Raw genomic sequence first — 138,547 nt, 5'->3', positions numbered from 1 at the left:
TTTGAAAAAAAGAGAATCCAATATATCCGTCTTATCTCTCAACCCGGCATCCTTCCCGTCGACGAGTGACACCCCCAAAAGGCAGCTTGTGGATGGGAGTTGTCTTCTCCTCTATTACTTTTTTTGTTTTGTTTCGACACTACGCACCTTTCCGAGGAGAATCGGGATCACTCTCTTTCTTCCCTTTTTCCGGACCAAGCGGGATCCTGCCTGTCGCTTTCTCGAAAGGGATGTATATGCAAAAGTTTCCCCAGCACCTGTGGGTAGGGGGAAAAAAAGAAAGAGAGAGAGAGAGAGAGAGAGAGAGAGAGAGAGAAATCATTGACCTGGCCCTTCGTTTATTTTTTTTCTATGCCTGATTTCACTCTCCTTCTCTTGACAGCGTAACGCTAGAGACTTGGTCTGTCGGTCCATCTACGAAGGACCGGAAGAGTTGAAACTGACCCAAGCTGGGATGCAGAGTGAAGAAAGACTCCCTCTCCAAAAGAAAGAAAGAGGGATTTGAAACCCACCTTTGGCACTTTTTCGGACAATATCTGATGCCTCCTTTCCCTGTCTCCCTGCTTTGCGTTCTTGTTGGAGGTTTTCTGAGACGGCACGGGACTTCTTGGCTTCCTTTTGATATCCCCTTTCCTAGAATGCTTTTGTGGGCTCGACTCAAATGATGCAATCTTTGGGTTGTTTTTTGGGGGGGAGGGGCCAGAAAGGTGGGAGGGCAAAGGATCGAAATGGATGGATTTGTACTGCTGCAATTTACGGTTTGTGCAATGTTGGGGCCGAAGTTGTGGGAAATGGGGAACGAGGCTGGCCTTCGGGGAAAGTGGGGGGCATTTAAAGCTCAGCAGTGAGATTGGGTTTTGTGGCTGGTAGCACTTCTTTATTGGCGGGTTTGCCACCATGCTGTGTTTCAACAGCATGCCTTTGGCTACCTTGCAGGAAGGGAGAAGTGAATTGCACTTCAGGACTTGGGATGTGTCTGGTCCCTTAGTTCTTCTCAAAGCTCCCTTCTACCACACTTTTAATCCCTGTTTGTATGAGGAGTTGAGGGATATCTGCCTAGCTTTCCTCATGAAGGTGTCGTCTCCGATTGGGATGAGGAAGGAGGTTGGAAATGGTCCCAACAGTAGTTGGACCCATCTGCTTCCCTTCCACTTTCCAAATGAACTATGCATGCCATAGTAGACCAGCTATGTAATGATGAGAGAAGTGATGAGGATGTTGGATTTGTGGATTGCACATGGGGTTTTTTTTGTTTGTAGAAAATGCACTTTGAAGAAGAAGAGGGGAATGAGGGGTGGTGGGATAGAAGAAAGTTGTCTCCAAATGAGTTTTTGTTTTTAATGTGTGTTAAGATAGAAGTCGGCGACCGGGATGGGACAGTTTCGAGGCTATCATAGAAATAGGATGGTGTTGAGAGATGTGTGGAAATCTTCCCAGGCCAGAGTTTGGTTCGGATCTGGGGGAGATGCCTCCTTACGTAATTCCCCTTTCCCTTCTGACTCTCCTCCTCCCGCTGCCCTCCACCCCCCACCCCCCTCGCAAGCCCCGGATAAGCCATTCTGGACTGGTTCAAGTGCCTACAATTTAATGCTCTGGTCCTTCTCGCAGGCTGCGTTCGGAGGGGCGAACACCAAAGCTTTACCAATGCCACGGATTGGGTCTCCCGCCACCCCGGAGGTTGGGGCTTCTAAGGTCCAAAGTCCAGTCACAACAAATTTGGATTCACTTTCCTCTCCATTTGTGGCTGGGCTTGATCTTCTGGATGTTTCTTCCACCTTGGTGCCAATCCATCCGAATCCTCGCTAAGATCACTGTCACCCAAAATGGATTACTTGTCTGCCCATAAAACAGTTGGAGATGAAGGAGTGGCAGAATGTTGCCCAGATCTCAGGAAGTGAGGGAAGGGATTCAGTGTTTCTCCCTCAAGAGAGAGCTGTTATGGTTGAATCAAGGCCATAGTTGCATGAAGGTTTTTATCGGCCATCTGTAAACCAGATCTGCATCAAGACGTTCCCTTCCTCACAGGGATGTCTTGTAGTTTTGTAAGTGGAACTGTAGCATCTTTGTCAACTTCTTGCCTCCTTCAAGCAATTCCCAGGATCCTTTGGCAGGACGTAGAAGCTACAAAATGCTGTCCAAGTGGTTAAAAAGACAACCATGAAACAGTCAAGAGAGCTTCTTCTCTGAAGTCAATCATGAAATGGTCAGAAGAACTTGACGAGTGAGTAAAAGAAGTCAAGACTACCAAGATCCTGAAAATCTCCAACTTGGAGAACCCATTCTGGACATTTTTAGGACAGAAGAGTGAGTTAGTAGTGGTCTTATGGGATGCTGGCCTTTGTAGCATCACCCAACTGCTGAGTCTCCAGAAAGCAAATCTTCTCTGTCGATGCCAAGTCCTCAGGTGGTGAATTGGACCGCTTGGGACTCGAAATTCCAGAACCTTCTCTCAGGTGGAACCACCTCCTCTATTTGTTCTAGAACCTTCCGCCTTCAGCCCAACCTGTGGAGAAGCCCATCCTCCACCGCCTCATCCTTCTCAAACTTCGGGACGCTGCCCCGTATCTACAGCCTGGAAAATTGCTCCGGGGCTTGCGTTTGCATATGCAAAACACCCTCTCTGTTCCTCCCGCTCCCTTACGCCAAGGCTAAGAGGGGAGAAATTTCTTTTTTTAATAGAAAAAAATAGACTTTTGCTAGACAACCCAAGCCCCTGCCTCAGATTTGGCATCATTTGGGGTAAAGGGGGGGAAATGGTTTCCAGCGGTACTTGTTTACACCTTAGCACCTTGACGGTGAGAAACGTCGATGCCGGGTTCAACCAGTCGTGGGTGGGAAAGGGGCAGGAGAGAGAACATATATATATATATATATATATATATATATATATATATATATATATACACACACATATATATGTATATATAGATACATATTTCCAATGTGGACTCTTCCCTTCCTCACGAAAAGGTGGGGCCCTTTTCGTGAGAAAAATGTGACCCCGAATTTCTATATAGAGCAATTTCTTTTTGTAATAAAAAATCTGTAATCGATGGTGAGGAAGTGGTTGACGGAGCAAAACGGAAGCCCCATCCAGACGAAAAAAAAAAGAAAAACGCAAAAGATTTCCCCCTTTACAAACTCTCGAATGCATGGTGCTTTGAAACAGGAACTCATGTGACCGAGCTCAACCAATCAGCTGGCTGAGAATGTGCATGGCAAATCAACATTTAAGCGCTCTCCTCCCCGTTCCCTCCCTTCTTTCTTCCTTTGAGGAACAAAGAGAAAAAAATAAGAAACCCAGCCCCACCCAACTTTTGACTTTTTTTTTCTAATTTGCACGAGAAAAGATATTTGGGGTGGGGTGGGGGAATAATGTTTTATACCACATAATGTGCCTTGCCTTCTATGAAAATACGTATTAACTCTAATGACATCACTGCACAGGTGTTGCTGCATGATATTATTCTTATTATTCTTATTATTTGATGCGTGTATGGGGAGGGGGAAAAGCGGGAGAGGAAAGGAAACATGGGGGAGGCACGGGGTGGGAGCGTATTGCCATTTTTTAAAAAAGAAGAATAAAATATAATCAGCATTATGGATGGTTGCATGGGAGGGAATGGGGCAGGTTGCAATGCGGGGACGGACGCGGGGAGGGGGTTTATTATCGGTTTTAATTGCAAAATCATAAGGATCTAAAGTAAGGAATGGGAGGGGGGCTTTGATAGAGATGGGGAAAAAAGGCTTCAATGGTTTGGCGTGTTCCGCAAATTGTTCTCCTCCGTCTTTGATCCGATTTGCATCTTTGGGCTTTTCCCGCACAAAATTCGGTTGTTTTCGCACCTGCGCAGATTGGGCATGGGATGCCCCAATGGCATGTTTTAAATACAGGAAATTTATTCCCCAGCATAGAAAATAATTTTTCTACATGGAAATATTGTTCCGCTTTCTGTGCAGAATGGACCGTTGTGTGAATTTTCCGCACAAAGAGCCCCAAATTGCGAAAATTCGCATCCGTTCAGGAGTCATTTTTAAAAATTCCCAAATATTTTTGAATATTTTCAATTTTTCCATCCCTATCAATCACCAAAATTAAACTCCCCAAGGTTTCTTTCAGGGAAAAGATTAAACGCCACTTGATTACGGGAGAAATATTCGCCAAGGAATCATTGAAAGGACTGAAATATCAATTTCTACCCATTTTGATTTTTAGGAAAATGATGATTTTGGAATCTCCCAAAGTCTGTAAACTCGCAGTTCCTTTACCAGTCGATATCATTATGAAATAATATTAAAGAGGAGAATAATTGGGCGCACACCCGAAACGGAAGTGAAAGCCAGTAACGAAATACACGAAATACCAAAAATATAACTGAAGCTGTGCCTAATGAATTTTTTCTGCCGTGTTTTGCGTTTCCCTTTTCCGTCGTCGGCATGTTCCACCTTCGCCGTGTTTTCCTTCCCATGTCGCCATTCGCATTACGAATTTTTTTTTTTGTATAAATAATAGATATAACAGAAAACTTGTAATTTCTGGCTCCCAAAAAAGTCAGACTTGAGGAAATTTGGATCCCACTTTAAAAAAACTTTGGAACATATTAGAAAAACATTTTTCAATTCAGTGTTCCTGGTTGCTTGTTTTCTCGTTCATCCATCTCTCATAGTGAATCATAGTGAGTTGTATATACATGGACACAGATTACTATGCTAAGCATTGGTCGGTGAAGCTCAATTGTACTCATATGTATGTATATCCAGCGTGTTTTGAATATTGGATTGGAGTCTAAGAAACCCGAGTTCGAATTCCCTAGGCTCGGCTATGCAAATCCATTGGGCAGGCCACACTCTCTCATCCTCAGAGGAAGGCAATTCAAATCCCCTTCTGAGTCATTCAGAAAATCCAAGTTGACCTGAAAAGACATAATAATAATAAATGGCAGGGAAACCCAATGTTTTAGAATAAGACTATGGAAGACCTGGGTCTGAATCCCCTTTTGCTCAACTATGGACCTTGGGCAAGTCACATTCTCTCAACCTTTGACACTGACATTTCCAATGGAAAGAGGAGAGTAGAGTTGATGTTAATCTTAGAGTGCCCTTGTGTCCCTCCACACTACAGAAATGTAATACTAGGATTCCATGGACTCTAGGGACTTGTAGTTTGGGGAGGCACTAGGACTGTAAATACACTACAAATCCCAGGATTCTTTGGGACGTCGCCGTTTCGGTTAAAGTGGAATCATTTCACTACCATTGAAAGATATAAAAGGGCCCCGTATCTTGTTTCCAACAATCATGATAGGGGTTCCAATAGGAGAGCAAAGAAAGGATGGGTTTCGATGGACTGCAAAACCCATCCCAGCTGATCCAAGTGTGAGGGAATGCTAGGAGATCTAGTCCATTGGCAACCCTATTCTCCCACTAACATCATTGGATATGGTTTGTTAACCATCGGGGATCATGTTTGCCTTTTTCTGACATCATTTTCCATTTTATCGTTCAATGGAGAAGCATGTTGCGAAGAATAGATAGAGGTGAGAAATTAGAAACCGACATTGCTTTTGACAACTTACATTGGACAGCATTGCTTCGCGTTCCTTCGCAAACCCGCCTCTCCTTTTTTCATTTTCCGCCTCCTCTTCCATGTTGCGCACAGATTCCCCCCAATGCGCTTTGGTCATTTATATTTTTACTGGTATTTTTTTTTAATAACCATAGTTGTTTATTCTCTGTCTCGCCACTTTGCTTACTACGCTCCGTTTTAGCACAAGACACACATTGCGGCACCAAGGAACGGCAAGCCGGTTTATACTTTAGGGGGAAAGGCAACGGAAGGTGTCCACACTATGAGCTTAAACTGGTTTCGACCCGCATTATATATTATACTTTATTTATATTCTGCTCTATCTCCCTGAGGGGACTCAGAGCGGATTACGGAATACATATAGCAAACATTCAACGCTGTAATACAATTAACAGCAAAGACAGACAATACATAGATGCAAGGCTTCCTTCTTTTTCATCTCTGGCATCTGGAGGCTTTGCTCGACTCAGCCATGGGGAGGTGCTGTTGTTCTATTTTTCCATGCCAAGGAGCCTGTTGTCCATAGGCACCTTCCTGATAGAATTGCCGGCATGTTCTTCAGGGACGCCTGGTACCTATTTATCTACTCACATTGCTGTTTTCAAACTGCTAGGTAAACAGAAGCTAGGACCGATGGCAGGAGCTCACCCCGACCCATGGCTTGAACTGTCAACCTTCCGGTCAACAAGATTTTCTGTATCTGGCGGTTTAACCCATTGTTCTAACTGCGGCCCTCTCTCTTTCTCAAAATGTAGTTCCGCAGACCAAGAACTTTGGTTCAAAATCCCCAGGTACACAAACAATGCGTGCATCTATGCTGTCGAATTCATTTTAACAGCTGCTGGGATTTGTAGTTTTACAGAGCTCTTTCTTGGCCAAACTACAACTCCCAGGATTCCACCGTAGTATCAAAACTACATTAATTCTACAGGATTAATGGGATCAGTGTTTTCCTCAAAAATCAACTCTAAATGCAACCCAAAAAAAATGGGTTTGTTTAGATGAAATCAAACACACAAAAGAGCTTGTTTTCCGATGCAATTTATGAATCCAGTCTCTTTATCATGACTCCCTATTACAACCAGGCAACTGGTACATTTCCCGTAAGCCTAAACGTTATAACCATCTTGCTTTTCCTTGGTTGCCAACGCAATATTTTGACCTCTTCGCCTTTGTACGCATCCTGTTCGCTGCCGCGCCGACCTTTTGATGTACCGATTTCCAGGTTTTTTTTCTTGTTAATTTTCTTTTTTTTCCCCTATGCAAAAGTACATTACAATAAATAAATAAAAAAAAAACCTAAAAGGACAATTTTAAAAAAATTAAAAAATAAGAAAAAAATAATAAGAAAAGTGGAAAAAATGAGAAAAAATGTATTAAAAAAATTAAATAAGCTATGCTTTCAACTGTCGTGCAGCCTCTTTGTTTTCATTCCAACCAGGAGAAAGAATCCATCCAGACGTGAGTCCCAAAAAAGGAGGGTTGAATCTTTCGTTTAGCCATGACTGTCAAAATAAGTCCGCTCAAAAGGGTTGGTTCTTATCCATGCTTTTGCATTTTCATGGCGGTGTTTCAGAGCAGAAGAGACATCCCAACCATATGGGACACCACATAGAGCATGGTTCTATTATTATTATTATTATTACTGTGTTGTCAAAGGCTTTCAAAGCTGGAATCATTGGGTTGCTGTGAGTTTTTCGAACTGTATGACCAATGTGTTCCAGCAGCATTTTCTCCTGATATTTCACCTGCATCTGAGGGTATCAAGTTTGCTCATTGGCAGCCACAGATGTGCGTGAAATGTCATGAGAGAATGCTATGGATACTTGACCATACAGGCTGGAAAAGTCACAGCAACGCCTTATCGTTATTATTATTTATTAATTTGCCAAAAGCGATCTGGATTCTCCCAGAAAAAAGCAAAAAGAGCTTTTGAAACATAACCCTAAATCCATTATGGAATATACATATATATCTTTATTGGGCTAAAACAGCCGTTTTCGCCTTCCGCACAGTAAGCCAAATCAACTTTGTCCCACAGCGCCACCTGTCAGTCAAACCTAGGAAAGCTCAAAGATCAAATCTTTTTTGCTTAATGCAGAGTGGCTCAATGAAGCTTCGGGTGCCATCTTTGTTCCTGTCCAAGAGGCTTCTTCCCTTCCTCCTTATATAAGACAAATATGGATCCCGCCATCTTTGTTTTGGGCAGCAAGGAAAAAATGGAACAAACTGAGTCTCCATCTTTGTTATTGGCAGAAGAATATTTGGCCAATTTTCCTAGTGGCCAAAAGTACATCGCAAGAGCAGCCATATTTTATTCTGCCACAGTATGTCTGTTAGGCTTGTTTGATCCAAAAAAAAAAAAAAGGTTCAAAACTTGTTTCAGATGTAGCTGGTGGTTCGATTCTAAAGTCAATTCCAATTTTCACAGAAAAAAAAGTTCAAAACTTTATGAAACTTCTGAATCCTTTCGTTAATGGTTTGAAAGTGTTATTTCCTGTTTCATTGGGTGTAAAACAACTACTTTGAAAGTAGTTGTTTTACTCCAGGAGCGGTGGAAAGCAAATGGGAGGAAATTCACCCTTCTCTGGTTTAAAACTGACTTCTCTGGCTTGAGCCGGAAGCGGGAAAAGCAAACGGGAGGAAATCCACCATTCTCCGGTTTAAAACTGGCTTCTCTGGCTTGAACCAGAAGTGGGAAAAGCAAACGGGAGGAAATTCACCCTTCTCTGGTTTAAAACTGGCTTCTCTGGCTTGAGCCAGAAGCGGGAAAAGCAAACGGGAGGAAATTCAACCTTCTCCGGTTTAAAACTGGCTTCTCTGGCTTGAGCCAGAATCGGGAAAAGCAAACGGGAGGAAATTCACCATTCTCCGGTTTAAAACTGGCTTCTCTGGCTTGAGCCAGAATCGGGAAAAGCAAACGGGAGGAAATTCACCCTTCTCTGGTTTAAAACTGGCTTCTCTGGCTTAAACCAGAAGCGGGAAAAGTAAACGGGAGGAAATCCACCATTCTCTGGTTTAAAACTGGCTTCTCAGAAGTGGAGGAAAAGCTGAATCATTTCCAACTCACCTCCTGAGTCGGAAAAAAATGGCAAGACTAGCTTCGGAAGGGCAAGGGGACTTCTAGTTTCCTTAAATAAGTTCAAAATCGCTTCAAAAATGTAATTTTTCCGACTTTATTCCGAATAACAAAGATTCCGACTGGATGTCACCATGCCTAATGTCTATATATATAACATTAAATTAAATGTGATGTCCAACTTAGTGGCTTCTTAAAGAGGATTGTTTTTTAGTTTCTTATTGTTTCGAATAATAATAACAATAATAATGATGTTGAACACACCCCAAGGAACACCCCAAGGTGTTCACCAAGGACTCCTATATTTCTTCCCTTCTTCCCTTCTGTCTCCTTCATCCTCTCCTCTGAAGGCCTTTGATAGGGAATTTATACCGCAATATATTGAGAAGGAATGGCCTGGGGAGCATTATGCCAACCAGAATTAATAACCCAAGTTCCAGCTTAAATACTCACCAGTGAAGCCAAAGCATAGGACACAGGATTGGTCCAGAGTGGAGAGTGCAGAGCCGCCCCCATGGGAGGGCACAGCCTGGAGATAACACCTCATCTGGTTTTATATTAAACAGGCAGGGTTTTAGAAGACAACAAAAGAAGTAGGGTTGTGGTGAGTTTTTCGGGCAGTATGGCCATGTTCCAGTAGCATTCTCTCCTGAGGTTTGGCCTGCATCTGTGGCAAACATCTTTAGAAGTTCTGTTGGCAGTGAAGCAAATGGAGTGTATATATATCTGTGGAATAATGTCCAGGGTGGGGGAAAGAACCCTCGTCTGTTGCAATGAGCAAGCTGGAATAGCACTGAGTAGCCATGAAGCTGCAAAGCCAATCAAAGAGGGTCTGCATAGAGATGGTGAAGCATGTAGGTTTGATTTTAAACTCAATTTGATTCTGGTGGTTCAATTATAAAGTCAATTCCGGTTTTCACAGGAAAAAAATGTTCAAAACTTTTCAAAACTTCTGAGACTTCATTGGGTGGTCTTTAATTTGAAAGTAGTTGTTTTACTCCAAAAGCCGGGGGGGGGGGGGGGGAGCAAAGGGAGGAAATACATCCACTGTGTTTTAAAATGCTTCCCATGTTCAAGACAGAAGAGAGGGGAGAGGAGAGGAGAGGGAGGAAATTCATCCACTCTGTTTTAAAACGCTTCCCAGGCTCAAGACAGAAGCAAGGGGAGAGGAGAGGGAGGAACTTCATCCACTCTGGTTTAAAACGTTTCCCAGGCTCGAGAGAGAAGCAAGGGGAGAGGAGAGGGAGGAACTTCATCCACTCCGGTTTAAAACATTTCCCAGGCTCGAGAGAGAAGCGAGGGGAGAGGAGAGGGAGGAACTTCATCCACTCTGGTTTAAAACGCTTCCCAGGCTCGAGAGAAAAGCGAGGGGAGAGGAGAGAGAGGAACTTCATCCATTGTGGTTTAAAACGGCTTCCCAGGCTTGAGCCGAAGTCAGGGACCAGAAGCGGGGGAATGCTGAATCATTTCCGACTCACTTACTGCTTCATAACAGAAATGGCGGAAAAAGCTTCGGAAGGGCAAAGGGACTTCCGGTTTCCTTAAAAACTTTGAAATCACTTCAAAAAGCAAATCTTTCCAAATTTATTCCAAATTATGAATATTCCGACCAAACCTAACCATGTCTAGTATATACGAGGGGCTGCTGATAAGTCTTTGGCTTTATCCAGAAAGAAATGAGATAGGAAGATGAAACTTTATATTTATTCCACATACTCTCCACTGATATTAACACACTTCTCACATTGATATTCCAAGTTCTGTAAGCCTTGCAAAAAGAAGGATTTCAGTTGTGCCTCAAACCAGTCATCTGTAGCAGCCATGGCATCAGAAATGGTGTGAAATTTGGTACCCTTGAGGGGTTTCTTCAGGTTTGGAAACAGATTATAGTCAGAGGGAGCTAGCTCCAGTGAATAAGGTGGGTGATCAACCAGCTGGAAGCCGAGCTCCACCAGTTTTGACATGGTTGCTTGTGCAGTGTGAGCAGAGGCGTTGTCTTACAGGAACAAGATTCCTTTGGGCAGCTTGCTGAGCCTTTTGGCCTTCAGAACTGCCTTCAATTGGTCCAAAAGTTCAGTGTAATACCTTGCATTGATGGTGGAACCATTTTGAAGGTTGTCCACTAGCAGCACGTCCTCCTTTATCCCAGAACACAGACGCCATCGCCTTTGTGGCCGATTTTTGCACCCTGAACTTCTTTGGACGAGGAGAACCACTGTGCCTCTGCTCTTTTGACTGCTCCTTGGTTTCAGGGTCATACAAATAAATCCAGGTCTCATCCATAGTGGCCAGTCGATCCAGGAAGTTCTTATCAGTCCCAAAACGCTGACAAATGGACCCAGAAGTTTTCACCCGCATGCTTTTCTGATCTGTTGTCAAACATTTGGAGACCCACATTGCAGAGAGTGTAGTGAATTTTACCTAGTAGGCCAGAAAGGAAGCCTGGATAACAGTATGACAAGCTTCCATTTTGGGAGTGTAAGCCAAGGAAGCAGCCTTCTTGAGTGAGGATAGCTAGAAGATGGGAGGAGTTTGAGGTCTCCTGGGATTGGCTAGAGCAAGTGGGAGGAGCCAGGTCTTAGGAGGGAAAAGATTTCAGCTTCTGTGGGAGTTGAGAACTGGGAGCTGGTGGGTGAAGAAGTGATTTTGAAACTAGATTTTCAGGGAGAGAGTGTCTGTGAGACGGGCTGATTAACTGACAGGAGAAAAGTCAGACGGCAGCACAAGGGATTAGCTCTCTAGACTGAGTTAGTTAGCAAGAAGAACTCTGGGAAGAGTTAGCTGATAACTCAGGGACTAACTAGGATAGGTTAGTCAGAAACTCCTTACTATTTCTCCGAAGTAGAGTGAGGGATTTTTGTTCATAGTAGCTAGATCTGTTTGATTAGCTCTGACTGTAACTAAGTGATGAAACGTATTCTAGCAACTTTTGTAGAATAAGCCGTGGAACTTTTGTTCTGGAAAAGATTGTTAAGGAAGTGGTCTGCAAACACTTAGAAACAAATGTGGTCATTTGTAATAGTCAACATGGATTGATCAAAAACAAGTCATGCCAGACTAATCTGATCTCTTTTTTCGATAGAGTTACAACTGGGTAGATGCGGGGAATGCCGTGGATGTAGCGTACCTGGATTTCAGTAAGGCCTTTGACAAGGTCCCCCATGACCTTCTGGCAAGGAAACTAGTCCAATGTGGGCTAGGCAAAACTATGGTTAGGTGGATCTGAAATTGGTTAAATGGATGAACCCAGAGGGTGATTCTCCTCAATGCTTCCTCTTCATCCTGGAAAGAAGTGACAAGTGGAGTGCCACAAGCAGGGTTCCGTCCTGGGCCCGGTCCTGTTCAACATCTTTATTAATGACTTAGATGAAGGGCTAGAAGGCAGGATCATCAAGTTTGCAGACGACACCAAATTGGGAGGGAGAGCCAAGACTCCAGAGGACAGGATCAGGATTCAAAACAATCTTGACAGATTAGAGAGATGGGCCAAAACTAACAAAATGAAGTTCAACAGGGACAAATGCAAGATACTCCACTTTGGCAAGAAAAACAAAATGCAAAGATACAAAATGGGGGACAATGCCTGGCTCGAGAGCAGTACGTGTGAAAAAGATCTTGGAGTCCTCGTGGACAACAAGTTAAACATGAGCCAACAATGTGATGTGGCGGCAAAAAAAGCCAATGAGATTTTGGCCTGCATAAATAGGAGCATAGTGTCTAGATCTAGGGAAGTAATGCTACCCCTCTATTCCACTTTGGTTAGACCACACCTGGAATATTGTGTCCAATTCTGGGCATCACAATTGAAGAGAGATATTGACAAGCTGGAATGTGTCCTGAGGAGGGCTACTAAAATGATTAAGGGTCTGGAGAACAAGCCCTATGAGGAGCGGCTTAAGGAGCTGGGCATGTTTAGCCTGAAGAAGAGAAGGCTGAGAGGAGATATGATAGCCATGTATAAATATGTGAGAGGAAGCCACAGGGAGAAGGGAGCAAGCTTGTTTTCTGCTTACCTAGAGACTAGGACGCGGAACAATGGTTTCAAACTACAAGAGAGGAGGTTCCATCTGAACACAAGGAAGAGAGCCATTCAGCAGTGGAACTCTCTGCCCCGGAGTGTGGTGGAGGCTCTTTCTTTGGAAGCTTTTAAACAGAGGCTGGATGGCCATCTGTCAGGGGTGATTTAAATGCAATATTCCTGCTTCTTGGCAGGGGTTGGACTGGATGGCCCATGAGGTCTCTTCCAACTCTTTGATTCTATGATTCTATGATTCTATGTAAAATATGAAGGGCATTGATCCCCCAATCTCTGTGACATATCCCCATGAATATCTTTCGTGGGCTTTCCTTGCAGAAACAACAATTTTATCATTCTCACTTGCTGTGAATATCACCATTTTGTTTTCCCTCGTGCCTAGATCACTGTTGCCATAAGCTACAAACACAAAATTTTGAAAACATATATTAGACACATAAGGCTTTCATGTGATGTAACATTCATTACCATAGAAACAAAACAAGAACACAAAGCCAAGGACTTTATCAGCACCCCCTCGGATGTCTGTGGAATACTGTCCAGGGTGGGAGAAAGAACCCTTGCCTGTTTGAAGCGAGTGTGAATGTTGCTATTAGCAAGCTTGAATAGCAATGAATAGCCATAAAGTTTGCAAAGTCAATCTGCTTCAAGAAGTCGGACGTGAGTCAATAATAATAATAATAATAATACATTGTATATATTACTAATCTCCTAGGCACATAATTGTTTAAGACTAATAATAAAACTACATTATATTTATTACCCATCTCTTCTTACAGATTGAAGCTGGGCACATCATTGTTAAAATAATAATAATAATAATAATAATAATAATAATGGGTCGTGTCAGGAGCGACTTAAGACACTCCAAATCAATTCTGGTGTGAGAAAATTGGCCATCTGCAAGGACGTTGCCCAGGGGACGCCCGGATGTTTAGATGTTTTACCATCCTCGTGGGGGGCTTCTCTCATGTCTCTGCATGGGGAGCTGGAGCTGACAGAGGGAGCTCATCCACGCTCTCCCCGGATTCGAACCTCCAACCTGTCGGTCTTCAGTCCTGCCGGCACAAGGGTTTAACCCACTGCGCCACCGGGGGCTCCTAATAATAATAATAATAATAATAATAATAATAATAATAAGTATTTGTTATTTGTCTTTCCTAATGGCTTGACAGGAACCCCTGGTGGCGCAGTGGGTTAAACCGCTGAGCTGTTGAGCTTGTTGACCAAAAGGTTGCAGGTCTGAATCCAGGGAGCGGTGTGAGCTTCCGCTGTTAGCCCCAGCTTCTAACAACCTAGCAGTTCAAAAACTTGCAAATATGAGTAGATCAATAGGTAACGCTCTGGCGGGAAGGTAACAGTGCTCTATGCAGTCATGCCGGCCACATGACCTTGGAGGTGTCTATGGACAACGCCAGCTCTTCAGCTTAGAAATGGAGATGAGCACCACACCCCAGAGTTGGACACAACTAGACTTAATGTCAGGGGAAAACATTTACCTTTACCTAATGGCTTGACATTGCAATTTGCCCGCTGGCCACTAGAGACCAATGTTTGACTCCCTCCTAATAAAATAGTAAAATAATATATATAATAATAAAATAATAAATAATTAAAATAATAATGTATAATATTATAATATATATCTGCATCAAAGACATGACAGCTACCACAGAACATCTGCTCTATGAACTATGCCGAGACAAGAAATGTTGTTATGAACTGGAAAAGAATATCCCATTTCTGACACCAATTTGTCATGAATGACTTTTCAATAACTTCAAAGCATATGTTCTTTTTATTGCAATTTCCAGTGTGAGAGGGTATATCAGATTACAGAACTTTTACACAAAGAATGACATTAGACATACAGACATACAGATTCTATGCAACTACATTGGATTTACAATTACGTAGCTAACAAACAAACAAAGGAGAATTACATTTTCACTTAGCATTCACACCACATGTACACACATTCATCCTCAGGCATTCAAATATTACTATATCCTTTTCTCCGTCCTTGTAGAAGTACCTGTTAGGCCAGACTCTGCTTTCCTGCAGCCTGTCAACGTACAGTTCCAAAACTTCCATAACGCCATAACTTCAAAATGTCAAAATGCCAAGATTTCTTTCCCTAAGAACAATGCCAAGGATCGGATCTCTGTTTTCCATACAGCAGAACCTGACTCCCTGCACAAAATCCAAGACTCCAAAACGCACTTCTTCCTCTTCCCTTGAGAAGGAAGCCCCAAAGTGTACAGAATCATGCTTTGCCATAGCATATCTGCCACATCATTGCTATCATACTTCATCTTGTTGATGGGAAGCTTCCCACCCGAGTGGAAATCATCTATCGGACAGATGGCAAGCTGTTTAACCTCAGCAGACTGAAAGCCAAAACTAAGGTTACAACAACATCTGTTATAGAACTCCAGTATGCTGATGACAATGTCGTCTGTGCGCATTCAGAAGAAGATCTACAAGCCACTCTAAATACCTTCACAGAAGCATATGAGCAGCTCGGCCTGTCACTGAACATCAAGAAAACCAAAGTGCTGTTCCAGCAGACACCAGGCAATCCCTCTCCAATGCCAGAGATACAGCTTAATGGTGTAACATTAGAAAATGTTGACCATTTCCACTCCCTTGGCAGCCACCTCTCCACCAAAGTCAACATCGATACCGAAATACAACACTGCCTGAGCTCTGTGAGTGCAGCATTTTTCCGAATGAAGCAAAGAGTGTTTGAGGACTGGGACATCCGTAGGGATACCAAGGTGCTTTTTTATAAAGCTATTGTCCTCCCAACCCTGCTATACGCCTGTGAGACGTGGACTGTCTACAGACGTCACATGCAACTCCTGGAATGATTCCATCAGCGCTGCCTCCAGAAAATCCTGCAAATCCTTTGGGAAGACAGGCGGACAGACGTCAGCGTGCCGGAAGAAGCAAAGACCACCAGCATTGAAGCGATGGTCCTCCGCCATCAACTCCGCTGGACCAACCACGTTGTCTGGATGCCCGACCACGTCTCCCAAAGCTGTTGCTCTACTCCGAACTCAAGAACGGAAAACGGAATGTTGATGGACAGGAAAAGAGATTTAAAGATGAGCTCAAAGCCAACCTTAAAAACTCTGGCATAGACACTGAGAACTGGGAAGCCCTGGCCCTTGAGCGCTCCAGCTGGAGGTCAGCTGTGACCAGCAGTGCTGCAGAATTTGAAGAGGCACGAATGGAGGGTGAAAGAGAAAAACGTGCCAAGAGGAAGGCGCGTCAAGTCAACCCGAACCGAGACCGCCTTCCACCTGGAAACCAATGCCCTCACTGTAGGAGAAGAATATCAAGAATAGGGCTCCACAGCCACCTACAAACCCACCCCCAGGACACCGAACTTGGAGGAAACATCATACCAGTCTCTCGGGATATCAGCTCCTGCTTCTACTCCCCCTTTCAATATTCTTTCTCTGTCCTGCTGTCTTTCTTACACAGAGAGAACCTGATTTTTCTATACATTTCAGTGCTGGTAAAGTACATACAATATATGCATAAATAAATATTTATTTTTCCAATATCTCCCCATCAATAACACAGTTAAGAGCAATTAAATTACATCATAAATACATATAAAGCATAAAAGCAAAACAAACCATATAAGTCTATAAAACCAATGTTCAATTCATCTCACATGACAGAGGGTGCCTCCAGGCAAGAGAGACTAAGCTACCTCTATGCAGATGCCCTCACTGATTGACTTTGCAGCTTCATGGCTACTCAATGCTATTCAAGTTTGCTCATTGCAACATTCACACTCAGCTTTCGATACCATTGACCATGGTGTCCTTCTGGGAAGATTCGCTGCGGTGGGACTCGGGGGCATGGTTTTCCTGTGACTCCGGTACTTCCTGGAGGGTCGTTCCCAGTTGGTGAAGCTGGGGGACTCCTGCTCAGATCCCTGGCCATTGACCTGTGGGGTCCCGCAAGGCTCTATTTTGTCTCCCATGCTATTTAACATCTACATGAAACCCCTGGGAGATGTCATCCAGAGTTTTGGAGTACGGTGCCACCTCTATGCAGATGACACCCAACTCCACTACTCTTTTCCACCAGATTCCAAGGAAGCCCCTCGAATACTGGGCCAGTGCCTGGCCACTGTGACAATCTGGATGAGTACGAACAAGCTGAGGATCAATCCTGACAAGACAGAGGTCCTCCAGGTCAGTCGCTCGTCTGATCGGAGTATTGGGTGGCAACCTGTGCTGGACAGGGTTGTACTCCCCCTGAAGTCACAGGTCCGCAGCTTGGGGGTCCTCCTGGACTCAGTGCTGACTCCTTTGAGCAATTAAAACTTGTGCGCCAACTGCAACCATACCTCGTGAAGTCTGACTTGACCACAGTGGTCCACACCTCTGGACTGGATTACTGCAATGCACTCTACGTGGGGCTGCCCTTGAAGACGGTCTGGAAACTACAACTTGTCCAACGTTCGGCAGCCAGATTAATAACTGGGGCTAGTTATAGGGAGCGGTTGACCCCCATGTTTAAGGAGCTCCACTGCCTGCCATTTATTTCAATTCAAGGTGCAGGTTATCACCTACAAAGCTCTAAACGGTTTGGGACCCGCCTACCTCCATGACCGTATCTCTCTCCATGAACCAACCCGGGCCCTTCGATCTTTGGGGAAGGCCCTCCTTTCCCCCCCAGCGAATCTCACAAACTCGTCTTGTGGGCACAAGGGAGAGAGCCTTCTCCTCTGTGGCTCCCCAACTCTGGAATTCATTACCTGGAGAGATCAGGAAAGCCCCTTCACTAGAAACATTTAAAAAGAACCTTAAAACCTGGCTCTTCCGCTGCGCCTTTGGCGAGTAGGTGCACAACATGATACTACTGCTCCCCTCAACGCTTGTGTCACTGGAGTACATGCCCCCCAAATGGGAAGTTTAGTTTCACAACCCTGTGTGTCTTTATGAGCTCCCTCCAAATAACTTGCTCCTATTTTTATCTCATTAGAGTTTTTAAACATTTTCTCCTGCACATGTGGCCCACCCACTGTTACTGTGATTGTGTTTATTGTAATGCTATTTTGTTATTGTATTCATATGTTTTTGTGTAATTTTGATGGTGTTGTTTGTTGTTTAGGTTTTGGTTTTATTTTGCTGTAATATGTTGTCCGGGCTTGGCCCCATGTAAGCCACTCCAAGTCCCCTTTGGGGAGATGGTGGCGGGGTATAAATAAAGTTTATTATTATTTTCCCAACAGACATGGGTTCTTTATCCACTCTGGACATCATTCCACAGGGATATATACACTCCACTTGCTTCACTGCCAAAAAAAAACCTTCTGAAGATGCTTGCCACAGATGCAGGTGAAACATCAGGAGAGAATGCAGCTTGAATATGGCCATACAGCCCAATCAGAGAGAAAAGGCAACAGGGCGAATCGGAGATCCTTGGCAGCAGGAAAGGTAACTTTACCTGTTTGCAGGTAACTCAATTCCCTTTGCAGGGAGATCTGTTTCTCATTTCCCAGATGCTCTTTCTTTCCAACGCTTCGATGTACTTTCGGTCCTTTCTTCCCAAAAGCATTTCCAGAGTTTACACATTGGCTTCTAGGAAACCGTAAGTGGAATATTTGTTCATGAGTTCTAAAAGGGAAAATAGCATTGTTGATTTTGAAGGGTTGAAAGCATTGATATACCTGACAATGTCCGAAATGCCAGCACTGACTCTCTATTTGTTTATTGCAGAAAGCCAGAAATGAAGAGCCTGAAGGCCCGCTTCAAAAAGTCGGACGTGAGTCAATAATAATAATAATAATAATAATAATAATAATAATATTGTATATATTACTCATCTCCTGGGCACATAATTGTTAAAGACTAATAATATTTATAGTATTTATTACCCATCTCTCTTACAGAATTGAAGCTGGGCACATCATTGTTAAAATAATAATAATAATAATAATAATAATAATATGTATTTGTTATTTGTCTCTCCTAATGGCTTGACAGGAGCCCTGGTGGCACAGTGGGTTAAACCGCTGAGCTATTGAGCTTGTTGACCGAAAGGTCGCAGGTTCGAATCCAGGGAGCAGTGTGAGCTTCTGCTGTTAGCCCCAGTTTTTGACAACCTAGCAGTTTGAAAACATGCAAATGTGAGTAGATCAATAGGTACCGCTCTGGTGGGAAGGTAACAGCACTCCATGCAGTCATGCCAGGCCCATGACCTTGGAGGTGTCTATGGACAACGCCAGCTCTTCGGCTCAGAAATGGAGATGAGCACCACACCCCAGAGTCGGACATGACTGGACTTAATGTCAGGGGAAAACATTTACCTTTACCTAATGGCTTGACATTGCAATTTCCCCGCTGGCCTCTAGAGGCCAATGTTTGACTCCCTCCTAATAAAATAGTAATATAATATATATAATTAAAAATAATAAAATAATAAAAAATAATATATAATAAATGAATAATAAAATAATAATGCATAATATTATAATAGATAAAATAATAAAAATAACAAAATAATAAAACAATAATATGTAATAATAAGCACCGGGATTGTGGCGCAGCTGGCTGAGTGTCAGCTGCATTAAGATCACTCTGACCCAAAGGTCATGAGTTCGAAGCCAGCCCGGGTTGGAGTGGGTTTCCAGCCAATTGTGTAGCCCGTTGTCGACCTTTGCAACCCGACAGTTGCATCTGTCAAGTAGGAAAATAAGGTACTACCTTAAAGTGTGGGGAGGCTAAATTAACTAATTTATGAGGCCATAAAGACTTCAGTAAAAGCATGTGGGGAATGCGGAAGTACTTCATCAGTGTTGCAGATGGACGATGAAAGTGACAGCTCCCCGGGTGGCCAGAAAAAAGTTAAATAGCCTCTGTCTGTCTGTATATGTTGTATGTCAAAATTGGCATTGAATGTTTGCCATATATGTGTACACTGTAATCCGCCCTGAGTCCCCTGCGGGGTGAGAAGGGTGGAATATAAAAGCTGTAAATAATAATAAATATATACGAAAATAATAACATAATAATAAAATATTAATAATACAATAATAATAGAAACACTATGCCCCAAGTAGCAACAGTAAGAACTGACCATGGAACGACAGACTGGTTCACGATTGGGAAAGGAGTACGGCAGGGTTTCATCCTCTCACCCAACCTATTCAACTTGTATGCAGAACACATCAAGCGATGTGTGGTGCTTGACGTATGCAAGGCTGGGGAGAAAATTGCTGGAAGAAACATTAACAACCTCAGATATGCAGATGATACCACTTTGACGGCCGAAAGCGAGGAGGAGCTGAGGAGCCTTCTAATCAAGGTGAAAGAAGAAAGTGCAAAAGCTGGGTGGCAGCTAAACATAAAAAAACCAAGATTATGGCAACAAGAATGATTGACAACTGGGAAATAGAGTGGGGAAACGTGGAGGCTGTGACAGACTTTGTATTTCTAGGTGCAAAGATTACTGCAGACGCAGACGGCAACCAGGAAATCAGAAGACGCTTACTTCTTGGGAGGAGAACAATGTCTAATCTTGATAAAATGGTGAAGAGTAGAGACATCACACTGACAACGAAGAGCCGCGTAGTAAAAGCAATGGTATTCCCCGTAGTCACCTACGGATGTGAGAGCTGGACCTTAGGGAAGGCTGAGCGAAGGAAGATCGATGCTTTTGAGCTGTGGTGCTGGAGGAAAGTTCTGAGAGTGCCTTGGACTGCGAGAAGATCCAACCAGTCCATTCTTCAGGAAATAAAGCCCGACTGCTCATTGGAGGGAAGGATAGGAGAGGCCAAGATGAAGTACTTTGGCCACATGATGAGAAGACGGGAAAGCTCAGAGAAGACAATGATGCTGGGGGAAATGGAAGGAAAAAGGAAGAGGGGCCGACCAAGGGCAAGATGGAAGGATGGCATCCTTGAAGTGACTGGCTTGACTCTGAAGGAGCTGGGGGTGGTGACAGCTGACAGGGAGCTCTGGCATGGGCTGGTCCATGAAGTCACGAAGAGTCGGAAACGACTGAACGAATGAACAACAGCAATTGTTATTGCTTTGTTTTTAATTGTATTCTGCCTTGGGCTTGGGCCCCATGTAAGCCGCCTTGAGTCTCTTCAGGGAGATGGAGGTGGGGTAGAAAAACAAAGTTCTTCTTCTTGTTGTTGTCACTTAGATGACTCATTTTGAATGAGTCTAGCCCCCATGGCACTGGAGTCAATTTAACTTATACAGAAAGTATTGTTTTTCCGTGGAGGAAATAAAAGTTCAGTTGCAGGGAATAAGAAAGAGGAAATAGCTGTTTTGGAGAGACGGCGGCATGGTTTCCTGTGACTGTGAACTACATGCCAAATGATAAATGTCACCCATTATCCAAGCAGCGATACAAAGGACAGTTGGTCCTCAGGGCTCCAGTAGTCCTTGGTATCGCCTGAACTTATGGCGGTAGCTGATTAAGTCTAGTTTCATGGAAATGAAGCCCAGCAAAACTTTGTCACGTCTCCCCTGGGCAAGGAATGTAGGCGGAAGTCATCACACAGCTGAGCCGGCAGCTTCTCCAATAATTTCATTAGGAGATATAAAAGTATAGACAAGATTAAACATATAAATATGAGGAACCATGGATACGGGGCACACAAACTGGAGGCCCCATCTCTGCATGTTGGGGGTGGGGGGGTCCACATACAGACTGGTATACGCGAGGCTTTTGAGAGGCTTCAATCTCCCCCAGGTTTCTTGTGGGGAAGAAAAATATAAGAGGAGGAGGGAATTGAAGTAAGAAAAGAATAAAAATGTATTGTCAAAGGCTTTCATGGTCGGAATCACTGGGTTGTTGTAGGTTTTTTCGGGCTATATGGCCATGTTCCAAAGGCATTTTCTCCTGACGTTTCGCCTGCATCTATGGCAAGCATCCTCAGAGGTAGTGAGGTCTGTTGGAACTAGGAAAATGGGTTTATATATCTGTGGAATGACCAGGGTGGGACAAAGGACTCTTGTCTGTTGGAGCTAGGTGTGAATGTTTCAACTGACCACCTTGATTAGCATATAATAGCCTGACCATTACACTACACAGAGAAGCCATTAAAATACACAAGCATGTGGACAATTTCAACAGAAAGGAGGAAACAATGAAAATGAACAAAATCTGGCTACCAGTATTAAAAAACACAACAACAGAGTGGAAACAAACAAGAACATCTAATCACCTCTCAAAAAAGTTTACTCCAGGCACAGTCAGGCCATTATATGCTAATCAAGGTGGTCAGTTGAAACATTCACACCTAGCTCCAGCAGACAAGAGTCCTTTGTCCCACCCTGGTCATTCCACAGATATATAAACCCTTTTTCCTAGTTCCAACAGACCTCACTACCTCTGAGGATGCTTGCCATAGATGCAGGCCAAGATGAAGTCCTTTGGCCACATCATGAGAAGAAAGGAAAGCTTAGAGAAGACAATGATGCTGGGGAAAATGGAAGGAAAAAGGAAGAGGGGCCGACCAAGGGCAAGATGGATGGATGGCATCCTTGAAGTGACTGGATTGACCTTGAAGGAGCTGGGGGGGGGGGGGTGACAGCCGACAGGGAGCTCTGGCGTGGGCTGGTCCATGAGGTCACAAAGAGTAAGAAACGACTGAACGAATGAACAACATCCCCCACTTGCATGGAAGCCATCAGCCACTAGAGGCCACTGCCTGACTCCATCCTAATGAAATAAATACATAATAATGACATAATACTAAAATAACAAAATAATAATTAAATAAAAAATATTATGATATTAAAATAAAAATAAAATAAAATAATAATATATAATATTACTATAATATATAATAAAATAATATTATAATAATAATTATGAAGTAATGAAATATAATAAAATAATAACATAATAACAACATAATAATAAAATATTAAAAATACAATAATCTATATAAATAAAAATGTAATGTTTGTTTGTGGTATTAACAGAACTCAGAAACCACTGGTCGAATTGACACCAAATTTGGACACAATACACATAACAGTCCAACGAGTGTCCGTCACCCATAAACACACACACACACAAAACCCCAGCAGAACAGACTTAAAAATCCAAAAATACACCATATATACATACACACATACACTCATATACATATGCACATGCACACATTCATACACGCATGCGTATATATGTATATGCACAAACACACACAAATACACACATACACACACAAACATATATACATATACACATGCACACACATATACATATCCACACACATACATATATACACACAAATATGCATATAGACAAGCACACACATACACACAATATGCATGTACACATATAAATACACAAATATACACACACATATATATACACACACATATACACCCGTATATATATGTATATGTATATAAGCAAACACACATATATACACAAATATATACACACATATACACAATATGCATATACACATATAAACACACAAATACACAAATATATACACACACACACACATACACACACACACACATATATACGCACACATATATACACCCCAGGGGCGGCTCAACGCATTACGCAAAGTAAGCATTTGCAGTATAGTTGATTTTGCCCAGGGGCATTCTTGAGGCACTCTTGGGGGAAAATAGACCTTGACATATGCGAGTTGTAGTTACTGGGATGTATAGTTCACCTACAATCAAAGAGCATTCTGAACTCCACCAATGATGGAATTGAACCAAATATGGCACACAGAACTCCCACGACGAACAGAAAATATTTATCTGTGATTGGTTGGGGGGGGGGGGCAAATACTGTTTGCTTATTGTTGAAAATTACCTAGGGCCGCCTCTGATACACCCCTATATATATGTGTATATGTATATAAGCAAACACACATATATACACAAATATATACGCACATATACACAATATGCATATACACATATAAACACACAAATACACAAATACACACACATACACACATATATATATATGCAAACACACACATACACAAAACACATATACACAGACTGAGCCACAGCAACGCATGGCAAGGGACGGCTAGTAATCTATATCATAAAATCATAGAACAATAGAATCAAAGAGTTGGAAGAGACCTCATGGGCCATCCAGTCCAACCCCCCGCCAAGAAGCAGGAATATTGCATTCAAATCACCCCTGACAGATGGCCATCCAGCCTCTGTTTAAAAGCTTCCAAAGAAGGAGCCTCCACCACACTCCGGGGCAGAGAGTTCCACTGCTGAACGGCTCTCACAGGAAGTTCTTCCTCATGTTCAGATGGAATCTCCTCTCTTGTAGTTTGAAGCCATTGTTCCGCGTCCTAGTCTCCAAGGAAGCAGAAAACAAGCTTGCTCCCTCCTCCCTGTGGCTTCCTCTCACATATTTATACATGGCTATCATGTCTCCTCTCAGCCTTCTCTTCTTCAGGCTAAACATGCTCAGCTCCTTAAGCCGTTCCTCATAGGGCTTGTTCTCCAGACCCTTGATCATTTTAGTCGCCCTCCTCTGGACACTTTCCAGCTTGTCAATATCTCTCTTGAATTGTGGTGCCCAGAATTGGACACAATATTCCAGGTGTGGTCTAACCAAAGCGGAATAGAGGGGTAGCATTACTTCCTTAGATCTAGACACTAGGCTCCTATTTGTATAGATAAAAATGTAATGTTTGTGGGATGAACATAACACAAAAACCGCTGGACAAATTAACACCATATTTGGACACAAGACACGTATCAAGCCAACAAGTGACCATCACTCAGAAAAACACTGAAAAACACTGAAGAAGGGACTTAAAAAGCAAAAAAAGCAAAAAATGCATGTGCAAAACTACATATATATATATACGCAAACACACATATACACATGCAACGCGTGGCAGGGGGATGGCTAATACAATAATAATAGTAATGCTACGCCCCACTAGAGGCCACTGCCTGAGTCCATCCTTTTCCCTTCCTGAGCTTCTTCTTTGCCATTGCAATTCCATCATTGGCCACTAGAGGCCACTGCCTATTTTATTTATCGTGTCATCAGCAACCATACCATTGTATTACATTTCTAACAGAACAAAACAAACACAAATTTTGCAAATTTGGTAGTTGTTTAAATGTCCTTTGAAGAGTATCTGGCCACTTGGAGTGCCTCTGGTGTTGCTGCAAGAAGGTCCTCCATTGTGCATGTGGCAGGGCTCAGGTTGCATTGCAGCAGGTGGTCAGTGGTTTGCTCTTCTCCACACTCGCATGTCGTGGATTCCACTTTGTAGCCCCATTTCTTAAGGTTGGCTCTGCATCTCGTGGTGCCAAAGCGCAGTCTGTTCAGCGCCTTCTAAGTCGCCCAGTCTTCTTTGTTCCCAGGGGGGAGTCTCTCATCTGGTATCACCCACGGATTGAGGTGCTGGATTTAAGCCTGCCACTTTTGGACTCTCGCTTACTGAGGTGTTCCAGTGAGTGTCTCTGTAGATCTAAGAAAATTATTTCTTGATTTAAGTCGTTGACGTGCTGGCTGATACCCAAACAAGGGATAAGCTGGAGATGTCTCTGCCTTGGTCCTTTCACTATTGGCTGCTACTTCCCAGCGGATGTCAGGTGGTGCAATACCGGCTAAGCAGTGTAATTTCTCCAGTGTTGTAGGGCGCAGACACCCTGTGATAATGCGGCATGTATCATTAAGAGCCACATCTACTGTTTTAGTGTGGTGAGATGTGTTCCACACTGGGCATGCATACTCAGCAGCAGAGTAGCATAGCGCAAGGGCAGATGTCTTCACTGTGTCTGGTTGTGATCCCCAGGTTGTGCCAGTCAGCTTTTGTATGATGTTGTTTCTAGCGCCCACTTTTTGCTTGATGTTCAGGTAGTGCTTCTTGTAGGTCAGAGCACGGTCCAAAGTGACTCCCAGGTATTTGGGTGTGCTGCAATGCTCCAGTGGGATTCCTTCCCAGGTGATCCTCAGAGCTCAGGATGCTTGTCTGTTCTTAAGGTGAAAGGCGCATGTCTGTGTTTTAGATGGGTTAGGGATCAGCTGGTTTTCCCTGTAGTAGGCAGTAAGGGCACCTAGAGCTTCGGAGAGCTTCTGTTCAACCATCTCAAAGCTCCCTGCTTTGGGGGACATGAGAGAAGCCTCCTCGCAGGATTGCAAGACATCCGGGCATCCCCTGGGCAACGTCTTCGTAGATGGCTGATTCTCTTGCCTCAGAAGCAACCAGAAGCAAGGTTCTTGTGGGGTTTTTCGGGCTATAGAGCCATGTTCTAGAGGCATTTCTCCTGACGTTTCGCCTGCATCTATGGCAAGCATCCTCAGAGGTAGTGAGGTCTGTTGGAATTAGGACAATGGGTTTATATATCTGTGGAATGGCTGGGGAGGGGCAAAGAGCTCTTCTCTGCTGGAGCTAGGTGTGAATGTTTCAACTGACCACCTTCATTAGCATTTGAAGGCCTGGCTGAGCCTGGGAAAATCTTTTGTTGAGAGTTGTTAAGATGTGCCTGGTTGTTTCCTCTCTATTGTTTTGCTGTTGTAATTTTAGAGTTTTTTAATACTGGTAGCCAGATTTTGTTCATTTTCATGGTTTTTTCCTTTCTGTTGAAATTGTCCACATGCTTGTGGATTTCAATGGCTTCTCTGTGTAGTCAGACATGGTGGTTGTTGGTGTGGTCCAGCATTTCTGTGTTCTCAAATAATATGCTGTGTCCAGAAGCGACTTGCAGCATGCAGGCCACTGCCTGAGTCCATCCTTTTCCCTTCCTGAGCTTCTTCTTTGCCAATGCAATTCCCCCATTGGCCACTAGAGGCCACTGCCTGAGTCCGTCCTTTTCCCTTCCTGAGCTTCTTCTTTGCCAATGCAATTCCCCCATTGGCCACTAGAGGCCACTGCCTGAGTCCATCCTTTTCCCTTCCTGAGCTTCTTCTTTGCCAATGCAATTCCCTCATTGGCCACTAGAGGCCACTGCCTGAGTCCATCCTTTTCCCTTCCTGAGCTTCTTCTTTGCCAATGCAATTCCGCCATTGGCCACTAGAGGCCACTGCCTGACTCCAGCCTTTTCCCTTCCTGAGCTTCTCCTTTGCCATTGCAATTCCGCCATTGGCCACTAGAGGCCACTGCCTGACTCCAGCCTTTTCCCTTCCTGAGCTTCTCCTTTGCCATTGCAATTCCGCCATCGGCCACTAGCGGCCACTACCTGACACTATATTTTTCCCTTCCCGAGCTTCTTTTTTGCCATTGCAACTCTCCACTGTTGGACTCCCTCCTTTTCCCTTTCTGATCTTCTTAATCTTCGCCCTTGCAACTCCCCCATCGGCCACTAGAGGCCACTGTTTGGCTCCATCCTTTCCCCTTTCTGATCTTCGCTGGACCACTTTCTTCCCAGCATCTGAGCCGAGAGCATCCTTCATCTTTGCCTTCTCCATTCTCCCCTGTTTCGCTCCTTTGCATTCGGATGGATGGCGACCCGCTACTTCCTCGGGGGCACCATGAAGCAGATCTGCTTTTGTGCCGCTTCCTCCTTTGCGGTAGGTGAGACCACTCCTCCTTATTTCATTTATTTCTCCTCCGATGGCTTCCTTTTCCTCCGCTCCACCATAATCTCCATCCAGCTTTGTTTCTCGCAGGCTCCTTTGCACTCTGTGCATGCTCAGAGGTCAAGCAGGCGGCTTCCACCTTTGCTGCATTGTATTCTATCGTTCTTTCCTTCACATTTGTACGTCAGTGATAATTATGTTATTTTTATTATTATACTATATCATAATATTATATATATATTATAATATATTATAATATATATTATATTAATATCATTCTATATATTACTTTACTATTATATTTTTATTAGATATTATATCATTATCATTATACACTATTAGTTTATTATATATTATTATATTATATTTATTATTTTATTTTTATTATACTATATACTTATTATTATATACTATTTTATTAGTATATTATATATTACTATATAATGTGTATTATATGTTACATTATATGTATGCTTGTATTATTTTTATTTTGTATATAGTTATTATTATATATGATTGTTTTATTATATTATCTATTATTGTATTATATTTATTATTATATATTATATTATCATTATATATTACTGCTCTATTAGTAGTATTTGTTATTTTAATATTTTATTAGTATATTATGTATTAATAAGGGTACATTACATTGTTTTGGAGCATTGTTGCTGCTCGGAGTCTCTTTCAGGACAGAAAAGCAAGGCCTGGGTTAATATTGCAAAAATAATAGCTAATAATAATAGCTAATATAATATAATATTGCAAAAATAATAGCTAATAATAATAAAATGATAATATATAATAAAACATTAAAATATTATAATAATAAAATAATATAGATAATAATATAAAATATAAAATAATAAAATAATAAATATAATATAATATATAACAATATATAGTAATATATTACAATAATAATAATATATAATAAAATAATATTAAAATATTAAATAATAATAATAATAATAATAAATGCAACAACAACAACAACAATAATAAATACAATCTTAATGCTATGGCCCATTTACATGGAAGCCATTGCAATTGTCACATTGTCTTCCCACTAAGGAGATTTTAAGGACACTCCGGAGGCCAACATGTCAGCAATTCTCAATTAAAAACGCTGATGAGCATTGGAAGCTGACTGTCAACAGAGCAAGGGCCTCTTTTCTATCAAACCAAAGGAGGAAAAGCCGAGGTCTTTAAGCAGTGGCTGGGTGTTCATCTGTCAGGAGTGCTTGGATGGTGTTTTCTTCCATTGGGTTAGACGGGGTCCCCTTCTGATGTTTGAAATGCTATGATTCTCTTAAATGAATATTAGCCAAGCTAGTGGAATGGATTGATGACCCGCTCATTAATTGAGGTTGGACTGGATGACCATTGGGGGTCTCTTCCAATGTTTCACCTTTGTTTTATGCTGCCGAGAAAGACAAAGATTGAGGCCCTTCGGATTAAACACCACCACCAAAGCCAGGTGACGTCCAGGGAATATTAATACAAAGTCAGAAAGGGATTATCTTTAAGCCGAGGGAAGGAGCAGAGGAGGAATATAGAGGGCATCATACCATTTGGAGCTATTCTTCGCAGATTAAGAATTGGGTCCAGCTCTTAAATATAAAGGAATGGATGGCTCCTATGGTGATGGGGAGAGGAACCCACTCCAGATTTTTCATTTAGACTTTGAAGGACCTCTCCAAGCCGCTGAATCTCATTCCTGGTCCTTTTCCCCATCTAGGCGACCTCCTTGAAAGCGCTTTTTTCAGTGCCTTGGAGAACTTCCCTTGATGTTCTCTCTTGGTTCAGTGCTTTGGAGACCTTCTTGAAAGACTTGTTCAACATATTGGCACTCTCTCTTGGTTTAGCATCTTGGAGAACTTCCTTGGTTCAGTGCCTTGGAGATCTTGTTGAAAGCACTACCTTGGTTGAATGTCTTTAGATCCCCTTGAAACTTTCTCTCTTGGTTGAATGTCTTAGAGATCTTCCTTGAAGTTCTCTCTTAGTTCAGTGCCTTGGATACCTTCTTGAAATACTTCTTTCAACACCTTGAAGATCTCCCTTAAAGCTCTCTTTTTGTGATCTTCCTTGATGTTCCCTCTTGGTTTGGCCTTGGAGACCTTCTTGTCTAAACACTTTGGAAATCTTCCTTGAAGCTCTCTCTTGGTTTAGCATCTTGGAGAACTTCTCCTGATGTTCTCTCTTGGTTCAGTGACTTGGAGACCTCCTTTAAGTTCTGTCTTGGTGCAGCATCTTTGAGATCTTCCTTGAAGTTCTCTCTTGGTTCAGTGCCTTGGAGACCTTTTTGAAAGACTTAGTTCACTACCTTGAAGATCTCCCTCAAAGTTCTCTCTTGGTTTGGCATCTTGGAAAACTTATTCTGATGTTGGTTCAGTGTCTTGGAGTTCTTCATTGAAGTTCTCTCATGGTTTAGTGCCTTGGAGACCTTCCTGAAAGACTGGGCTCAGTGCCTTGGAGATCTCCCTTGAAGTTCTCTCTTGGTTTAGTGCCTTGGAGATCTCCCTTGAAGCTCTCTCCCTGTTCAATGTCTTAGAGGCCTCCCTGGAAGCTCTCTCTCAGTTCAATGTCTTAGAGATCTCCCTTGAAGCTCTCGCTTGGTTCAGTGCCTTAGAGACCTTCTTGAAAGACACCTTGGAGATCTCCCTTGAAGCTCTTACTTCATGAACTTCCTTGAAGTTTTCCCTTGGTCCAGTGCCTTAGCAAGCTTCTTGAAAACACTACCTTGGTTGAATGTCTTGTATATCCCCTTGAAGCTTTCTGTCTTGGGTCAATGTCTTGGAAACCTTCTTGAAATACTTGGTTTAGCGTCTTGGAGATCTTCCTTGAAAGCTCTCTATTGGTACAGTGCCTTGGAGAACTTCTCCAGATGTTCTCTCTTGGTTCAGTATCTTGGAGATCTTCTTGAAAGCACTAGCTTGGTTGAATGCCTTGTAGACCCCCCCCCCCCTTAAAGCTCTGTCTTGGTTCAACACTTTGGAGGTCATCCTTGAAGCTCTCTCTTGGTCCAGTGCCTTGGAAACCTTCTTAAAAGACTCTGTTCAACACCCTGAATATCTTCTATGAAGCTATCTCTTGGTTTAGCATCTTGGAGATCTTCCATGAAGTTCTCTCTTGGTTCAATACCTTGAAGATTTCCCTTGAAATTCTTTCTTAGTTCAGTGCCTTGTAAACCTTCCTAAAAGACTTGGTTCAATAGCAAGTGGGGCATAGCATTACTATTATTATTGTTGTATTAATAATATTTTATTATTGTTATTATTTTATTATATATTACATATTATTGTTTTATTATTTTGTTATTATTATTTTATTATATATTACAATATTATACATTATCTCCCTTGAAGCTCTCTATTGGTTTATCATCTTGGAGAACTTCTCATGATATTCTGTCTCGGTTCAGTGCCTTGGAGATCTCCCTTGAAGCTCTATTTTGGTTTAGCATCTTAGAGATCTTCTCTAGATGTTCTCTATTGGTTTGGTGCCTTGGAGGCCTTCCTGAAAGACATGGTTCAACACCTTGGAGATCTCCCCTGAAACTGACTCTTGGTTTTGCATCATGGAGAACTTCTCTAGATATTCTCTTTTGGTTCAGTGCCTTGAAGATCTTCTTGAAAGACTTGATTCAATACCCTAGAGATCTTCCTTGAAGCTTTCTCTTGGTCCTGTGCTTTGGAGAACTTCTCTTGATGTTCTCTCTTAGTCCAGTGCCTTGAAGACCTTCATGAAATACTTGGTCGGACACCTTGTTGATTTTCCTTTGAGATTTTCCTACTTATCCTGAAGGTCTCTGGATCGTGGCTTTGAAAGGGGAGGATTTGCGTTCTAAGTAAAACAATGACGGCAACTTTTCCATGTTGTTTTCCCAGAGCCAGGACTGGAGCAAAAACGACGAAAAGCTCCTCCAGGCCGTGGAGTACAATGATGCCGACCGCGTCTCCTCTCTGCTCCTGCGGAAAGGGCTGGTCCCCACCAAGCTGGACTCCGAAGGAAAATCAGCGTAAGCCCCTTGACTTATTTTGGAGATTTTCAACCATGCCTTGGTTGCATCCCACATTGGTGTCTATTGGTGTACCGTTGCACTCACTGAGGCTTGTGGGTTATTGCCTTCTCCTGCAAATGATCCCACTTGCTTTGTTTGGGTTTCTTTCTTCATTGGGCTACTACAGTTTTGAAAAATTTCTTTTTTTGTAAAATGCAGGTTCCACTTGGCTGCCATGAGAGGAAACGTGGACTGCCTAGAGGTGATGCTGGCCCATGGAGCCGATGCCATGACCATCGATGGATCGGGTATGGATTAAAAACCAACAATTAAATTGGATTCTTGGATTCAGTAGCCCTATTTCTCCATGATCTGACTCATGTCTATGAGGCTTGATGGCCACCTGTCGGGAGGGCTTAGTTGGGGATAATAGGTTTGGGTTGGATGGCCAACTCATTCTATGATTATTAAATACTAGCTGTTCCCTGCCACGTGTTGCTGTGGCCCAGTCTGGTGATTTGGAAAATAAAGTAATGAGAAAGTGTTGGTTGCTAATATCTGTAATTTATTTGTGCTTGTGGGTAAACAATATTTCTTGCTGTTTTTTTGTTTTGTTTTTTTTGTCAGTGTTGATGTGGAGATTGTCTTTTTGCCTACTCTGGGACATGCAACATATAATTGTCCTTTTTAGGGGTCCCTTTCAAGTCTATGATACTATATCTGTCATATACATGTGTGTGTGTGTGTGTGAATCATATCGCTCTATCTATATCTATAGCTGGATGGCTCTTTGTCAGGAAGGCTTTGATTACGTTTTCTTGCCCTTGTGAAAGGAGTTGGACAGGATGGCCTTAAGTATGGGGGTTCTGTGTGGGAAGTTTGCCCCAATTCTGTCGTCGGTAGAGTTCAGCATGCTCTTTGATTATAGGTGAACTATAAATCCCAGTAACTACAACTCCCAAATGTTAAAGTCTATTTCCCCCAAACTCCATCTGTGTTCATATTTGGGCACATGGAATATTTGTGCCAAGTTTGCTCCAGATCCATCATTGTTTGAGTCCACAGTGCTCTTTGGATGTAGGTGAACTACAACTCCCAAACACAAGGTCAATGCCCACCAAACCCTTCTAGTCTTTTCTGTTGGTCATGGGAGTCCTGTGTGCCACGTTATTTCAATTTCATCATTGGTGGTGTTCAGCATGCTCTTTGATTGTAAGTAAACTATAAATCCCAACAACCACAACGCTCAAATGGCAAAATCAATTTTTGAGTGATGGTCACTCCTTGGGTTAGTAGGTGTCTTGTGGCCAAATTTGGCAGCAATTTGTCCAGTGGTTTTTCAGATCTATTAATCCCACAAACGAACATTACATTTTTATTTATATAGATTCAATACATTTGGTCTGCCTGCCCTTTCCTTGAAAGCCAATAACATTTCTCTCTTCCTTTCTCAATCCCCCTCCATTAAAGGCTTTGCGGCATTGCACCTCTCGGCGAAACACGGCCACCCACAGTGTGTGAGCAAACTCTTACAGGTAATATTTGGGAATATTTGCGTACCCCTCTGTCAATCCTCCAAGCGAGTCTCCTTGATCCAAAGAAAGCCTATTGTAGTGCAGGCTTCACATCCTGACTTGTATCTCGCTTTTTAGGCTTCTTGCCCAGTGGACGTGGCGGACGGCCATGGAAGAACAGCATTGCATCACGCAGGTTAGTTCTGTGAACCTATCTTCTACTGTTGTTGTTTGGTATTTCATAACTAGCTGTACCCGCCACGCATTGCTGTGGCCAAACTTCCCTCCCTCTTTTTCTCCTTCCTTCCTTCCCTTCATCTTTCCTTCCTTGGCTCTTTTTCTTTCCCTTCCTATTTCTCTTCTTCTTTCTTCCATCTCTACCTGTTGCTTTCCTTCCTTTCTTTGCTCTTTGGTTACATCCTTCCCTCTTTCTTTCCTTTAACTTTTTAATTTCCTTTTCTCCTTTCTTCCTTCTCTATCTTTCTTTCCTTCCTTCCTTCTCTCCTTCCCTCCCTCCTTCCTTCTTTCCCTTTTTCCCTCCCTCCTTCTCTCCTTTATTCCTTCCCTCTTTCCCTCCTTCTCCCATTACTTCAGGACTGTCCCTTCCAACTCTATTCTATGAGTCTATTTAATTTGTATTATATAGTAATATATAATAGCAACATATTATATAGTAATCTATATAACAGTAATAAGGAGCCCCCGGTGGTGCAGTGGATTAAACCCCGGTGCCGGCAGGACTGAAGACCGACAGGTCGCAGGTTAGAATCCGGGGAGAGGCGGATGAGCTCCCTCTATCAGCTCCAGCTCCTCATGCGGGGACATGAGAGAAGCCTCCCACAAGGTTGATAAAAACATCAAATCATCCAGGCGTCCCCTGGGCAACGTCCTTGCAGACGGCCAATTCTCTCACACCAGGAGTCACTCCTGACACGACAAAAAAAATAATAACAGTAATACATAAAATACTGTAATTATATCTATATCTATATAAATATATACTAGCCGTCCCCTGCCATGCATTGCTGTGGCCCACTCTGGTGATCATGGGGGTTCTGTGTGTGGGGTTTGCCCCAATTCTATTGTTGGTGGGGTTCAGAATACTCTATGATTGTAGGTGAACTATAAATCCCAGCAACTACAACTCCCAAATGTCAAGATTCTATTTTCCCCAAACTCCACCAGTGTTCACATTTGGACATATTGAGTATTCGTGTAGAGTTTGGTCCAGATCCATCATTGTTTGAGTCCACAGTGACATCTGCATGTATGTGAACTACAACTCCAAAACCAAAGGACACTGCCCACCAAACCCTTCCAGTATTTTCTGTTGGTCATGGGAGAACTGTGTGCCAAGTTTGGTTCAATTCCATCGTTGGTGGGGTTCAGAACACTCTTTGAACTATAAATCCCAGCAACTACAACTTCCAAATGACAAAATCAATTTTTTGAGTGAAGGACATACAATGGGTTGATAGGTGTCTTGTGTCCAAATTTGGTGTCAATTCGTCTAGTGGTTTTTGAGTTCTGTTAATCCCACAAATAACATTACATTTATATATATATATATATATATATATATATATATATATATAGTTTTATAATATGTATATATGTGTGTGTATGTATATATATATATATAATATTATGAAATACATATGTTTTACATAGCAATATATAAAATAGTCATATATAAAGTATTGTAAGTATGCAACCAGTCAACCAACATCCATAGAAATATATGAGTCTGCACTGCCATATAATCCAGTTCTAAGTAAATAATCTGGATTTTAGATGGCAGTGTAGAAGGGGTGACTTTGGGTGCATCTACACTGTAGATTTAATGGAGGGAGGAGGAGGAGGTTGGCGAGGGGAAGGGAGGGGAGGAGAAAAAGGCTTGGGGAAGGGAAGAAGTAGCCATGGGTTTCTTTGTGGACATGCGCTGTTTCTCCCTGTGGGAATTTTGGGTTTAGAAGTCCTTTCTGCTTTTTTTCCCTTGTTTTTTTGACCATACATTGTCCTGATAGGTGTCTTGTGTCCAAATTTGCTGTCAATTCGTCTAGTGGTTTTTGAGTTATGTTAATCCCACAAACGAACATTACATTTTTATTTATATAGATTACTGTCTTGCACATACACATATAATCTTGTAGGTGGGACCTAAGTCTGGTAGGTCTCATATGGGGAGACAGGCTATATCATCATCATCATAAGTATTCTTCTTGCTGTTGCTGGAGGAACATTTAGAGGAGTGGAGGTTCTCATGAAGCTTTTCCTTGATTTAAGTCTACTTGGAGGGGGCTGAGAGCCATGCAGTGGGTGGCTTTCACAGAGTTCAATCTAATTTCTCTCTCAATTGGCAGCAACTTCCCATTGCACATTGGGGGGGGGGGGGCAATACCAGCTAGCTTATAGAGCCTATCAACAGGTGTGGGTTTGAGACATCCTATGATTGTTCTGCATGTTTCGTTCATCTGTTTCGCGTGGGCAGATTTATGCCAAACAAGGCAGGCAGACTCAGCAATTGAGTAAGACATGGCCAGGGCTGATGTTCTTACTCATTTTGGGTCTGCTCACCATGTACTGCCAGTATGTTTCCGTAAGATGTTATTGCGTACAGCTTGGTGTTCGCACAGTGTTTCCTAAATGTTAGCACTTGGTCTAAGATGATGCCAAGATATTTAGGGTGGAAACAGCATTCGAGCTCTTGGCCTTCTTAGGTAACCTTCAGTTTCCTATTGGCTTCACAATTTTGTTGTTGTTGTTCATTCGTTCAGTCGTTTCCGACTCTTCGTGACTTCATGGACCAGCTCACGCCAGAGCTCCCTGTCAGCTGTCACCTCCCCCAGCTCCTTCAGAGTCAAGTTTTCTCACTTCAAGGATGCCATCCATCCATCTTGCCCTTGGTCAGCCCCTCTTCCTTTTTCCTTCCATTTTCCCCAGCATCATTATCTTCTCTAAGGTTTCCTGTCTCCTCATGATGTAGCCAAAGTACTGCATTTTGCCTCTTCTATCCTTCCCTCCAATGAGCAGTTGGGCTTTATTTCGTGAAGTATGGACTGGTTGGATCTTCTCGCAGTCCAAGGCACTCTCAGAACTTTCCTCCAGAACCACAGTTCAAAAGCATCTATCTTCCTTCGCTCAGCCTTCCTTATGGTCCAGATCTCACATCCGTAGGTGACTACAGGGAATACAGTTGCTTTAACTATGCGGCTCTTCGTTGCCAGTGTGATGTCTCTACTCTTCACTATTTTATCGAGATTGGTCACTGCTCTCCTCCCAAGAAGTAAGCGTCTCCTGATTTCCTGGCTGCAGTCTGCGTCTGCAGTAATCTTTGCACCTAGAAATACAAAGTCTGTCACGGCCTCCACGTTTTCTCCCTCTATTTTCCAGTTGTCAATCATTCTTGTTGCCATAATCTTGGGTTTTTTTATGTTTAGCTGCAACCCAGCTTTTGCGCTTTCTTCTTTCACCTTGATTAGAAGGCTCCTCAGCTCCTCCTCACTTTCGGCCATCAAAGTGGTGTCATCTGCATATCTAAGGTTGTTAATGTTTCTTCCAGCAATTTTCACCCCAGCCTTGCATATGTCAAGCCCCGCACATCGCATGATGTGTTCTGCATACAAGTTGAATAGGTTGAGTGAGAGTATCCAACCCTGCTGTACGCCTTTCCCAATCTTGAACCAGTCTGTTGTTCCGTGGTCAGTTCTTACTGTTGCTACTTGGTCCTTATACAGATTCCTCAGGAGAGAGACAAGGTAATTTGGTATGCCCAGACCACCAAGAACTTGCCACAATTTATTATGATCCACACAGTCAAAGGCTTTAATTATATAGGTGGAAAGCACAGCCTTGAGTCTTAGCAGGGTTAGACTTCCGGCAGTTATCTTTGCAGTAGCTGGAGAGATCTTTCAGGGCATTCAGAAGTTGGTTTTTTTGCTTGTGCTATTAGCGTATATAAAGCTCTTTGTGAGTGGTGGCTGTGGCTGATTGTTAGTAAAGATGTTAAACAAGGTTGGTGCAAGAATGCTGCCTTGGGGTAAACCATTCTTTTGCCTCCTCCATCTACTTTTCCTGCACTGAACCTATACTTGTTTATTTATGCAATGCTTTTAACACAAAATAAATAAATAAATAAACAGTAATCATAATCATCGTCATCATACAAATATGTTTTGAGCAGACATCTGTGGTCCAAGATGGTTTCGGTGGAGGCCTTCTGCACCTGAGGAATATATATCTACTAGGGATGTGCAAATCTTGGTTTTTTAATCGTATCTAAGTCATAAGTTTTGTATCTATGCAAAAACTGAAGGATGAAAACTCACCCAATACTTTTTCATTTGAATTCTGTAATGTTCAGAAGTCAGTTTCACAAGCAAGCAAAACAAAGCCAAAAAGGCTGCTATTTCTCTTTAAATTAAGAAGAGATAGAGTACCTCTCACCATGAAGAGAATCATGGAATCATAGTTGGAAAAGACCTCATGGGCCATCCATTCTGCCAAGAAGCAGGAAAATCGCATTCAAAGCACCTCCAACAGATGGCCATCTAGCCTCTAAAAGCCTCCAAAGAAGGAGCCTCCACCACACTCCTGGGCAGAGAGTTCCACTGCTAAACAGCTCTCCGTACAGCGAAGAAGTTCTTCCTAATGTTCAGGTGGAATCTCCTTTCCTGTAGTTTGAAGCCATTGTACCACAACCTTATCTCCAAAATAGCAGAAAACAAGCCTGCTCCCTCCTCCCTATGAGGAAAGCAGCAGGGCGGGACAAGCTGAGTCAAAAGGCCCTGCCTTGAACTACATTTCCCAGAATTCTGCTCAGCATCAGAAAGCCCCAATCAGGATAGAGAGGGGAGAGATGTTTCCCTCCAGTTCCAATAAATGGTTGAATCTGCAAAGAGGAGGACTGACTGATACTTCAATACTACTAAGTAAATATGTGCTGGGCTGGGAAGAAATCCATAAATTGAGGTTCTATTGGTTCAAGACATTCAATGAGATAGCTGTTGTGGCTTAAATTTTTTTTGTCAAAACTTCAAGAAATTTCCCTAAAATCAGTAGATGCATGAATATTTCTGAAACTTGAGGGGAAGGATCCCCTGTTATCTTGTGTCATTATACAGAAAATTCAAGGAGATAGCCCTTGTGCGTTTTTTAAAAAATTGTTTGTAAAAACTTTGAAAATTCCCCCAAAATCCATAGATAAGCAAAATGTTCTGAAATTTGATGGGATAACAGTGGTCAATGTGTTCTATAATCATAGCAAGTTTCATACCAATAGCTCTAACAATAAGGGAGAATAGGCACCCCTGAAATTTCCCCATTGACACAATTACTTAACGAAAAGTAACATAAAGGTTATTGACTCGTTATAGTTACAATACAGACCCTGTCCAATTTCAGAAATACTTTGGAAACTATTTTCCCCCACCCGCTAATTTTATAATGAGTATTGAAACATTTTTTTCATTGATTACACGGGCCTGATAGCTAGTCTTTAACTTGGTAGTAATATCCCATCTTTTTTGCAGGTATTTATGCCATTTATGCTCCACATTTTTCGCGCCGCCTCCAACTTTCCAGTGCTCGACATTCTTGGCAGCGAGGCAATGGTCTTGTTTGACCTCTGGTGACAAATTAACTTCATATTTTCTCTCCTTTTCCCCAGCGGTCAATGGTTGCATCTCCTGTTTGGAGATCCTCTGTGACTTCAAGGCTTCCTTGAACACCAAGGATCAGGTGAGGTCTCCTCTGTTGACAAGGTCCATTTTGCCAGATAGTTTTCAGCACTGTACAAAACAGTGTTGAATTTTGCTGCATCCCTGAACCTGCTGGCCATCGCAGCACCATTCTGTTGCAGCTTCCGATCTTCCAAATCCTCCAGAGCAGTTGATATATTATGTGCATGGATTGGCAAGATATATCCACAACGATGCCATTCACCTCCTCTCTTTTGTCTTTCCTTTCAATGCTGCTTCTGTCTTGGCAGGATGGGTCCACTCCGCTCATCCTGGCGGCGAAGATGAGCCATTCGGAGCTTTGCCGGTATTTGCTGCACCGCGGAGCTGCTGTCAATGCCAGAGACCAGAAAGGCCGGTGAGGATCTTTCCTAGGAGAAAGTGGGATTGGTGTCGGAGGAGCTTATGTCTTGTCTCCCCACCTGGGAAAGGTCATACAATTACACCATGTTCCTGGTTGGAAAGGGTTATTTCCTGTTTTGTTCTGCAGTCCTTATTTTGAAAGTGGTTTTTCTACTCCAGAAAGTTCATTTTTGTGGCCACAAACTATGTTGAATTCATAGTTTGAGATAATTCATTGAAAAACTATCGCAAGATGTGCTATAGCAGGATGTCCCACAAATACAAAAATTTGACAGCTTAATAAACTTTCCCTGTTTTTTTGTGATAGAACCAATTGGGAAATTACATTGATCACCGAGGAACAAAAATTATGTTACATAGTGTTATGGATCACTTATGTTATGTTATGTTATGTTATGTTATGTTATGTTATGTTTTGTTATGGACCAGTCTCCAAGCTACTGACCATCAGCTGCCTTAGGAACCAAAACCTATTCCCTTCCATGAATAGATTCAGGACCTTGGCCTGAAAAAAACACAGAATACACTTGAGGTCATTCGATTGTAGAATACATGGAATGCTTGCCGTGTATATGTTGTGGTCTGCCCTGAGTCCCCTATGGGGTGAGGGGTGGAATATAAATGTTTCAAATAATACATAAATAATAATAGACTCTACCACCAAGGGCCTAACTTCACAATAGCTCTCCAAGGTGCTGAACCTGGCAGTCATTTGAGCTCTCCGAGGTGCTGAAATTGTGGTCCATTTCACCTCTCTGAGGTGCTGAAATTCCAGCCCATTTTAGCTCTCCGGGTACTGAAAATGTGGTCCATTTTAGCTCTCCAAGATGCTGAAACCATGGTCCATCTCAGCTCTCCAAGGTGCTGAAATGGTGGCCCATTTAAGTCCCCTGAAGTGCTGAAAATGCGGTCCATTTCAGCTCTCCAAGGTGCTGAAATTCTGGCCCATTTCACTTCTCCAAGGAGCTGCATCTGCCGTCTATTTGAGCTCTCCAGGGTGCTGAAATTCCAGCCCGTTTCACCTCTCTGAGGCGCTGAAACTGCTGGCCATTTAAGCTCTCCAAGGTGCTGAAAGTGAGGTCCATTCTAGCTCTCCGGGGTGCTGAAATTGCAGTCCATTTGAGCTCTTCAAGGTGCTGATCTTCAGCTGTCTTGAAAGCTATTCCCTTTATGAATGGATTCGGAACTTCCGTCCCCATTTCCCTCGAAATGAATGGGGTCTCCCTTTCCTCCAGAACAGCCCTCATGGCAGCCTGTGAGAATGGCAGTGTGGAGACGGTGGAGGCCCTGGTTCACGGCGGGGCCAAAGTTGGCCTGGTGGATGCCACCGGCCACGATGCAGCACACTATGGCGCTGCCACCGGCAATGCCCTCATCCAGCACTACCTGCAGGAGGCCGTCCAGCGCCACTCCTGGGCCAGCGGTAAGGCTGCGGGGCCCTCTTCCTGCTTCTTGGGGGGTGGCGGGCACTCCCCCGTTGCTTTTGTGATGCCGGACGATGCTGCACGCTCCTCATCTTGGCTTCCATTTCCTTTTTGCAGAAGAATCCACTGATCTATCCTCACAGGTAACTTCCATTTAACCCCTGGATTCTGAGACAAAGAGGCTGATCAAGTATCTCCAAATGCCGCCTTCCCTCCCTCTCATCATACTTTCTCTTCCCCTCATGCCCTCCTTTCTTTCTCCCTTTATCTTCTGATCTCCTTTCTCTCTCTGTCTCACTCTTTCTCTTCTTCCTTTTTCTGTCCCTCCTTCTTTCTCTCTCTTCCTTTCTTTTCCTTTATATATCCCTCTATTTTCTCCCTTCCCCTTCCTTTTCTTATGCCGTTCTCCCTCTACTTCCTCCCATCTGCCCTTCCCTCCTTTTCTTCATTCCTTCTTTTCCATCTTCTCTCTTTCTTTATACCTTCCTTCCTTTCTCTCTTTCCCTCCCTTTTCTCCTGTCTCTTTCTTTTCTTATGTTGTTCCCCCTCTTCTTCCTCCTGCCTGCCCTTCCCTCTTTCTCTTTCTTCCTTTCTTTCCTCTGTTTTTATACCCCCATTCTTTCCTTCGTTCCTTCCTTCCTACCTTCATTCCTTTCCCCTTACTCTTTCCCTCACTTTCTTTTTCTTCCACCCTTTGCTTTTCTTATGTCATTCTCCCTTTCACCTGCTCTTCCCTCTTTCTCTCTCTTACTTTCCTTTCTATTTTTATACACTTTCCTTTCTTTCCCCTTTCTCTCTTTCCCTCCCTTTCCTTTTCTTCCACCCTTTTCTTTTCTTGTGCCTTTCTACCACTCCTTCTTCCCATCTTACCTGCTTTCTCTCCTTTCCATACCCCTTTCTCTTTCTCCCATTCTTTCTTGTTATTTATACCCACTCTCTTTCCTTCCTTTCTCTTTCCTTTCTTTCCCTTTCCTTTTCTTCTGTCCCTTTCTTTTTTTATGTCGTTCTCGCTCTACTTCCTCCCTCCTGCCCTTCCCTCTCTCTCTCTTCCTTCTCTTCCACTCTTTATACCTCCTCATTTTCCTTCCTTTCTTTCCTTTTCTGCTGTCCCTTTCTTTTCTTATCTCATTCCCCTCTCCTTCCTTCCTTCCTTCCTTTCTTCTTTCCCTCTTTCTCTTTTCAGGCCTCTTCTCCTGGGCAATCTCTGGCCAAAGGGAAGAACAACAGTCCCAGAAAAAGGAAGGCTCCACCTCCACCTTCCGGCAACTCCAGCCAGGTAGGAAGCATGGGGATAGTAGCCTTGTGTTGGAAACAAACCAGGGAGGCAGCTTTGGATCATTCCTCCTTCCTTCCTTTCTTCCTTGTGTTCCCTATACCAGCCGACTTCCAACCCTCATGATGATCAAGGCACTTCTTCAGCAGAACGGAGCCACCGAGTAATCACGGCCAAGCCAGCAAGGATGCACCATTCCCCCATTGCAGCTGAAATGGTGAGGATCGGCCATCTGTCAGGAGTGTTTTGATTGTGCTTTCCCTCCACGACAGAAGGCGATTGAACTGGATGACCCTGGGGATGTTCCTATTATTATTATTATTATTATTATTATTATCATCATTATTATTATTACAAAGTCTGAATGGCCATCTTTTGGGGGTGCTTTGATTGTGCTTTTTCTGCATGGCAGAAGGAGGTTGGACTGGGTGGCCCCTGCGGTTGCGCCTATTATATATATATATAATTTCTAGGAGGACCGGGAAGCCTATGAGGAAATTGTGAGGCTGCGTCAAGAGAGGGCTCAGTTCCTGCAGAAAATCCGCAGCTTGGAGCAACAGCAGGAGAAGCTGAAGCAAGAGGTAGGTCAACACTGGACAAAGAGAGTTTGCACCCAGTTGGATGGCATATGTGTGCTCTTACGACCCTGGGAAAGAAGTCCAATTTGGCTGGCATAATGCAAACATTGATCATTAAATGAATAAATATCATGTCGTTTGTTGTCAAAGGCTTTCAAGGCCGGAATCACTGGGTTGGTGTGAGTTTTTTGGGCTGTATGGCCATGTTCCAGCAGCAGCCTCTCCTGATGTTTCACCTCCATCTGTGGCTAATTACATCATCAGAGGATTTGAAGGTGGTCAAGCAAGTGAAGTATCTATCTATCTATCTCTGTGTTTTATGCAAGTGTGAATGTTGCAATTAGCAAGCTTGATTAGCATTGAGTAGCCATGAAGCTGCAAAGTCAATCAGTGAGGGTCTCTGCATAGAGGTAGAGAAGCAAGTGGAGTGTATATGTATATCCAGCGTGGGAGAAAGAACCCTTGCTTTTTTAAAGCAAGTGCAGATGTTGCAATGAGCAAGTTTGATTAGTATGGAGTAGCCATGAAGCTGCAAAGTCAATCAGTGAGGGTCTTTGTGTAGAGGCAGTGAATCAAGTGGAATATATATATATATTTGTGGAATGATGTCCAGCGTGGGAGAAAGAACGTCTTGTTTGACGCGAGTGTGAATGTTGCAACGAGCAAGCTTGATTAGCATTGAGCAGCCATGAAGCTGCAAAGTCAATCAGTGAGGGTCTCTGCATAGAGGTAGCCTAGCTGTTTTTTCTGGAGGCACCCTTTGTTTGGGATGTGTTAACTGGCACTTGATTGGGGTTCCAGACAGCAAAAAATCAATGGCCAGTGAACACCTCCCCAACAAAAGGTTCATGCAGATACCCTCGGTGATTGACTTTGGAGATGCAAGGCTACTCAGTGCTAATCAGCTTGCTCATTGCAATGTTCAGACTTGCTTCAAACAGACAAGCATTCTTTCTCCCTCCCTGGACATTTTTCCACAGGGGTGGATGGATGGATGGAGATATATATATATATATATATATATATATATATATATATACACACACACACACACACACACACACACACACACACTCCACTTGCTTCACTACCTCTATGCAGAGACCCTCACTGGTTGACTTTACAGCTTCAGTCATATTCAATGCTATTCTAGCTTGTTCATTGCAACATTCATACTTGCTTCAAACAGAGAAGGGTTCTTTCTCCAAACTTGGACAACATTCCATGTAGGGTGCCTCTAGGCCACAGAGCCCAGGCTGCCTGTATGCAGAGACCCTCACTTATTGACTTTGCAGTTTCATGGCTGCTTAATGCTATTCAAGCTTGCTAATGACAACATGCACACTTGCTTCAAACACACAAGAGTTCTTTTTCCCACCCTGGACATTATTCCACAGGGACACTCCACTTGCCTTACTTCCAACAGAACTTCTGAAGATGCCATTGGCCACAGATGCAGGCAAAACATCAGGAGAGAATGCAACATGGCCATACAGCCTGGAAAACTCACAGTAGCACAGCATGTTGTTGGTTTGTTGGCCCTAACAATGTCTTTTCTTCATTCTTTTCATAGCAACCAGGGTTGGAAGATGGCGCCTTTCATATTTTAGAGAAACAGGTGAGGCTAAGAAGGTGAAAATGCCTGTATTGCGTTCAATTTTTTTCAATTCCCTCCTCTTGTCTTTCTTTAATATTGCTTAGAACTGAAAACCTTTCTCAATCCATGGTCCATGATAATAATAATAATATTTTATTTCCATGCACATATTAACACAGCACATATGCGTTAGTTCTAAGTGGCTGAGATTTATCTCTGAATATTGGGCTCTGTTTTTTTATCATTATCATCATCATCATCATTATATAATTACACTCTGTAACAAAGTTTGAAAAATGTGCTGTTCCTGGTTTGAAAGTGTTATTTCCTCTTTAATTGTGCGATACTTACTTCGAAAGGAGTTGTTCTACTCCAAAAACTTTGTTTTTGTGGCAGAAACTATGTTGAATTGGTTGAGATATTGGACACTCCGAGTAGCCACATACACACATATTTTCACTGTTATTATGTGTATAGATAGATATACTAAATAATAATAATAATAATAATAATAATAATAACTGTGTGTGTATACATATATACACACAAACACTCACACACACATGATGATTATTATTTACAACTACACTGCAACAAACTGTTGAAACAAGTCCTTTTATGGGCCAGGTTTTATTTATTTATTTATTTAAAGGGACAGTGTCTTCATTTCCCTCTCTCTGCCAAAGCACTGGAGAATCCCATCAACCCTACTGTCCATTGGGAAACATCCTCGTTCCTTGTCAATGCCAAACATCTCACATTGTCCCAGAAAACCTTTGTTCCTGAATAAAGGAATTGATGAATTGGGAAGACGCGCCTTTTTCTCTCTGCTCCATCAGGTTGAAGATCTTCAGAAACAACTGGCGGAGAAGGAAAACCAAGGCAAGGAGCTGGAGGCACTCCGGAGCCGCCTCTCATCTTTGGAGGTGTGTTTGGGTCATAAAATAATAATAATAATAATAATAATAATAATAATAATAATTTTGTGTGATTGATATGAACTTAGTTCAGGCTTTAGGTGCACATAGTGATAGTAATAATGATAATTGTTGTTGTTATCATGATAAAAGCAGACAAGTAAATTCCCTGGTGAGATATCAAAGTTGAAGCAGATATATCCACCAGCAGGAGAAACTAACCTTTGGAACATGCATATTTTTTACTCTCAGATTTGTCATTCTCGAGGTCGACTTTCACCCTCCTTAAATGGAAATGATGTGGGGATTCTAACCCAGATCCTTCAGGGGAGATAAAGCAGAGTATAAATAATAATAATAATAATAATAATAATAATAATAATAACAACAACAACAACAACAACAACATACCTCGGGTTTTGCAATGCAACCATCTCTGCTTTTAATCATTGCAATGCTCACCATAGTTCCTTCACAGTCCAGTTTTAGGCCTGGAACTGAGACAGCTTTGGTCACCTTGGTGGAGGACCTCTGCAGAGAGCTAGACAGGGGGAGTGTGTCCTTGTTGGTTCTCTTAGATATCTCAGTGGCTTTCAGTACCATCGGCCATGGTCTCCTTCTGGGTCGGCTCTCCAGTATGGGTCTTGGGGACACTGCTTTGCTGTGGCTCCGCTCCTTCTTGAAGGATCACACTCAGTTAGTGAAGTTGGGGGACACCTGCTCAGGGGACACCCCTGGCCATTGACCTCTGGGAGAGGTCATCCAGAGTTTTGAGGTAGGATGCCATCTCTATGTAGATGACACACAACTCTACTACTCCTTTCCACCTCGTTCCAAGGAAGCCCTCCAGATCCTGGACCGGTGTGGACTGGATGAGGGCCAACAAGTTGAGGCTTAATCATACAAGACAGAGGTCCTCCTGGTCAGTTGCGAGGGCAATCAGGGTCTAGGGTGGCAACCTGTGCTTGACCAGGTCACCCCAACCCCCCCCCCCGGAGGACACAGGTCCGTAGTCTGGGGGTCCTCCTGGACTCGGGACTGAAAACTTGAAGCTCAGATGTCCATGGTGGCTGGGAGGGCCTTTGCACAGTTAAAGCTTGTGTGCCAGCTGTGACCATAGTTCAAGAAGCCTGACTTGGCCACGTGGTCCACACCTTAATCACACCTAGAATGGACTACTGCAATGCACTCTACGTGGGGCTGCCTTTGAAAATGGCTCGGAAACTGCAGTTAGTGCAAAGATCGGCAGCCAGATTGCTAACTGGGGCTGATTATAGGGAGGACACAATGCCCCTATGAAAGCAGCTTCACTGGCTGCCATTGAGTTTCCGGGCCAAGCTCAACCTGTAAAACCCTATATGCTTCAGGTCCAACCTGTCTTTGATACCCACATCTCCTTCTATGAACCGGCATGGGCTCTAATATCTGTCAGGGAGTTCCTCCTCTCGGTCCCACCTCCCTCTCAAGTGTGGTTAGTGGGGACGAAGGAGAGGGACTTCTCAGTGGTGCCCCCACCCCGGTATTGGAACGCCCTTCCCAAGGATATTAGGCTTGCCCCCACATTGCAATGTTTTCACAAAGCTAATCTAAGGACCAAACAATCTAATATTGTCACCAGCACTTTAGTGGTTGAATTGGGCTGTGGCTGGGGTGCTGTATTTTTAGTTTTTACGGCAATTTGTACTGTGTTTTATTGATGCTTAAATTGGACTTTTTTGTAATGTGTTGTTTTTATCTTAACTAATGTTGTCATTGTTTAATTTGTGATGTAATTTTACCTCTATTTTTATGTGTTATGGTACTTGTATGTGCTTCTGTAAGCCGGCCCTAGCCCTTCTGGGAGATGATGGTGGAGTATAAATAAAGTTGTTATTGTATCGTCAAAGGCTTTCATGGCCGGAATCACAGGGTTGTTGTGAGTTTTCCGGGCTGTCTGGCCATGTTCCAGAAGCATTCTCTCCTGATGTTTCGCCTGCATCTATGGCAGGCATCCTCAGAGGTGGTGCAGTGGGTTAAACCCCTATGCCAGCAGGACTGAAGACCGACAGGTCGCAGGTTCGAATCCAGGGAGAGGCAGATGAGCTCCCTCTATCAGCTCCAGCTCATCATGCGAGGACATGAGAGAAGCCTCCCACAAGGATGATAAAAACATCCATTCATCCGGGCATCCCTTGGGCAACGTCCTTGCAGATGGCCAATTCTCTCACACCAGAAGCAACTTGTAGTTTCTCAAGTCTCTCCTGACACGACAAAAAAAATCCTCAGGGGTGGTGAGGTCTGTTGGAAACTAGGAAAATTGAGTCAAAACCTCTGAGGATGCCTGCCATAGATGCAGGCGAAATGTCAGGAGAGAATGAGTCTGGAACATGGCCATACAGCTGGAAAACTCACAATGACCCAAAGTTGTTGTTTTGTTGTTGTTAGTGTTAGAAATTGTGGGATTCCTCATCCTAGCTACTGCTTCCCTTTCACTTCTTTCTATAGAACGAGAAGGAGAACACCAGCTATGATATCGAGACGCTGCAAGATGAAGAAGGCGAGTTGATGGAGTTTCCAGGTAGGATAATAAAAAGGAAAAGAAAGGATCGATGTTCCCAAGTTGTCATGGTTTTGGGTTGGCTGGACTGTGCCTCCCTTCATCTCCAGTACTTTTCCCAACTGGCTTCTCTTCCATCAACCAGGAGCCGAGCTTTTGCTGTCCAAAAAGAGCTGGAGCGTCTCGACTGAAGACCTTTTGGCCACCTTACAGGGCCAAGTCCAGTCCCTGACTCAGAAGAATCAAGAGCTGATGGAGAAAATACAGGTCGTTATAAAGATAAACGACAATGCCTTCTTGTTTTTCCCAGCTTTGGGCATTGCAAAATCCATTTAATGCCTATAAATATCTCAACCTGAGTGCCTTCAGTGGGCTTTGAAGCATTGTGATGTTTCGCTGAGCAGAACACAGAGGATTCGGTCCCTTTGTTTGCTCTTCCTTCTTTGTTTACAAACATACAAGTGAATCGACTTGGGTTCCCCAAATACATAAAAGCCAGGAGGAGACCCTAGAAGCCAACTTAGTCCAACCAAATACCCATAAAGCCAAGCCTTGAAGCTGCAAGGCTATTCAATGCTAATCAAGGCGATCAATTGCAGCATTCACACTTGCCTTGAACAGGCAAGAGTTCTTTCTCCCACCCTGGACATTATTCCACAGATACATAAACCCCACTTGCCTTGTTTTCAACAGATCTCACAACCTCTGAGGATGCTTGCCATAGATGTTGGCAAAACGTCAGGAGAGAATGCTTCTGGAACATGGCCAGAAAGCCCGGAAAATTCACATCAACCCATAAAGGAATTGATTATTATTCTTATTATATTTATTTATATCACGCTTTATCTTCCCAAAGGGGACTCAAAGCAGGCTATTCTTTTATCTTACAGATTTTGTTGATTGATGCTTTATTTTAGTTTTACCTTTTTATGTATGAGTGGCCTTACAGCTACAAAGTCAATTACTGAGGGTATCTGCATAGAGGTAGTGAAGCAAATGGAGTGTATATGTCCCTTTGGAATAATGTCCAGGGTGGGAGAAAGAAGCCTTGTCTGCGTGAAACAAGTGTGGATGTTGTAATTAGCAAGCTTGGACAGCATTGTATAGCCAGGAAGCTGCAAAGTCAATCTGTGAGGGTAACTGCAAGGAGGTAGCTTGGCATTTATTTCCTGGAAGCATCCTCTGTTTGGGAGGTGTTAACTGGCACTTGATTGTTTGCTGTCCAGAGTGTCCATTGACACCTTCCTGATCGAATTGCTGGCATGTCTTCATGGGCACCTTTTAACCTCCCTGCCAAAGCGGTACCAATTTATCTACTCACATTTCTGTTTTCAAACTGCTAAGTAAGCAGAAACTAGGGCTAATGGCAGGAGCTCACCCCAATCCCCGGCTTGAACTGCCAACCTTCCTGTTGGCAAGATTTTCTGTCACTGGTGGTTTAACCCGCTGTGCTAACCATGGCCCCATTGTTGCCTGGAGGCACCCTCTGTTTGGGAGGTGTTCACTGGCACTTGATTGTTTGCTGTCTGAGGTTCTCCTAAAGACTGCCAGCATTGGGGCATGTCTGATATCCCTGGGGAGTGAGTTCCAGAGTCGAGGGGCCACCACCAAGAAGGCCCTGTCCCACGTCCCCACCAATCGCGCTTGCGATGGAGGCAGGATCGTGAGCAGGGCCTCTCCAGATGATCAAAGAGATCGCGTGGGTTCATACACAGTGATGTGGTCACGCAGGTAGGCGGGTCCCAAACCGTTTAGGGCTTTGTAGGTAAGCATCTGCACCTTAAATTGGGACTGGAAAATGAACGGCAGCCAATGTTGGTAACCAGATTTTGTTAAAACACCAGAATCAAGACAGTATTAATGAACACCACTCAGTAACAGGGGAACCCGACAGCAAGAATTACACACACACACACGCACACACCACTTGCTTCGTTGCCAAGAAACCTCTGAAGATGCCATTAGCCACAGATGTAGGCAAAACATCAGGAGAGAATGCTGCTGGAACATGGTCATTCAGCCCGAAAAACACACTGCAACCCTGTGGAATTGAGGGGGATGAAACGGTTGCAATAATAATAACACGAGCATCTCTTGTAGGTCTTGGAGAATTACGAGAAGGACGAAAGCGATGCGGACATGGATGCCTCTGGTGACTTCATCCCCATCATCCTGTACGATTCGCTGAGGTCCGAATTTGACCGGCTGAAGGAGCAGCATGCAGAAACCCAGTCAGTCCTGAAAGCCTTTGAGGACGCTGGGTCGGAGGAGACGTCTTGCAAACTGGTTCCCGCTGAGGCTTACGAGCAGCTCAAGGCCGACTACGAGAAGCAAATCAAAGCCCTCCGGGAAGCTTTGGAGAAGACCTCGGTCAAACGGCATAGCAAAGATCATGATCCTGAAGGCAACCCTGGTTCGGGGCAGGAATCAAATGGTAAAGGAGAGGGAGAAACATTGGCTGAAGAGCTCCGATCGACGCAGGAGAAATACAGAGCAGCTATGGAGGAAGTGAAGCTCCTCCAAGAGCAGATTGCACTAGGCATCTTCTCGGTGGAAGACAAGGAGGCAGCGGAGAGCGAGACAGAAACTGTCAAAACCGCCTTGCGTCAAGCTCAGGAAGACCTCAAGGAGCGAGACCGAAAGGTGATGGATCTCGAACAACGGCTCGCTGATGAAGATTGCACTGCTGAGGAGTATGAGAAGATGAAGGCTTCCTTAGAGCAAGTCTCCAAGGAGAAGGAGGCCCTCTTGGTGCGTTGCAGCTCTGCCGAAGCTGAGATGAAGGAGTTGCGGGAGTCGTTGCAAGAGCTTGAAGAGGTCCAAGGGAGCGCAACAGAGAGCCTCCGGGAAGAAGCCAGTGCATTAAAGCAGCAATTGGAGGATGCGATGAAGCGGCGAGAAGGCGCTGAAGCCCAGGCAGCAGGTCTCAAAGAAAGACACCAAGCCTTGGAGAAGGAGCTGAACGCCACCAAGGAGCGGGTGGCTTCTGAGTTCGTGCCCAAGTCAGAGCACGAGGGGACGGTGAAGGAGCTCAAGGATGCCCTTTCCACAGCAGAAGGGAAGCTGACGGACCTGATGGCGCAGCACGATTCGGCCCAAAAGGAGTTGGGGGAGATCCAGGCACGGGCAGAGAGCTACCGCCGGGAGTCGGTACCCCTCGCGGAGCACAACCGGGCCAAGGAAGCGTTGGAGGGCACCTTGTGGGAGCTGAAGGCCAAGTCCAAGCTGCTGGAGCAAGAGCTGAAGGCCAAGGCGCAGGAGGCCGCAGGGCTGCAGAGCCAGCTGGAGGAGGTCCGCCAAGGTGCAGTGTCCAAGGAGTCACACGAGCGGCTGAGGGCCAGCCTCCAAGGGGAGATCGAGGCCCTCAGCGCTAAGTTGGGTGAGCTAGAGCGCAAGCATGAACGCACCTGTACGGAGGTCTTCCAGGTGCAGCGGGAGGCCCTCTTCATGAAGAGTGAGAAGCACGCGGCTGAGGCACAGCTGGCAGCCGCCGAGAAACAGCTGCAGGGCCTGCGGGCCGAGTCGGCTCGGATCCAGGAGCTGCACAGCCACATCGAGGATTCAGCCAAGCTGGTCAAGGAGAAGGACAAGAAGGTATCCCTTTCCTAACAACTAGGGCTGTGCAAAATTATCGTGCAAACGAATCACTACTAAGAAACATGCAAAAGGGAGGGGGGGATTTCAGAATCAAAACATCACGAGGAGAGGAAAGCAGCAGGGTGGGACAAGCTGAGTGAGCTGGGAAAGAGACAGAGAGAGCACAGAATTCTGGGAAATGTAGTCTGAGAAGGTGAGGCCCCCTGTGGGAGGGAATACAAAAGACCCTGTCCTAAACTACATTTCCCAGAATGCAGTACTGGACATCAGAAAGACCAATTAGGGCTGTAGCAGCCAGCCAGCCATTTAGAGTCAGTCTAATAATAATAAATAAAATTATTGAATCTGCAAAGAGGACTAAAGTTAGTAAATAATAGTATAAATCAATGCCAAGTTGAAGTTCTGTGGTTAATTGTGTGAAATTGGCTAAAAGACTCCATTCACTTTCTACTGCACACCCCATTCACCTCCTGCCTCCGACTCCCCACAGATCACCGAACTTTCGAAGGAAGTCTTCAAGTTGAAAGAAGCGCTCAATGACCTCTCCGAGCTCTCGGGTGCAACGTCTCCCAAAGCATCTTCGCCACAGAAGGCAGAGAACCGCCATGAAGCTGGCGCCCTCCAGGGCAAAGTGAAAGATCTGGAGCAACAGTTGGCAGTGAGTATTGTATGCTAAATATGTTCCTTGAGTAGCCCACTAGATGGGCATCTTGCCACCTCGATGTGTCTAGACCAGGCATGGGCAAACATGGGCCCTCCAGGTGTTTTGGACTTCAACTCACACAACTCCTAACAGCCTAGTGGCTGTTAGGAATTGTGAGAGTCAAAGTCCAAAACACCTGGAGGGCCCAAGTTTGCCCATGCCTGGTCTAGAAATAGGAAGCTCTAGGAACAAGGTGTCCTTCCAAAAACAGGATGTCCCTCAGCAGAGGAAACTAAAAGACTTGCAGGGTTGACAAAGGGAGCACCATTTTTGGGTAGACTGATCTCCTAGGAGAAACAACACACTGGATGTTGAATTCCACATGTTCCAATGCACCAGATAGAGAAGTATTTTGCTATGAATGTTCTGAAATAAAGCTATCTATCTATCTATCTATCTATCATCTATCTATCATCTAGCTTGCTAACTGGCTAGTTATATCAATCTATCAACTAGTCCATCCATCATCTTTCCTTCCATATGCCCATCATCTATCTATCTGTCCATCTATCTATCCATCCATCATCCATCCTTCTATCCCATCTATCCATCTATCTGTCCTTCTATCCATATATCTATCCATCTATCCATCCTTCTATCCATATATCTATCAATCTATCCATCATTCTATCCATATATCTATCCATCTATCTATCCTTCTATCCATCCATCCATCCATCTATCTGTCCATCTATCCGTCCATCTCTCTGTCCATCTAGCCACCTATCCATCCATCTGCCCATCTATCTATCCATCCGTCATACATCCATCTGTCCATCCATCCATTTGTCCATCTATCTATCCATCCATCAATTTATCCATCCGTCCATCCGACCACCCATCTATCCATTTATTCAGCCTTCCATTCAATTACACTATGTAACAAAATTTGAAAATGTTCCTAGTTTAAAAGTATTTTTCCTGTTTAATTGTGCAGTCCTTTCTTTGAAAGTTGTTGTTCTACTCCAGAAACTTCGTTTTTGTCGCTGCCACAAATGATGTTGAATTTGTTGACACTCGATGAAAGATTCATTGAAAAACTATAGCAAAATGTGCTGTAGGATGTCCTGCAAAAACAAAGTTTTTGGAAGTTTAATAAACCTTTCCCATCTTTTTATAATAGTACCAATTAGGAAATGACATTGGTAACCCAGGAACAAAAATTGTGTTATATAGTGTTATCCATTTATCCATCCAACTATCCATTCATCCATTCAGCCACCTGACAATCCTTAAATCCATCCATCTATGCATTAGCTCAGCCAAGGAAGCATATTTTTGCCACTTGACAAGATCTGTCTGTCTGTCTGTCTGTCTATCTATCTATCTCTATCAACAAGCAATGACCTTATATGACATCGGCCAGCAAAACCGCCTGTTCCACGTGGCGACTCTCAGCAAGTGACGTCATGGGCCCGCAAATCTTTTGCTGAGCATCCCAGCTCCATAATTAATTTGGGAGATGAAGATTAATTTGGTGGATGTTGAGTAAGCATTCAGCTGAGTAATCTGGTTTCCCTGGATTAATTCCAAAGCATGCTTCGATGCATCTGTCTGCTCCTGATGCTTGCTCTCTGTTGAACGCTCTCTGGTTTGATGAGAAAGATGGATTCTTTTTTTTTTTCCTTCCTAGAAATGCCCAAATGTTCTTTACTGCAACCATTTCTTGGGTTCATTGCCACTACACAGATGGACAACCAAACAGAAAAGTTGGCATGTGATGATGATGCAAAGCCACTTCAGAGTGAGGGCTTCCAAAGAGTATTGGCATCCCGTATCACCAATGAAGAGTCTTTTGCCTTTAGATTTGATGATGATGATGCAAAGCCAAAGTGTATAGGCATCTCATGCATGATGCAAAGCCAATTCAGAGTGTGGCCCACCAAAGAGTATTGACATATCATGCTACCAACGAAGGGTCTTTTACCTTTAGATTTGATGATGATGATGATTATTATTATTATTATGCAAAGGCAATTTGGGGGTGAAGGCTATAAAAAATGTTGGCATCTTATATCACCAACTGAAAGGTCTTTTACTTATAGATTTGATGATGATGATGGTGGTGATGATTATTATTATTTATGCAAAGCCAATTCAGAGTGAAGGCTTCCAAAGAGTATAGGCATCCCATGTCATCAATGAAGAGTCTTTTGCCTTTAGATTTACTGATGATGATGATACAAAGCCCTTCTTCTTCTTCTTATACAAAGCCAATTCAGAGTGAAGGCTTCCAAAGGATATAGGCATCCCATGTCACCAATGAAGAGTCTTTTGCCTTTAGATTTCATGATGATGATGATGATGATGACACAAAGCCCTTCTTCTTCTTCTTCTTCTTCTTCTTCTTATTATTATTATTATTATACAAAGCCAATTCAGAGTGAAGGTTTCCAAAGGATATAGGCATCCCATATCACCAATGAAGAGTCTTTTGCCTTTCTTCTTCTTCTTCTTCTTCTTATCATTATTATTATTATTATTATTATTATTATTATTATTATTATTATACAAAGCCAATTCAGAGTAAGGGCTTCCAAAGAGTATTGGCATCCCATATCACCAATGAAGGGTCTTTTGCCTTTAGATTTGATGATGATGATGATGATGATGCAAAGCCAATTCAGAGTGAGGGCCACCAAAGCGTATAGGCATCTCATGCATGATGCAAAGCCAATTCAGAGTGTGGCCCACCAAAGAGTATTGACATATCATGCTACCAACGAAGGGTCTTTTGCCTTTAGATTTGATGATGATTATGAACTATGTTTTCCATTCCATCCTCTATCTGAAGAACAGGTAGCTTCCATTTCAGTAGATGGAGGTGATCAACCAATCAAGACTCTGATTGGGTTCACCAAGTCAATTCCAAGCAAGGGCCCCAACAAAGTCGATTCTCTGTGAGGACTAATTCCAAATTTAGAAAGTTTGGAACCACTTACTCTTTTAGGATCCAGTAATCTTATTATACATACAGTGTTGAGTTCACCACGTCAGTTCCGAGCAAGGACCCCAATGAAGCCAATTCCGAGTTAGGGCTGATCCCAAATTTAGAAAGTTTGGAACTGGTTACTCTTTTAGGATCCAGTCATTTCTGTCTGTAAAAGCCGGTGGACACACTTCTACCCTCCCGTTTCAGTCATCTCTCTCTCTTGTTACAGGAAGCGGAACGGCGCCACAACAATATTGTCTCGCTCTACCGGGGCCACCTCCTCTATGCCATCCAGGTGGGTCAATGCGAGAGGAGGACATTCCAGCTTGTAGGGCAGGGGTCAGGAACCTTCGGCCCTCCAGGTGTGGTGGACTTCAACTCCCACAATTCCTTGGGCCAAGGTAAGCCTTTGGGGCGAATGCCGAGCCTCAAGGAATTGTGGGAGTTGAAGTCCACCACACCTGGAGGGCCGAAGGTTCCCCATGCCTGTTGTAGGGTGTAACATGTTAGGTAGTTTTTTTAAAAAGCATTTTAAAAGTTAAATCAGCACCAACAGCATGGCAACAGCAGCATCAGTTTAGCAGATCAGAAGCAGTATTTTATTTATTTATTGTGTCAGAAGCAAACTGAGAATACAATTATAACATATGGGGGGGGGGGGGGGGGGAACCACAACCAAAGTTAAAAACTTGGCATTATAATAGATTTCCTTTGACCAGAAGCTGTCCACTTGGAGTGCCTCTGGTGTTGCTGTAAGAAGGTCCTCCATTGTGCATGTGGCAGGGCTCAGGCTGCATTGTAGTCGGTAGTCTGTGGTTTGCTCTTCTCCACACCTGCATGTTGTTGACTCTACTTGGTAGCTCCATTTCTAAAGATTGGCTCTGCACTTTGTGATGCCAGAGCGCAGTCTGTTCAGTGTCTTCCAAGTCACCCACTCTTCTGTGTGTCCAAGAGGGAGTTTCTCATCTGGTCTCAGCCACTGGTTGAGGTTTCAAGTTTTTTGCCTGCCACTTTTGGACTTTCGCTTGCTGAGGTGTTCTGCGAGTGTCTCTCTAGATCTTAGGAAGCTGTTTCTTGATTTAAGGCATTGCTGTGCTAGCTAATATCCGAACAGAGGATGGGTCAGAGATGTCAAAGCCTTGGTCCTTTCTTTATTGGCTGCTACTTCCCAACGAATGTCAGATGGTGCAATACAGGGCATAGACATCCTGTGATAATGCAGTATGTCTCATTAAGAGCCACATCCACTGTTTTAAAGCGGTGAAATGTATTTTGCACTGGGCATGCGTATTCAGCAGCAGAGTAAACAAGCGCAAGGGCAGATGTCTTCACTGTCTCTGGTTGTAATCCCCAGGTTGTGCCAGTTAGCTCTCATAAGATGTTATTTCTAGCATCCACTTTTGGCTTGATAGTCAAGCAGTGTTTCTTATAAGTCAGAGCACGGTCCAGAGTGATTCCCAGGTATTTGGGTGTACTGCAATGTTCCAGTGGGATTCCTTCCCAGAGCTCTAGATGCTTGTCTGTATTTAAGATGAAAGGCATACATCTGCATTTTAGATGGTTTTCCCTGTAACAGGCAGGAAAACCACCTAAAGCTTTGAAGAGTTTCTATTCAACCATTTCAAAGCTCCCTGCTTCAGAGGTGATGGCATGATCGTCAGCATAGATGAAATTCTCTGAAAGCTCCAGGAGTTACAAGAGCAGAGTCAAGCTTTAAAAGTTATAAAAGACTTCATTCCAAGAACTATATTTTTAGATTGGAAATTTAGGGCATAGTTATCTAACGACCTCTCTCTTTGGAGATCTCTGGACTCTCTCCAGGCTCATGGGAGAAGAACAAATGAGGCAGTTTAGCAGAGCTGAAGCTTCTTGAGGATAGTGGTAGAACAAAGGAGCTTTATTATTATTATATCCCAGCAGGGTGATGTAGTTGGGGAGTAAAATGGTCACAAAGCAAGGCCAAACAAACAAACAAACAAAAATCTTTATGTATTGTCGAAGGCTTTCATGGCTGGAATCACTAGGTTCTTGTGGGTTTTTTCAGGCTATACGGCCATGTTCTAGAGGCATTTCTCCTATGCCTCTAGAACATGGCCCTATAGCCCGAAAAAACCCACAAGAACCTAAAAATCTTTATTATGGTCATAGACCAGCATAAGGCCATAAATCTTCTCATAGGCAATGGGAATAAACGAGGAGGCAGATTAGCTAGCACTGACATAATGAGCTTAAAACAGACATGCTCCAGCAATAAGGATAATATAATGACCTTATGGCACATATTCAGGGAGAGGGAAATGTTTTCTCTGGGAAATGAAAGTTAAATCATCTATATAAACAGAAGCTGGACTGAGGAGTAGGTGTGGCACTTCTATTTGTTTATAAAGCTCATCACCAGGAGTTTATCTGATCAAATAAACTCACTAAACGGAGCTCTCCTGTCTCTAGTGACTATTTGGGACTTGGATCCTAGAGATCCTTATCAGCTGGCTGTTCGGCAGATGGGAGACAGATCTGGATAATTTCAGTTCTTCTTAGGATGGTGTCTTCAGTCTTGCCCAGACTTCAATCACACAATTTCATTCAATCCACACATTACATGGGTGTGTTCTCATCTCCCTTCCAGGGCCGCATGGACGAAGATATCCAACGTATCCTCTTCCAGATTCTGAAGATGCAGCGGCTCCAGGAGCAAGGGAGATGAGATGCAGGACGGAGGACCTACAAGGGAATGGATACACAACAGAGAACATCTTGAGACATTTCCTCCTCTGTCCTCACCCAGAGTTCGGCGCAGGACGACTTCGTTCCTTCCAGCTCACCAAAGTTATGGGTATTCCAAACCGCTGGATGTTGTTGACTTTGCTCTTCTTCTTCTCCAAAGCCCAGAAGGATGCTGCCGACTACGTTGCCCTCCACTGGATGTCTACAAGACTGTGTTTCGGGGTCTACATAAGGGACAAGTCAATGGCAACCAGATTCAGTAGTGGGCTGTCCATTCTTTCCTCCATATCACATTGTTGTATGAGTTATGGCCAACCCTTTCTCTGCAACACTTGCTTTGGGTCTTCTCTCCTACCAACTGTCCTTCTGGGACAACAATGGAAGAAAATAACCCAAATTTCATCATTGAAAACAGCACTGTGAATCTTTAATATGGCCATCTACCTATATCTGATAAGAATATACAGGGTGTCCCAAAATTGTGTACACACTTTAAAAGCTGATAGCTCAATGGATGTTTCCCCCTGCCCCAGGTTTAACCCTTTTGAATTAATAATGGAAGTCAGGCTAAGCTTTGAACAAAGGAAATTCATTTTGAAATGTTTCTGGAAGTGTGAAAATGTAGCTAAGTGCAAAGGCAGTTGAGGAGGGATTCAAATGGATCTCTCATTCGACTCGTGGTAACAAGTCATGTTGATGGATGGAGCTCTTTGAAACTTCCTCCTCAACTGCCTTTGCACTTCAGCTACATTTTCACACTTCCAGGAGCACTTATTTATCTCTTTGTTTAGGAATTTAAAGCTGTTGTCAAGTATCTTGTCCTTATGGCTGGGGAAATGCTGTACTCAGAAGAGTGGCAACTCTTTGCAATCCTCTGTCCGTTTTGCCTAAAGAAAACCCCACTGAACTCACTGGGGCTTACTCCCGAGTAGATAGAGACACACTTAGGTTTGGGCTGTATATATAAAACTCCTGGAGAAAACGGTGCTGTGAAGCTTCTTGCGACAAAACTTGAATAAACGATCAATGCCGGCAATTGTCTGTGTTCATTTGTGGGCGAAATAAGGGAATGATCCAAGGTCAGGAAACTATGAACCCCACTTGAGAAGGTGAAGAAGGGTCTCAATATTTGCAGAATGATATTTAAATTTAAAAAATGATGCATGTCATTAGCTGGCTTGAGTCAATTGTCAGGAGAAAGGGCAGATAAAATAATAATAATAATAATAATAATAATAATAATAATAATTTATGTTATATTTATTATTATTATTTTACTGACACAAAGACAGAGTATGTCACAGCAAATGAGATATATATGGTGGATTTCGTATCACAAAATCACAAGTCAAACATTTCCCAAGCGTCTAGAATTGTGTGATGTATTTTCGAATGATGCGTGCAGATCCAAGTAAGGTGGCCTTTTGCAGTTGACACTCCCCGATGATTGCCACCTTGTCGTGGTGGAGGGCTTAACTGCTCCAAGGATGCTGAGAGCTGTGCTGGCGGTAGTGTAACTACCAGCAGGTCCAACCAAACCAGAGAGGTCTCTGATGAGTGGAACCAAGAGCACCTAACCCATTAGCATTATGGAGAAGCACACCAAAACGAAGTCTATACTGGCTCGGTCAACACCCAGGATAAAAAGGACCGCGGTGGATGCTGCTGATTCTGGACATCCATCGACAAGTGGGCTACAGAATCAAAATACAAATGAACAATCGCAGAAGCGGCAGAAATATACAATGACAGAAAACCACACAGTTGTTGTTGTTATTATTATTATTATTATTATGTTTTAGATTATTTTATATTATTTCCTATTATTTTATATATATTATTGTTATTATATTTTATATTATTGTATATTAATATATATTATTTCATATTATTTTATATTATTATTTTATATTTTTATATTATTTATGTCCCACACATAATTTAAAAGATACAAATATACAAAAATTAAAACATAATTAAACACAAACAGCAGTTAAAAATTCAATTAAAACCCAACAAACATACTCAAACCACAGCCATTATTTCACATTATTATTTATTATTATTTAATATTATTATTTATTATTATTTCATGTTATTATTATTCATTATTTCATATTATAATAATATTATTGTATATTATTATTATTTGATGATAGTATATATTATTATTTATTGAATATTCATTATTATTTTTATATTTATTTTTATATTATAATTTCATGTTATCATTTTATATTTATTATATATTATTAATATTATTTAGTATTATTAATTTATATTATTGTATATCATTTCACATTATTATATTATTATTATTATTTTATATTATTGTTTTAGATTATTATTATGTTTTAGATTATTTCATATTATTTTATATTATTATTGCATATTATTATATTATTTATGACCCACACATAATTTAAAATATACAAATATACAAAAATTAAAACAGAATTAAACACAAACAGCAGTTACAAAATTCAATTAAAAACCATCAAGTATACTCAAACCACAGCAATTATTTCACATTATTATTTATTATTTCATATTATTTCATATTATTTTATAATTTCATATTTTTATTCTTCATTATTTCATATTCATTATTCATATTATTTGCAAAGATTACTGCAGACGCATAGTGCAGCCAGGAAATCAGGAGATGCTTACTTCTTGGGAGGAGGGCGATGTCCAATCTCGATAAAATAGTGAAGAGTAGAGACATCACACTGGCAATGAAGATCCGCATAGTTAAAGCAATGGTATTCTCCATAGTCACCTACGGATGTGAGAGCTGGACCATAAGGAAGGCTGAGCAAAGGAAGATAGATAGTAGAGGCCAAGATGAAGTACTTTGGACACATCATGAGAAGAAGGGAAAGCTCAGAGAAGACAATGATGCTGGGGAAAATGGAAGGAAAAAGGAAGAGGGGCCGACCAAGGGCAAGATGGATGGATGGCATCCTTGAAGTGAATGGATTGACCTTGAAGGAGCTGGGGGTGGTGACGGCCGACAGGGAGCTCTGGCATGGGCTGGTCCATGAGGTCACAAAGAGTCGGAAATGACTGAACAACAACAGGAAAGATTACCAAGCCAATTAGATTTGATGTGGATACCTAGGACGGTTTTAAATGGTGTATTTTAATATTTTGATAAATGTTTTTAATGTTTATGTATACAAGAATTTGTATTGAATGTTTGCCATATATATTCTGTGCTCCACCCTGTGTCCCCTTCGGGATGAGAAGGGCGGAATATAAATGTTTTAAATAAATAAATATAATAATATATTATATAAAATAATATGACTGGATTGACCTTGAAGGAGCTGGGGGTTGTGACGGCCGACAGGGAGCTCTGGCGTGGGCTGGTCCATGCGGTCACGAAGATTCGGAAATGAATGAATGAGCAACATTCATATTATTATATTATTGTATATTATTATTTATTATTATTTTATATTGTATATTATTGTTTATTGTATATTCATGTTTATTATTTTATATATACTTTTATATTATGATTTCATATCATTTATTATATATTATTATTAATATTATTGATTATTATTAATTTATATTATTATTGTATATCATTTCACATTATTATTATATTATTAATTTATATTCTTTCATGTGATCATTTTATATTTGTGATTATAATATTTCATATTATTACTGTATATTATTATTTCATATGATCCTTCTATATTTATTACATTATCATTTTATACTTATTATTTTGTATTATCATTTTATCTTTATTATGATATTCTGATTCTTGAGGCCTGGACTTGGGGTGAGAGGCTGGAGAGAATATGCCATTTATTTATGTATCGTGTGATCAGCAACCAGACATTTGTATTACATTTTAAACAAAAACAAACAAACAGACAAAACACAGAATTTGCAAGCTTGGTAGTTGATTAAATGTCCGTTGACCAGTAGCTGGCCACTTGGAGTACCTCTGGTGTTGCCGCAAGGAGGTCCTCCATTGTGCATGTGGCAGGGCACAGGTTGCATCGCAGCAGGTGGTCAGTGATTTGCTCTTCTCCACACTCGCATGTCGTGGATTCCACTTTGTAGCCCCATTTCTGAAGCTTGGCTCTGCTTCTCGTGGTGCCAGAGCGCAGTTTGTTCAGCGCCTTCCAAGTCGTCCAGTCCTCTGTGTGCCCAGGGGGGAGTCTCTCATTTGGTATCAGCCATTGATTGAAGTTCTGGGTTTGAGCCTGCCACTTTTGGACTCTCGCTTGCTGGGGTGTTCCAGCAAGTGTCTCTGTAGATCTTAGAAAACTATTTCTTGATTTAAGTCGTTGACGTGCTGGCTGATACCCAAACAAGGGATGGGCTGGAGATGTCACTGCCTTGGTCCTTTCACTATTGACTGCTACTTCCCGGCGGATATCAGGTGGTCCGATACCAGCGAGACAGTGTAATTTCTCCAGTGGTGTAGGGAGCAGACACCCCGTGATAATGTGGCATGTCTCATTAAGAGCCACATCCACTGTCTTAGTGTGGTGAGATGTGTTCCACACCGGGCATGCATACTCAGCAACAGAGCAGCCAAGTGCAAGGGCTGATGTCTTCACTGTATCTGGTTGTGATCCCCAGGTTGTGCCAGTCAGCTTTCGTATGATATTGTTTCTAGCACCCACTTTTTGCTTGATGTTCAGGCAGTGCTTCTTGTAGGTCAGAGCACGGTCCAGAATGACTCCCAGGGGGACATAAGAGAAGCCTCCTCGCAGGATTGCAAGACATCCGGGCGTCCCCTGGGCAACGTCTTCGTAGACGGCTGATTCTCTCGCTCCAAAAGCGACTTGCAACATGCAAGCAAGCAAGCAAAACAACCAACGGACCTTTTCAGGACCAACCATGACAATAATCTCAATCAACATTGAAGGCATGTCAGCTGCCAAAGAGCAATTGCTCTATGAACTGTGCCGAGATAAGAAATGCGATGTGCTGTGTGTCCAAGAAACACACAGGGATGAACAACAGAAACGACCAAAAGTCCCAGGAATGGTCTTAGTAGCGGAAAGACCACATGCGCAGTATGGAAGCGCTGTCTTTGTCAAACCAGGCCTCCAAGTCAGCAGTGCCCACAACACTGAAGAAAACAATAAAGAGGTTATAACAGTAGAGCTTAATAACATCACCATCACCTCTGTGTGTTGTTGTTCATTCGTTCAGTCGTCTCTGACTCTTCGTGACCTCATGGACCAGCCCACGCCAGAGCTCCCTGTCGGCAGTCACCACCCCCAGCTCCTTCAAGGTCAATCCAGTCACTTCAAGGATGCCATCCATCCATCTTGCCCTTGGTCAGCCCCTCTTCCTTTTTCCTTCCATTTTCCCCAGCATCATTGTCTTCTCTAAGCTTTCCTTTCTTCTCATGATGTGGCAAAAGTAATTCATCTTTGCCTCTACTGTCCTTTCCTCCAATGACCAGTCAGGCTTTATTTCCTGGAGGACGGACTGGTTGGATCTTCTCGCGGTCCAAGGCACTCTCAGCACTTTCCTCCAACACCACAGTTCAAAAGCATCGATCTTCCTTCGCTCAGCCTTCCTTATGGTCCCGCTCTCACATCCATAGGTTACTATGGGGAACACCATTGCTTTAACTATGTGGATCTTCCTTCCTAGTGTGATGTCTCTACTCTTTACTATTTTATCGAGACTGGACATTGCTCTCCTCCCAAGAAGTAAGCGTCTTCTGATTTCCTGGCCACAGTCTGCATCTGCAGTAATCTTTGCACCTTAGAAATACAAAGTCTGTCACGGCCTCCACATTTTCTCCCTCTATTTCCCAGTTGTCAATCATTCTTGTTGCCATAATCTTGGTTTTTATGACGTTCAGCTGCAGCCCAGCTTTTGCGCTTTCTTCTTTCACCTTGATTAGAAGGCTCCTCAGCTCCTCCTCGCTTTCGGCCATCAGAGTGGTGTCATCTGCATATCTGAGGTTGTTAATGTTTCTTCCAGCCATTTTCACCCCAGCTTTGCATTCATCAAGCCCCACACATTGCATGATGTGTTCTGCATACAAGTTAAAAAGGTTGGGTGAGAGGATGCAGCCTTGCCGTACGCCTTTCCCAATCTTGAACCAGTCTGTTGTTCCGTGGTCAGTTCTGACTGTTGCTACTTGGTCCTTGTACAGATTCCTCAGGAGAGAGACAAGGTGGCTTGGGATGCCCATCCCACTAAGAACTTGCCACAATTTATTGTGATCTACACAGTCAAAGGCTTTAGAATAGTCAATGAAGCAGAAATAGATGTTTTTCTGAAACTCCCTGCCTTTCTCCATTATCCAGCGGAGATTGGCAATCTGGTCTCTCGTTCCTCTGCCTTTTCTTAAACCCAGCTTTTCTAAACCTCTGTGTAGAAGCCCCCAAATGAAGACTTCTGCTTCTCCTCCCCGAGAACTTTGACAGGCACCAAAGGGCGGCAGAATATGCCAAAGCGGCTGTGAAAGAGTTAGCCCTACCTCCTGTGAGGGCAGTTCCGCCCGCTTCAAACATGGCGGCCTCGGCTTGGCAGGGCGAGAAGGGAAGGCTGTGATTGGGCCTCCCCGTAGCTCGGCTCTCCCCGCTCTCGCCCCTCCCTTCGGTTTCAAGATGGCGGCGCCCAGCTCAGCTCGCAGCGGAAGGCTTCGGGGCGGCCTTTGGACCTCCGTTTTTTTCCTCCCGCTCTTTCTTTCGGCAGCCGCGGCGGAAGAAGGCTCGGACACGGCCAGCTTCGACGTCAGGCCCGGCGGCATGGTCCACTCCTTCTCCAGGAGCCTGGTGAGGAAAAACGGGGTGGCGCCAGCTGATTGGTCGAGCCTGCTTTAGTCCCTCAGAGGGCGGACTTTCCATTGGCCGAACGGGCAGCCGGTCGGATTCCGATTGGATGCTGCAGACGAAGGAGAAGGGCGGGGAAGGCAAACGAAAGTGTATTGTCGCGGGTAGCTTTCTGTAGACGATGGGCTCGAGTGGGATGAGAAATACAGCACAATAAAATATACATGGCTTATTGGCCTATGCATTTTGACTAACCCTGTATAATAAGTAAATAATTATAGGAATATAATATAAGAAGAGAGGAAAAATACAGCATAATATCATAAAATAAGCAAGTCGTGCTAAGAATATATTAAGAGGAAAATATATCATAATAGAATATAATAACTAAATATTTTACTTAAATTATTTTATTCTATTATGATATCATATTATGATGTCTCTACTCATAATATGATATCATAACAGAATAAAATAATTTAAGTAAAATATTTAGTTATTATATTCTATAACCTCAACTCTGAGAGACAACATGAGAAAACATCCAGAAAATCACATTGTCTGATTTTTAACGAATTTATTTGCAAATTGTGGTGGGAAATCAGTATTTGGTCCATAACAAAAGTTCACCTCAATATTTTGTTATAGATCCTTTATTGGTAATGACAGAGGTCAAACGTTTTCTGTAAGTCCTCACAATGTTGGCACACACTGTTGCTGGTCTTTTGGCCCATTCCTCCATGCAGATCTCCTCAAGAGCAGCGATGTTTTGGGGCTGTCACTGGGCAACACAGACATTCAACTCCCTCCAAAGGTTTTCTATAGGGTTGAGATCTGGCTAGGCCACTCCAGGACCTTGAAATGCTTCTTACGAAGCCACTCCTTCGTTGCCCTGGAGGTGTGCTTGGGATCACTGACATGCTGAAAGATCCAGCCACGTTTCATCTTCAGTGCCCTTGCTGATCGAAGGAGGTTTGCACTCAAAATCTCATGATACATGGCCCCATTCATTCTTTCATGTGTACAGATCAGTCGCCCTGGTCCCCCCAAAGCATGATGTTGCCACCCCCATGCTTCACAGTAGGTATGGTGTTCTTTGGGTGCAAATCTGCATTCTTTCTCCTCCAAACACGACAAAGAGTTGTGTTTCTGCCAAACAGTTCTCCTTTGGTTTCGTCTGACCATATGACATTCTCCCAATACTCTTCTGGATCATCCAAATGCTCTCTAGCAAACTTTAGTCGGCCCTGGACATGTACTGGCTTAAGCAGGGGGACACCTCTGGCACTGCAGGATCTGAGTCCCTGGCGGCATAGTGTGTTAGTGATGGTAGCCTTTGTTACATTGGCCCCAGCACTAGGTTCCCCCGTGTGGTTCTGGGATTTTTGTTCACCGTTCTTGTCATCCTTTTGACCCCATGGGGTGAGATCTTGCGTGGAGCCCCAGAACGAGGGAGATTATCAGTGGTCTTGTATCTCTTCCATTTTCTAATTATTGTTCCCACAGTTGATTTTTTCACACCAAGCTGCTTGCCTATTGCAGATTCAGTCTTCTCAGTCTGGTGCAGGGCGACAATTTTGTTTCTGGTGTCCTTCGACAGCTCATTGGCCTTCACCATAGTGGAGTTTGGAGTGTGACTGCTTGAGGTTGTGGACAGGTGTCTTTTATTCTGAGAACAAGTTCAGATAGGTGCCATTACTACAGGTAATGAGTGGAGGACAGAGGAGTCTGTCTGTGAGATCCAGAAATCTTGCTTGTTTGTAGGTGACCAAATTCTTATTTTGCACTATAATTTGCAAATAAACTCGATAAAAATCAGACAGTGTGATTTGATGCCCCGGTCGCTCTCTATAACAGGGAGATGACCAGGGCAATAGACACAATCACTCTGGAGTGACCCCTCTCGAGTAGGCGAACTAAACCAGCCCCTGGGTTTAACGAGGAGCTGGCAGCGATGAAGCAAATGAAGAGGAGTCTAGAGGGCATGTGGTGATCATCTTGCATCAAGTCAGACTGAGCATGGTCGTGCGCCTATGCAAGGGTGTACTCCACGGCAGTGAAGGCTGTACGTAAATCTCACATTGCTGCCAACATTGCGTCCGCGAGGAACCGTCCAGCTCAGCTGTTTCGAATGGTCAGAGGATTGTTGAACCCCTGATTCTTCGACAGCTCGCTGTGAGACATTTTCTCGGTTCTTCGTGGATAAAGTTGCTCTGATTCGCTCTGACTTGGACGCCACAGTTACTGCAGTCTCTGAAGATGTAGCGAGAGCACCTGCTTATCCAGTGACGGTCTGGATGAGGGCAAGCAAATTGAAGTTGAATCCAGGCAAGACAGAGGTCCTCCTGGTCAGTTGCAAGGCCGAACAGGGCATAGGGTTACAGCCTGTGCTGGATGGGGTCACACTCCTCTTGAAGGCACAGGTTCGCAACCTGGGAGTCCTCCTGGACTCATCACTGAACCTGGAATCCCAGGTTATAGTGGTGGCCAGGGGAGCTTTCACACAATTAAAACTTGTGCGCCAGCTGCGCCCGTACCTTGGGAAATCAGACTTGGCCACAGTGGTCCACGCTCTCATTACATCCAGGATAGACTACTGCAACGCACTCTACGTGGGGTTGCCTTTGAAGACTGCTCGGAAGCTTCAAATAGTCCAACGAGAGGCAGCCAGGTTAATAACTGGGGCGGCATACAGGGAGCATAAAACTCCCATGTTATGCCAGCTCCACTGGCTGCCAGTTTGCTACCAGGCACAATTCAAAGTGCTGGCTTTGGCCTATAAAGCCCTAAACGTCCCCAGCCCAATTTACCTGTCCGAGCGCATCTCCCCCTATGAATCATCGTGGAGATTAAGATCCTCTGGGGAGGCCCTGCTCTCTGTCCCACCATTGTCACAGGTGCGATTGGTGGGGACGAGAGACAGGGCCTTCTTAGTCATTGATTCCCCCCCCCCCCCCCCCCGGCTATGGAACTCCCTGACTGGCGAGATCAGATCGGCCCCCTCCCTCCTGTCCTTCAGAAGGATGGTAAAAACTTGACTGTGGGGCCAAGCTTTCGGGACAGGGCAAGAAAGCAGCGATAGGAAAGATTACCAGGTTAATTAGATTAGATGCAGATGACCAAGACGGTTTTAAATTGTGTATTTTAATATTGTGATAAATGTTTTTAATATTTTATGTATGCGTATATGAATTCTTATCCCAGCATTGAATGTTTGCCGTATATATGCTGAGTCCCCTTCGGGGTGAGAAGGGTGGAATATAAATGTTTTAAATAAATAAAATAATTTTCTGGATGTGTTTTCTCATGTTGTCTCTCATAGTTGAGGTCTCCCTATGATGGCAATTATATGCCTCTCTCATCTTTTAAGAGGGAGAACTTGTACAATTGGTATCTGACTAAATACTTTTTTCCCCCCACTGTATTTACTTAAATTACTTATTTTATTTTATTTATTTCGCACATTTGTAGCCTGTGCTTCTCACCCCCAGAGGGGGATTCAGGGCAGCTTCACAACAGGCATTCATTCAATGCCAACAACAGTAATAAATTATAAAAGCAATTTAAACATAAAATTACTAAAACATTGTTGAAATCATGTAGGTTTGAAATCATAGTCCAGGTCAGTCCATTGTCATTCACACAAATTGGGTCTCATTCTAAATTGCTGCCTCTACTGTTCGAACGCTTTGTCCCATAACCAGGTTTTGAGTTTCATTCTAAAGCACAAGAGGGAGGTGGCCAATCTAATGTCACTGGGGAGAGAGTTCCACAGGTGAGGGGCCACCATTGAGAAGACCCTGTCTCTTATCTCCACCAATTGCGCTTGCGAGGATGGTGCGACCAAGAGCAGGGCCTCTCCTGTTGATCTTAGATATCGCGATGGTTTATGGCAGGAGATAGGTTTATACAGGTAAGCTGGGCCAGAACCATTTGGGGCTTTATAGGCTAAAGCCAGCACGTTGAATTGTGCTCGGTAGCAGATTGGCAACCAGTGGAGCTGGCATAGCAGAGGAGTTGTATGCTCTCTGTATGCCACTCTGGTGAGCAACCTGGCTGCCATCCGTTGGACTAGTTGGAGCTTCCGAACAGTCTTCAAAGGCAACCCCCCATAGAGTGCGTTGCAGTAATCTATTTGGGATGTAATCAGAGCATGGACCACCGTGGCCAAGTCTGACTTCCCAAGGTACAGGTGCAACTGGTGCACAAGTTTTAATTGTGCAAAAGCTCCCCTAGCCACCACCGAGACCTGGTATATTAAAATATCATCTGGTAAATTAAAATATCATCTCAGCGGCTTTCGATACCATTGAATATGGTATCCTCCTGGGCCGTATCTCTGAGATGGGGCTGGGGGCACTGTTTTAAGGTGGCTCCGGTCCTTCGTGGAGGGCCAAACTCAAATAGTGATGCCAGGAAACTCCTTTTCAACTCCCTGGCCAGTGCCTGTAGGGTCCCTCAAGGCTCAATGTTGTCCCCCATGCTGTTTAATATTTACATGAAATTGCTGGGAGAGATCATCCGGACTTTTGGATTTCAGTGTCAAATTTATGCAGACAACACCCAATAATAATAATAATAATAATAATACTTTATTTGTATTTCTCCCCGAAGGGACTCAGGGCAGATTCCAACATAACAATGGTAAACATTCAATGCCTACATAAAACACATGATACGAACATAAAATCCCAGAAAACCCCCACATATAAAAGTAACATTAAATGAAGATCTAACATCAGTAAATTAAACCTGACATCAAAAAATTAAACTACATGTATTCAGACCAAATTCTATAATAATATAAATCTAAAGAAAACATCCACATTAGTGCACAGCAGCTGGCAAGGTTCACAAAATGGTGTGGGTTGGTCATGCAGTCAAAAGTGGTCATTGGGATGGTGTGGATCACCCAAATCCATTTCTCGTTTCCATCAAATACCAAAGATGCCATCCTGGTCCTAAACTGGTGCTTGTCATCAGTAATGGACTGGATGAGGGCGAACAAGTTGAAATTAAATCCAGACAAGACAGAGGTACTCCCGGTCAGTCAGAAGGTGGATCAAGGTATAGGGTTATAGCATGTGTTGGACAGGGTTACACTCCCCCTGAAGACACAGATCCACAGTCTGGGGGTGATCCTGGACTCAGTGCTGACCCTGGAACCCCAGATGTCGGTGGTGGCCAGGATCACCTTCACACGTGTCTAAAGCGTGGCTGGTGGGAACGAGAGAAAGGCCTTCTCTGTGATCATCCCCCACCTCCGGAATTCCCTCCCTAATGAAATACAAATAGCCTCCTCCCTCCTCTCCTTCAAAAAAAGAATTAAAAATATTTCTGTACACTGGCAAATGGAGAGATGACTAGAAGTCTACATTCACTCAGCAGTCCTGTTTTGAATTTGTCACCATATTCTGACTCAGTTGGTTTTGGCTTAGTTGACTCTGCTGCTCTCACTGGCTCCATTGGTTGCATGACATTTTAGTAATGATTTTAAATGAATGTTTAATGTTTATATAATTTATGTTTATATTATTATTATTATTATTATTATTATTATTTTAGATGTAGATTGCTTTATGTTTGTATTTATGTATTGGATCTGGCATTGAATGTTTGCCATCTTTTGTTATAATCTGCCCTGAGTCCCCCTGGGAAGTGGGGGCAGAATATAAATAAAGTATATTATTATTATTATTATTATTATTATTATTATTATTATGTATTTTTCCTCTCTTCATATATTATATTCTTATAGTTATTTACTTATATGATATTATGATGTATTTTTCTTCTCTTCATATGTTATATTCTTATTTTATTATATTATTTTATTCTTTTTTTCCCCCATAGGGAGACTACTCTTGCACTTTCACCTATGCGGCTCAAGGTGGGACCAATGAGGTAAGTCGCTTTCATAGCCTGTAATACAGGAAGGCACCGTCAAAGCCCTACCGCCACTGATATGCTTGAGATGCATAAATAGATATCTGATAAGCATTATCGTGGAATCTTAGAGTTGGAAGAGAGCCCCAAGAGCAATCCAGTCCATCTCCTATAATATAGGAAGACACCATCAAATCCCTCCCAACAGATAGCCATCCAGTCATTGATATGCTTGAGAAATATAGATAGATACGAATGAGAGATATATCTCATAGGTATATCATGGAATATGATGGGATAGGTACATCAAGGACCATCCAGTCCAATCCCATTGGGCCACAGGCACCATTCGATCCTTCCTGAGAGATGGCCATCCAGCCATAGATATAATTGACATAGATAGTGATAGACTGGATTGTGATAGATTGATAGATGATAGATAGGATTGAGATAGTTGGATACATAGATGGATGAATGGATAATAGGTATATCATATAATCTTAGAGTTGGAAGACACACCAAGGACCATCCAATCTAATTCCATTGGGTCACAGGCACCATTCAATCCCTTCTGACAGATGGCCATCCAGTCATAGAGTAGATGGGAGATAGATAGATAGATAGATGATAGGAATATCTTATAATCTTAGAGTTGGGTGAGACCCTAAAGGGCCATTCAGTCCACACCCTGTAATACAGGAAAACACAATCAACACCCTCTGGACAGATGGTCATTCAACCACACATGTGTTTGTTTCAAGGTCGATCACTATCTCCTTCTTCTCTTCCCAGCAATGGCAGATGAGCATGGGCACCAGCGAGGACAACCTGCTGTTTTCGTGTTCGGTCTGGAGGTCTGTATTCAATCATGGTGTGGCTCCTCGGGTGCGTCCACACTGCAGAGTTGATGCAGTCATTTCCATGGAATCCTGGGGTGTGAACTTTGGGCAGAGAAGTCAAAATGTACCTTGTCAGACTACAACTCCCATAGCTAAAGTGGGGTCAAACTGGCTTAATTCTACAGTGTGGAATTCGTCCCCCAGATTTTCTTTCATTATATGTATTGTTGTCAAAGGCTTTCATGGCCGGAATCACTGGGTTGTTGTAGGTTTTTTCGGGCTATATGGCCATGGTCTAGAGGCATTCTCTCCTGACGTTTTGCCTGCATCTATGGCAAGCATCCTCAGAGGTAGTGAGATTTCTTTCATTATTTTGCTCTTTCCTTTTGCTTTGCCGCACCCAGAATAACAATAAAAAAAGATAAGGAACAGATGGAATGTGTAAAGTAGTCTCAAGCTGCGGTTTAATGGCCTGTCTTATCTTTGACAAAGCAAGAAATGGCCGTTGAATTAAACATCCTATTTTGCAGAGCCAGCTCTCTACATGCACTAGGGCTAAGGACACAGGACCAATATGAAGAATAAAAATCCACGATAGATAGAGAGATAGATAGATAGATAGATAGATAGATGAAATATAAATAGATAGTTGCCTTTTATTCAATCTCTCTTAGTTCTCCAAGGCCAGCTGCAACATATAGTCTTGTCTTCCCTCCCTCCCTCCCTCTCTCCCTTCATTCTTTGCTTCCTTCCTTCTCCCTCCCTCCCTCCCTCCCTTCTTTCCTCCCTCTTACTTTATTTCCTTCCTGTCTCCCTTCCTCCTTCCTTCTTTCTTTCCTTCCTTCCTTCCTTCCTCTTCCTTCTTTCCTTCCTTGTTTCCTTTCTTCTTCCCTCCCTCCCTCTTTCCTTCCTTCCTTTTTTCCTTTCTTCTTTCCTTCCTTCGTTCTTTCCTTCGTTCTTTCCTTCTTTCCTTCCTTCTTTCCTTCTTTCCTTTTTCCTTCCTCCCTTCCTCCCTCCCTCTTTCTTTCCTTCTTTCTCTTTCTTTCTTTTTTTCTTTCTTCTTTCCTTTCTTCTTTCCTTCCTTTTTTCATTTCTCCCTCCCTTCCTTGCTTCCTTTCTTCCCTTCCTTCCTTCTTCCTTTGTTCTTTCCTTCTTTCTTTCTACCCTCCTTCCTTCCTTCTCCCTCCTCCTTCCTTTGTTCTTTCTTTCCTTCCTTTCTTCCTTCTTTCTTTCCTCCCTCCCTCCCTCCCTTCCTTTCTTCTTTCTTTCCAATTGTAACCCTTTGCTTGCTCTTCCAGACCGCAAGGGAAGTCTTACCTCTTCTTCACGCAATTCCGAGCTGAAGTGACAGGAGCCAAGATCGAGTATGCTATGGCCTACGTGAGTCTCCTCCAATGTGGAAAATCACTAGAAATCACTGCTAAAAACTAGAAATCCCATTATTATTATTATTATTATTATTATTATTATTAAACAGTCGCTCAGCTATCTGTTGGGGGTGCTTAGGTCGTGCTTTTCCTACCTGGAAGAGGGGATTGAAATGAATGGCCTTTCAGAAGCCTCTTCCAATTCTAAATTATTATTATTATTATTATTATTATTATCATCATCATTATTAAGCAAAAGCTGGATGGCTGACTTTCGGGGGGATTTGATTGTGCCTTTTCTGTTTGGAAGAAAGGGGTCAGACTGGATGGCCCTTGGGGTCTGCTCTAACTCTAGAATTCTATGGTTCTCGTTGCTCTGTTGCAACATAATGGAGCAGTGGCTTGGCCAACAACAACAGTAATACATTTATTAATTGCCTCTCCTTGCAGCACTGATAAAAGTGCTATTAAAATACACATTGTAGTTTTTCTTCCCTTTCAATAGTCGGCAGCTGCGTCCGGAGGGCAGAGTGATGTCCCTTTAAAGGAAGAGGAGTTCCAGGTGTCTGAAACGACAGGTGAGTGGCCAGAGAGATGGCTTTTCTTCCCTTAATGTCTTCAGAAAGGAGTAGGGAAGCTTTGATTGAATCCTAGAGTTGGAAGGGACCCCCAAAGATCATCTGGTCCAGCCTCATTCTCCCATTCAGGAATGGATCAATTGATTGAATCATAGCATCCTAGAGTTGGAAGTGACCCCAGACCCCATTTGGCCTCATAGGAAATGGAATCCTGAACCCACTGGATTTTGTCCCATCTTACCTGTCCAAACATGTCTCTCTATGAACCATCTCAGAGATTAAGATCATCTGCAGAGGCCCTGCTCTTGGTCCCATCTCCCTCGCTGGCACGATTGGTGGGGGCGAGAGAAAGGGCCTTCTCAGTGGTGGCCCCTCGGCTATGGAACTCCCTCCCTAATTATGTGGATGTGGGATCAAGCGTTCAGTTAGTAACCCACTAGAGAATTATGGAATAGTGCAATGACAGTGTGGAATGGCCACAGATTATGATTTTGGATAATGTGATTTTCATAACTGTTTTAAGGTTTGATATGTTTTCATGATTGTTGCTATATATATATATATATCTTATTATGTATGTATGTTTATATGGCATCGAATCATTGCCTATATATTATTATTATTATTATTATTAATAATAATAATAATAATATATTTTACTGTTATTATATTGTTATTATTTCTATTATTATTAAATGTATTATTAATAATTGTATTATATTATTGGTATCATTACTATTCTTATCTATTCTTATTATTTTGTATTAGTATTTTTATTATTACATTTATTTTTGGTAATAATAATTGTATTATATTATTCTTATATTGTTATTATTTTGTATTCATATTTTATTATTACATTTATTATTATTAATAGTGCTACTATTACTATTAATAATAATATATTGTTATTATGAATGATAGTATTTATTAATGATGATATATTATTAATAGTATTATATTATTGTTATTAATAATATTGTTCTTTTAAATAATAATAATATAATAATGATAATATAATATTTTGTTGTTATTGTTATTTTTATTAATAATTGTATTATATTCTTATATTGTTATTATTTTTTATTCATATTTGTGAATTTGTGAATTATGAGATGTGATGTTTTAAACTATTGTTTATGAATCTTTTGTTGTGAACCGGACTGAATCCCTCTGTGGAGGTCGAGAAGACCGGTATATAAAAGTTCTAAATAAATAAATAAATAACATATTACTATTATTAATAATATATTGTTATTATGAATGATAGTAATAATATTATATTATTAATAGTATATTATTGTTATTAATAATATTGTTATTTTAATAATATTATTATAATAATATTTTTGTTGTTATTGTTATTATTAGTTATTTTGTCATTATTTGGTGTCCTGCTTCATGTCTTGATTGAGACGCATGTTCCCAGGGAATGGGCATCCCCTTCTGCCCCGCATTGAGGTTTAGGGGGCAATAATATCTACCAGTGGCACCAGCTTCACCCGTTGCCTCTTTCTCCCTTTTTAGTGACCCACAAAGAAGGCAAATTCCGAGCCGAGCTTTCCAAACTTCTCATCGTTGCCAAAACCGCCCACGATGAGCTATGAATGGCCAAGCCTTTGCAAGGACAATGCAGTGACCTTTCCAATGTCCTGGACGGGTAGGATTCTGGGCATCCCAAAGCGGGAGTCAGTTCTTGCAATGTCTTTTTATGGGAGGAAAAATACCTTCCTCAATGGCGAGAAATACTTCATCATGGAAGAAGGGAATACTTTTCTTCAATCTGGTGCTGGCAATGCATTCAAAACCATTTCTCTTCCTTCCAGGATGTTTCAGGACCCAAAATATGACTTAACAACAGAAGAACTCCCTTTTGGGATGGGAATAAATAAGGGCATATCTGAATAAATCAGAATATATCTCGTAAGCAATTTGCTGTTTCTGTTTCTTCCTTACTTATAACAATAGCTGACTTTTACTACAATGAATACATTAGCTCAATTTGGGATTTTTAAAATACTCTTTATATTTGCTCCTGTTTTCATGTTTGCATATTGGTATATTTTAATTGGTAGGCTGATGCTTTTATGTCATTCTGCTTTGAGTCTTCATTGGGACAGATGAAGCAGGCTACAAATAAATATAATAATCTATACACATAATAAAAGTGAAAATATGTATTGTGTGTGTGGCTGGGGTGTCCACAAACAGCCTCCCGCCTCCACAAGTAGCTGTAGACTCCCACTCCTCAGGAGACACCAATGGTCCTCCCTCCAATGACATTGCAGGTTACAGCACTGTAAACATGTCCAAGAGTCCTGCCATTGTCCTCCACAAACACCATCCTTCCCACCACCCAAGTGAAGGCTTTCATATGGGGACAATTTCATCCTAGATTTTATGTGTTTCCTCCACCACAGACATCCCAGTGTTTCTGACTCTCTCCATTGGTGTGAAATTTGCATGACCCCGCCCATGGCCTCTCCCTTAACCCTTTCCTATTATTTTCTATGGCACACAGCAAACAGAGGAATTGATCAGTAACCGAACACACTAGAGATGTTTGAAGAAAGTTCACCATGATTTATAGGAGTTGTAGGTCTTGGGATGTATAGTTCACCTGCAGTCAATGAGCACTCTGAATTCCACCAACAATAGACCTGGAACTAACTTGGCACACACAACCCCTATGACCAACAAAACATACTGGAGGGATTTATAGGAGTTGTAGTTCACCTACATCCATAGCGCACAATGGATCTGGACCAAACTTGGCATGCATACCCAATATCCCCAAGTTTAAATACTGGTGGTTTTTGAGGGGAATTGGCCTGGACATTTTGGAGTTGTAGGAAATGGGATGCATAGTTCACCTGCAATCAAAGAGCACTCTGCACTGCAGCGATGATGGACTTGGACTTAACTTGGCACACAGAACTGCCATGACCAATGGAATGTACTGAAGGGATTTGACAGGATTGACCCACCATGATGAGATTTGTAATTCATCCTGCAGCCAGAGAGCACACCAAACCCCACCAATAATGCATCTAGAGCAAACTTGCCCAACATAACAAACTTTAAGTATTGATGGGGTTTCAGGGGGTGAACATGGCATGATGTGAGTTGCAGTTCACCCACAACCTTATGCATTTTGTGAAATTAAAAACATTTTTTTCTAATAACCCGGATAACGGCGGGTACCCAAGCTAATAATAATAATAATAATAATAATAATAATAATAATAGATACATAGCTGCTTTGAGTCTCCTTCAGGAGAGATAAAAGTGGGATATAAATAAATATAATAAAAATAGTAGTAGTAGTAGTAGTAGTAGTAGTAGTAGTAGACCTAACCCTGCTTTAATGTAGTTTAGGGGTACCTGAGCCACCGTGCATTTCGTTCAATCGCTTGAACAGGTGACATTAAACCATTTAGAAACAACTTTAAAAAAACCAACTTTATTTCACATCTGCAAACTCAGCTTTTTATCGTTATCCAAGAAAATAACATGCCCAGGCTTTGCTTCGTCAAAGGAGAATTAATCCATGAATCCTTTGTCCTTTGGAGAGACACTAAAGCTCTCTAGAAATCCCACGAAGGGCAGTTTTGGAGGATTAGTCTTGACAAACAAACAGAGATTCCGTGTTCAAATAGAGTCTATCCTTAAACATTTTAAGGCCACACATCCTCCCTTTACAAAGGGAAACCTTATCCAAATTTGGATAAGTTCGAAAAAGATGCTCCTCAATGGTTGATGGAGAAGTTCAGAAGAAGATTCTCCTCAATAGTTGATGGAGAAGTTTGAAGAATATGATTCTCAATAATTGATAATGAAGGTCAAAGAAGATGCTCCTCAATAGTTGATGGAGAAGTTTGGATAAGATGTTCCTCAATAGTCAGTGGAGAAGTTCAGAGAAGATGCTCCTCAGTAGTTGGTGAAGTCAAATAAGATGCTCCTTCTCAATTGTTGGTGGAGAAGTCTGAAGAATATGGTCCTCAATAGTCAATGGAGAAATCGGAGAAGATGCTCCTCAATTGTTAATGGAGAAGTTTGAAGAATATGATTCTCAATAATCAGTGGAGAAGTTAAAAGAAGAGGCACATCAATTGTTGATGGAGAAGATGCTCTTCAATAGTCAGTGGAGAAGTTTGATGAACATGCTCCTCAATAGTTGATGGAGACATTTAGAGAAGATGCTCCTCAATAGTCGATGGAGAAATTCAAAGATGCTCTTCAATAGTCGATGGAGAAATTCAGAGAAGATGCTTCTCAATAATCAATGGAGAAGTTTGAAGAATATGGTCCTCAGTAGTCTCTGGAGAAGTTAAAAGAAGATGCTCCTCAATAGTGAGTGGAGAAGATGCTCCTCAATAGTTGATGAAGAAGTTCAGAGAAGATGCTCCTCAATAGTGGATGGAGAGGTTCGAGGAAGATGGTCCTCAGTAGTTAACAGAGAAGTTTGGAGAAAATTGTCCTCAATAGTCTCAGTGCTCAGATGTTGCCTTCATCCAGCATCTGGTTGAGCCCCTCGCAGATCCTGGGGAGGTGTGAGCGGTACGGCTCGGCAGGCCCATAAAGTGCTGAGAGGAACTCGTAGTCTGAGAAGTGGTTGAAGACGTGGTTGATACGGGCATGGGACTTGGCGGTCAAGTGGGTGTTGATAGCCTGGTGCAGCAGCTCCCGGCACTCATTGAGCATCCCAGATAGGACCCGCCGGTCAAAGGTGAAGTCCACCTGGTAGAAGCTGACAGCTGTCATGGCCAAAGCATGGACCTTCTTGCGGAAGCGCTCCAGGAGGGCCAGCTCCTCGGGGCCAAACTGCCCATTGCGGTAGAGGAGACCCAGCTTCACGATGACCTTGACAAGGTTCTTGGTGATCTTTTGGGCTTCCTTGCGGTTGCGGGTGAACTCCTTGGTGACCCGGTAGAGCTCATCCAGGATTTCGCTGCTGGTATCGTCGATGAAGAGGCTGGCTGTGTTCTTGGAGGCCATCTTACTCAGGAGCTTCTTCTGCGCTTGCAAAGCCAGGTTCTTGGTGCTGAAGGTATCCATCTCTACTGCAGAGAGAAGAAAGAAGGAGATCTTTGTTATCACCAAAAACAGAACAGCCATTGACACCATCACCACCCCATTGTCATAATCTTCATTACCACATAAACATCACCACCATACTATTGTTATCATCTTTCACTACCACACCATCAGCATCACCATATGGAGACCCGGTGGCGCAAAGGGTTTAACCCTTGTGTTGGCAGGACTGCTGATCAACAGATCAGCAGTTCGAATCCGGGGAGAGTGGGTTGAGCACCCTCTGTCAGCTCCAGCTCTCCATGCGGGGACATGATAGAAGCCTTTCACAAGGATGGTAAAACATCAAACTTGCGGGTGTCCCCAGACAACACCCTTGCAGATGACCAATTTTCTCACACCAGAAGTGACTTGCAGTTTCTCAAGTCACTTCTGACTCGGAAAAAAAGCATCACCATCATACCATTGTTACCATCTTTTCATTATCATATCATCAGCATCATATTATTGTTATCATCTTCCTATTATCATATCACTGTCATCATCTCATTGTTATCGTATTTGTTACCACCTCATTAAGAAAAACTCTTAAGAAGTCCTTCCTAATATTTCAGTGGACACTTTTCCTACAATTTGAACCCGTCGTTCTACGTCTTAATCTCTGAAGCTGGTTCTCCTGACAACATACAATGTATCACTCAGTTTCCGTGCACAATGGTTTTGTTTTCCGGAGAAGTGCTTTGAAACCCAACCAACCACCTCCCTCTTCGAATGAACACAAAGGTTGCCCTGGAGGACCTAGCAAACCCTTAGAGCACACCTCTATAAGAAGTTCTCCAGGACAACTCTATAGGGCATTCATTTCAATAGGGTTCACTTTTATCCATGTTTAGGATGCTAATGTTCGCCACTAACTAGGGTATGCCGAAGACCAAGATGGTGGCAATTTGTAAGTATCTGGAGATACATTATGGAGATGGTGAAGGTTGCTCCAGAGACTAGAAATCCCATCAAAGGGATTCATGTTTAGGAGAAAAGTACAGCGGAAGAACCTCTTGATCATCAAAGATGGAATAGATTGTCTTAGAAGGTGGTGGACTCTCCTTCTTTGGAGGCCTTCCTCCCAAGGTTAGGAGGCCATGTTTTATGGTATTTCTGAGGTTGAATTAGGTGTCCTATGAGAACCTTTCCAACACTTCAGGTTTTATAATTCTATTAAGGATAAGTCCAGACCGTACAATATTCGTATCGATGTCCCTTGCCCCGCATTTCTTTTGAAGACCCTCAGCATGACCGCCCTATTTCTAGGAGCAGCAAAGGCTCAGTTACCGAAAACCACATCCCCCTTTTGTTCTTTTGTTTATAGTTGTAGAAATCCAAACGGATCAAATGTTTCATGGAGCCATTCCAAGAAAAAGGTCTGAATAATTTAATGGATGAAAAAAGAGAAAGAGGCAGATGGGCAGCGAGAGGAAAGTCAATACAGAAGACAGGTTTTCTGGGTAGAAAAACCACACCTATTTCCCTGTATTTTCTGAATCATAGAATCATAGTTGGAAGAGACCTCGTGGATCATCCAGTCCAACCCCATTCTGATACGAAGCAGGAAAATCACATTCAAAGCACACACACCCCAACAGATGGCCATCCAACCTCTGTTTCAAAGCCTCCAAGAAAGGCGCCTCCACCACACTCCAGAGTTCCATTTCTGAACAGCTGTCTCTCACAGTCAGGAAGATCTTCCTCATGTTCAGGTGGAATCTCCTTTCTTTCCTGTAGTTTGAAGCCATTGTTTCATTGCATCCTAGTCTCCAGGGCAGCAGAACACAAGCCTGCTCCCTCCTCTCTATGACTTCCCCTCACATTTTTATTCATAGCCTTCATCATGTCTCCTCTAAGCATGCCATCTCTTTAAGCCACTCCTCATAGGGCTTGTTCTCCTGACACTTGATCCTTTGAGTCACCCTCCTCTGGACACATTCCAGCTTGTCAACATCTCCCTTCAATTGCAGTGCCCAGAATTGGGCACAGTGTGATTCCAAGTAAAGTGGTCTGACCAAGGCAGAATAGAATAGAACCCCATTGGCTTTTTTTGCTGCTGCATCACATTGTTGGCTCATGTTCCCCTTCCTGTCCACGAGGACTCCAAGATCTTTTCCACACGTTTTGCTGTCGAGCCAGGCATTGTCCCCCATTCTGTATCTTTGCATTTCCTTTTTTCTGCTTAAGTGGAGTATCTTGCGTTTATCCCTATTGAACTTCATTTTGTTAGTTTTGGCCAATCATCTTTCTAATCCGTTAAGATCGTTTTGAATTCTGCTCTTATCTTCTGGAGTATTGGCTCCCCCTCCCAATCTGGTGTCGTCTGTAAACTTGATGATCATGCTTTCTCACCCTTCATCTAAGTCATGAAGGCACAGAACCAGGCCCAGGACGGAGCCCTGCTTATGGTACTCCCCTCGTCACTTCTTTCCAGGATGAAGAGGAAGCACTGGGGAGAATCACCCTTTGGGTGATTGGATGAATAAGCTGAGGATCAATCTCGACAAGACAGAGGTCCTCCAGGTCAATCATAGGCCGGATCGAGGTATAGGGTGGCAATTTGTGCTTGACGGGGTTGCACTCCCCCTGAAATCGCAGGTCCGCAGCTTGGGTGTCCTCTTTGATTCGGCTCTGACGCTTGAATAATCCCAATTAAACAGCTCAAGGGAAGATCTCAGGGACTCACATGTCTTTACACTAATGCACAGAGCATGGGAAATAAACAAGACGAACTCCAACTTTTAGCACAACACCACAAATATGATATCATAGGGATCACTGAAACCTGGTGGGATGACTCCTATCGCTGGAATGTAGATATCGAGGGGTATAACCTCTTTCACAGAAACCGAACAAAGGGGAGAGGAGGCGGAGTAGCCTTATATGTCAAAAACTCTTATGCTGCAGAAGAGATTCAAGACAGCAATCTGGGAAACCAGCTTGAAATCATCTGGATAAGAATCAAGGGAACTGGGACTCAAAAAGATGTCGTTGTAGGCGTCTACTACAGACCCCCAAGCCAGGAGGAAGAACTTGATGAAGTCTTCTGCCAACAGTTGACCAAACAGGCACAGAGAAGAGATGTAGTAGTCATGGGCGATTTCAACTATCCCGATATTTGCTGGAAAACAAACTCGGCCAAGAGTACAAGGTCCAACAAATTCCTCGCTTGCCTTGCAGACAATTTCATGGTCCAGAAGGTAGAAGAGGCAACAAGGGGATTGGCTACTCTTGATCTCATCCTAACAGATGCGGAGGACCTGATCGATGCAGTCGAAGTGGTAGGATCCTTAGGGGCAAGTGACCATGTGCTCCTGCAATTTGAGGTACAAAGGAAGGCCGAAACTAAGACAAGTCAAACCCGCATTTTGGACTTTAGGAGAGCTGATTTCCAAAAAATGAAGGAAACGCTGAGCAGCATTCCGTGGACACAGATACTAAAAGACAAGAGAGTTACGGATGGATGGGAATTTCTCAAGAGTGAAATACTCAAGGCGCAATTGCAAACTGTGCCAACAAAGAGAAAAAATAGGACAAGTGCAAAGAAGCCAGAATGGATGTCCAAAGAACTTCTAACTGTGCTAAGACACAAAAGAGACATGCACAAGAAGTGGAAAAAGGGAGAAATCACCAAAGAAGAATTCAAACAAATAGCCAACACCTGTAGGGTAAAGGTCCGCAAGGCTAAAGCAAAAAACGAGCTCAGACTTGCCAGGGACATTAAAAACAATAAAAAGGGCTTCTATTCTTATGTCAGTAGAAAAAGGAAAAACAAGGAGGCGATAGGACCTCTTCGAGGAGAAGATGGGGCAATGCTGACAGGGGATAGGGAAAAAGCAGAACTACTTAATGTCTTCTTTGCCTCGGTCTTCTCACAAAAAGAGAGTCTTCAACCTCAGCAAGATGGAGTGGATGAGGGATTGGAGGACATCCAACCCCAAATTGGGAAAGAAGTCGTCCAGGAATACCTGGCCGCTCTTAACAAGTTCAAGTCCCCAGGGCCAGATCAACTACACCCCAGAGTATTGAAGGAACTAGTGGAAGTCATTTCGGAACCATTGGCAACCATCTTTGAGAGTTCTTGGAGAACGGGAGAAGTTCCAGCAGATTGGAGGAGGGCCAATGTGGTCCCAATCTTCAAGAAGGGAAAAAAGGATGACCCAAACAACTACCGTCCGGTCAGCCTCACGTCGATACCGGGCAAGATTCTGGAAAAGATTGTTAAGGAAGCGGTCTGCAAACACTTAGAAACAAATGCAGTCATCGCTAATAGTCAACATGGATTTATCAAAAACAAGTCATGCCAGACTAATCTGATCTCTTTCTTTGATAGAGCTACAAGCTGGGTAGATGCGGGGAATGCCGTGGATGTAGCGTACCTGGATTTCAGGAAGGCCTTCGACAAGGTCCCCCATGACCTTCTGGCAAGGAAACTAGTCCTATGTGGGCTAGGCAAAACTACGGTGAGGTGGATCTGTAATTGGTTAAGTGAACGAACACAGAGAGTGCTCACTAATGCTTCCTCTTCATCTTGGAAAGAAGTGACAAGTGGAGTGCCGCAAGCAGGGTTCTGTCCTGGGCCCTGTCCTGTTCAACATCTTTATTAATGACTTAGATGAAGGGCTAGAAGGCATGATCATCAAGTTTGCAGACGACACCAAATTGGGAGGGATAGCCAATAGTCCAGAGGACAGGAGCAGGATTCAAAACGATCTTGACAGATTAGAGAGATGGGCCAAAACTAACAAAATGAAGCTCAACAGTGACAAATGCAAGATACTCCACTTTGGCAGAAAAAATGAAATGAAAAGATACAGAATGGGTGACGCCTGGCTCGAGAGCAGTACGTGTGAAAAAGATCTTGGAGTCCTCGTGGACAACAAGTTAAACATGAGCCAACAATGTGATGTGGCGGCAAAAAAAAGCCAATGGGATTTTGGCCTGCATCAATAGGAGCATAGTCTCTAGATCTAAGGAAGTAATGCTACCCCTCTATTCTGCTTTGGTTAGACCACATCTGGAATATTGTGTCCAATTCTGGACACCACAATTTAAGAGAGATATTGACAAGCTGGAATGTGTCCAGAGGAGGGCGACTAAAATGATCAAGGGTCTGAAGAACAAGCCCTATGAGGAGCGGCTTAGGGAACTGGGCATGTTTAGCCTGAAGAAGAGAAGGCTGAGAGGAGATATAATAGCCATGTATAAATATGTGAGAGGAAGCCACAGGGAGGAGGGAGGAAGCTTGTTTTCTGTTGCCCTGGAGACTAGGGCGCGAAACAATGGCTTCAAACTACAAGAGAGGAGATTCCATCTGAACATTAGGAAGAACTTCCTGACTGTGAGAGCCGTTCAGCAGTGGAACTCTCTGCCCCGGAGTGTGGTGGAGGCTCCTTCTTTGGAAGCTTTTAAACAGAAGCTGGATGGCCATCTGTCAGGGGTGATTTGAATGCAATATTCCTGCTTCTTGGCAGGGGTTGGACTGGATGGCCCATGAGGTCTCTTCCAACTCTTTGATTCTATGATTCTATGATAAGCTCAGGTGTCGGCGGTGGCTGGGAGGGCATTCGCACAATTGAAGTTCGTGCGCCAGCTGCGACCGTACCTCGTGAAGTCAGATTTGGCCACAGTGGTCCACGCCTTAGTTGCCTCTAGATTGGACTATTGCAATGCGCTCTACGTGGGGCTGACCTTGAAGACGGCCCGGAAATTCCAATTGGTCCAACGGACGGCAGTCAGATTATTAACCGGTGCGAATTACAGAGAGTCAACCATCCTGTTTAAGTAGCTCCACTGGCTGCCGTTTATTTTCCGGGCCCAGTTCAAGGTGCAGGTCTTCACCTACAAAGCCCTGAACGGTTTGGGACCCACCTACGTGCGCAATCGCATTTCCATTTACGAACCCACACAATCCCTTCGATCTTCTGGAGACGCCCTTCTTTCACTCCTGCCCACATCAGAAGTGTGACTTGCGGGGACAAGAGAGAGGGCCTTCTCTGTGGTGGCCCCCCAGCTCTGGAACTCACTCCCCAGAGATATTAGGCAAGCCCCCAAGCTGGCAATCTTCAGGAGGAATCTGAAAACCTGGTTATTCTAATGTGCCTTCAGTGATTAAATGTAAGATACTCCCTGACCAAACTTTGCACAAAATGCCCTTAGAAGCACTTTATTTTATGGTTCGTGCAATTAAATCCTTCCTCATTACCGGATCCTCCTCCTTATAATTTACATTGTCCTATCTCCCAGTGTTTTAAAATTTTATCCTTGAATTCGGCCCTGCCCAGTGAAATCTTCTGTGTTTTTAATGTTTGATTTTATACCATTGTGTCGCTTATTATATTAGTTTTGCATTTTATGTATTTTTCATGGTTCTATGTTTTTGTGTTATATTTTTGTACTGTATTGATGGGTGTGGCCTCATGTAAGCCGCAACGAGTCCCCCTGGGGGAGATGGAGCAGGGCATAAAGTTTTATATTATTATTATTATTGTTATTATTATTATTATTTAACCAATTAGAGATCCACCTAACCATAGTTTCGCCTAGCCAGAAGGTCATGGGGGACCTTGTCAAAGGAAAGCTTTCCTGAAGTGCAGATATGCTCCATCCATAACATTCCCTGCATCTACCCAGCTTGTAACTCTTTCAAAAAAAGAGATCAGATTAGTCTGGCATGACTTGTTTTTGATCAATCCATGTTGACTATTAGCGATGACTGCATTCCTTTCTAAGTATTTGCAAACCACTTCCTTAATGATCTTTCCAGAATCTTGCCTGGTATCAACGTGAGGTTGACTGGACTTTGGTAATGGCTTGGGTCGTCCTTTTTCCCTTCTTGAAGATAGATAGGGATCACACTGGCCCTCCTCCAATCTTCTGGGACTTGTCCCCTTCTCTAAGAACTCTCAAAGATGATTCCATTGGTTCTGAAATGACTTCTGCTAGTTCCTTCAATACTCTTGTTTCTGTACAGGTAACCCTTGCATATTTTGAAGTGTTTTCAAAAGCAGATTTTCTCCACAGAAAAGCAGCTTCTATTTCCCTGTATTTTCTGTGGACAAAAGAAATGTTTCTGTGCAGAAAACCCTCAAATATTTTCAAGTGTTTTCCGTGCAGGAAAACCCATTTTCTGAGGAGGTAAAATGAGTTCTGCGCAGAGCGTTTTTCCTCCAAAAACATGCTTTCTGCTTGGAAAAACAACAACGAGAGTAAATCCCATAGAGTTGCATGGAGACAAAACTATCGAAACACATGGGGTTTCGGGATTCACATGCTCCTTTCAAAGCTCCTAAATGTCTGGATTTACAAGCCGGAAGTCTTACTTCCAGAGGAGTAAATAACCCCTATATAAACAGAAAACCGGATTGCCAAAGGGAGTGATTCACCTTTCGATCAGCAAATAAAGGTGAAGGCGTGAGCCGTGTTTGCGTTAAGATTACGAGCGGCCTCTCCTTCCAGGGGATTTCACAAGGCGTCGACTCTCCTTTTCTCTCATGGCATTGACTCTTCCTTCAGGACGATGGGAGTTGTAGTCCAAGCCACTGGCATCAGGAAAGCATCTCAATCTATGCAACACATAAGATGTTTTTTTTATTATTTTAATAATAATATAACAAGAACAAAACTTTATTTATAACCTTTGCTTTCTTCCTGAAGGAACTCAGAAAGGTTTCCAAAAAATAACACAAATGACAAACATTCAATGCCCAAAAGTAATCAAACAGCAGTCAAGATAAAACATGAAATAGAATAAACACAGTATAATAACTTATGAAACAACCAAAGCCGAAGGCTAAAAGAAATTACACATAATAAACACAAGGTGTGAAACCAATTAAAACACCATATGTTAAAAGCGTAGTGTAACATATGACATACACAGGCTGAGGTAAGTAATCGGTGTCTAGGTGGGGATGTATATAAGGCAGGGGTCCTCAAACTAAGGCCCGGGGGCCGAATACGACCCTCCAAGGTCATTTACCCGGCCCTCACTCAGGGTCAACCTAAGTCTGAAACAACTTGAAAGCACACAACAGCAATCCTATCTCATCATCCAAAAGCAGGTCCACACTTCCCATTGAAATATTAATATGTTTATATTTGTTAAAATTGTTCTTCATTTTAATTATTGTATTGTTTTAAAGTGTTTTTGCACTGCAAATAAGATATGTGCCATGTGCATAGGAATTCTTTCATATTTTTTTTCAAATTGTAATCCGGCCCTCCAACAGTTTGAGGGACCATGACCTGGCCCTCTGTTTAAAAAGTTTGAGGATCCCTGATGTAAGGGATGCTAATCCTCCTCCTCTCCATATGATAAAGTGCACAGATGGGTCTTTAGAAGCTTCTTAAAGGAGAGGAGAGGAGGGCATGGTTAGTTCTTCAGGGGGGAGTTCCACAGGTGGGGAGCGGCCACGGAGAAGGCCCCCTCTCTCGTTCCCACCAATTGCGTTTGAGACAGAGGTGGGACTGAGAGCAGGGCCTCCTCCATGGATGCAGTGCCTGAGTTGGTTTGTATGCATAAATACAGTTTCAAATAGTGTGGACCTGAACTGTTCAGGACTTTATAAGTAACTAGCGGTCCCCTGCCACGGGTTGCTGTGGCCCAGTCTGGTGATCTGGAAAACAAAGTAATGAGAAAGTGTTGGTTTCTAATATATGTAATTTCTTTATGCTTGTTGATAAACAATATTTCTTGCTGTTTCTTTGCCAGTGTTGATGTGGAGATTGTCTGGTTTGCCTACTCTGGGACATGCAACATATCATTGCCCTTCTTTAGGGGTCCCTTTCAAATCTATGATACTGCATCTGTCATATACGTATATATGTGTGTGTGTGAATGGCTGGATGGCCCTTTGTCAGGAGGGCTTTTATTATGTTTTCTTGCCCTGGTGAAGGGAATTGGACTGGATGGCCTTAAGACAGCATTTCTCAACCTGGAAAGTCAAGACCCCGGGGGAGGGTCACCAGGGGAGTGTCAGAAAGGTCACCAAAGACTACCAGAAAACACAAAATTTTCTGTTGGTCATGAGGGTTCTATGTGGGATGTTTGGCCCAATTCCATTGTTGGTGGGATTCAGAATGCTCCTTGATTGTAGGTGAACTATAAATCCTAGTAACTACAACTCCCAAATGTCAAGATCTATTTCCCCCAAACTCCATCTGTGTTTATATTTGGGCATAGTGTGTATTCGTGCCACACACACATATATATGTATATGAAAGATGCAGTATCAAAGATTTGGTCCAGATCCATCATTGTTTGAGTCCACAGTGCTCTCTGGATGTAGCTGAACTACAACTCCCAAACTCAAGGTCAATGCCCACCAAATCCTTCTAGTATTTTCTGTTGGTTATGGGAGTCCTGTGTGCCAAGTTTGGTTCAATTCCATTGTTGATAGAGTTCAAAATGCTCTTTGATTGTAGGTGAGCTATAAATCCCAGCAACTACAACTCCCAAATGACAAAATCATAATTTTTTGAGTGATGGTCACTCCTTGTGTTGTGAGACGTTTTGTTGCCAATTTTGGTGGATTTCGTTCATTGGTTCTTTTGTTTTTTGGGTACTCATTATGCACAGAGCATTTTTATATACTGTATATACTCGAGTATAAGCCTAGTTTTTCAACCCTTGTTTTAGGCTGAAAAAGCCCCCTTCGGCTTATACTTGAGTCAAGGTGATTTATTATTTTGCTCTGTCATTACTATTATTTTTATGACATTTATTATTTTACTCGATTTATTATTATAATTATTTTACTTCATTGTTATCATTACATTTATGATTTTATTTTATAATTGTTATCATTACATTTATTATTGTACTCTATTTATGATTGCTATTATTACATTTATTATTTCACTCTATTATTATTACATTTATTATTTTACTGTCTTTATTATTATTAGAAGGATACGTAAGCACATTTACATTGAAGAGGGTTAGGGCAGTCTTATCTTAAATTACAATTTTATATAAATATTCAAAACCATTTAACCTACTGATGCCTCAATTAATGTAATGTTATTGGTATCTATTTTCATTTTGAAATGTGCCAGTAGCTGCTGAATTTCCCACTCTCGGCTTATACTCAAGTCAATCCGTTTTCCCAGTTTTTTGTGGTAAATTTAAGCGGTTCGGCTTATACTCGAGTATATACGGTATATAGATAACCAGCACTTTGTATTTAGCCCAGAAGCATACTGACAGCTAGTGGAGCTCCTGTAGCAGGGGAGTGGTTCTCTCTCTGTACATCACTCTGGTTAGTAACCTGGCTGCCGATCTCTGCACTAATTGTAGCTTCCAAACTATCCTCAAAGACAGCCCCACATAAAAAGTGTTGCAGTAGTCCAAGCAGGATGTGACTAAGGCGTGGACTACCATGGCCAAGTCTGGCGTCTCCAGGTACAGGCACAGCTGGCGCACAAGTTTTAACTGTGCAAAGGCACTCCTGGCCACCGCCGACACCTGGGTTTCCAGAGTCAGCAATAAGTCCAGGATCACCCATGTCTAATTCCACAACAAGCTGGCTTCAGGAAAGGCAAAAGCTGCACATTGCAAGTGCTGAACCTGACTCAGCACATAGAAGATGGCTTTGAAAGGCAGCAGATCACAGGAGCTGTCTTCATAGACCTGTCAGCGGCTTATGATATTGTGAACCACCGCCTCCTCCTGAGAAAAATGTATAATATCACAAAGGACTACCACCTCACCCGCCTCATAGGAAACCTGCTACAAAACAGGAGCTTTTTTGTTGAGTTCTAGGGCCAGAGAAGCAGATGGCGGAAACAGAAGAACGGCCTGCCTCAGGGGAGCGTGCTTGCTCCATCCATGTTCAACATCTACACAAATGACCAGACACTGCCAGAAGGGACAGAGAGCTTCATCTATGCTGATGATCATGCCATGACCGCTCAAGCAGGGAGCTTTGAGATGGTAGAACAGAAGCTCTCCGAAGCTCTAGGTGTCCTTACTGCCTACTACAGGGAAAACCAGCTGATCCCTAATCCATCTAAAACACAGACATGTGCCTTTCACCTTAAGAACAGACAAGCATCCTGAGCTCTGAGGATGACCTGGGAAGAAATCCCACTGGAGCATTGCAGCGCACCCAAATACCTGGGAGTCACCCTGGACCGTGCTCTGACCTAGAAGAAGCACTACGTGAATATCAAGCAAAAAGTGGGTGCTAGAAACAATATCATACGAAAGCTGATTGGCATGACCTGGGGATCACAACCAGACACAGTGAAGGCATCTGCCCTTGCGCTTTGCTACTCTGCTGCTGGGTACGCATGCCCAGTGTGGAATACATGCCGCCACGTTAAAACAGTGGATGTGGCTCTTAATGAGACATGCCGCATTATCATGGGGTGTCTGCGCCCTACACCACTGGAGAAATTACACTGTTTAGCCGGTATTGCACCACCTGACATCCGCCGGGAAGTAGCAGCCAATAGTGAAAGGACCAAGGCAATGACATCTCCAGCTCATCCCCTCTTTGGGTATCAGCCAGCACGTCAACAACTTAAATCAAGAAATAGTTTTCTAAGATCTACAGAGACACTCGCTGGAACACTCCAGCAAGCGAGAGTCCAAAAGTGGCAGGCTCAAACCCAGAACCTCAATCAGTGGCTGATACCAAATGAGAGATTCCCCCCTGGGCACACAGGAGACTGGGTGCTTGGAAGGCGCTGAACAGACTGCGCTCTGGCACGACGAGATGCAGAGCCAACCTTAAGAAACGGGGCAACAAAGTGGAATCCTCGACATGCGAGTGTGGAGAAGAGCAAACCACAGACCACCTGCTGCAATGCAACCTGAGCCCCGCTACATGCACAAGGGAGGACCTTCTTGCGGCAACACCAGAGGCACTCCAAGTGGACAGATAGTGGTCAAAGGACATTTAATCAACTGGTTGCTCCTGACACGATAAATAAATACCCCCAGACTGTGGATCTGTGTATTCTGGGAGAGTGTGACCCCATCCAACACAGGCTGAAATCCCATACCTTCGTTCACCTTCCAACTGAACCAAGAGTACCTCAAATTTGTCTGGATTTATCTCCAACTTATTTATTTATTTGTTTGTTTATTTGAAGGGACTCAGAGGGACTCAGACCGGCTGACAGCAAAAATTCAATGCTAACACTAAAATCTAAAATATCATACATCAACATTAAAATTAACCAATACATCTATATAAATAAAAATGTAATGTTCGTTTGTGGGATTAACAGAACTCAAAAACCACTGGGGGAATTGACACCAAATTTGGACACAAGACACCTAACAACCCAATGTATGTCCTTCACTAAAAAAATTGATTTTGCCATTTGGGAGTTGTAGTTGCTAGGATGTATAGTTCACCTACAATCAAAGAGCATTCTGAACCCCACCAATGATGGAATTGAACCAAACTTGGCACACAGAACTCCCATGACCAACAGAAAATATTGGAAGGGTTTGGTGGTCAGTGTCATTTAGTTTTGGAGTTGTAGTTCACCTACATCCCTAGATCACTGTGGACTCAAACAATAATGGATCTGGACCAAACTCTACACAGATATTCAATATGTCCAAATGTGAACACTGGTAGAGTTTGGGGAAAATAGAATCTTGACATTTGGGAGTTGTAGTTGCTGGGATTTATAGTTCACCTACAATCACAGAGCATTCTGAATCCCACCAACGATAGAATTGGGCCTAACCTCCCACACAGAACCCCCATGTGGGCCACAGCAACACGTGGCAGGGGACGGATAGTATAGGATAAATTACATAACAGCTGTTCGCCAAGGTAAAATCATGTCAACTCAGTCCATATATTCAGTCCATATATTGTGGTCAGTAACTTTGGTCAATTGCCGGTCTCAGACATCATTCTGCAAAAGCTTCGTTCCACAGCCAAGTTTTCACTAGCATCCTAAAGGTCAGAAGCGGGGGGGGGGGGGGGGGGGGGCAGATCTAATTTCATTCGGGAGGGAATTCCATAGCCAAGGAGCCACCACAGAAAAGGCCCTGTCTCTCGTTCCCATCAGACGCACCTGTGAAGGTGGTGGGACTGAGAGCAGGGCCTCTCCAGACAATCTTAATACTCTTGATGCTTCATAGGGGAGAATACATTTGGACAGATAAACTTATTAGCCCTCATCCAGTCCATCACTGATGACAGGCACTGGTTTTGGGGCAGGATGGCATCCTTGGCTTTCGGTGGAAAGGCGTGATGAAGAGTTGGGCGTCATCGGCATAAATTTGACACCAAACTCCAAAACTCTGGATGATCTCTCCCAGTGGTTTCATACAAATGCTGAACAGCATGAGGGACAAGACTGAAGCCTGGGTGACCCCACAGGCCAGTTACCAGGGAGTAAAACAGGAATCCCCCAGCACCACCATCTGAGTCCATCCCTCCAGGAAGGAGTGGGGCCACTGCATAACAGTGCCCCCGAGCCCCATCCCAGAGAGACAGCCCAAAAGATTTACCTCATTTAAAATCTTCCTTTGAGGGGGCGCACTTCAGATGCATTTATTACTAATGTTGGGGATGATGGGAGGTTATCATGCCTTTGGGGGCCTACCTTTTACCTCCCCAAGCATTATTTTAAATACATTTTAATATGTGTGTTGGTGGTATTTTTACAATGTTTATATGTTGTAATTATACTGTAACCCACCTTGAGCCACAAAGACTATTATTATTATTATTATTATTATTATTATTATTATTTCCCTTTCTAATAGGTTCTTTCTGCTCATGATGTGTCCCAAGTCCTTGCTTCTAGGCTTGAAATATTATTATTATTATTATTATTATTATTATTATTATTATTATTATTGCCCTTTCTAATAGATTCTTTCTGCTCATGATGTGTCCCAAGTCCTTGCTTCTGGGCTTGAATATTATTATTATTATTATTATTATTATTATTATTATTATTATTATCCTTTCTAATAAGTCCTGAGCTGCTGAACTTGCTGACCAAAAAGTTGGCATTTCAAATCTGGGGAGCGGGGTGAGCTCTCACTGTTAGCCCCAGGTTCTGCCAAGCTAGCAGTTCAAAAACATGCAAATGTGAGTAGATCAATAGGTACCACGTTTGCAGGAAGGTAACGGCACTCTGTGTAATCATGCTGGCCACATATAACCTAGGAGGTGTCTACGGACAACGCCAACTCTTTGGTTTACAAATGGAGATGAGCACCACCCCCCAGAGTCGGACACGACTAGACTTAATGTCAGAGGAAACTTTTACCTTTACCTTAATAAGTTCTTTCTGCTCATAAAGTGTCCCAAGTCCTTGCTTCTGGACTTGAAATATTATTATTACTACTAGTATTATTTCCCTTTCATTATTATTATTATTATTATTATTATTATTATTATTATTATTATAGAGCCGGGCTTTAGCACAGCAGCAAGTCCTTGCTTCTAGGCTTGGTTAACCATGAGCTGCAGTAAATCTTGCCAACCAAAAGTTTGACAGTTCGAAGCCCGGGTTAGGGTGAGCTCCTGGCTTTTAGCCCAGCTTCTGCCTACCTAGCAGTTTTGAAAACAGTAATGTGAGTAGATAAATAGGTACTGCTTTAATGTGGGGAAGTATTTAAGGCATCCATAAGGAAATGCAAAAAAATGCCAGCAATTCAATCAAGAAGGAAGTTTATAAGCAAAACTCTTTGGCAAGGAAAGTGGAGGGACAGCTCCTCCCTGCTGTGGCCAGAACCGAGCACAGCCTCCAAGATGCCGAAGATGGGCAAGCCTATATATACTTCTATGTACAGTTGTCTGTCTGTCAGTTTGTAAACGGCATTGAATGTTTGCTGTGCATGTGTTCTGTGATTCGCTCTGAGCCCCCTTCAGCATGAGAAGGATGGAACATTAATATTGTAAATAAATAAATAGGCTTGAAATATTATTATTATTATTATTATTATTATTATTATTCACTGTACCACTTATTCTTTATTATAATTTTCTTTATTTTTACCTTGCTTACTTGATTCTGCCTTTACAAGAAATGATATAATAATAATAATAATAATAATAATAATAATAATAATATCAGAGACTACCTGATGATGACAAAGATTATGATGATGATGATGATGATGATAATAATAATAATAATAATAATAATAATATACTGTGGAAGTTAATATTAATAACAAGTACAATGAGTTACATACAAGCTTGGCAGTGGAAGAAGGGGAAAAGAAGGAAATCAGAGGAAGAAAAGAATAGAAGGGAAAAGAAGGGAAAGAGCAAGAATAAGAAGAACAGAAAGAGTGAGAAAGGAGGAAAGGAGAAAGGAAATGAAGAAGAAGAGATGGACAGAAGAAGAGAAGGAAGAAGAAAGAGCAAAGTCAAGGAGTGGAAATGAAGTAGGAAGAGATGAAGAGAAGGAGGAAAGAGGAAAAGAACAATGAAGAGGAAAGGGAGGAGGGGAAGAGAAACTAGAAATAGAAGGGAAAGAAGCGAAGTATAGAAAGATGAACGGAGAAAGGAAGAAAAGAATGAAGAAGGGAAAAGAAAGGAGGAAAAATAAAGGAAGAAGAGAAGGAGGAAAGAGGAAAAAATGATGAAGAGGGAAGGGAGGAGGGGAAAAGAAGAGGGAAAGAAGCAAACTACAGACAGATGAACGGAAAAAGGAGGAAAAGAATGAAGAACCAGAAAGGAGGAGGAAGCAAAAGGAAAGGAAGAAGGAAAGAGGAAGAGAATGATGAAGAAGAGGAAAGGGAGGAGAGGAAGAGAATCTCAAGAAGGAAGAAGGGAAAGAAGCAAAGCTCAGAAAGAAGGAGTGAAAAGGAAGAAATGAATGAAGAAGGGGGAAAGAAAGGAGGAGAAGCAAGAAGAAAGGAAGAACAAAAGGAAGAAGAAGGGAAGGAGGAAAGAGAAGAAGAGAATGATGAAGAAGCAAGAAGGGAAAGAAACAAAGTACAGAAAGGTGAACGGGAAAAGGAAGAGAAGAAAGGAGGAAAGAGAAGAAGAGTGATGAAGAGGAAAGGGAGGAGGGGAAGAGAATCAAGAAGGAAGAAGGGAAAGAAGCAAAGTACAGAAAGATGAAAAGGGAAGAAAAGAATGAAGAAGGGGAAAGAAAGGAAGAAGAAGGGAAGGAGGAAAGAGAGGAAGAGAATGATGATGAAGAAGGAAGAAAGGACAGAAGCAAAGTACAGAAAGATGAACGGGAAAAGGAAGAAAAGAATGGAGAAGGGGGAAAGAAAGGAGGAGGAAGAAAAGAGGAAGGGAAGGGAAGAGAATAAGGGAGGAAAGAAAAGAAGAGTGATGAAGAGGAAAGGGAGGAGGGGACGAGAATCAAGAAGGAAGGAGGGAAAGAAGCAAAGTACAGAAAGATGAAAAAGGGGGAAGGAGGAAAGAGAGGGAGAGAATGATGAAGAAGGGAAAGAAGCAAAGTACAGAAAGATGAACGGGGAAAGGAAGAAAAGAATGGAGAAGGGGAAGGAAAGGAGGAATAAGAAAAGAAGAAGGGAGGAAAGAGAAGAAGAGAGCAATGAAGAGGAAAGGGAGGAGGGGAAGAGAATCAGGAAGGAAGAAGGGAAAGAAGCAAAGTACAGAAAGATGAAATGGGAAGAAAAGAATGAAGAAGGGGAAAGAAAAGAAGAAGAAGGGAAGGAGGAAAGAGAGGAAGAGAATGATAAAGAAGGAAGAAAGGAAAGAAGTAAAGCACAGAAAGATGAACGGGGGGAAAGAAAAGAATGGAGAAGGGGGAAAGAAAGGAGGAAGAAGAAAAGAAGAGGGGAAGGAAAGAGAAGAAGAGTGATGAAGAGGAAAGGGAGGAGGGGAAGAGAATCAAGAAGGAAGAAGGGAAAGAAGCAAAGTACAGAAAGATGAAAAGGGGGAAGGAAGGAGGGAAGGAGGAAAGAGAGGAAGAGAATGATAAAGAAGGAAGAAAGGAAAGAAGCAAAGTACAGGAAGATGAACGGGAAAAGGAAGAAAAGAATGGAGAAGGGGGAAAGAAAGGAGGAGGAAGAAAAGAAGAAGGGAAGGGAAGAGAAGAAGGGAGGAAAGAGGAGAAGAGTGATGAAGAGGAAAGGTAGGAGGGGAAGAGAATCAAGGAAGAAGGGAAGAAGCAAAGTACAGAAAGATGAAAGGGGTGAAAGAAAGGAAGGAGGGAAGGAGGAAAGAGAGGAAGAGAATGATGAAGAAGGAAGAAAGGAAAGAAGCAAAGTACAGAAAGATGAACGGGAAAAGGAAGAAAAGAATGGAGAAGGGGGAAAGAAAAAAGGAAGAAGAAAAAGAGAAGGGAAGAGAAGAAGGGAGGAAAGAGAAGAAGAGTGATGAAGAGGAAAGGGAGGAGGGGAAGAGAATCAAGAAGGAAGAAGGGAAAGAAGCAAAGTACAGAAAGATGAAAGGAGGGAAAAGGAAGGAAAGAATGCAGAATGGGAAAAGAAAGGAGGAAGCAGAGGGGAAGAGGCTATTGTTTTCTGCTCCGATAGCAAATAACAGCATTATATTATTTTCTCCTTTCTTTGGAAGGTCCTCCCATTTCTCGTCTTCCGACTAAAACAAGGGCAGAAAATTCAGTGCAGAAAAGCATGAGCTCGGCACATTTTTCCCCGCTGAGATCAAGTCCGTGCAATCCTTTTCTGCCCTCTGGATCCCTTTTTCCTTCCTTTTCTTACCTGCATGTTCTGCATCCAAAGATCGGGGCCTTGCAGTATATATATTCAACCCCTAAATCTTTTTTTTTTCTTGCAAATACAAAATTCGGAGCCTTTTCCTTGCAAAATGAAAAATTGTATAGCTTTAAAGCAATGGCTTTGTATCCCTTCTTTTCTTCCTTGGGGGGCGTGGGGGCTTTGCTATCGGAATCCCTCCTGGGATCCAAGGTTGAAACTTGACGCTTTTAAGACTCTGAAAGAGAGAGAGATAAAGTTTCAAATTCAAAGAGAAAGGGGAGGGGGGATGGAATGACAGCCGAGGGGGCCAATCGCGGAGCAGGGCCTCCTACGAAGCGGCCAATGGAAATGCAGCAACAAAAGGGGGCGGGGTTTGGGGATGGAATCGGAGAGGCAAAGGAAAACAAGGCAAAGTCAGTAACCATAAGAGACCCAGGTTCGAATCCAGGCTCAAGCCTTCGTCAAGTCACATACTCTCAGCTTCAGATAAATAAATAAATAAATAAATGAGAAAATAAATGATAATAAATGAATAAAATAAGAAAAAATAAGAAAATAGGAAAATAAAATAAGAAAAATAAAATAAATAAATGCTAAATAAATACACAACTTTATTTGTAGCCCGTGTTTGTATTTGGACTTTGAGTTGGGAGGAAAGAAGGGTCACACTCTCTCAGCCTCCAACCGTGATGCAAAACCCTCTGCAATGCATAGAGATACATCCACAACAAAAATAGATCACACCTGGAATATTGTGTCCAATTCTGGGCACCACAATTGAAGAGAGATATTAACAAGCTGGAATGTGTCCAGAGGAGGGCGACTAAAATGATCAAGAAGCCCTATGAGGAGCGGCTTAAGGAGCTGGGCATGTTTAGCCTGAAGAAGAGAAGCCTGAGAGGAGATATGATAGCCATGTGAGAGGAAGTCGTAGGGAGGAGGGAGCAAGCTTGTTTTCTGCTTCCCTGGAGACTAGGACGCGGAACAATGGCTTCAGACTACAAGAAAGGAGATTCCATCTGAACATGAGGAAGAACTTCCTGACTGTGAGAGCCGTTCAGCAGTGGAACTCTCTGCCCCAGAGTGTGGTGGAGGCTCCTTCTTTGGAAGCTTTTAAACAGGGGCTGGATGGCCATCTGTCTGGGGTGATTTGAATGCAATATTCCTGCTTCTTGGCAGAATGGGGTTGGACTGGATGGCCCATGAGGTCTCTTCCAACTCTTTGATTCTATGATTCTATGAAAAGGTGGATGTCCATCTGTCGGGAAGGATTGGATTGCTCTTTTTCCTGCCTGCAGGGAGTGGGTTGGACTGGATGACCTTTGGGGACCCTTTCTAATTTTAATAATAATAATAATAATAATAATAATAATAATAATAATAATCTTTATTTCTACCCCACCACCATCTCCCCGGTGGGGACTCAGAGCGGCTTACATGGGGCCAAGCCCAGACAACATAATACAGCATAAAATCAAAACATATACAACAGGCAACAACAACATTATCAAAATGACATCAAAATAATAATAAAACAATAATAAAAAAATAAAATAAAAATTCCAATAGACATTCTGTATTCTGTTTAGATAGATAGAGATACATGTTTATTTATGTTTGCTTTAGTAATTGCTTATTATGTTTTGTATTTGATTGCTGCTGATTTTATACTGCATTTCACTGTTTTTTCCCCTTTTTAATTAATTATTTGACACAATCTCATATATAATCAGAAAATATACGTTCAGAAATAATGAAACATGTCTAGATCTGTATGTAGATGGCAACTTGTACAAAGTAAGTATAACATATTTTACCATTCACTCGAGTTTAAGGCACTTTTAAAGGAAAATCCATGCAAACTATTCGTAACTAGAACTGTTTCCCTCTAGCTAACAGCAATATCATATGCAAATATCATATGCAATATCATATGCAAAAAATAAAATAAAAATGCCAATGGGTTTTTTTGTGTTTTTTTTGGAAATTCCTTACAAGGCAATATATCTTCATTATCATTTCACTGTTGAAAGCCGCTTTGAGTCTCTTTGTGAGGGAAAAGGGCAGGATATAAATAAAGTTTATTATTATTATTATTATTATTATTATTATTATATACATATATATAATGTTATATATAATAATATATCATTATATATAAATATAAATATGATATAAATACTATTTATTTATATTTATTGGCATTCTAATATTTATTAGGGGGGAAAGCCATTCTTTGATTTCGTTGTTTATGAATGTTCCCATTAGAAAATACATAAGAATGTGAGTGAACTACCATTCCCAGAATTGTGGGTCAATCCTTCCCAAACCAAGCTTGTATGCACAGCTGGCCATGTTGGGTCTGTGTGCCAAGTTTGGCCCAGATCTAGCGTCAGCTGAGTTCAGTGCTCTCTGGATGCAGGTGAACTACAACTCCCAAAATCAAGGTCAGTTTGTTCAGTTGGTCACATGGGTTCTCTATGCCAAGTGTGGTCCCAGTACATTGTCGGTGGGGGTCACTGTTTCTCTGAATGCTGGTGAACTTTAACTCCCAAAATCAAGGTGAATTCTCACAAACCCCTTCAATACGTTCAGTTCATCATGGGTCTTCTCTGTGCCAGGTTTGGTCCTGGTCTATTGTCGGTGGGGGTCACAGTATCTCTGGATTCCAAGGGCAATCATCCCCAAAGTCCGCCTGAATTCACAGTTGAGCATGTTGGGTCTGTGTGCCAAGTTTGGTCCAGATCTGTTGAAACACAACAAGATTAGTACACAGTAAATAAGATCATTGTATTGGATCACACATCGGACACTTCCCAAATGTCTAGGACTGTGTGATGTATCGGCGAATAATGCATGCAGATCCCAGTAGGGTGGCCCTTTTCAGCTGACAGATGGTGATTTTGTCAGCGCTGATTGTGCTTAAGTGCAGGCCAAGGTCTTTAGGCACTGCATTATTATTATTATTATTATTATTATTATTATTATTATTACTACTACTACTACACTATTGTTCCTGGGTTATCAATTTCCTAATTGGCTGTACACTAAAAAAAATGCGGAAAGCTGATTAAAGTGGCAAAACTTTGTTATTGCGGGAAACAGGAAATAACAAGTTCAAGCCAGGAACAGATTTTTCTTGGATCGATATAGGGCAGGTTTGACCTCTCCCTGTGACACTTTTTGTGGGCCGCTTCCTGCGCCTCTAGCTTCTGTTTCCTTTCTTTTGTAAGCTTGGCATGGATGAAGAGGAAACATTAGTCATCCATAGCCTTCCCCGGCCTCCAAACAGAAGCTGGATGGCCCTCTGCCGGGAAGGATCGGATTGTGTCTTCCTTCTCTGGCTGAAGGGGGTTGGATTGGATGGCCTTTCAGGATTCCCGTTCTAATCTAGAATTCTGTGGAAGTCTATAAACAAGAAGTTGGATGAGCACCTGTCAGGAGGGATGGGATTGTGTCTTCCTTTGTCTTGCAGAAGGGGTTGGATTGGATGGCTTTTAGGAGTCCCGTTCTAATCTAGGATTCACTGTAAGTCTATAAACAAGAACTTGGATGAGCATCTGTCAGAAGGGATCGGATTGTGTCTGGCAGAAGGGGTTAGACTGGATGGCCTTTAGGAGTCCCTTTATCAGCTGAGCGACGTTGGAGATGGAGCTTAAGAGAAGATGAAGCGGCGCTTGAGGAGAAAAGGCGGGAAACAGCGGCGTGCAAACTAAAAGGTGCAACGCTCCAAGCCTATTGGAGGGCTGTTTGGAAAAAAAGAGTGGCATCCTTATAGACTAGTAATGGATGCTGAAAGGGTTGGCCTTGATCAGGATGAGATGGTGAACAGGAGAGAAAAAAATGAATCCAGGAGACCCTGGATTGCCATACCTACTTCTGATACAGAATCCTAGAGCTGATAAAATGAAATGCAAAGATACAGAATGGGGGAAGCCTGGCTCGAGAGCAGTACGTGTGAAAAAGATCTTGGGAGTCCTCGTGGACAAGTTAAACATGAGCCAACAATGTCCTGTAGTGGCAAAAAAGCCAATGGGATTTTGGCCTGCATCAGTAGGAGCATAGTGTCTAGATCTAGGGAAGTCATGCTACCTCTCTATTCTGCCTTGGTTAGACCACACCTGGAATACTATGTCCAATTCTGGGCACCACAACTGAAGGGAGATATTGACAAGCTGGAATGTGTCCAGAGGAGGGTGACTAAAATGATCAAGGGTCTGGAGAACAAGCCCTATGAGGAGCGGCTTAAAGAGCTGGGCATGTTTAGCCTGAAGAAGAGAAGGCTGAGAGAAGATATGATAGCCATGTATGAATGTAAGAGGAAGTCATAGGGAGGAGGGAGCAAGCTTGTTTTCTGCTGCCCTGGAGACTAGGATGCGGAACAATGGCTTCAAACTACAAGAAAGGAGATTCCATCTGAACATTAGGAAGAACTTCCTGACTGTGAGAGCCGTTCAGCAGTTGAACTCTCTGCCCCGGAGTGTGGTGGAGGCTCCTTCTTTGGAAGCTTTTAAACAGAGGCTGGATGGCCATCTGTCAGGGGTGCTTTGAATGCAATATTCCTGCTTCTTGGCAGGGGGTTGGACTGGATGGCCCATTAGGTTTCTTCCAACTCTATGATTCTAGGAGACCCCCAAGGGCCACCCAGTCCAAACTCCCTGCCATGCATGATGCAGGAAATCACAAAGCACTCCCAATAACCTCTGTGGAAAAGCCTCCAGAGAAGGAGACTCCACCACACTCCCAGGCAGTCTAGGCCACTCTCCAACAGCTCTTACTCTCAGGAAGTTCTTCCTAATCTTTTCAGTCAAATCTCTTTCCTTGCCATTTGAACCCATTGCTTCTTTGTGCCCCGGTCTTGAGCATCAGAAAGTGAGTTTTCCCCCTCCACCTCAATGGGACTCTGTTTGAAATCCTAAAACATGGTTCTCATGTTCCCTCTCTACTGTCTTCTCCCAGCTAAACATCCCCCAGTAAGAAGGAAAAAGAGAAGGAAGGGTGGAATAGAATGGAGGGGGAGAAGGCATGACAAAAGGAAAGGGAGGAAGGAGAATGGGAAGGGAGGATGAAAGGGAGGGAAGGAAGAGAATGGAGGGAGAGGGGAAAGGAAAGGAAGGATGGAAGAAAGGGAGGGAGGGAGGACAAGGAAGGATAAATAATGTTATCGTTGGGGGTCACCACAACATGAGGAACTGGATTAAGGGGTCGTGGCACTAGGAAGGCTGAGAAACACTGCTATAGAGGATGGAGCAGCCCCTTGGGCCCTCCTCTCTCTTACCATTGTATCCTTCCTTCTCTGCCTCCTTCCATACCTCCCTCTTTCTCCTTCTCTTTTCTTTCCTTCCTTCTCCCTTCCCTCCCTCCATTCTCTTCCACCCTCCCTTCTCTACTTCCTCTTTCCTGTTTTCCCTTTCCTCCCTTCCATCCTTCCTCCCTATTTTCTTTTCTTCTTTCTCCCTTCCCTCCCTCCATTCTCTCCTACCCTTTCATCTTTCTTACCCCTTTCCTTCCATTCTCCTCTCCCCCCCCCCCTTTGTCTTTCCTCCCTTCTCCATTCACTTCTTTTCATTGCTACTTTATAACTGTAATTTGGCTACTGTTATGTATTGTAATGTAAATATCCAACATGCAGAATGTATTTTCATTCGCTGCAGCAAACTGGGCACAAATACCCAATACGTGGGGTTGAGGGGATTGATTTTGTCGCTTGGGAGTTGTAGTTGCTGGGATTTATAGTTCGCCTACAATCAAAGAGAATTCTGAACTCCACCAATGATGGAATTGAACCAGCCTTGGCACACATGACCTACAGAAAATACTGGAAGGGTTTGGTGGGTATTGACGTTGAATTTGGGAGTTATAGTTCACCAACCACCAGAGAGCACTGTGGGCTCAAACTATGATGGATCTGGACCAAATATTGGCACAAATACTCAATATGCCCAAATGTGAACAGTGGTTGAATTTGGGGGAAATAGAGCTTGACATTTGGGAGTTGTAATTGCTGGGATATATAGTTCACCTACAATCAGAGCATTGTGTTTCACCCACATCTATGACCACCATCCTCAGAGGTTGTGAGAGCCCCAAAGTCCCCAGAAGCCACCAAGACTCCTAGGACCCCCCATGTGCATGTCACCCTTCCCAGGTTTTCCTTACTATTGGCTTATTTTTTTTCCCCATGGGTGATGTGAGGGAGATCAAAGTCCCTCAAAGTCCCCACAGACCCTGATCTGTATGTCTACCCCTAACCTGTGGGGACCAGGCCTCCAGAATTGGGGACCCCTGCAACTACAGCCCCTCATGTGTATGTGTATCATCTTGTTTATGCTTTTGTATTACTTTATGAAATTATTGGAAAAGTCACCAACTGAAGTCTTGCAATCACCTTTGCCCGCATTTTCCTGTACTGGGACGGTCTGCCAACATCTTAACAGGCTTCCTGATTGCATTAACCATCTACCTTAATGGAACCCATACAGACTGGTGACCCTGGGGATAACAGGAGCCTGAGGGTCCAGCCTTCCCTTTTGTCACTGCTTGGACAATACGTGACATTTGCCAAGCCAGTCAAGGGATATCATGCAACTGTCTTGGAAAGCCTATTTTCCCCTTTGCTATTCCTAGCCATTGGACATTTATATGAACAATACTTTCTGTTGCCCTGTCAAACACTAATAGGAGATCCTGAGATTGCTGTACGCTGTCAGCAAGCCAGCTGCTGTTGCTGTCATCCACTCTAGAGGGCACCAAATTGGAGATCTGGATGCCACAAGAGCGAATCGCAGAGCCGATGCAGCTGCCAAGGCAGCAGCCAACAGGGAGCCCACCTTCCACAGGGCACTAATCCCAGACACCTCTGTCCCAGCTCTGCCTCTGTACAGTGCCCAGGACATTGAGTTTGCCAAGAAAGAGGGCCTGACAGAGGAGGGGGGCTGGTGGAAGGACAGCCATGGACATTTGCTGCTCACTGATTCCTTGATGCGGCGAGTTGCCAGTTGGTTCCACAAGAGCACCCATTGGGATCATGATGCCATGATAGAACACCTAAGGACCCTTTTCATTAGGCCTCGTATGGCACAGCAATCCATCTGGGCATGCCATCGCAATAATAATAATCATCATCATCATCTTTATTTGTACCCCACTACTATTTCCCCAAGGGACTCGGTGCGGCTTACATGAGGCCAAGCCCGAAGTACATCAAACAACATCAAAAACAAAACATTAATAAACAATCAATAAAATACAAATCATATAAATCACATAACAAAAACAATTAATAATGACATATTAAAAATGGCCAGGCCAAATGTAATAAATTAAAATTGAAAATATGCTGACGTGAACAGGTAAAATGTAACTGGGATCGCTATCTGGTATGTTTACCTGAATGTTGTGAACTATATACTTCTAGGGCCTGATAGCTATGCACTATATACTTCTAAGACAAACTACCTACTTCCAAGACCTGAATGTGTTGCCGAACATGACCCCCCCCCCCCCCAAAAAAAAAGATAGTTTATAATCAGGGAATTCATAGTTTTGCCAAGGACCTCAGGCTGGAATGATATGATAAGAGTTAAGTTTTGGCCAATCTGCAGAAGGACAACCACAACATGTTAAATGGTGTGTACGTTTAATCAAGATTTATGCCCTATATTTCATACTACCGCTGCCACGCGTTGCTGTGGCCCACATGGGGGTTCTCTTTGGGAGGTTTGGCCCAATTCTATAGTTGGTGGGGTTCAGAATGCTCTGAGATTGTAGGTGAACTATAAATCCTAGCAGCTACAACTCCCAAATATCAAGATTCTTTTTTCCCCAAACTCCACAAGTGTTCACATTTGGGCATATGGAGTATTCGTGTAGAGTTTGGTCCAGATCCATCATTGTTTGAGTCCACAGTGATATCTGGATGTAGGTGAACTACAACTCCCAAACTCAAGGTCAATGTCCACCAAACCCTTCTAGTATTTTCTGTTGGTCATGGGAGAACCGTGTGCCAAGTTTGGTTCAATCCCATCATTGGTGGAGTTCGGAATGCTCTGTGATAGTAGGTGAACTATAAATCCCAGCAACTACAACTCCCAAATGTCAAGGTCTATTTTCCCCAAACTCCACCAGTGTTCACATTTGGACATATTGAGTATTCGTGTAGAGTTTGGTCCAGATCCATCATTGTTTGAGTTCACAGTGATCTCTGGATGTAGGTGAACTACAACTCCAAAACAACGGACACTGCCCACCAAACCCTTCCTGTATTTTCTGTTGGTCATGGGAGAACTGTGTGTCAAGTTTGGTTCAATTCCATCATTGGTGGAGTTCAGAATGCCCTTCGATTGTAGGTGAACTATAAATCCCAGCAACTGCAACTCCCAAATGACAAAATAAATTTTTTTGAGTGAAGGACATACATTAGGTTATTAGGTGTCTTGTGTCCAAATTTGGTGTCAATTCCCCCAGTGGTTTTTGAGTTCTGCTAATCCCACAAACCAACATTACATTTTTATTTATATAGATATCTATAACAAAAGGTAACTGCTATATTTACTGGAACCCTGTCACAAAAGGCCAATCTTTCCCACCCAAAATTCCCATGTGGGAACCCAAGATCCTTTTTGTGGTCCTGCGTGACAGCGGTATCTGTGCTCCCCTTCTTTTCTTGCGTGTGTGTGTGTCACCTCAAATTGTGTCTGATGGTGTCTGCAGACTTCAGAAATTCCTCATGTGTCACCCCTAAAACTCAGGCCAGCATCAGGCCAATCTGATCATTTTTATGAATTGGATTCCTTTTTTGTGAATGGACTTAGGGTGCTCAGTGCTTTTATGAACTTTGTTCCTTCCTATATGAGCTCTGGGTGACCAAGACAGATCTTTCCCCAATCCTGCACCCCCCATTTCCCTATATGAAGTCTGTATATGCCCTATATCCCCATGTATTATATGTATGTATATAAAATATCAAGTAAGGTAACCTCTTCATGAACTATGACCAGCATCTCAGGACTCAGGTATTGCAAAACTTCCTGGGTCTTCATCCTTAAACAATGTACTTTGCAGAAACTCTTAAGTATGACCAATAGACAAATGGCCCCTTTCCTTGGGCTTCGGAGGGTCTTTTTGACTAGGCCACCTGGGTACTGGGGACCCATAGACATGGTAATCATTTGAAACAAAGGTTCATGGAGGGAGCTACGGTCACAAAGGTAGGCAGGTCCCAAAACTATTCCCCTTCCCAGAAGAATGAGTCTGAAACATCCTATCAAGGAAACCAATATCTCCGAACGTTTGACAATGGAGGGGCCAGACAAAAATGTTATTTCAGACCTCTGTATCAATAGTCAGGTTGGGGCTTGAGGGCTTATAGCAATCATCTTTAATCACTTGACACTTGGGGTCCAGAAAGGGTCATTCATAATCCTTTCATCAAGCCACTTTTTCACTAATTTCTCTGCTGCCTGCTTCCTTCCACCTCATTGGCTGAGCGGCCGAAGCAGGCCTCAGGCTCTCATTGGATAAGGCATCAGCCCCTGGCCGCTGCTCCTGGCTCGCTGACATCACATCCAATCACAACGAAGCCGGCCCAGAGGGGTGGGCACGGGAAATTTGAATTTGACAGCTGTATATATTCTGTAATTCCCTGCTCAAGAGTTATGTCAGCTCCTTTGCAGATTACTGTGGTCGTCATCCTTTCCAAATGGAATAGAAAATAAACCTTGGTGGCCATACTTCATTCCTCTGAGATTTATTGGGAAATAGGTAAACTTTTATTGGTGCTTATTGTCTCGCCAGGCATAGCGGATCTGATATCGAGTAAGAATTTAGGGGTCTTTGCCAGGAGGCAAAGACCAATCAGACTCAATCAGAGTCCGTAGCCCTGGCGAGACAAAAGAAGCACCCAAGATTTCCCCCTGATTTTTCCCAATAAAAGTCTCACCAAGCTGAAGAAAAGCCACCGAGTTGTCTTTATGTCATCCCAGCTGATACGGATGTCAAACCGCAATCCCTTGCCAAAGTCGACATGTTTGGCAGGGCAGAAAGGAGTACATTTTATAGAAAATACAAAATTGTCAAATTCAAACTTCCCGCCCCCTTGCCGGCTTCACGCTGATTGGCTGGAGTCATCAGCTGGAGGGAGGTGCGGCCAGCTTAGGCGCGCCTTGGCCAATGGGGAAGCCAGCGTTGCTTCAGCTTCGAAGCCAATGGGAATTGAGGAGGCAGTACAAGCGGGAAACAAAGAACCGAGAGGAAAAATAAGTGGATTAAATGTAACTTAATGGTTTGTCCGATAGCCGGCAATAATCCAGAGATTCCTCAAGCTGGCCTGGTATTGTCCAGTGGGGGTGAAATATACAAAAGTGGTTGGCGCAGCTGCCCAGCCTTGATATCCTTTAGTCCTGGATATGGGATTAATTGATGCTATCTGTGCGTTGGTTTCAGCCAAGAGTGCAAAGACAATGAGTGAGGCGGATGGGACATCCTGATCTTCCCAGAAGGTAGGATGTCCCATTGTTGATGAGTGATCGAGTTCACCGTGGGGTGCTTTCCTGGGCAGCCATGCTCCGAGACCCAAGAGGCACCATTGTTATTATCATGCAATAAGTCTTTGTTGGAGTCCTTAAGTCAATGGGGAATCCATCTCAGGAAACAGGAAGGAATTTCCCAAGAGTTTTTCATGCTGGGGTCACAAAAAGGTGGCTTCCCATATTTTTGTATACATAGACATACATGGGGTTCATAAGGCATACACAGGGAAAAGGAAATTCATATTGGCCCATCCCACCCACCAGAGTCCATAAAGAGTCTAAGGTCATGAAATCATATAATCCCAAAATCATAAAAGGGAGTCCATGGGGCTTGGGGAAAAAGTTCCAGGAAGTTTTCAAAAGTTCTTAAAGGTTGGCAAAAGTTGATACAACAACCCATTGGCAAAAGTTGATTTAAAGTTGTAAGAATCCATGGGGCATGTTGAGAAGGGGGCCCGGAGTGAGTCCTTGTGGAAACGACTGCCAGCGCTAGAGGTTGAGATCCACATTGAAAAATGAAGAAAACTACAGATCCCTTCTGATCAAGGACCAAAACGGCCCACCAACATCTTGGAGATCCCAAGGGGTGACCGCGACAGGTTCCCCACATCGACGGGCTATCTCGGCATCAACAAAATGGTGGCAACGATGTGGTGTCACTGGGGAGCCAGCTGGGCTCCATATTCAGTTTTGGGGGGCAAAAATTGTTAATTCCGGGGCAGAGGGGTTAGCGGAGCAAAAGCGAGATAGCCATTAGTCTTAGAATTCTCCCAGGAGAAGAATGGTACTGATTTTGAAGCGATCCGTTGACTCGCGGATAAGGGGGGGCAATGGGTTTCCGTATCCGTGGTTCAGAGGAGCACAGTTTCAGCCTCCCTGGAACTTGAAAATCGCATCCTGGGCAGGCCGGCAGCCATCTGCAACCTGGGAGAGAAAAGGTTTATGCAGAGGAAAGTTTGGAGGCAGTAAAAGACACAAAGTAGTACCGAGAAAAAGTTACAATTAATGGATACTTTATTGGGGGATTTGTTACAATGTTAGGAAGGGGAAGAAAGTGAAGCAATAAGAAGGCTTCTTGGTTGTAGCTGCTGCTGTGGCCACGCTCCCTGGAAGTTGGCCCAAGCGGGGCAATAGAGAACTGAAGAACTCCCTGCCGCAGGTCAGATCAGCTTGAAAGCAGGGAGTTCTGGGTTCGACCTTAGATCCTCTTTTTGAGTCTTGCTGGCCTCTGCTTGGCAGGGCCCCCAAAAATCATGCTCTCCCTCAAATGCTGTGAACTGTATACTTCCAGGACCTGAATGTTGTGAACTGCATCTTCCCAGAACCTGAATATTTTGAACTATCTACTTCCACAGCCAGGATGTTATTTATTTATTTATTTAAAACTTTTATATCCCGATCTTCTCTACCTCCGTAGATGGACTCAGAGCAGCTGTTGTGAATTATATGCTTCCAGGACCTGAAAATTATGAACTATCTACTTCCAGGCCCTGAATGTTGTGAACTACATGTCCAGGACCTGAATATTATGATCTACTTCCAAGACCTGAATGTTATGAACTATCTATTTACAGGACCTGACTGTTGTAAACTATCTACTTCCAGGACCTGAATGTTATGAACTATCTATTCGCAGTTTGGGAGTGATCCTGGACTCATCGCTGAGCCTGGAGCCCCAGGTTTCAGCGGTGGTCAGGGGAGCTTTTGCACAATTAAAACTTGTGCGCCAGCTGCGCCCGTACCTTGGGAAGTCTGAATTGACCACGGTGGTCCACGCTTTGGTTACATCCCGTTTAGATTACTGCAACGCTCTCTACGTGGGGTTGCCTATGAAGACTGCCCGGAAGCTCCAACTAGTCCAACGTGTGGCAGCCAGAATGCTAACACGAGCAGGGTACAGGGAGCATACTACTCCTCTGTTGCGCCAGCTCCACTGGATGCCAATTAGCTTCCGAGCACAATTCAAAGTGCTGGTGTTAACCTATAAAGCCCTAAATGACTCCGGCCCAGTTTACCTGTCCGATCGTATTCTCCCCTATGAACCATCTAGGTTGTTTAGATCGTCTGGAGGGGCCCTGCTCTCGGTCCCACCGGCCTCTCAGGCGCGTCTGGTGGGGATGAGGGACAGGGCCTTCTCGGTGGTGGCCCCTCGACACTGGAACTCTCTCCCACTGGAGATCAGAACTGCTCCCTCCATTCTGTCATTCAGAAAACGGGTGAAAACCTGGCTATGGGGTTTGGCTTTCGACGAGTGAATAAATATTTCTGTGATCGGATAGATGACGATGAATGATGGACAATGAATTCACTATGATGACTGACCATTGTTATTATGCGATTGCATTTTGCTGTTATAATGTTTTAATTGAATATGTTATATGATGTTTTTAATTATTGTTTTGTGATTTTATTGTTGGAAACCGGCCCGAGTCCCCCGATAGAGGGGAGAAGACCAGTATACAAAATTGCGAAATAAATAAATAAATAAATAAATATTTCTGAGAAATTAATGTTGTGAACTATCTACTTCCAAGACCTGACTATTTATTTTATTTATCGTGTCATCAGCAACCATACCATTCTATTACAATTCTAACAGAGCAAAACAAACACACAGATTAAAAAGAGGAAAGAAAAAAGAAAAACAGATTTTGCAAATTTGGTAGTTGGTTAAATGTCCTTTGACCAGTATCTGGCCACTGGAGTGCCTCTGGTGTCGCCGCAAGAAGGTCCTCCATTGTGCATGTGGCAGGGCTCAGGGTGCATTGCAGCAGGTGGTCTGTGGTTTGCTCTTCTCCACACTCGCATGCCGAGGATTCCACTTTGTTGCCCCATTTCTTAAGATTGGCTCTGCATCTCGTGGTGCCAGAGCGCAGTCTGTTCAGCGCCTTCCAAGTCGCCCAGTCTTCTGTGTGCCCAGGGGGGAGTCTCTCATCTGGTATCACCCATGGATTGAGGTGCTGGGTTTGGGCCTGCCACTTTTGGACTCTCGCTTGCTGAGGTGTTCCAGCGAGTGTCTCTGTAGATCTAAGAAAACTATGTCTTGATTTAAGTCATTGACGTGCTGGCTGATACCCAAACAGGGGATGAGCTGGAGATGTCTCTGCCTTGGTCCTTTCACTATTGGCTGCTACTTCCCGGCAGATGTCAGGTGGTGCAATACCGGCTAAGCAGTGTAATTTCTCCAGTGGTGTGGGGCACAGACACCCTGTGATAATGCGGCATGTCTCATTAAGAGCCACATCTACTGTTTTAGTGTGGTGAGACGTGTTCCACACTGGGCATGTGTACTCAGCAGCAGAGTAGCATAGCGCAAGGGCAGATGTCTTCACTGTGTCTGGTTGCGATCCCCAGGTTGTGCCAGTCAGCTTTTGTATGATGTTGTTTCTAGCGCCCACTTTTTGCTTGATGTTCAGGCAGTGCTTCTTTTAGGTCAGAGCACGGTCCAAAGTGACTCCCAGGTATTTGGGTGTGTTGCAATGCTCCAGTGGGATCCCTTCCCAGGTAATCCTCAGAGCTCGGGATGCTTGTCTGTTCTTAAGGTGAAAGGCACATGTCTGTGTTTTAGATGGATTAGGGATCAGTTGGTTTTCCCTGTAATAGGCAGTAAGAGGACATAGAGCTTCGGAGAGCTTCTGTTCAACCATCTCAAAGCTCCCTGCTTGAGTGGTAATGGCACGATCATCAGCATAGATGAAACTCTCTGTCCCTTCTGGCAGTGGCTGGTCATTTGTGTAGATGTTGAACATTGATGGAGCAAGCACGCTCCCCTGAGGCAGGCCGTTCTTCTGTTTCCGGCATCTGCTTCTCTGACCCTGGAACTCAACAAAGAAGCTCCTGTTTTGTAGCAGGTTTCCTATGAGGCGGGTGAGGTGGTAGTCCTTTGTGATATTATACATTTTTCTCAGGAGGAGGCGGTGGTTCACAGTATCATAAGCCTCTGACAGGTCTATGAAGACAGCTCCTGTGATCTGCTGCCTTTCAAAGCCATCTTCTATGTGCTGAGTCAGCACTTGCGATGTGCAGCTTTTGCCTTTTCTGAAGCCAGCTTGCTGTGGGATCAGACAGGGGTCTATATTTCAGGACCTGAATACTATGAACTGTCTACTTCCAGGACCTGAATGATGTGAACTATCTACTTCCAAGACCTAACTGTTGTAAACTATATACTTCCAGGACCTGAATGTTGTGAAAGATCTACTTCCAAGACCTCAATGTTGTAAACTATATACTTTCAGGACCTGAATGTTGTGAAAGATCTACTTCCAAGACCTCAATGTTGTAAACTATATACTTTCAGGACCTGAATGTTGTGAAAGATCTACTTCCAAGACCTCAATGTTGTGAACCATCTACTTCCAGGACCTGAACATTTTGACCTAACTATTTCTGAGACCTGAATGTTGTGAACTATGTACTTCCAGGACCTGTAAACTATATCCCTCCAGGACCTGAAGTCATCATTCCTTATTCATATTAATATGAACCATACCCCTCCAGGACCTCCTTACTGTTCATTATGTACCTCCCGTCAACGTGGTGTCGTCTGTCCCTTTAAATCGCCGCGCTGCACCCTTGGCCTCGTAGTTCGGCGACGGTTAGCTCTCCTTGCTGATGATGCCCGGGCCCCGCCCTCGGACTACGTCTCCCAGAGTTCCATTGGGCGCCATGATGTAAGGCCGTTCGGCCTCGAAGTCGCCAGAAGAGGAGGGGCTAAGGACCGCAGCCCGGAATAGAGCCCTTCTCCTGCCTTCCTCCCTTTGGGTGAGCCTGGTATTCATAGTAATAGAATAGATACAAATGTATATATAAGAGATCAAAGTATTATATATGGAATCGGTTGAAATATATTATTAGAATTATAATTACAAATATAATGATTTCATTATAATTAATATAATTAATACATAATACAATTATACATTATTATAATAAATATATAACATAAAAATGTATAACATAAAATATGTTAGTGCAGATATGTATATTTAATGAAATATATAAATATATTAAAATATATATCTGAAATCTGTATGTTAAATCTTAAATTAATGTAGCCATATATTAAAATATAAATACATTCAATAACATTGAATGTAGTTAAATAAGTAATCTATATTTAATCTATCAATACATAATATAGATGTCTATTCAAATATATATATTGAAATATTTAAAGACATTAAAATATATAAATAAATATTTTAAATATTAAATAATAATAGGGAGATCCATCAATATAACATTATTATTATTATATCCATCAATATATCTCCTTATTATTACATCCATGAATATCTCTATTGTTGTTATTATTATTATTAAAGCCATGAATATCTCCCTATTATTATTATTATTTCCATCAATATATCTCTATTATTTTTATTATTTCCATGAACATATCTCTTATATTATATCCATGAATATCTTCCTATTATTAGTATATGCATCAATATTTCTTCTTGTTCTTGTTATATCCATGAATATCTCCTTATTATTATTATTATTATTATTATATCCATCAATATATCTCTATTATTTTTATTATTTCCATGAACATATCTCTTATATTATATCCATGAATATCTTCCTATTATTAGTATATGCATCAATATTTCTTCTTGTTGTTGTTATATCCATGAATATCTCCCTATTATTATTATTATTATTAATATATCTCTATTATTTTTATTATTTCCATGAACATATCTCTTATATTATATCCATGAATATCTTCCTATTATTAGTATATGCATCAATATTTCTTCTTGTTGTTGTTATATCCATGAATATCTCCTTATTATTATTATTATTATTATTATTATATCCATCAATATATCTCTATTATTTTTATTATTTCCATGAACATGTCTCTTATATTATATCCATGAATATCTTCCTATTATTAGTATATGCATCAATATTTCTTCTTGTTGTTGTTATATCCATGAATATCTCCCTATTATTATTATTATTATTATTAATATATCTCTATTATTTTTATTATTTCCATGAACCTATCTCTTATATTATATCCATGAATATCTTCCTATTATTAGTATATGCATCAATATTTCTTCTTGTTGTTATATCCATGAATATCTCCCTGTTATTATTATTTCCATCAATCAATCTCTCTATTATTATTCTTATTATCATTATTATATCAATGAATATACAAATATATGGAATATTTTAAATATATCAGAACTAAATACATTGTGTTTTCCATTAAGGACATCAAGATGACTGCGTTGGACGAACTCTATTTGACAGAGAAAGACGTCGTGACGGGGAAAACGAAGACTTTGCCCGCCTTGGTGAATATTTATGGAATATTTTATTTATTTATTTATTGTATCAGAAGCAGACCGGGGGTACAGTTTAAATGTTGTTGTTTTTAAAACACACAAAATTTAAAAAATACTTGGCATTATATTAAGTGTTCTTTGACCACTTGGCCACTTGGAGTGCCTCCGGTGTTGCTATAAGAGGTTCTCCCTTGTGCATGTGGCAGGGCTCAGGCTGCATTGTAGTCGATGGTCTGTGGTTTGCTCTTCTCCACACTTGCATATTGTGGACTCCACTTTGCGGCCCATTTCCTAAGGTTGGCTCTGCATCTTGTGCCAACACACAGCCTGTTCAAAGGCTTCAAAGCTGTCATCTTCTGTGTGCTTAGGGGGGAGTCTCTCATTTGTTATCAGCCATGGCTTGAGGTTCCGGGGTTTTGACTGCCACTTTTGGATTCTGGCTTGCTGAGATGTTCCTGCGAGTATCTCTGTAGATCTTAGAAAACTATTTCTAGATTTAAGGTATTGACGTGCTGGCTGATATTCGAACAGGCGATGAGCTGGAGATGTCACTGCCTTGGTCCTTTCATTATTGGCTGCTACTTCCCGGCAGATGTCAGGTGGTGCAATACCAGCTATACAGTGTAATTTCTCCAGTGGTGTATAGCATAGGCATCCTGTAATAATGCAGTATATCTCATTAAGAGCCACATCAACTGTTTTCGCGTGGTGAGATGTGTTCCATACTGGGCATGTGTACTCAGCAGCAGAGTAGCAAAATGCAAGGGCAGATATCTTCACTGTGTCTGGTTGTGATCCCCAAGTTGTGCCAGTCAGCTTTTGTATGGTATTATTTCTAGCACTCACTTTTTGCTTGATATTCAAGTAATGCTTCTTGTAAGTCAGAGCACGGTCCAGAGTGACTCCCAGGTATGTTGGCATGCTGCAATGCTCCAGTGGGATTCCTTCCCTGATCATTCTCAGAGCTTGAGATGCTTGTCATGGAATATTTAATATAATATAAATGGGATATAATAAAATATAAATATGGAATATATAAATATTGAATATGGAGTAATATGAATATAATAATATAAGTATTGAATATAATGTAATATAAACATAAACATTGAATGTAATATAAATAATGACTATAATCTATCTACCTATGCATACACATAGATAGATAGTTTGGGTTTGGGGGGAACTGACCCACCATGGTGGGAGCTTTAGTTTATCCTGCAGCCAGAGAGTACACTGAACCCCCCCCCCCCCCCCCCGGATGATGCATCTAGAGCAAAATTACCCAACATGACAAACTTTAAGCACTGTTGGAGTTTCAGGAGGTTAATCTGGCATGATGTGAGTTGTAGTTCACCCACAACCTTATGCATTTCATACAGTTTAAAAAATGACTTTTTCAAATAACCTGGGCAACGCCGGGTACCTAAGCTAGTATAATATAAACATAAATATTGAATATAATATAAACATTATAGATATTGAAGCTACATATTGAATCTAATATAAATATAGACTATAATGTATCAATATCTACTATAAATATTATGAATATTGAATATAGATACTGAGTCTAATATATTATTGTATTACAATATTATTATTGTATATCATTATATTGTATTATTATTACTATTATAAGGTGATATTATTATTTTTCTTCCAGCACCCTGGGAGGAGGAGTGAGCGCGCCTTCCCGCGGTACCGCCCTCCACCCAAAGTGCCATGGCCTAGCGCTGAGTGGGAAGAGTTCCAGAGCAGGACCGCTTCCCTGGCCGAGGGATTCGATTGGCTCCTTGCCCTGCCCCACCACCGCTTCTGGTGCCAGGTAAGCATTATTATTATTATTATTATTATTATTATTATTATATAATCATTATCTCCATGAATATCTCTCTATTATTATTATTATTATTATTATTATTATTATTATAGTAGAGCCTCGCTTATCCAACCTTCGCTCATCCAACATTCTGTATTATCCAACACAGTCTGCATCCCGCCCAGATGTTTCAATACATTGCAATATTTTGGTGCTAAATTCGTAAATGCAGTAATTACTACATAACGTTACCATGTATTGAACTTCCCTTTCTGTCGATTTGTTGTACAACATGAGGTTTTGGTGCTTAATTTGTGAAATCATAATGTAATTTGTCATTTAATAGGCTTTTCCTTAATCCCTCCTTATTAGCCAACATTTTATTTATTTATTTGCACTATTTCTATCCTGCCCATATCAACTCAAAGGCAATTCAGGGTGGCATTTTCACTTATCCAATGTTCTGCTTGCCTTTTCACATTGGATAAGCAAGACGCTACAGGGTTGTAGATTTTTCGGGCACTGCTGTATATTTATTTATTTTGTAGATTTTTCGGGCACTGCTGTATATTTATTTATTTTGTGTCAGGAGCAACTTGAGAAACTGCAAGTTGCTTCTGGTGTGAGAGAATTAGCCGCCTGCAAAGATGTTGCCCAGAGGACACCTGGATGTTTGATGTTTTACCATCCTTGTGGGGAGCTGCAGCTGACAGAGGGAGCTCAACCTGCTCTCCCCAGATTCAAACCTCCAACCTGTTGGTCAGCAGTCCTGCTGGCACAAGGGCTTAACCCATTGCGCCACTGAGAGCTCCAGTAATTATATCATTATTATATTGATAATATAACAATAACATAATAATATGCAATATTATAATATGAAACAAAATAATGATAATGCATAATATAAAAATATATAATGTAGTAATATCAATATAATATGAAATATAATAATACTGTATATTTCATTTTATATTATGGTATTATTATATATAGTAATAATACCATAATATAAAATGAAATATACAATATGAAACAATAATAATAATATATTATATAATGTGGTATAATAATATAATAGCAAAAATATAGTAATGTAATGTACTATAATAAAATATTAAGCATTAATAATATAATAATATAATATATTAATAATGCTTAATATTTACACCAATGACCAGTCACTCCCAGAAGGGACAGAGAGTTCCATGTATGCTGACGATTGTGCCATCACCGCTTAAGGAGGGAGCTTTGAAATAGTTGAACAAAATATCTCTCACCATGAATATCTCTCTCTATTATTATTCTCCTTTAATATCCCTCTCTTATTATTATATTATTATTATTTATATAATAATAACAACATAATAATATATAATGTAATAATATAAAGTACTATAATAATATTATAATAAAATATTATAATATCATAATAAAATAATGACAGTGTAATAGTACACATAATAACAACATAATATGAAATGTAAAAATATATTATGAAACAATAATATAAAATATAATAATATAATGTGAAATAAAATATATAATGTGAAACAATAATATATAATAATAATATTTAATTTTGTTTCTTAGATTGGCATTCCTTTATAACAATTATAATAATATTCTAATAACATAATAATAATATGAAATATAACAAGATATTAACATGTATAATATTATTCTCCCCATGAATATATCCCTATTATTATTATTATTATTATTATTATTATTATTATCCCTGAGTATATATTCTTGAATATTCTCTATAGTAATTAATTATTTATATAATAATAATAATATAATTCATAATGCTATCTATTGAAGGTGATTTTTGACGAGAGTCTGCAAAAGTGCCTGGATGCTTACCTGAGTTCTGCCCCCCGAAAGTTCGATGCCACGGCAATGGGTGATGGGGCCAGGGATTTGACCCCGGAAATGGACAAAGTGCAGGGGCGGCTCCACCGCGGGGTCTTCATGACCTTCCTCCGGATGTCCACCCACAAGGAGTCCAAAGTAAGAACAATAATAATAATATATACTAGCTTGGGGACCCGGTGACATCTGGGTTATTAGAAGAAGGCATTGTTTGTTTTGGAAAGTTTGTTTTATTAGAAAATAGTTATTCTTTCCTTTTGCTTTTTAATGAATGGTCCTATTAAAATGCATAAGGATGTGGATGAGCTACAATTTCCAAAAAATAGTGGGTCAATCACCTCCAAACCCCACCAGTATTTAAAGTTAGCCATGTAAGGTCTGTGTACCAAGATTAGTTTTGGGAGGGGTTCAGTGCACTATGGATGCAGAGTGAACTATAAGTGCCAAGTCAGGCTCCCCACAGTGTGTTCTGTTGGTCACCAGGGTTCTGTGTGCCAAGTTCAGTCCAGATCCATCATTGACGGGCTTCAGTATGATCTCTGGATGCAGGGTGAACTACAACTCCCACGTGGGTGGGTCAGTCCCCCTCCCAAAAAGAACACTTCTCCAGTGTGTTCTATTGCTCACCAGGGTTCTGTGTGCCATGTTTGGTCCAGGTCCATCACTGGTGGGGTTCAGAGTACTTTGGATGCAGGGTAAACTACAACTCGCACGCTGGTGGGTCAGTTTTCCAAACCCCTCCAGTATGTTGCATTGGTAATCCAGGGTTCTGTGTGGCAAGTTTGGTTCAGGGCCATTGTTGGTGGGATTCAGAATGCTCTCTGGATGCAGGGTGAAGTAAAACTCCATGCAGGGGGGTCACTCCCGCACAAACCCCTCACTGTGTTCTATTGCAGTGTTTCTCAACCTGGGGGTCGGGACCCCTGGGCGGGTCGTGAGAGGGTGTCAGAGGGGTCACCAAAGACCATCAGAAAACACAGTATTTTCTGTTGGTCATGGGGATTCTGTGTGGGAAGTTTGGCCCAATTCTATTGTTAGTATGGTTCAGAATAATCTTTGATTATAGGTGAACTATAAATCCCAGCAACTACAACTCCTAAATGTCAAGGCCTGTTTTCCCCAAACTCCACCAGTGTTCACGTTTGTTCATATTGAGTATTTGTGCCAAGTTTGGTCCAGATCCGTCATTGCCTGAGTCCACAGTGCTCTCTGGATATAGGTGAACTACAACTCCCAAACTCAAGGTCAATACCCACTAAACTCTTCCATATTTTCTGTTGCTCATGGGAGTAATGTGTGCCAAGATTGATTCAATTCCATCATTGTTAGAGTACCGAATGCTCTTTGATTGTAGGTGAACTATAAATCCCAGCAACTACAACTCCCAAATTTGGAGGTATCAGGTATTTGTGCCCAATTTGGTCCAGTGAATGATAATCCATCCTGCATATCAGATACTGATTACCATTCAGAAAAGTAGCAAAATCACAGTTATGAATTAGTAATGAAAATAATGTTATGGTTGGGGGTCAACACAACCTGAGGAACTCTATTAAGGGGTCGCTGAATTCAGAAGGTTGAGAACCACTGTTCTATTGGTATGGGGGTATCTGTGTGGCAAATTTGGTCCTGATCTATCATTCGTGTGGGTCGCAGTGGTCTCTGGTAGTGAGTGAAGGTACTGCAAGTCCCATAATCTATGGCAAGTTTGGCCCAGATCTATTGTTGGTTGGGTTCACAGTGCTCTTTGGCTGTAGGTGAACAACAACTCCAATAAATCAAGGTCAATTCCCTAATCCTGGTCATGGGGGTTCGACGTGCCAAATGTGGTCCAGGTCCATTATCGAAGGGGGTCACAGTGCTCTGTCTTGATGCAGGGTGAACTACAACTTCCACCCTGTTGAGTCATTCCCCCAAACCCCTCCAGTCTGTTCAGTTGCTGATCAATTCCTCTCTGTTTGTTGTGTGTCATAGGAAAGGGTTAAGGTAGAGGCAGTGGGCAGGGTCATGCAAATTCCACACAAGGAAACCTGGATGCTTGCCTGTGGTGGAGGAAACATGTCAAATCTAAGATGAAATTTTCCCGAAATGAAAGCAGTCCTTGAGTGGTAGGCCATAGTGTTTGGGGAGGACATTAGCAGGGGTTGGGCTACATGTTCATGGCGCTTGCTATAACCTGCAATGTCAGTGGAGGGTGTGCCTTTGGAGGCTTCTCAGCACTTGGAACTATAGCCTGTTTGTGGAGGCCGGGGGCTGTCTGTGTAAGAGGACGCCTCTGCCGCATATACACATACATACATTTTCACTATAATAAATTATTATTATTATTATTATTATTATTATTATTATTATTGGGAACCTGGCTGGGCAACTCACCTCTGTCACATACACATTTTTCACTTTCATTATGTGTGTGTGTATATATATATATATATATATATATATATATACATACTAGCCATCCCCTGCCACGCATTGCTGTGGCCCACATGGGAGTTCTGTGTGGGAGGTTTGGCCCAATTCTATCATTAGTCAGGTTCAGAATGCTCTTTGACTGTTGGTGAACTATAAATCCCAGCAACTACAACTCCCAAATGTCAAGATTCTATTTTCTCCAAACTCCACCAGTGTTCACATTTGGGCATATTGAGTATTCTTGTAGAGTTTGGTCCAGATCCATCATTGTTTGAGTGCACAGTGATCTCTGGATGCAGGTGAACTACAACTCCAAAACCAAAAGATACTGCCCACCAGTATTTTCTGTTGGTCATGGGAGAACTATGTGCCAAGTTTGGTTCAATTCCATCGTTGGTGGGGTTCAGGATGTTCTTTGATTGTAGGTGAACTATAAATCCCAGCAACTACAACTCCCAAATGACAAAATCATTTTTTTTAGTGAAGGACGTACATTGGGTTGCTAGGTGTCTTGTGTCCAAATTTGGTGTCAATTCGTCCTGTGGTTTTTGAGTTCTGTTAATCCCACAAACGAACATTACATTTTTATTTATATAGATATATATATATATATTCCGAATGTGTATCTATTACGACCTTTCCTTTCCTGGTGTTTAGGAGCACTTCCTGTCTCCCTCTGCCTTCGGGGAGATCATCTACAATCACTTCCTGTTCGACATCCCCAAGATCATGGACCTCTGCGTTCTTTTCGGGAAAGGAAATGGGCCCCTCCTGCACAAGATGATACGTCAGTTGAGATTGTTATTGTTATTATTTTCATAAATGTATAATCACTGGGTTGTTGTAGGTTTTTCCGGGCTATATAGCCATGTTCTGGAGGCAATTTTTCTCCTGACATTTCGCCTGCATCTATGGCAAGCATCCTCAGAGGTAGTGAGGTCTGTTGGAAGTTTTCCTAGTTCCAACAGACCTCACTACTTCTGAGGATGCTTGCCATAGATGCAGGCGGAACGTCAGGAGAGAAAAAATTGCCTCCAGAACATGGCCATATAGCCCGGAAAAACCTACAACAACCCAGTGATTCCAGCCATGAAAGCCTTTGACAATACAATGTATAATCAGTTAATAATATGTATTAATAATATATAATACTGTATATACTCAAGTATAAGCCTAGTTTTTATAGGCTGAAAATGTTCCTCTCAGCTTATACTTGAGTCAAGGTTATTTATTATTTTACTCTGTTATTATTTTTATTGCATGTATTATTTTATATTTATTATTATTATTATTACATTTATCATTTTACTCTGTTATTATTACATTATTATTTTTCTTTATTAATATTATTATATCTATTATTTTACAATATTTATTATCGTTATTATTACATGTATTATTTTACTCTATTATTACTGTTATTATTACATTTCCATTATTTTACTCTATTATTATTGTTGTTGTTACATTAGTATGTTACTCTCTTTATTATTATTGGAAGGATACATAAGCACATTGAAGATGCTTAGAATCAGAGTTGGACAGTCTTATCTTAAATTACAGTGTTATGTAAACATTCAAAAACATTTAACCTTCTGATGCCTCAGTTAATGCAATTTTATTGGTATCTGTTTTTATTTCGAAATTTACCAGTCGCTGCTACATTTTCCACCCTCGGTTTATACTTGAGTCAATATGTTTTCCCAGTTCTTGTAGCAAAATTAGGTGTCTCGGTTTATATTCGGGTTGGCTTATGCTCGAGTATATACGGTAATATAATCTTGTTCTTTCTTTTTGGCAGAGAACGTCTTTGCGCAGCAGCCCAGTTACTTCGTTGACTTGGATGAATCCCTTACCACCATCCTCCAGGTAAGGGATTCACAGAAAAAATAAGCATGATAATAATCCAAAAATATTCACAAAATTACTCAAAAAAATAATCATGGACATATACATGAAAATAATAAAAAGATTCACAAAATCACGGAAACATGTGCAAAAACATTCATGAAAAAATTCACAAAAATATTTTTTTAATTCATGGAAATATTCATAAAAATAATCACGAGAATATTCAGGAAATAATCGCAAAGATAATAAAAATATTATGAAAATATTCACAAAAATAAGAAATATTCACAAAATAATCACGAAAACAATTGTCAAAATAGTCATGAAAAAATTACAAAAAATCTTTAATTCATGAAAATATTCACAAAAAACAAAATAAAAATATTCACAAAATAATCATGAAAATAATCCAAATAATCATGAAAATAATCCAAAAATATTCACAGAACAAATAAAAAAAATCATGAAAATATTTACAATAATAATAAAATATTTACTATAATAATAATAATTGGGAGGAGAGCAATGTCCAATCTCGATAAAATAGTAAAGAGTAGAGACATCACACTGGCAACAAAGATCCGCCTAGTCAAAGCCATGATATTCCCCGTAGTAACCGATGGATGTGAGAGCTGGACCTTAGGGAAGGCTGAGCGAAGGAAGAGAGATGCTTTTGAACTGTGGTGTTGGAGGAAAGTGCTGAGAGTGCCTTGGACCGCGAGAAGATCCAACCAGTCCATACTTCAGGAAATAAAGCCCGTCTACTCATTGGAGGGAAAGATACTAGAGACAAAGCTGAAGTACTTTGGCCACATCATGAGGAGACAGGAAAGCCTAGAGAAGACAATTATGCTGGGGAAAGTGGAAGAAAAAAAGGAAGAGGGGCCGATCAAGGGCAAGATGAAGGAGCTGGGGGTGGTGACGGCCGACAGGGAGCTCTGGTGTGGGCTGGTCCATGAGGTCACGAAGAGTCAGAGACGACTGAACGAATGAACAACAACAACAATAATAAAAAATATTTACAAAATAATCACAAAAATATTTGCAAAAAATTCTTGAAAATAATTCACAAAAAATAATGTTTAAAGTTCACAAAAATATTCGCAAAATAATCATGAAAATATTAATGAAATAATCACAAAGATAATAAAATTTACAAAAGTTACAAATAATTTTTAAAATTCGTGAAAATATTCACAATAATTATCATGAAAATATTCTTGAAAAGAATCAAAATATTGATGAGAATAATAAAAAATAAGCACAAAAATATTCACAAAAGTAATAAGATAATCATGAAAATATTTACAAAAATAATCGAAAATATTCACAAAATATTCATGAAAATATTCACCGACCCAACTCATCCCAAAGAACATGAAAAAGCCAAAGGAAACTAATCAAAACAGATCCAAGCTGAAGCCTACTAGTTACTCTTCATTCGCCTTCGTGATTTATCATTACAATGATGATTATTGTTATAGGTCTTAGGCAGCATCTTGGAGACATGTGGCTTGGCAAGCGAAGGGCCCCAGAAGCTGGGAGAACGGCCCCGGACAACCCCACGCGACATGCCCCTTCTGGTCAGATTAATATTATTATTATTTATATTACATTTTCATTTTATTTTTCTTCTTATTCTATTATAATATTATGATTTATTCATTTTATATTTCTAATTATTATTCTTTGTTAGTATTTTTGGATATATTATACTTGATTATTTATTAATTTTATTGCATTACTTTTGGATATATTATTATAGTTGATTATTCATTGTATTATTTAGGTATATAAATATTATATTTTATTATTTTATTTATGGATATATTTTTATATTTATTATATAATCCTATTTTAATCCTGCTAGGATCTGACATGTGATTGTTATTTTTATTTATTATGTATTGTTATATTTTATTATATTTTATTATTTATATTCTATTCTATATAATATTTTTTTATTTTTATGTGATTATTATATACTTATTATATTTTAATTACATGTAGTCTATGCTATTCTATAGAATAATTATTTTTATTCATTTATTATGAATTTATTATTATTTTTTATTATTTATATTTATTCTATTCTGTATCATTCTTCTGCTAGGACCTGGCAGATATCATCCTGTACTTGTGCGACATCTGTGTGACACTCTGGGCTTTCCTGGAGGTTTTCCCATTGGCTGCCCAGACCTTCCACAAGCACGACTTCTGTGCCAGGTGCGATTACAATAATAATAATAATAATAATAATAATAATATGTTAAATATATACATATATAACATGAAATAATAATAATGTATATCTTATCTATCTATTTATACACATGTATATGTGGTGGAGGTGTCCCGCCTCCACAAACCACTTTATCCCATAGTGCTGAGCCACCAAAAGCCCTCCCTCCAGGGACATTGCAGGTTACAGCAGGCGTCATGAACATGTCTCCCAACCCCTGCCAATGCCCTCCCCAAACACCACACTGCCCACCACCTAAGCAATACTTTCATTCGGGGACAATTTCATCCTAGATGTTCTGTTTTTCCTCCAGAATGGACATCCCAGGGTTCCTTTCTCTCTCTCTCCATGAGTGTGGAATTTGCATGACCCTGCCGACTGCCTCCCCTTAACCCTTTCCTACCCATTCTTATGGCACACAGCAAACAGGAATTGATCAGCATCTGAACAAGACATTTGGGGGGTATTGACCTTGATTTATAGGGGTTGTAGTTCACCTACATTCAGAGAGCACTGTGAACCTGAACAACGATGGATCTAGACCACACTTGCCACAGAAGATGGGATTTGCAGTACCTTCACTCACTTCCTGAGACCACTGAGATCCCCACAAATGATGGACCTTGACCAAACTTGCCCCCATTACCAACTTTACTTCTTGGTGTGGTTTGGGATATAGTTATATTGTAATTTAATTATAATATAATGTACTAATATAATTATAATATATAATATATAATAGCAATATCATATGAAATCATATTTTTAGGTTGCCATCCTTTTACAATATTATATTATATTATATTATTATTATTATTATTAGTAGTAGTAGTAGTAATAGTAGTAGCATTATATTGTTATAAGGATGCCAACCTATGAAATTCAATTTCACATTATTATACTAGCTTTACCCGCCACGCATTGCTGTGGCCAGCCTTCTCTCCCTCTTTCTCTGCTTCTTTCACTCCTTCCTTCATTCCGTTTTCTTCTTTCCTTTCTTTCTTCTCTACCTGTTTACTTCCCTTCCTTAGCTGTTTGCTTTCATCCTTCTCCTTATTTCTTTCCTTCCCTGCGTCTTTCTCTCCTTCTTTCTCTTTTTCCTTTGCTGCGTCTTTCCTCCCTTCCCTTTTTTCTTTCCTTCTCTCCTCCTTCCTTCTGTACCTCTTTCCTTCCTCCTCTTTCTTTTCCTTCCTCTTTGTCTCCTTTCTTCCCTCTCTTTCTCTTTCCTTCCTTCCTTCGCTCTGTAGTTCCATACTTCCTTTTCTTTCTTTCCTTCCCTCCCTTTCTCTTCTTCATTTGCTTTCTTTCCTCTCTTGCCTTTTCTTCTGTCCTTTCTTCCTTCCTTTCCTTTGTTCCTACACCTTCCCTTCCGCTCCTTTCTTCTTCCTTCCTTCCTTTTCCCCTTGTTTCCCATGCTCCTACTCTCTCTTTCTTCTTTCTTTCCTACCTTTCTTCCCTCATATACTTACCCAACTTCTCCTTCCTTCCTTTTTTCATACACCTTCCCTTCCCCTTCCCTCCTTTTGTTTATTTCCTACCTTTCTTCTCTGATATACCTGTCTTCCCTCCTTCCTTCCTTCCTTCCTTCCTATTTACACCCCTTCCCCTCATTTCTGTCCTTCCTTCCCTCACCTGCTTCCTTCCCTCCTTCCTGTTCCTCATCGTCCCCGATGGCGGCGTCCTTCCTTCCCTGGAGCCAGACGCCGGTGTACGGGGGCGGCCTGGGCCGGGCGTGGCGGAGGCCGAAGGGCTGTCCTCGGGAGAGGCGGGTTGCGGCCTCTCCCGGGCGGGCCACGAAGGAGCGCAGCGGGGGCCTCCTGGGCAGCCTCCACTGGTCCAGCCCCAGGAAGGACACCAGCTGTCCGTGCCCATGGAAGGTGGACAGCCCCCCGCGGCGCACGTGCACCAGGCTGGCCCCCAGCGTGCACAGGCGGGCAAGCTCCCACTCCCAGGCTGGGGCTTCAGCATGGGGGAAGGGGGGGCGATGGGAGGGGGCGTGGCTTGCACGGAGGGGGCGTGGTGCGGCCATGTGTGCGCGCCGGGCAACTCGCGGCGGGACTCCTCTGCACATGCTCCATTTGGTTGTGTAATTGTGAGTTTGTTGTTACATTTTTTTGAGTTGTGATGAGTGTTCTGCATACCTTGTGGTTTGAGGTATGCGTACGCCAAGTTTGGTGATTTTTCGTCCGGGGGTTTTCGCGTTTTGCGGCCCCTAACGACGCCCTTTTGGATTTTATATATATAGATATTGTTATAAAATATTATATATTATTATTGTTTCATATTATGTATTATATATATAGACCTAATAATATATAATAATACAATATAATATAATATGAAATACATATATTATATATAAACAATTTATAAAATACATAAATATATTATAATAATTAATATATGATATATAGTAATTTATGATGATGATGATGATGATATGCAGTGTGATGATACCTTAGGTTGGCATCCTTTTATGAGCTGCTGGTGCCTGAGCTGGAGTCTGCCATCAAGAGGAGGTGTCGGGAAGACCCCAGGTAGGTACTCAGAATAATAATATATATATAATTATTCATATTAGAATATTAGTAATTATTCTAATTTATATATGTAATAATTTGAATTCCTAAATGCATCTTTTAATCTAATATTTTAATCTGATAATATAGAATAATAATATTAATAATAATGAATTAAATATATAATATTTTAAATGAATGAAAATTGCAGGTTGGCGTCGGATTTGTGGCGGAGGCTGTCTCACTCGAAGAAGAAAATGGCGGAGCTCTTCCATCTCTTGGTGCAGCATCTCTGCCTACAGCCCATCCTCGAAAGCAGGTCCTTGTGCAAATATAATAATACTAATAAATTATTATTATATGTAATATTATATTATTTATTATTACATGTAATATTATATTATATTCATTTTGTTATATTTAATATTATATTATCTATTATTACTATCTGTAACATATTATTATATTCATTTACTATTGTTATATGTAATATACTCATTTATTATTACTTTAATATATTATGCTCATTTATTATTATATTTAATATTCATTCATTATTATATTATCTATTAATATATTTAGGATACTATTTATTGTATGTAATATATTCATTTGTTATTATAATATTATATTAATCTATTATTATATTTAATATATAATAATATTATATTATTTAATATTATATTATATTATAATATAATAATATAATATAATATTATTATATAATATTATATTATTATATAATATTATATTATATTATTATATTATATTATTATATTCATTAATTATTAAATGCATATATTATATTTCCTATTATAATATACATATTATAGTTACATTTATTGTTATTATATGTATTATATTTCTTACGATTATAATATATTACACTATTTTATTATTATTATTATTATTATTATTATTACAGCAGTGAGAATATCCAGCCTTTTGTCGAGGAGTTCCTCCAGATCTTTGCCTCCATCCTTCAAGAAAGAAGGTCAGCAAACTTATTTATTATTATTATTATTATTATTATTATTATTATGTTTATTGAATTGACTATATATCTATATCTCTGTATATATCTGTTCATTTCCCCCAGATTCCTCCGCGAATATGATGCGCTTTTCCCAGTTGCAGACGATGTCAGTCTCCTCCAACAGGCTTCCCCCCATTTGTATCCTTGTTACTATTATTATTAATAATAATATTTACTTTATTTATTAGTTATAGGTATGTATTTATAATAATTTATAAATTATAGATATGTGTTATATATATTTGTATTGGTTTTATCCATTTTTCCCATTGTATATATGTTGTCCATTTGTTTTTTCATTTCCTCTGTGTATAAATAAATATTATTATTATTATTATAGTATATAATAAAAACAATAATATTAGCAATATACAATAATATAATACTATAATTATATATATGATAAATATAATAAGTATCACATATAATAATATATTACAATATTTTAAATTGTATGCTAATGCTTTTATGCCAATAAAATATATAATATATTATTTTTATTATCACTCATTGTAATGCTTAATAATGCTTTTATGCCAAGCTGCTTTGAATTCCCTTTGGGGAGATGGAGCAGAGTCTAAATAATAATAATAATAATAATAATAATAATAATAATAATAATACATTGTATGCAGATGCTTTTATGTAATAAAATAATAATTACACATTTCATAATTTGAAACTGGACCTTTTCATATTGTTTCCTAATATCCTCATTACAGTCATATCTAAATTTACTTGTATAGGTATTTTAAATGTTCTTTCCATCATTTCGTTATCATTTTCCAAAATGATATTGATTATATAAAATTATAGAAAAGCGGGATGTAAAGAAAGAAAGAAAGAAAGAAAGAAAGAAAGAAGGAAGGAAAGAAATAATAATAATAATAATAATAATAATTGGGCTGGAGTCCTATACTATAATATATTATTATATTACATCAGTGGTAGTAGTATATAATATTTTTAGTAGCATTATCATATTTTATATTAGCTGCATATTATTATTATATTATTATAGTAGTGTATTAATAGTATATTATTATGTCATATTAGTAGTATTATATTATTAGTATTATTATATTGCATTATATTAGTAGTAATAGTAATAATAATATAAGTAGTATTATATTATTATCATATTTGTAGAATATTATTATTTATTATAATATACTAGTAGCATATTATTATATTGCGAGTATTCTGTTATATTATTAGTATTATTATATTGTTGGTAATAGTAATAATAAGAGTATTGTTATATTATTATGTTAGTAGTAGTATTATATTAATATCCTGTATTAGTAGTAGTATATTATTATATATTATTTTATTATTATATTATATTATTAGTAATATTAGTAATATGAATAATAATGACCATAATCATAATCCTTAATCCATATTAGTAGAATTATAATAATATAATAATATAATATATTATTAGTATTATTATATTGCATTATATTAGTAGTAATAGTAATAATAATATAAGTAGTATTATATTATTATCATATTTGTAGTATATTATTATTTATTATAATAATTATACTAGTAGTATATTATTATATTGCTAGTATTCTGCTATATTATCAGTATTATTATATTGTTAGTAATATTAATAATAAGAGTATTGTTATATTATTATGTTAGTAGTAGTATATTAGTATCCTATATTAGTAGTAGTATATTATATATTATTTTATTATTATATTATATTATTAATAATATTAATAATAATGACCATAATCCTTAATGCGGAACACCAGGGACGAAACACGCACCTCTTACCTGCTGCAGGCGGTCAAAGGCGCCTGGGAGGAAGAAGAGGAAGCAGGAAGAGGAAGTCGAGGCAGGAGGGGCCCTCAAAAAACGCCCCTCCCAAAAGGGGCCGACATCAAAACCACCAATGTGGGGCCCCCGAAGGCAGCCTTGGAGGCAATGCAGAAGGAAGACGAAGTGGGTTATCATTATTATTATATATTATTATAAATATTATATATGAATATTACGTTATTATTATATGATTATTACTGTATAAATATTATTTCTATATAATAAATATAATTATAATATTAAATCCAATCCAATAAGCCCTCTTCTTAATGAGGGTAAAGATTTCAGTGACAGTTAGCAAATTCAAGAAGTCACTATCACATTCACCGATCTTTGCCAGGATTTTTGTACACCATTTTGAGTTGTGGACTTCACTCAGGGTGAGTTGGGTCAAAGAGTTATTGGGGCTTTGGTAGTGAATATACGTTGCAGGACCACCCGCGATAAGTGAAAATCCCCGAAGTAGGGATGCTATATATCTATATAAATAAAAATATAATGTTCGTTTGTGGGATTAACATAACTCAAAAACCACTGGACCAATTGCCATCAAATTTGGCCACAAGACAACTACTAACCCAAGGAGCAACCATCACTCAAAAATTGATTTTGTCATTTGGGAGTTGTAGTTGCTGGGATTTATAGCACACCTACAATCAAAGAGCATTCTGAACTCCACCAACGATGGAATTGAACCAAATGTGGTACACAGGACTCCCATGACCAAAAGAAAACACTAGAAGGGTTTGGTGGGCATTGACCTTGAGTTTGGGAGTTGTAGATCACCTACATCCAGAGAGCACTGTGGACTCAAACAATGATGGATCTGGACCAAACTTGGCACAAATATTCCATATGGCTAAATATGAACACAGATGGAGTTTGGGGGAAATAGACCTTGAAATTGGGAATTGTAGTTACTGGGATTTATACTTCACCTACAATCAAGGAGCATGCTGAACTCCACCAACGACAAAATTGGGGCAAACTTCCCACACAGAACCCCCATGACCAACAGAAAATACTACGCAGTCAGTGGTTCCCTTGATGTATGGCAAGAACACTTTTCCTCTGGGTGGATCTTTGTCTTGACTCTCGTGGCTTGTTCTCGGTCTTGCAGCTCTTCTGATGTCTGTGGTGGAGTCTCCATTGGCCTGTAGAGCCCAGATTAGGGGTTTCAGTTCCCCTTGGAGGAGGTGGGGTTTGCAGATTCTTTTTGCACGGTCTGCCAGGACTTTAATGGCACTTCTTTTTTGACTTGAATAATGGTTGGAGTTTTTATCTATCCAACAGACCTCACAACCTCTGAGGATGCCTGCCATAGATGCAGGTGAAATGTCAGGAGAGAATGCTTCTAGAACATGGCCAGACAGCCCAGAAAACTCACAACTACCCAGTGATTGCGGTCATGAAAGCCTTCGACAATACACTTTTCTCTGTTCACGGAATCAAAAGCCCCCTTGAGATCCAAGAAGGCCACGTTTAGTTTATTAGGGCTATTTTTAGAGTATTTGTTGGCTAAATGGGCCAAGACGTGGGTCTGATTTAATGTTGATTTCCCCTTGGAAAATCCCACTTGCTCGGGGCCAATTATGTTGTTTTGGTTGGCCCATAACTCTAACCTATTCAGGAGAAGCTTGGCATAAATCTTGCCTATTATAGAGAGCAGGCGAATAGATCAATAGTTTGCTGGTTCATTTTACAATATTGAATCTCTCTCACCTGTTCCCACAGGTCTTAGGGGCACATGCTCCCAGGGTCACAGGAGCGGAGCTGACCTCACTGATCTCGCAGGTCAAGGACCTCCTCCCGGATTTGGCGGATGATTATGTGGTTTCCTGTTTGCGGGAATATGACTACAATGTGGAAAAGGTCATCCATCACCTTTTAGAAGGGAAGCTGGACAGGTAGTAATAATAATAATGATAATAAATAATCAGCTTGGTTCTGGGTCCAATGGAAACAGCGGCCCAAGATGGCCGCAACACAGCTGGTCGCGGTGGCAGCCATCTTGATTTCTTTTTCCTTCTTCCAGGCTCACAACCCCCGAACCAACCCCCCTGCTGAGGTCACGACACAACATCTTCCAGGATGACGCCTTCGACGTTTTCTCCACCGACCGGGTGGACGTCTCCCGCATCCAGAAGGGCAAGCGGTCAGCTATTACTATTATTATATATTATTATTATACATTGTTATATATTATTATTATATATTATTTATTTATTAGTATACATTATTATTTATTTTATATTATATTTTATGTTACATATATTATTATACATTATTATTATATTTTTATTATATTTTCTTATTCTACATATTTTATACTGTACTAGCCGTCCCCTGCCACGCATTGCTGTGGCCCACATGGGGGTTCTGTGTGGGAGGTTTGGCCCAATTCTATCGTTGGTGGGGTTCAGAATGCTCTGTGATTGTAGGTGAACTATAAATCCCAGCAACTACAACTCCCAAATGTCAAGATTCTATTTTTCCCAATCTCCACCAGTGTTCATATTTGAGCATATTGAGTATTCATGTAGAGTTTGGTCCAGATCCATCATTGTTTGAGTCCACAGTGCTCTCTGGATGTAGGTGAACCAAAGGACACTGCCCACCAAACCCTTCCAGTATTTTCTGTTGGTCATGGGAGTCCTGTGTGCCAAGTTTGGTTCAATTCCATCGTTGGTGAGGTTGGAGGTTCAGATTGTAGGTGAACTATAAATCCCAGCAACTACAACTCCCAAATGACAAAATCAAAATTTTTGAGTGAAGAACATACATTGGGTTGTTAGGTGTCTTGTGTCCAAATTTGGTGTCAATTCGTCAAGTGGTTTTTGAGTTGTTAATCCCACAAACGAACATTACATTTTTATTTATATAGATTGTACATATTTACATATTTATGCTTTCTGTTATATATATTTGTACTACATATTAGTATTATATTTTATTTTTATATTTTATATTACTTATATTTTATAATTATGTTTTATTTTTATATTGTATATATTATGTATTATATTTTATTATTTTATATTTCCTATATTAGCATTATAGTTTATTATTCTATTATTATGTTTATTTTATATTTATATTTTCTGTTACATATATTAGTATTACATTTTATATGTTTTTTTTATACATTTATTCTTATTCTTATTACATTCAATATTACATATTATATTTTTATATTTTATGATGATGATGGTTGCAGGTCAGAGAGGACGAGCACCCGCCTGCTTCTAGGAGACAAGAGCTTCCTGGAGGCACAGAGGGACCGCTACGGCCTCTACTCGGTCGTGGCAGAGGAAGTCCCGCCCTGGCAGGAAGTTTCACCCTCCTATGAAGACGAGTATGATGACACCTACGATGGGAACCAGGTGGGCGCCAATGATGCCGACGACCCTCACGACGAGCTCCTCAACCGCAGGTGAGGTCACTGACAGGCAGGAAGTGAGGTCACCGCCAGGCAGGAAGTGAGGTCACCGCCAAACAGGAAGTGAGGTCACCGCCAAACAGGAAGTGAGGTCATCTTTATCTCTCTCTCTCTCTTTCTCACAGGCCGTTCACAGTCCCTCAGGTTCTGAGGTCCAAGCAGCATAAAGGACAGGGAATGGAACCGGAAGAGGAAGAGGAAGGGGAGGAAGACGAGGAGGAGGAGGAACAGGAGGGGCCCAAGGTATTCATGGGAATAAATATATGATATAATAAATATGTTATAATATTTTATTACTAACTTGGGTACCCCAGTGATGCATGGATTATTTGAAAAAGGCATTGTTTGTTTTGTAGTGTTAGGTAATATCATTTAGTCAATTAGCAACACTAATTAACTAAATGACCATCAGGGTTCTGTGTGCCACGTGTGTTCCATTGGGGCTTCGGAATGCTCTCAGGATGAACGACAACTCCCACGCAGGTGTGTCAGTCCCCCCACAAACCCCTCCAGTATGTTCAGTTAGTCATGGGGGGGTTGTGTCCCAAGTGTGGTCCAGGCCCGTCACTCGTGGGGGTCACAGTAGTCTGTGGAAGTGGGTAAAGGTATTGCAAATCGCATTATCTGTGGTCCATCCTCCCCCAACCCTCACCAAGACAGAAAATGCATCATAGGGAGTCAGTGTGCCAAATTTGATTCAGATGTGAGGGAAGACACTGCAATTCCCAAGATGTAGGGGTTTGTGGGAATTGACCTTGATTTTGAGAGTTGTAATTCACCTGCATCCCGAGAACACTCAACCCATCTGACAACTGATCTGGACCAAACTTGGCACACACACCCAACGTGGCCAACTGTGCATACAGGCCTGGTTTGGAGATGATTGTAGTTCACCCATATCATTATGTATTTTCTAATGGGAGCATTCATCAACAACAAAATCAAAGCCTGTTTTTTCCCCTCTAATAAATAGTGTTACTAATGAACTAAATGATACTACCTAACACCTCAAAACAAACAGTGCATTTTTCTAATAACCTGGACATCACCAGGTACCCACAATAAAATGCCACATTTTATTGTGTGTTATGTTTATTATGATATATTATATTTATTATGATATATTATTATATTTATAATAAATATAACAAAATATCATTATAAATGGAACATATTATATTGTGTAGATACATATTATTGTAAACAATAATATATGATGAATAATATAAGAAACATATTACGTTTAACATAATACATACATATTATTTAACAATGTGATGTAATATAAGTTTTATTTCCTAATTTCCCAGGACCACTTTGTGCAGGATCCGGCTGTTTTAAGGGAGCGAGCCGAGGCCCGACGCATGGCCTTCCTGGCCAGGAAAGGGTGAGCAAATTATATATATATATATATATATACTTATGCATATACATATATATTATAAAATAGTAATATTTTATTATTTTATTATTATACACTACTGTGTTCCTTTAATATTATATCTTATTATATAATACCGTACTTAAAAATAAATTGTTTTATTATTATTAGATATTGAATTTTATTGATATACACCACTGTATTATTTTAGTGTTTTATTCTTACATAATCTTGTATTATTGCATTATTATATAATACTGTATTTATTTTAATTATTATATTCCATTATTTTACTGTTATATAATACTGTATTATTTAAAAATATTGTATTATTATACACCACTTTTAATATTATATTTTAATACAATTATATATTGAGTTTTATTATTATACACCACTGTATAAATAATAATAAAAAATAATATTTTAAATAAAAATATTATTTAAATATTTTATTATTCAATAATGTATGATTTTAATATGTTTTATAATAATCATATTGTATTATTTTACTATTATATAATGATAATATATTTAAATAAATTATACAGTGTTATGCAATAATATTTTCAGGGAGATAACACACACATATATATATGTCTTTCTCTTTGTGAAGGCCACGTGTGGACCCTTCATCAGCCAGTGGGAAAGGCCCAAGCAAGGAGACGGCACCAGAGCGACGGAGGAAGGAGGCAGCCAAAGCGACCCGTGCCAATCACAACCGACGCGTAATGGCCGACCGCAAGAGGAACAAAGGCATGATCCCCCAATAAAGAAGCCCTCCTTGCACTGCAATCAACCTCTGTGTAGTATTATTTAGGATGCATAATAAGAGGTTATAATATATTATTGAAATAGAGCTGTGGATAGTGAGATCCAAGCCACAAATGCTAGAACCTGAGGTGCAGATACCGAGTCCAATAAGCGGCAACCGGCACCGGCCATCAGCCGTTCTTGTGAGTCCGTGCACCTGGCAAGCGAGAAGAAGCCTGATTTCCCGAAATAAAGCTCACCAAGTTGGAGAGGAAGCCACCAAAGTGAAGGAACCAAAGGTAGAAAAAGCAGGAATACCCCCTCCCATTCGGGATGGAGCAATACGTATTGTGTCGTTTTGTTTGTCTTTTGTAGTGCCTATTTTGGTAGAATGCAGAAGTGAGATTAAGCCAATGAAAGTGGAAGATTTTATAACATGACCAAATATGGGAAACTTGACCTAGGCAGAGCTGTGACCTGAGATGTTTACAAGTAGATATTTAAATCCCTCTGGAACATGTTTTGTCTGTGTATGGTGTCCACTTTGAGCAGAGTTACAGCTGATACTCTGCGTCTTCACAATTGTGAATAAAAAAATCTATCTTTTTGACCTGTCTGAGACTGTTTTGGGGTGCGCCAGGACGAGCTGAGAACCCAGGGCAGTGACGGGTGGTCTCAAGGGCTATCAATCCGCCACTTCAAAAATATTGATTCAATCAGATTATCGGGATGCCAGCCTGCGATAATCCACCAAAGTAAGCCGAGATCCATTGCAGTCAAAAAGAAGCATTTTTATACAGTGTGGTCTTTGTATTTCTTAGTCCCGCCCCCATCTGGAGCCCGCTTCGTGATTGGCTGGGTGCTGATGATGTCATGGAGGACTCCCTGCAGAGGTGGGATTGCAGTCTCCGCTGGCCAACCAGAGAGCATTCCTCACTCTCGATGTAGATTTACACTTTCCAATGGCTGACGAGGGGTCGGGCAGTCCAGAAGACAAAGGTGCTGAAATGAGTCTTGAATGGATTATGAGGTCCCAGCAATAAGGACAATCAATAAGGATCACCAGGTCCCAAGAACCTTTATTGTTCTTGACAGTCTGGCTTTAGGGCGGGACATGGTACCGAGACAGCCTTGGTCGCCTTAGTGGATGATCTATGCCAGGAGCTAGACAGGGGAAATGTGTTCATTCAGCAGCCTTCGATACCGTCAACCACGGTATCCTTCTGGGACTCCTCACAGGAATGGGCCTTGGAGGTACTGTTTTCCAGTGGCTCTGGAGGGTCGCACCCGGAGGTGTTACTGGGAGACACCTGTTCAACCCCACAACCATTGTCTTGTAGGGTTCCTCAGGATTCAATACTGTCTCCCATGTTGTTTAACATCTACATGAAGCCACTGGGGGAGATAATCCGGAATTTCGGGGTGCGGTGTCATCTGTACGCAGATGACGTCCAACTCTGTCACTCCTTCCCACCTGCTACTAAGGAGGCTGTTCATGTCCTGAAACGGTGCTTGGCTGCTGTGACGGTCTGGATGAGGGTTGACAAATTGAAACTAAATCCAGACAAGACAGAGGTACTCCTGGTCAGTCGTAAGGCTGAACAGGGCATAGGGTTACAGCCTGTGTTGGATGAGGGTCACACTCCCCCTGAAGAAGCAGGTTTGCAGCTTGGGTGTGATCCTGGACTCCTTGCTGAGCCTGGAACCCCAGGTTTCGGCAGTGACCAGGGGAGCATTTGCATAGTTAAAACTTGTGCACCAGCTGCACCCATACATTCGGAAACCTGACTTGGCCAAGGTAGTCCACGCTTTGGTTACATCCAGTATAGACTATGCAACGCGCTCTATGTGGGGTTGCCTTTGAAGACTGTCCAGAAGCTTCAAATGGTCCCACGGATGCCAGCCAGGTTACTAACAGGAGTGGCGCTCAGGGAGAATACAACTCTGTTGCGCCATCTCCACTGGGTGCCAGTCTGCTACCAGGCACAATTCAAAGTGCTGGCTTTAGCCCACAAAGCCCTAAACGGTTCTGGCCCAACTTACCTGTCCGAACGCATCTCCCCTTATGAACCTGCTAGGACTTTAAGATTGCCCGTGGAGGCTCTGCCTCACAAATACGTTTGGCGAGGATGAGAGAGGGCCTTCTCAATGGTGGCTCCTTGGCTATGGAAATCCCTTCCTAGAGACATTAGATCGGCCCCCTCCCTCTTAACATTCCGGAAAAGAGTCAAGACCTGGCTGTTCAAGCAAGTGTTTGAAAATGCAATGTAAAAGACATAGGAACTTGGAATGACTGGATGACACGATGGATAATGTTTTTAATTAGAAGACACAAATGTCTTATGTTTTTATTACTTTTGTTTGGATTTATACTATGTATTGTTATATGAAGTTCTTGGGCATTGAATCGTTGCCTCTGTAAACCGCCCTGAGTCGCCTGAGGGTTGAGAAGGGCGGTATACAAATATAGTAAATCAATCAATAAATAATATTGTTGAAATGATAGCAGTCCCCAGTTCATGGGTGCAGTGCTGCGGGCGCTGAGTATCCAAACAGTCCAAGGCAGAAGTATTGTCCAGCTGGATAGGATTAAGTGGCAAGTTGCTGGGAAACTGGAAATGCTATTGTGTGTCAACGGGGCATGGCCTTCTCATCTTTGGAAACTGCCATGCCAGGTGATGAGTGTCATTGTATGTCCAAGTAGCTGCGCAAAGGACAGGCGGCCCACAGGCCCGTAGCCAGGATTTCGTTTCGGGGGGGGCTAAAAAATTTTCAGCGGGGGTTTCGGGGGGGGGCTGAGTTTCGGGGGGGGGGGCTGAGTCTGAGTGAAAGAGGGTCTAGCCTACCAAACCTTTTGTATCATTACCCCAATACCCCCATACATATGGGATATATTGAGAATGGTGATCAAATCATGATATTAATAAACATAACAGTTTAAATAATGCACCAGTAAGGCCTTTTCGCGAACCACCATGAGAATTTCGGGGGGGGCTGAAGCCCCCCGAGCCCCCCCCCTGGCTACATGCCTGGCGGCCCATATCTCAGGATCCTGTTGTCCTTGGCACGGCTGGAGTTCTATGGGGCTAGTAGGGATGGACTAGCCGAAAGGTGAATCCAGTTTAATGCAAATGAAGCGCAGGAAGACAGTTGGCTGGACTTCTGAGTGGGTAAAGGGGTCATTGCAAGGCTTTGGGAAAGCTTCTCCCAAAATATTTGTATAATAAAGCACAGACAGGTTAAAAACACACACGAGGGTCCGTGGATACCGAAGGAACCCAGAAAATAGGTAAAGATCGGTATCTGTGGGAAGGTAACGGCGCTCCATGCAGTCATGCTGGCGAAATGACCTTAGAGGTGTCTATGGACAACGCTGGCTCTTTGGTTTAGAAATGGAGATGAGCACCAAACCCCAGTCAGACACAACTAGACTTAATGTCAGGGGAAAACTTTTACCTATTATGCAAGATACACCACTTAGGTAGAAAAAAATGAATGCAGATACACAATGGGGGACGATGCCTGGCTCGACAGCAGTATGTGTGAAAAAGATCTTGGGTCCTCGTGGACAGGAAGGTGAACATGAGCCAACAATGTCATGCGGCAGCTTAAAAAGCCAATGGGAATTTGGCCTGCATAAATCGGAGTCTAGTGCCTAGATCCAGGGAAGTCATGCTAGCCCTCTCTTCTGCCTTGGTCAAACCATTTTACCTGGAATCACACTGTGTCCAGTTCTGGGCACTGCAATTGACAGGAGATGTTGACAAGCTGGAATGTGTCCAGAGAAGTGTGACTCAAATGATCAAGAGTTGGAGAACAAGCCCTATGAGGAGCAGCTGAAAGTGCAGGGCATGTTTAGCCTGCAGAAGAGAAGGCTGAGAGGAGACATGATGCAGGCCAGGGATCAAGAAGTGAGGGGAAGTCATAGCGAGGAGACAGCAAGCTTATTTTCTACTGCCCTGGAGACTAGGACACAGAACAATGGCTTCCAACTACAGGAAAGAAAGGAGATTCCACCTGAACATTAGGAAGAACTTCCTGACTGTGAGAGCTGTTCAACAATGGAACTCTCTGCCCTGGAGTGTGATGGAAGCTCCTTCTTTGGAGGCTTTTAAGCAGAGGCTGGATGGCCATCTGTCAGGACGGGGGGAGGGGGGCTTTGAAGGCAATTTTCTTGCTTTGTGGCAGAATGGGATTAGACTAGTTGGCCCACCAGGTCGCTTCCAACTCTATTATTTATTTATTTTTATTCCACGTTCCTCCCATGGATGGGACTTAATAATATATATTATGTATTTGTGTGTGTATTAATTATTTAAGATATAATCATATATTTTATAGTGTGTGTGTGTGTATATATATATATATATATATAATATTCAAAATCATATTGTTATATTATGTGCACCATATATGTAGATATATATACACACACACACACACACACATATATATAATATCTGTATGTATGTGTGTGGCCGGCGATATGTAACAGAACATACAAGTGGACTTTGTGGGTAACTGCCCTTGGCATATGGGAATTGTAGTTTTTTAAAAAAAAAAAATTGAATTTTAATATCATAATTGTAACAATAGTACTTCCTTTTCTTTAAAATTTACCTTCCAAATCTTTCTATATTTTTTCCCTCCCCAACCACACTATATTTCTATTAATCTTGCAGATCCAGCCACTGGTAAAGTCTTTGTATTTTTTCTTTGAGGTGATTGATGGCTCCTCCATTTTTCACCTAGTTGAAGTAGACCTTCCATCTATTTGTAAAGTCCTTTTGTTTGTTCATTCTTGTTACTTGCTTAGTCATAATTCCCGTAATGTCTACAAATAATAATTTTAATTACTTAACGTCCATTTCTATTTGTCTTTCCGCCATCTAGCGACCACCGCGTGTCCTGCTCTTATTGTTACTTTCAATAACTCCTGTCAAATGATTCTTATACTTGGGTGTTCCAAAACATGGGAATTGTAGTTCACCCTGCACCCAGAGAGCATTATGAACCCTGGATCAAATTTGGAGCACAGAACCAACATGACCAACTGTGAATACAGGTGGAGTTTGAGGAGGGTTGACACACGATTTTGGGAACTGTAGTTCACCCACCCCCTTATGCATTTTCTATTGGGAGGATTCATAAAATAAACCAAAACAAAAACTGGCTATTCCATATAATATATTATATAAATATACTAGCTGTGCCCTGCCACGACTTGCTGTCACCTGTAGTA

The 138,547-nt window shown here is 41.8% G+C and overlaps 5 protein-coding genes across 9 annotated transcripts in view; 4 read left to right on the top strand and 1 right to left on the bottom strand.

Moving 5' to 3' along the window:
- Positions 1-6,998, top strand: part of NFIC (nuclear factor I C) — a 111,400-nt gene extending 104,402 nt beyond the window's left edge. For both annotated transcript variants that reach the window (XM_060785191.2, XM_060785190.2), the window contains exon 11: positions 1-6,998. This exon is cut by the window's left edge and continues 221 nt beyond it. The gene's annotated coding sequence lies outside the window, so the exon portion shown is untranslated.
- Positions 6,999-26,941: 19,943 nt separating this feature from the next.
- Positions 26,942-58,169, top strand: ANKRD24 (ankyrin repeat domain 24). Of its 3 annotated transcripts, none has more exons than XM_060785192.2 (20): positions 26,942-27,222; positions 31,125-31,255; positions 31,457-31,545; positions 32,708-32,772; positions 32,890-32,947; positions 38,420-38,490; positions 38,741-38,847; positions 40,088-40,275; positions 40,394-40,419; positions 41,460-41,552; positions 41,656-41,766; positions 42,023-42,130; positions 43,701-43,745; positions 44,564-44,650; positions 47,126-47,198; positions 47,323-47,444; positions 49,278-50,771; positions 51,265-51,432; positions 54,639-54,704; positions 57,036-58,169. In XM_060785192.2, exons 1-20 carry the CDS (start codon positions 27,154-27,156, stop codon positions 57,111-57,113), a joined length of 3,249 nt encoding a protein of 1,082 aa, XP_060641175.2. In that variant the 5' UTR covers positions 26,942-27,153; the 3' UTR covers positions 57,114-58,169. The 3 variants fall into 3 exon arrangements, with proteins under 3 accessions (XP_060641175.2, XP_060641176.2, XP_060641177.2); XM_060785193.2 differs by having other exon boundaries at positions 27,167-27,226; XM_060785194.2 differs by lacking the exons at positions 26,942-27,222; positions 31,125-31,255; positions 31,457-31,545; ... (1 more) ...; positions 32,890-32,947; positions 38,420-38,490 and having other exon boundaries at positions 38,744-38,847; positions 40,093-40,275.
- Positions 58,170-63,705: 5,536 nt separating this feature from the next.
- Positions 63,706-74,510, top strand: MYDGF (myeloid derived growth factor). The gene is made up of 6 exons (XM_060785195.2): positions 63,706-63,912; positions 69,763-69,813; positions 70,588-70,649; positions 71,933-72,014; positions 72,507-72,579; positions 74,107-74,510. The coding sequence occupies exons 1-6, from the start codon at positions 63,745-63,747 to the stop codon at positions 74,184-74,186; spliced, it is 516 nt and encodes a 171-aa protein (XP_060641178.1). The 5' UTR covers positions 63,706-63,744; the 3' UTR covers positions 74,187-74,510.
- A 1,516-nt stretch (positions 74,511-76,026) lies between these two features.
- LOC132781180 (tumor necrosis factor alpha-induced protein 8-like protein 1) lies at positions 76,027-95,565 on the bottom strand. 2 transcript variants are annotated; one of them, XM_060785198.2, is made up of 3 exons: positions 95,300-95,565; positions 85,044-85,223; positions 76,027-77,642 (listed from the first exon to the last, which is right to left on the bottom strand). In XM_060785198.2, the coding sequence occupies exon 3, from the start codon at positions 77,635-77,637 to the stop codon at positions 77,077-77,079; it is 561 nt and encodes a 186-aa protein (XP_060641181.1). In that variant the 5' UTR covers positions 77,638-77,642; positions 85,044-85,223; positions 95,300-95,565; the 3' UTR covers positions 76,027-77,076. The 2 variants fall into 2 exon arrangements, with proteins under 2 accessions (XP_060641181.1, XP_060641182.1); XM_060785199.2 differs by having other exon boundaries at positions 76,027-77,639.
- A 14,917-nt stretch (positions 95,566-110,482) lies between these two features.
- On the top strand, positions 110,483-133,915 carry ASCC2 (activating signal cointegrator 1 complex subunit 2). Its single transcript, XM_067473349.1, has 19 exons — positions 110,483-110,589; positions 112,062-112,145; positions 113,803-113,964; positions 115,783-115,971; positions 118,906-119,035; positions 120,050-120,117; positions 121,584-121,682; positions 122,213-122,325; positions 124,804-124,878; positions 125,072-125,179; positions 125,786-125,854; positions 125,960-126,034; positions 127,666-127,855; positions 129,467-129,639; positions 129,768-129,887; positions 130,950-131,165; positions 131,297-131,414; positions 132,482-132,558; positions 133,169-133,915. The coding sequence occupies exons 2-19, from the start codon at positions 112,071-112,073 to the stop codon at positions 133,323-133,325; spliced, it is 2,214 nt and encodes a 737-aa protein (XP_067329450.1). The 5' UTR covers positions 110,483-110,589; positions 112,062-112,070; the 3' UTR covers positions 133,326-133,915.
- Positions 133,916-138,547: the final 4,632 nt, after the last annotated feature.

This window comes from Anolis sagrei, chromosome X, assembly GCF_037176765.1.
Source record: "Anolis sagrei isolate rAnoSag1 chromosome X, rAnoSag1.mat, whole genome shotgun sequence".
Lineage (NCBI taxonomy): Eukaryota > Metazoa > Chordata > Lepidosauria > Squamata > Dactyloidae > Anolis > Anolis sagrei.
The sequence above is the reverse complement of the archived record's forward strand: the minus strand, read 5'-3'. Positions and strand labels throughout refer to the sequence as shown.

Coding starts and splice junctions, on each gene's coding strand:
- ANKRD24 (XM_060785192.2), top strand. CDS start 27,154: ATGGCGACCCGCTACTTCCTCGGGGGCACCATGAAGCAGATCTGCTTT. Junction 31,256..31,456: donor GACTCCGAAGGAAAATCAGC/GTAAGCCCCTTG, acceptor TGTAAAATGCAG/GTTCCACTTGGCTGCCATGA. Junction 42,131..43,700: donor AGGAGAAGCTGAAGCAAGAG/GTAGGTCAACAC, acceptor TTCTTTTCATAG/CAACCAGGGTTGGAAGATGG.
- MYDGF (XM_060785195.2), top strand. CDS start 63,745: ATGGCGGCGCCCAGCTCAGCTCGCAGCGGAAGGCTTCGGGGCGGCCTT. Junction 70,650..71,932: donor TTTTCGTGTTCGGTCTGGAG/GTCTGTATTCAA, acceptor TTGCTCTTCCAG/ACCGCAAGGGAAGTCTTACC. Junction 72,015..72,506: donor TCGAGTATGCTATGGCCTAC/GTGAGTCTCCTC, acceptor CCCTTTCAATAG/TCGGCAGCTGCGTCCGGAGG.
- LOC132781180 (XM_060785198.2), bottom strand. CDS start 77,637: ATGGATACCTTCAGCACCAAGAACCTGGCTTTGCAAGCGCAGAAGAAG.
- ASCC2 (XM_067473349.1), top strand. CDS start 112,071: ATGACTGCGTTGGACGAACTCTATTTGACAGAGAAAGACGTCGTGACG. Junction 125,180..125,785: donor CAGCCCATCCTCGAAAGCAG/GTCCTTGTGCAA, acceptor TTATTATTACAG/CAGTGAGAATATCCAGCCTT. Junction 129,640..129,767: donor TTAGAAGGGAAGCTGGACAG/GTAGTAATAATA, acceptor TCCTTCTTCCAG/GCTCACAACCCCCGAACCAA.